Source organism: Pan troglodytes, chromosome 8, assembly GCF_028858775.2.
Source record: "Pan troglodytes isolate AG18354 chromosome 8, NHGRI_mPanTro3-v2.0_pri, whole genome shotgun sequence".
Taxonomy (NCBI): domain Eukaryota; kingdom Metazoa; phylum Chordata; class Mammalia; order Primates; family Hominidae; genus Pan; species Pan troglodytes.
Window position 1 is genome coordinate 145969018 of NC_072406.2, and position 104298 is coordinate 146073315.

The 104298-nt window shown below is 42.8% G+C and overlaps 2 protein-coding genes, 1 long non-coding RNA gene and 1 other non-coding gene across 19 annotated transcripts; 2 read left to right on the forward strand and 2 right to left on the reverse strand.

Annotated features, from left to right (window-relative positions):
- Positions 1–8378: 8378 nt before the first annotated feature.
- Positions 8379–10699, reverse strand: LOC100608666 (protein FAM87A-like). The gene is given in 1 exon segment (XM_063781235.1): positions 8379–10699. A coding segment is annotated over 1 exon segment (480 nt). The 3' UTR covers positions 8379–10219.
- Positions 10700–10755: 56 nt separating this feature from the next.
- On the forward strand, positions 10756–96757 carry LOC112204054 (uncharacterized). 8 transcript variants are annotated; one of them, XM_063781213.1, is made up of 15 exons: positions 10756–10907; positions 18032–18135; positions 19579–19628; positions 22307–22399; positions 65115–65224; positions 66287–66418; positions 69716–69931; positions 70218–70371; positions 70816–70881; positions 73036–73094; positions 74189–74717; positions 74927–75233; positions 80295–80530; positions 89427–89491; positions 91544–96757. In XM_063781213.1, exons 1-8 carry the CDS (start codon positions 10756–10758, stop codon positions 70255–70257), a joined length of 897 nt encoding a protein of 298 aa, XP_063637283.1. In that variant the 3' UTR covers positions 70258–70371; positions 70816–70881; positions 73036–73094; positions 74189–74717; positions 74927–75233; positions 80295–80530; positions 89427–89491; positions 91544–96757. The 8 variants fall into 8 exon arrangements, with proteins under 8 accessions (XP_063637283.1, XP_063637282.1, XP_063637284.1 ...); XM_063781212.1 differs by lacking the exon at positions 91544–96757 and having other exon boundaries at positions 75170–75233; XM_063781214.1 differs by lacking the exons at positions 74927–75233; positions 91544–96757.
- On the reverse strand, positions 18137–60883 carry LOC104004098 (uncharacterized). 9 transcript variants are annotated; one of them, XR_010146730.1, is made up of 7 exons: positions 60463–60883; positions 49822–49956; positions 48685–48768; positions 25496–26573; positions 23974–24277; positions 20879–20985; positions 18137–18544 (listed from the first exon to the last, which is right to left on the reverse strand). It is a non-coding gene; the product is annotated as an uncharacterized LOC104004098 (long non-coding RNA). The 9 variants fall into 9 exon arrangements; XR_010146728.1 differs by having other exon boundaries at positions 20879–23534; XR_010146731.1 differs by lacking the exon at positions 20879–20985.
- LOC112209061 (U6 spliceosomal RNA) lies at positions 81161–81264 on the forward strand. The gene has a single exon (XR_002943742.2). It is a non-coding gene; the product is annotated as a U6 spliceosomal RNA (small nuclear RNA).
- Positions 96758–104298: the final 7541 nt, after the last annotated feature.

Here is a 104298-nt window from a genome sequence, read left to right on the forward strand (position 1 = left end):
ATCTGCTGGACAGGCAGGTAGTGTAGATAGCGTGGATCTGCTGGCCAGCCAGGTAGTGTAGACAGAGTGGATCTGCTGGACAGGCAGGTAGTGTGGACAGGGAGGACCTGCTGGACAAGCAGGTAGAGTAGACAGGGTGGATCTGCTCGCCAGGTAGGTAGTGAAGACAGGGTGGATCTGCTGGGCGGGCTGGTAGTGTAGACAGGGTAGATATGCTGGTTAGGCAGGTAGTATAGACAGGGTGGATCTGCTGGAAAGGCAGGTAGTGTAGAGAGGGAGGATCTGCTGGACAGGCAGGTAGTGTATTTAGGGTGCACCTGCTGGACAGGCAGGTAGTGTAGACAGGGTGGACGTGCCGGACAAGCATGTAGTGTAGACAGGGTGGATCTGCTGGTAAGGCAGGTAGTGTAAATAGGGTGGATCTGTTGGCCAGGCAGGTAGAGTAGAGAGGGTCAATCTGCTGGACAGGAAGGTAGTAAAGAGAGGGTGGATGTGCTGGACAGGCCGGTAGTGGAGATAGCATGGATCTACTGGAAAGGCAGGTAGTGTAGACAGCTTGGATCTGCTGGCAGGCACGTAGTGTGTACAGGGTGGACCTGCTGGACAAGCAGGTAGTGTAGACTGGGTGGATCTGCTGGCCAGGGAGGTAGTGTAGATACCTTGGATGTACTGGCCAGGCAGGTGGTATAGATAGGGTGGATCTGCTGGACTTGCAGGTAGTGTAGATAGGGTGGATCTACTGGCCAGGCAGATAGTGTAAACAGGGGGGATCTGCTGGACAGGCAGGTAGTATAGACAGTGTAGATGTGCTGGGGAGGCAGGTAGCATAGACAGGGCGGATCTGCTGGACAGCCACGTAGTGTAGACCGAGTGGATCTGCTGGACAGGCAAGTAGTATAGACAGGTCGGTTCTCCTTGACAGACAGGTAGGGGAGATATCGTAGAACTACTGCCCAGGCAGGTAGTGTAGACAGGGTGGATCTACTGGGAAGGCTGGTAGTGTATACAGGGTGGACCTGCTGGACAAGCAGGTAGTGTGGAGAGGGTGGATCTGCTGGGCAGGCTGGTAGTGTAGACAGGGTGGATCTGCTGGACAAGCAAGTTGTGTAGATTGGGCAGATCTGTTGTGTAGGCAGGTAATGTAGACAGGGTGGATCTGCTCGGCAGGCAGGTAGCGTAGACAGGGTTTTCTGCTGGACAGGCAGGTAGCATAGACAGGTTGGATCAGCTGGCCAGGGAGGTAGTACAGACCCGGTGGATCTGTTGGACAGGCAGGTAGTATAGACAGGGTGCATCCGCTGGCCAGGCAGGTAGTGTAGGTAGCGTGGAGCTAATGGCCACGCAGGTAGTGTAGACATGGTGGATCTGCTGGGCAGGCAGATAGTGTATATAGCGTGGATCTACTGGGCAGGCAGGTAGTATAGAAAGGGTGGATCTGCTGGGCAGGCAGGTAGTGTAGACAGGGTTGATCTGCTGGACAGGCAGGTAGTATGGACAGGGCGGATCTGCTGGCCACGCAGGTAGTATAGATATGGCGGGTCTGCTGACCAAGCACGTAGTGTATAGAGGGTGGACCTGCTGGACAAGCAGGTAGTGTAGAGAGGGTGGATCTGCTGGCCAGGCACGTAGTGTACATAGCGTGGATGTACTGGCCAGGCAGGTAGAATAGACAGGGTGGATCTGCTGGCCAGGCACGTAGTGTACATAGCGTGGATCTACTGGCCAGGCAGGTAGAATAGACAGGGTGGATCTGCTGGGCAGGCAGGTAGTGTAGACAGGGTAGATCTGCTGGACAGGCAGGTAGTATAGACAGGGTGGATCTGCTGGACAGGCAGGTAGTGTAGACAGGGTGGATCTGCTGGACGGGCTGGTAGTGTAGACAGGGTGGACCTGCTGGACGGGCAGCTAGTGTAGACAGAGTGGACCTGCTGGACATACAGGTAGTGTATTCAGGGTGGTTCTGCTGGCCAGGCAGGTAGTGTAGATAGCGTGGATCTGCTGGACAGGCAAGTAGTATAGACAGGGCGGGTCTGCTGGACAGGCAGGTAGTGAAGATAGCGTGGAACTACTGGCCAGGCACGTAGTGTAGACAGGGTGGACCTGCTGGACAAGCGGGTAGTGTAGACAGGGTGGATTTGCTGGCCAGACAGGCAGTGTAGATAGCGTGCATCTACTGGCCAGGCAGGTAGTATAGACAGGGTGGACCTGCTGGACAAGCAGGTAGTGTAGACAGGGTGGATCTGCTGGGCAGGCAGGCAGTATAGATAGCCTGGATCTACTGGCCAGGCAGGTAGTATAGACAGGGTGGATCTGCTGGGCAGGCAGGTAGTGTAGATAGGGTGTATCTACTGGCCAGGCAGGTAGTGTAGACAGGGGGGATCTGCTGGACAGGCAGGTAGTGTAGACAGTGTGGATGTGCTGGAGAGGCAGGTAGCATAGACAGGGTGGATCTGCTGGGAAGGTAGGTAGTGTATACAGGGTGGACCTCCTGGACAAGCAGGTAGTGTAGAGAGGTTGGATCTGTTGGGTAGGTAGGTAGTGTAGACAGGGTGGACCTGCTGGATGGGCAGGTAATATAGACAGGGTGGACCTGCTGGGCAGGCAGGTAGTGTACACAGTGTGGTCTGCTGGACAGGCAGGTAGCATAGACATGGTGGATCTGCTGGCCAGACGGGTAGTATAGACAGGTTGGATCAGCTGGCCAGGGAGTTAGTATAGACAGGGAGGATCTGCTGGACAGGCAGGTAGTATAGACAGGGTGTATCTGCTGGCCAGGCAGGTAGTGTAGATAGCGTGGAGCTAATGGCCAGGCAGGTAGTATAGACATGGTGGATCTGCTGGGCAGGTAGATAGTGTAGATAGCGTGGATCTGCTGGCCTGGCAGGTAGTGTAGACACGGTGGATCTACTGGGCAGGGAGATAGTGTAGACAGGGTGGACCTGCTGGACGGGCAGGTAGTATAGACAGGGTGGATCTGCTCAACAGGCAGGTAGTATAGACAGGGGGGATCTGCTGGACAGGCAGGTAGTATAGACAGGGTGGATCTGCTGGACATGTAGGTAGTGTAGATAGCGTGGATCTGCTTGCCAGCCAGGTAGTGTAGACAGAGTGGATCTGCTGGACAGGCAGGTAGTGTAGACAGGGTGGACCTGCTGTACAAGCAGGTGGAGTAGACATGGTGGATCTGCTCGCCAGGTAGGTATTGAAGAAAGGGTGGAACTGCTGTGCAGGCAGGTAGTATAGACTGGGTGGATCTGCTGGATAAGCAGGTAGTATAGACAGGGTGGATCTGCTGGACAGGCAGGGAGTGTAGTTAGGGTGCACCTGCTGGACCGGCAGGTAGTGTAGATAGGGTGGACCTGCTGGACAGGCATGTAGTGTAGACAGGGTGGATCTGCTGGTAAGGCAGGTAGTGTAGATAACGTGGATCTGCTGGCCAGGCAGGTAGTGTAGAGACGGTCAATCTGCTGGACAGGAAGGTAGTAAAGAGAGGGTAGATCTGCTGGACAGGCAGGTAGTGGAGATAGCATGGATCTACTGGCCAGGCAGGTAGTGTAGACAGCTTGGATCTGCTGGCAGGCACGTAGTGTAGACAGGGTGGACCTGCTGGACAAGCAGGTAGTGTAGACTGGGTGGATCTGCTGGCCAGGGAGGTAGTGTGGATACCATGGATCTACTGGCCAGGCAGGTAGTGTAGACAGGGTGGATCTTCTGGGTAAGCAGGTAGTGTAGACAGGGTGGACCTGCTGGATAGGCAGGTAGTATAGACAGGGTGACTCTGCTGGACAGTAAGGGAATGTAGATAGCGTGGATCTACTGGCCAGGCACGTAGTATAGACAGGGTGGATCTGCTGGGTAGTCAGGCAGTGTAGACAGGGTGGACCTGCTGGACAAGCAATTAGTGTAGACTGTGTGGATCTGCTGGACAGGCAGGTAGTGTAGATAGCGTGGATCTACTGGCCAGGTAGGGAGTATAGACAGGGCGGATCTGCTGGGTAGGCAGGTAGTGTAGACAGGGCGGATCTGCTGGATAAGCAGGTAGTGTAGATAGGGCGGATCTGCATGGCAGGCAGGTATTGTATACAGGGTGGACCTGCTGGACAGGCAGGTAGTATAGACAGGGAGGATCTGCTCAACAGGCAGGTAGTATAGACAGGTTGGATCTGCTGGACAGGAAGGTAGTGTAGATAGTGTGGGTCTACTGGCCAGGCAGGTATTGCAAACAGGGTGCATCTGCTTTGCAGGCAGGTAGTGTAGACAGGGTGGACCTGCTGGACAAGGAGGTAGTGTAGACAGGGTGGATCTGCTGGCCAGGCAGGCAGTGTAGATAGCGTGGATCTACTGGCCAGGGAGGTAGTATAGACAGGGTGGATCTGCTGGGCAGGCAGGTAGTGTAGATAGGGTGTATCTAGTGGCCAGGCAGGTAGTGTAGACTGGGGGATCTGCTGGACAGGCAGGTAGTATAGACAGTGTTGATGTGCTGGAGAGGCAGGTAGCATAGACAGGGCGGATCTGCTGGACAGGCAGGTAGTGTAGACAGAGTGGATCTGCTGGACAGGCAAGTAGTATAGACAGGGTGGGTTTGCTGGACAGGCAGGTAGGGGAGATAGCGTGGAACTACTGCCCAGGCAGGTAGTGTAGACAGGGTGGATCTGCTGCGAAGGCAGGTAGTGTATACAGCGTGGACCTCCTGGACAAGCAGGTAGTGTAGAGAGGTTGGATCTGCTGGGCAGGCAGGTAGTGTAGACAGGGTGGACCTGCTGGACAAGCAAGTAGTGTAGACAGTGCGGTTCTGCTGGCCAGGCAGGTAGTGTAGATTGCGTGGATCTACTGGCCAGGCCGGTAGTATAGACAGGGTGGATCTGCTGAGCAGGCAGGTAGTGTAGAGAGGGTGGATCTGCTGGACAAGCAGGTTGTGTAGACAGGGCGGATCTGCTATGTAGGCAGGTAGTATAGACAGGGCGGATCTGCTGAGCAGGCAGGTAGTGTACACAGGGTGGTCTGCTGGACAGGCAGGTAGCATAGACACGGTGGATCTGCTGACCAGGCAGGGAGTATAGACAGGTTGGATCAGCTGGCCAGGGAGTTAGTATAGAGAGTGTGGATCTGCTGGACAGGCAGGTAGTATAGACAGGGTGTATCTGCTGGTCAGGCAGGTAGTGTAGATAGCGTGGAGCTAATGGCCAGGCAGGTAGTGTAGACATGGTGGATCTGCTGAGCAGGCAGGTAGTGTAGATTGCGTGGATCTACTGGGTAGGTAGGTAGTGTAGAAAGGGTGCATCCGTTGGGCAGGCAGGTAGTGTAGACAGGGTGGATCTGCTGGATAGGCAGGTAGTATGGACTGGGTGCATCTGCTGGACAGGCAGGTAATATAGACAGGGCGGATCTGCTGGCCAGGGAGGTAGTTTAGACAGGGCGGATCTGCTGGACCGGCAGCTAGTGTACACAGTGTGGACCTTCTTGACAAACAGGTAGTGTAGACAGGGTGGTTCTGCTGGCCAGGCAGGTAGTGTAGATAGCGTGGATCTATTGGCCAGGCAGTTTGTGTAGACAGGGCGGATCTGCTGGTCAGGTAGGTAGTGTAGACAGGGCGGATCTGCTGGCCAGGCATGTAGTGTAGATAGGGTGGATCTACTGGCCAGGCAGGTAGTGTAGACAGGACAGATCTGCTGGACAGGCAGATAGTATAGACAGGGCGGATGTGCTGGAGAGGCAGGTAGTATAGACAGGGCGGATCTGCTGGACAGGCAGGTAGTGTAGACAGAGTGGATCTGCTGGACAGGCAAGTAGTATAGACAGGGCGGGTCTGCTGGACAGGCAGGTAGTGGAGATAGCGTGGAACTACTGGCCAGGCAGGTAGTGTAGACAGGGTGGATCTGCTGGGAGGGCAGGTAGTGTATACAGGGTGGACCTGCTGGACAAGCAGGTAGTGTAGACAGGGTGGATCTGCTGGCCAGGCAGGTAGTGTAGATAGCATGGATCTACTGGCCTGCCAGGTAGTGTAGACAGGGTGCATCTGCTGGGCGGGCAGGTAGTGTAGACAGGGTGGAACTGCTGGACAAGCAGGTAGTGTAGCCAGGGTGGATCTGCTTGCCTGGCAGGCAGTGTAGATAGCGTGGATCTACTGGCCAGGCAGATAGTATAGATAGGGTGGATATGCTGGGCAGGCAGGTAGTGCAGATAATGTGGAACTACTGGCGAGGTAGGTAGTGTAGACTGGGTTGTTCTGGTGTTCAGGCAGGTAGTGTACACAGGGTGGACCTGCTCGACAGGCAGGTAGTGTAGATAGCATGGATCTACTGGCCAGGCAAGTAGGGTAGACAGGGTAGATCTGCTGGATACACGGGTAGTATAGACAGAGTGGATTTACTGGACAGGTAGGTGGTGTATACAGGGTGAATGTTTTGGACAGGCAGGTAGTGTAGAGAAAATGCACCTGCCGGACAGGCAGGTAGTGTAGAGAGGGTGGATCTGCTGGACAAGCAGGTAGTGTAGACAGGATGGATCTGCTGGACAGGAAGGTAATGTAGATAGGGCGGTTCTGCTGGGCAGGCAGGTAGTGTAGACAAGGCGGATCTGCTGGCCAGGCAGGTAGTGTAGATAGGGTGGATATACTGGCCAAGCAGGTAGTGTAGACAGGGCGGATCTGCTGGACAGGTAGGTAGTATAGAAAGGTTGGATCTACTGGAGAGGTAGGTAGTATAGACAGGGCAGATCTGCTGGCCAGGCCGGTAGTGTAGACAGGGTCGATCTGCTGGACTGGGAAGTAGTATAGACAGGGCGGATCTGCTGGACAGGCAGGTAGTGTAGACAGGGTGGATCTGCTGGACAGGCAGGTAGTGTAGACAGGGTGGATCTGCTGGACAGGCAGGTAGTATAAACAGGGTGGATCTGCTGGACAGGCAGGTAGTGTAGACAGGTTGGATCTGCTGGACAGGCAGGTAGTATAGACAGGGTGGATCTGCTGGATAGGCAGGCATTGCAGACAGGGCGGATCTACTGGAAAAGCAGGTAGTGTTGACAGGGTGGATATGCTGGCCAGGCAGGTAGTGTATACAGGGTGGATGTGCTGGACAGGCAGGTAGTGTATACAGGGTGGATCTGCTGGACTGGCAGGTAGTGTATACAGGGTGGATCTGCTGGACAAGCAGGTAGTGTAGATAGGGTGGAACTGCTGGAGAGGCAGGTAGTGTAGACAAGGTGGAACTGCTGGAAAAGCAGGTGGTGTAGACAGGGTGGGTCTGCTGGCCAGGCAGGTAGTGTAGACAGGGTGGACCTACTGGATAGGCAGGTGGTATAGACAGGGTGGATCTGCTCGACAGGCAGGTAGTATAGACAGGCTCGATCTGCTGGACAGGCAGGTTGTATAGATAGCATGGATCTACTGGCCAGGCAAGTAGTGTAGACAGGGTAGATCTGCTGGATAGACAGGTAATATAGTCAGAGTGGATTTACTGGACAGGTAGGTGGTGCATACAGGGTGGATCTTCTGGACAGGCAGGTAGTGTAGAGAAAATGCACCTGCTGGACAGGCAGGTAGTGTAGAGAGGGTGGATCTGCTGGACAAGCAGGTAGTTTAGACAGGATGGATCTGCTGGCCAGGCAGGTAGTGTAGATAGGGCGGTTCTGCTGGGCAGGCAGGTAGTGTAGACAAGTCGGATCTGCTGGCCAGGCAGGTAGTGTAGACAGGGTGGACCTGCTGGACAAGCAGGTAGTGAAGACAGGGCGCATCTACTGGCCAGGCAGGTAGTATAGGCAGGTTGGATCTGCTGTGGAGGTTGGTAGTGTAGACAGGGTAGTTCTGCTGGATAGGCAGGTAATATAGACAGGGTGGATCTTTTGAACAGGCAGGTAGTGTCGACAGGGTGGATCTGCTGGACAGTCAGGTATTGTAGATAGGGTGCACCTGCTGGACAGGCAGGTAGTGTAGACAGTGTGGACCTGCTGGACAAGCAGGTAGTGTTGACAGGGTGGATCTCCTGGCCAGGCAGGTAGTGTAGATAGCGTGGATCTACTGGCCTGGCAGGTAGTGTAGACAGGGCGGATCTGCTGGGTAGGCAGGTAGTGTAGACAGGGCGGATATGCTGGCCAGGCAGGTAGTGTGGATAGGGTGGATATACTAGCTAGGCAGGTAGTGTAGACAGGGCAGGTCTGCTGTACAGGCAGGTAGTGTAGACAGGGTGGATCTGCTGGAAAAGCAGGTAGTGTAGATAGGGTGGATCTGCTGGCCACGCAGGTAGTCTAGACATGGTGGATCTGCTGGAAAAGCATGTAGTATAGACAGGGTGGATCTGCTGGACAGAGGGAGGAGTCACACCCCACGTGGGGCTGAGTGGGACGGCATGAGACTTCATCACGCTAGTCAGAATGAAACACGATTTATAACGTGTGTATTGTTTATTTCTGGAATTTTTCATTTAATGTTTTTGGACCATGACTGGGAGTAACTGAAACCTTAGAAGGCAAAACAGTGGATAAGAGTGACTTGCCGACCTGAACAGTTTGCTCTTAGAAACTTTGTGTGGTTGGTTGTCTGATCTGTGACTTCCTTTAATTCACTTCTCTGAGTTCCTTAAAGGTAGGAATCATGTTTTATTCCTCTCACAGCCATATTTCCTTAAAAAGGAGTTGGTGAACTGTGGAAAATCTAGATTGCTCAGGCCGCCTTCTGCCAACAGAAATAATGTTGCCTTTCAGCGGTGGTTTGCTTTTCTGAAATTTTCAGTCATCCCACCCTTTAGAAGGAACAACTTTAGAGAATAAGACTGGCCGCTATGCAACTCCCAGAATTTTCTCAGGAATGTTTCAAAAATCTATTGTTATTCTGGATACTGGTGAACAGATGCGCGAACAGCTCAGGGTCTGCCACTGGCCTTCTCCATGACTGTGTTTGTAGGGACAAAGCATGGTAGCAAACAACTTCAAAAAACCTCTGTGGCTTGAAAACACAAAGTTTAATCACTCGTCCATGCTTCTCTTCCACTGCAGGCTGGGGGTAGCTCCTGTATCCTCAGGCCCAGGTGAGATAATTTTCCCATCCTGAGCACTGCCAGGCTCATGGCAGAGGGGAGGGTGCAGGAACGTTGTGCGGCTTTTAAAGTTTCTGCCAATAAGGGGCAGAGTCACTTCCATTCCGTTCCATTGGCTGGGCCTGACCACGGGACAAGTAGCAGAACCTTTCCATCCAGGAGAAACAGAGAGTGTCTGGAGAAAGAATAGACACTGTCCCCAACTCCCAGAGTTAATGCTGTGAATTCAACAGGATGATACACTTGCCTCACTGGCTTTTTGTTCTAATAGACAGAATCATAGAGTCTTGTTGTGCTGAGAGCCTTGTAGGTCACGCAGTCCAGGGATGCAAAATTAGAAGACAATGACGAGGTGCAAACCTGAGAGCGGAGGCGAATGGAGTCCGGAGGGCGGGGGCTGCAGGCCGAGCACACACCCCACCGGGGAGCAGCCATCTCCGCTGCAGCCGACGTTGCCCTAGAGAGATGAATGCAGGCCCAATGTTGGCAGCTATTCCAATGTGAAAGAAACTAAAAATCCAGACTTTTATGTAACAATATTCTAATATTTACAACATTAATCAGCTGGGGGAAAAGGGGTCCACAGAACTTTTGCAGCCTGTGAGCCACCCATTTCTACCCAAATTCAGCCCAAACCTCTAACTGCACAAGCTCATACAAATAGAGAAAGCCAGGAAAAGTATCCAGAACTCCACATGCACTTCACTACTAACAGGGGCCTCCAGCCCTGGTAAGCATGGGAACCACACATGTAAACACTGAGGTGCCCTGCCACGCCAGTGAAGTGCATGCTGCTCGTGTGTGACCCATTTTTAACCCCTAAAGGCATAAAACACGAATACTGTGAATTCAGTTAATAAGTTGAATTTACACCAGTCCTTCCTGATACATCTGAATCAGATCTTTCCCATTATTCACTCCTCAGTATATCACCCCTTCTGTTGAACAGAATTAAGTAAATATTTAAAATTTCTTACCCAGGGGTCAGCAGATTATGATCCAGAGGCCAAGCCCAGCCTGTCTGCTTTTGTGTATAAAGTTCTCATGGAACAGAGCTGTGAGCCTGCCGTGTGTGGTCTACGGCTGCCCCTGGACACAGCTGCAGAGCTGATTCCCGCACAGACCTCGGGGCCCCCAGAGGGAGGCGCCTTCCCTCCATCACCCCCACTGAGCACCAGCCGCCACAGCCGCTAAAACCTGCGGAACTCACTCCATGCCCCTTGTTGGCTTTCTTCACATAAAGTGGATAAAACTGGGTGTTTACAGCCTAAAGCAGCCCATGCCAAGGCACTCCTCAGGGACTGAGCCTTAGTCACAGTCCTTGTGACTACAGCACGTCCATAGATGGGAGCTGGCCGAGGGATCCGTGTGCCTCCAGCTTCTCGGAGCTGGAAAGAATCCATACTGGAAAAATGTTCCTTCAGTGCTCCTCCTTCTGGGAAAAAAAGACGGGGAGCTACATCAACCTTAAGGGTTCATGTTGCTTGAATGTAAGCATAATAAATATTCAGCATGTCTCCTAAGGCCTGGAGTATCATCAGGGACCAAGCTGGGAAAACCACAAAGAATGACGCCCAGTTTCTAAGAGTCATTCCATGCTTTACAATCAGCCCACAACCACCGAGTCCCAGGAAGCCCAGCCGAGACCGCGGCAGGTCCTGACGCAGCATCAGCCTGAGTCTGAGCCCAGAGGAAGCTTCTGCTGCCACAATTGCTGCGTGTGCTCATGGCTTGGGTGCAGGCCCAACCACAGCGGACCAAGGGCAGGCTGAGATTTGGCCTGGACTGGAGCTGTCTCAAGGAGGGTGACGTGTCTTTGACTTTTGCATTCTTCCCTTTTCCTTTCTATTCTCTTGGTGACGTGAACACAGACAGAAGGTGAACGTTTTTTGCATAAGTTCCCTGTAGATTCTGGATATTAGGCCTTTGTCAGATGCATAGTTTGCAAATAGTTTCTCTCATTCCGTAGGTTGTCTGTATTCTCTGTCAAACGTTTCTCTTGCTGTGCAGAAGCTCTTTCATTTAGTTAAATTCTACTTGCCAATTTTGTTTTGTTGCAATTGTTTTTGGGAACTTAGCCAAAAATTCTTTGCCAAGGCCAACGTCAAGAAGAGTATTTCCTAGGTTATCTTCCAGGATCTTACAGTTTGAAGTCTTACATTGAAATCTTTAATATATTTTGAGTTAATTTTTGTATATGGTGAAAGGTAGGAGTCTGGCTTCAGTCTTCTGTATGTGGCTAGCCAGTTATTCCAACACCATATATTGAATAGGATGGTCTTTTTCCACTGCTGCTTTTGCTGGCCTTGTCAAAGATTGGATGGTTGTAGGCGTGTGGCTTTATTTCTGAGTTTTCTGTTCTGTTCATTGGTCTATGAGTCTGTTTTTGTACCAGTACAGAAGCTGTTTTGGTTACTGGGGCTGTATAGTATAGTTTGAAGTTGAGTAGTGTGATGCCTCTGGCTTTGTTCTTTTTGCTTAGGATTGCTTTGGCTGTTTGGGCTCTCTTTTCATTCCATATGAATTTTAGGATAGTTTCTTCTTGTTCTTAAATGCATTTTATAATTAACTTGTTTAGCTCTAAGAAAAAAACTTGATTTTGTATTGGAATAGCATTAAATTTAATATTTTAAAAAAATGTTTCATCTACTTCTAACTTACTGCAAAGAGTTTTATAAAGTTGCCTGTAATGATTTTTTAATGTTTTTCTTCATTTTTATAAAGGAAACATCCTTGTAACCACACCCAGGTCAAGGAATAGAACTTTATCAATCATCCCAGAAGCGCCCACCACATGTCCCATTTCTATTATAACCTACTTCCTCTCCCCAAAAATAACCACTTCCCAAACTCTTATGGTAATCATTTCCCTAATCTTTATAGTTTTATCACCAAGTGTATATCCCTAGACACTATAGTTTAGTGTTGTTTTATTCTTAAAATTTGATATGTTTTTAAAGTCTCTTAATCTACACGTTTTTCTCTCTATCCCTTTCTTTTCCTTATCTTTTACAACGTTTAAATTTTTCTTGTTAGCACTTGTAACTTTCTTATTTTTTTTTTTTTTCTAATCAGATACCTAGTGGTTTGTTTTGGTTGATTATTTTCTCTTGAGAGCCAGCTTTTGGATTTACTTCTTAGTTCTATTCTTTTTCTACTTAATAATATCTGCTTTTATTTGTAATAATTCACCCCTTTCTTTTGGTTCACTTATTCTTTTTCTGGCTTTTTCAGTTATATGTTTAAATAATTTATTTTTATTATTTAAATTTGTATTGATATAGTTATTTAATGCTATAAAGTTTCCTGTGACAGTTACTTTTTTTCTGAGTCCTATAAATTCTCTATATATTTTCCCAGCCTTTTATAGCTGTATATCTTATATGCAGTATGGTGTTTGATTTTGCTTTGTGAGCCAATCCAAGACTGTTTTCCATTTAATAGGTGAGCCAAGTCCATTTTTTACATCACAGATAACAGGGAATCCCTTGTTCTATTTTATTTGCTTTTACCCTTTTGGTATTTAAGAGGGCTTTCTTCCTCCCTTTTTTTTTTCCACTTTTATCCTAATGCCTTTATAGCAAACACTTAGTTTCTTTGGTTGGCTCCCCATAGTACCTGATACTGCAGTTAGCTGATGGACACCCCAGTCCCAGTTGGCCCCTGCACATCTTCTGCCCGCCCCTACCACTTCTCTGGTGGTTGTTCTTTGTCTGCATTGTCCAAGCTGGTAACCATGGCATGCTGCACTTTTATCACCGTCATGTGCCAGCAGCTCCACAGATAAATACAGACCACCCTGCAGCTCACCTTTGCATCTGCCTCTAGTCATTTTGGTTTCCGGAGCTTATTCTTTAGTGGGTCATCCCTCAGCTCCTGGTCACCGTACTTCCTGTGTTTGTGTGTACTCATAAAAAATATGTGTGACTTTTACCCTTGATAGTCACTATTTAGATGTTAAATCTTTGGCTTATATTTTTTCCCTTAAATATCTTAAATATGTTACTGAACCTATTCTATTCTGGACCTGTAATCCCTACTACAAAGCCACTCACAAGTCCAGTTTTCATCATTTCTGATTTTACAGACATGCATTCTTAAGGGGGAGGAATTTATAGAACTGGAAGCCATGTTAATATCCTAGTCCTGAGGTGGCTGAGATTTAGTCTGTCCAGGTAAGATGGTGCAGGTAGGGAGTGTGGTGGTCCAAGTGGCACACGCAGGAAGTCACAGAATGTGGGAGGCATTGTTTTGTGTACCCTGTGCACAGAGTGTCTGATGCCCTTTGATAGGTTTGCGGCCTCATCTGGTGGACTTTCTGGCACAGCCCTTCTTCAAGGTTGCTGCATCTGAAGCTCTTTAAGAGGGCGTTTCCCTTCTGCCAGATTGCACTCTGTGCACAGTGCAGTTGCTTCTCCCTGCGGAGTGAGATGGGCCCACATTGGCTGTGGCTCCACCTGGCCTTGGTGCTCTTGTCGCCCTCTGCTCTGCTGCTCCCTTCATGTAAGAAGGGTGTGTTAAGAGTCCGTAAGTGTGTCGTGTTAGATATTTAGGAAGGAAATGTTAATTCTAAAAATAGGTTTCACATCTTTTTTTTTTAACTTATATAAAATTGACTGGACTTTCTCTTCTGGATTATCTTCTTATAATTAGAGACTAATAACACACTGATACGAAGTAGCTTTATATCAGGAAAATGGATAAATGTAAACATTTGCCTACCAGGAGAAAATAATACGACCTGATTGGAAAATGTACAGATAAAAAGCTAAGTTTAGTAGGTAGCCATTGATGAACACAGTCTAACTTAAGACAACAATTGGGGATTGTTAGAGCAGAGATTGTAGCTCCCCTCTGAGGAGGAGCTGACCAAAATGTCGTCCAGCTCCTGCTTGACAGAAGAGGTGCAGCCAAATTGATCCAAAGGAAATGTCAGAGGAGGCCAGGGTGGGAATTATCAACAACTGTGTTTGAGGATTTGTTCCACTTTGTTTTGGTTTTGGTGAAATTATCACAGTTTGCATGTTATATTACCTTGGCACTTAGAGTCATGGCAACTTGTTGCATTTATGCGAGATTTTTTCTCCCTAAAGTCTCTTCTGTTTGATAGCATATATGTACCTTTCATAATCAATATCAAACTGAAGTAACTTGAAAAGATAGATAATTTTATTCATTTTCTGGGATTCCATAACCACAAACTCAGTGGCTTAAAACCACAGAAATATATGTCCTCACAATTCTGGAGGCCAGAAATCCAAAATCAAGAGCTCGGCAGGGTTGCTTCCTACTGGCAACTCAAGGAAGTTGAGTTTATGAGTATGTATTATTTTTTATTATATGTAGTGTAGTACTTTAATAATTATTAAAAATTAAATCATTCACAAATGTTGGTCATTTTTCTTACTGGTAACAAAAGTTTTGTGACATATCTTACAGCAATATAGTTAAGAACTGATGCCCTTGATTAGCAATTTTAAAAACCGGAGGCTTATCCTAGCCTGTCTTATTTTCCTAGACTTGTGTGGAAATGATTTGAAGATGATGGCCCATAACAGCACATTTCTGTAAAGCCTGTGCGTAGAACCCTAGAGTGGTCTGGGAGATGAAGATTAAGACCTTGTTATCCATCTCTTAAGGAAAATACCATCAGAGGAAAGTGCAAATCTTATTATAGGTCATCACTAGAATGAGGATTGTAATTTATAGAAATTGGGGTTTAATTATGAGAAATAGTTCCGTTCTTGGCTCTCGTTTACTTCTATTTGGAGTTGTTTTGTTGATTCTTCTCTATTCTCTTCTCTTCCTTTTCTTGAATGGAAAGGAACTTGGAAAACTCATTGCCCTGTCCTTGGGCTTGTCAGAGGAAACTTGGAATGTCATTGCCTTTTGGGCACATTTGCAAGCAAGGCGGTGACATATGCTGTGGTGCAGCCTGGGTGTGGGGAGTTAAGGGCTGTTAGCTCCATCATTCAGACATGTTTTAAGTTTATGGAAACTCTGTGTTTTATACAAGTGCGTTTGTGCCCTGTGTTTTCCGCTTGTGTTGTATAACGTTCTATTCTTTGTTTTTAACACTTCCCGCCCCCACCCCATCCCTCCGACATGCACCTCAGACAGCATGAACAAGACAAGCTGCTACTTCCTCTCCTCTCTTGCACAGTTTATCTTTGATTGCAGCAAAATACACATAACATAAAATTGCCATCCTAACCATGTTTAAATGTACAGTTCAGTGGTGTTAAGTACATTCACATTATTGTGCAACCATTACCACCATACATCTCTACAACTTTTACATCTTCCCACACTGAAACTCTGTCCCCATTAAATGCTAACTTTTCATTCTCCAGCACCCCCAGACCTGGTAACTGGCTTTCTATTTTCTGTCTGTATGATTTGACTTTTCTGAGTACCTCATATAAGTCAAATCAGACAGTATGTGTCCTTTTGTGACTGTCTTATCTCAGCGTAACGTCCTCAAGTTTCAGCCCTATTGTAGCATGTGTCAGCATTTCCTTTTTCAGACTGAATAATACTCCATATTGTGTATAGTGTACACCACATTTTGCTTATCTATTCATCCACTGATGGACATGTGGGTTGCTTCCATGTTTATCTGTTGCAAGTAATACTGCTATGAACATGGGTATACAAGTATCTTTCATTCTCTGCTTTCAGTTCTTTTGAATATATTCCCAGAAGTGGAATTGCTGGATCATATGGTAATTCTGTGTTTAATTTTTTGAAGAACCTCCATACTGTTTCCTATAGTAGCTATACCATCCTCCATTTCCACCAACATTGCACGAAGGATCCAGTTTCCCCACATCCATGTCAACACCACTTGTTAAACTTTCTTTTTTTTTTTTAATTTGCCAGTAGCCTCATAATGAGTGTGAGGTAGTATCTCATTGTAGTGTTAATTTGCATTTACCTAACAATTCATGATGTGGAGCATCTTTTCATGGGCTTGTTGGCTGCTGTGTCTCTTCTTTGGAGAAGTGTCTGTTGAAGTTGTTTGACATTTTTTAATCAAGTTGTTGGGCAGGTTCCCTTGTTTTTACGTCAGAGTAGGTGATGTTTGTCTTGAAGGTTATAAAAAGAGAACATGTTTGCTATGACATGTAGTTGATTGCTATGAAATGTAGTTGATACATGCAGAATAGAAAGATTTATAAATTAAATACTCCTTTATTAACATTTTAATGTGTCGAATTTAAATTTCAGAAGCATTCATCTTTCTTCTCTACTTGTACATTTTTATTTACCTGACAGTGTAAAACCCACAACCAAAAAATAATGGCTTTTTCCCCATTTAAAATACTTTGTAAAAATAGTAGCCCAGTTGTCATTTGTGAGCCCAGGCTTGGTCCTCAAGTCTGACATAGACTCCCCAAGGCCCTAACGCTGAAGTTCTCTGAGCCCTACCACTGCCCAGGCAGACCCAGGAAGTGTCCCAGCAGTGCCCAAGAAGGTCACCTCCACCTGTGGAACCCACAGTGTGGGTAGCCCCCAGGGAGCCACAGCCATGTAGACCCAGATTCACAGGAGGATGCGGTTACTGCAAGCATCTGAACCTGGCCCCACCACCTATGGGCAGAGTTGGTTCCAGCTCAGTGTGTCCATGGGATGTCTTTAGGTTCACCTTGCTTTTCTGTCCCACGCTCACATGTTGGAGCTAAGCTGCATGGAGTGTCCTTCTTCCTGTACGTATGAGATTAGTCAGCAGTCCTGTCTCCTTCCATATTCTGTCTTTATTTCTGCGACACTATTTCTGGAGAACATTGTATTTGTGCTTTTCCTTTGATATGTTTGTAATTTTCGTTAGAAAAGCCCTTTTAGATTCTAAAGCTTCTACATTCAGTATTTCAATCAATGATAACAAACTGGTGTAAGACTAAATATAAAATACAAACATCAACACATTTCCATAAATTGCTGTTATAATGTCTGCCACAAAAAGTTCAGTTGTTTGTATGTTTTTCAAATATGCTTTGCTTGTCTTGATGATTTACAACTGTTGGCACTGCTGTTTAAGTCTGTTCTGACAGTGAGAAAGTGACTCATTTGGCAAAGTCAGCTGTTTTTTACTAAAAGTGAATAGTGGTGAGTGGAAAGGGGCTTGTATACAATTTTCTTGTCAAAGAACGATGACCGGCAAATAAGCAATTTTAGTTCCTTGGATTTGAGCACCACTCTTGCATGCCTCCACCAACCAGCTTGTCTCCACAGAGCTTCCTTCCTCACTTTACACTGAAAATCTGTTATCAGTGTGTGGAAAATAAAAATTTTACACATCTTTAGTTTTGAGGATGTGGATTACTATTTACAGGTTTTTTTTTTCTGTAAGGAAGACATTTTTTTAAAAAGTAAAAGGTGTTCCCATTGTTTAGTTATTGCCTTATGATTTGATTTTCTTGTTTCACAAAGAACAGCTTTTAATTAAATGTATTTAAATAGTAAAAATATACATGTCACTTCACCTGGTTCCAGTTAAATGTGTTAACAGTGTATGTGGTTGGTGCTTAATAAAAACATGTTCAGTGCAGTAATAATTAACTTCAGTTAAACCCTTAAACATATAGGGAGTAAACAGAAATGTTGAGTGGTTACTCAGCATGGGGTAAGGGATACATCAAGTCATTGGTCAGTATTGGGTATCATCACGTTCTTACCATCTTTTTTCTGGAGTTTTAATAGTTGTTTTTTAAAAAAATCTCTGTTTTAATAAGCCATTTTGATGTTTGAAACTACCTTGGATAAGCATATCAAGACCCTTCAGAGATTCTAAAACATGTTCAGCACTTTCTGGTACAATATTCTCAAAGAACCAGGATACATCTTATTTCTCAAAATGAAACAAAAATGTATTAGACATTACCCCTGTGACTTCAAGCCCACAGTCTGTCACTTTGAAGTATTTGTATCCTTTTACAAAAGAAAAGCCAAATGAAGATCTCCCTGAAAAAATATTTTAATAGAATATGTCTTTATTTCAGTATCTTAAATAGTGAAGATGGAGAAATATTCAATTATGAAGAGCATGAATATGCATCCAAAAAAAGGAAAAAGGACCATTTTAGAAATGACACAAATACTCAAAGTAAGATCATTCTCATTAATTTTATTTTACTTGTTGATTATGTTGAAATACTAAATTACTCTGACAATGCTATCTTATGAAATAAAAGGTGATACAAATATGTAAATAACAGCCCAGTATCCAGCATTGCCTACATATTTAGTGATCAAACTTTTTGCAGCCCAACGTTTCAGTGGGTAAGATGTGCAAAAACAAAATAAGAGATAGCAAAACCCACAAAACAGCCCATGAATCTGAATGCGTGAATTATGGTCATGAATTCAGCTCAATCTTCAGCAGTGAGGCCAAACTGAGAGGTGTCCTGACTTGAGTTTTGAAGTCACTGAAGATTCACAGCAGGAGACAGACATTCAGAGCTGGAGTTTAGGATGTTAGATGGCAGCAGGGGAAGGCTGGAGGTGGGACCTATCTGTGAGAGGGCATAGAGTTCTATCATGCAGCATATCTGTGAGTTACCAAGACACATGTTAATGTATAGTAGGCTCCCTTACCTCAGGGGATAGACCTCCAGTGGATGCCTGAAACTGTGGATACTACCAAACCTTATGGATACTATGTTTTTTTTTCTGTATATACACACTTATAATAAAGTTTAATTTATAAATTAGGTGCAGTAAGAGATTAACGAGAATAATAATAAAATGAAACAGTTATAGCAAGATGGCCACCATCACCGCTCTTGCACTTTGGGGCTATTATGAAGTACAATAAGGGTTCTTTAAACACAAGCACTGTGATATCTCAACAGGTGATCCGATAACCAAGATGGCTACTGAGTGACCAAGGGGCGGGTAGTGTAGGACTCGCTTGACAAAGGGAGGATTTGCATCCCAGGCAGGACAGAGCAGGACGGTGTGAGATTTCATGACACCACCCAGAATGGCACACAATTTAAAACTTATGAATGGTTTATTTCTGGAATTTTCCACTTAATGTTTTCAAACCAAAGCTGACTGTGGGTAATTGAAACTGTAGAAGATGAAACTGTGAATACGGGGGGACTACTTTATGAAGAAGATAGGGTCACATGGAGAATACAGTTAGTGTGATTCTTGAAACTTTTAAGATTTATCTGAAAAATTTGTTTCTATGGAGTACTATACACAGCAACAGAAGAATAGAACTTTTTATTAGGGTACATAGGAATGTGGTAATGTAATTGCATTTTATAATCATTTACGTCTTCATATGGCTTCAGTCATTAATAAATACTAATTTTCTTCTAAGTTACTAGGACTTGGTACTGTCTGAAATCATTGTTCATATCTTAAACTGATTTAAGAAACAAAGCAATTCTTTTGCATTCAACCAAGTAAAAGCATTTCTTGTCAATATAGTAAGTCAGATAATTTTGTTAATATGTCAAATTATTTAAATTCCTTTAAAATCTTCATTTTGAAATGATTTGCCAGATTTTAAAAACAAAGGTAATTTTTATTCTAGGTTTTTATCGTGAAAAATGGATCTATGTCCATAAAGAAAGCACAAAAGAAGTAAGTATTCTATTATAAATAAAAGAGTATCTTGGATTGTTTCTGTTGAATATGGAGTCACATTAAATAAATGTATTAATAAAGTTGCATAAAACACATTTCTTTTGCAATATCAGATCTATGGTTCACATTCTGACAGATAATAGCATATGAGGAGCTTTTGAGGCAGTGATTCTCCATTGTGTGTGCTTGCATGTGCATGTGGTATGTGGCTGTGTATTTGTGCACACATTGGTGTGTGTTGTGTGTATGGTGTATGTGTGTTGTATGTATGGTGTGTATGTATGGTTGTGCATGTATTTGTGCACACATCGGTGTGTGGGATGTATGGTGTGTGGTGGCATGTGGTATATGTGTGCAGTGTGTGGTTCCTGCCTACCTGTACATATCTGAGTCAACAGCAGGGCTATTTAAACCAAGCATGGACTCCTGCAGTCATACGCATTTTCTCTGTGTTAGCATGAACTCCTGATGCTGATGGGAATGTGTCCTCCCTGTGGCGTGTTTTGGAGGGCAGGGCATCTGTGAGCCCTCTAATTCCACATAAAGAGTGGCTAACATGAAATTAGTAATTGGGTTGGGTTTGTGCAGAGCCATGTGAACTCTTTCCCTGCCTTTCTTTTGCCAAGTTGGGCTAAAGCTTTTTCATGAGCCATAAAACAAACCAGAGAGCTTCAAGCTGTTTCCTGTTTCTTTACTAGGATCCGGGAAGTTGAGTTCCTTTTATAGTCCTAGAAACTCTGCATTTGCTTTATTTTGCAACAATTGGGGAAAATAATTTAGGGAATTACTGTCTATCATATGTTATTTCAGGGTAAGTTAAATATTCCAGAAATGTTTGTAGATGCTCTGAAACTAGTCCAGCTTCCAAGAAACTGAAGGATTAGATTCTGAGAAAGAAAACTTAATCTGTTTGGTTATGGTTAGTGGGTATAGAATGAATCAGATCCTTAATATACACTCAAATACACCATTAGACGATTATTTGACAGAATCTAACCTAGTTTGTAAAAAACAACATTTAGTGCTCATGAAAGACCATTAAATATTTCATCTGCTCTGTTGCCATACTGATTACAGAACAGAGGATCCCATCCAAGGTAGCATATACAGGAAAGGAGGATCTTATTGTGAGGCTGTGGGGATGTTCCCTGGAATCCTAGGAACCAGAACCTAACAAGGCTGAGAGGGACCAGAACTAGGACTGGGTGCTGGTGTCCCTGCACCATGTCATGTCTCCACACCCTCACCTGGTATAGAGCAAGTGCCTGCTGCTTGTCCATGCTGGCTGGTGTCTCACTGCTTCCGAGGTTACATGCTGTGGTTCTAGGTCCAGACATGCTCTTTGTGGTCTGCTCTGTGAATCAGATTTAATTTCCTTTTGTGAGATGGGTGGTGACCTTGGAAAGTGTCTGCTGCACCATCGTGTGGAATCTCAGCTGTGATGGATTTCAGATTATAATCTATATCAAAATGAGTGTTTCCTTTCCCCAGAGTTCCCAGGAAAATGTTTTCCACATAGCAGGCACTCAGTCAACATATTTGGATGTTTTAAATGAGTATATTTTGTTGAGTTGTGCACCCGTCAGGGCGATTGGGGTTGACGCACAGAAGCACATGAGCCTCTGAGTGCATCGGCTGTTAGAGGCAAAGGTGCTATGACTCCAGCTGCTTTCTCTAGGACATCTCAAGTCACCTGTTTGGAATTTGAGACCAATCATCTCATGTTTTCTATTATTGTTTTCTAGCTTACTTATCTCTACAACTTTGACCTGAAAATCTGTAGATTTTAAATATTTCAAATATGGAGGATGAAGATGGAGTTTAAAATGACTTCTGAAACCTAATGTGCTAATCTATACAAACCAATACAGGATAAGGGTGTATCATGGAAGAAAAACATCTAAGAGAATAGCAGCAGTGTTTACAGTACTGAAAATAAATTGTTTCATTTTCTTCCTTCGGTTCTTGGACCTGTGGGTCTAAGCACCAGTTTTTTTGGTGTTTTGGGTTCTTGGCATCCGTGCTCCCAGCCTGAAAGCTGCCCATGGTCACATCCAGCACTTGCCTTCAGCCCTCTCCATCCCAATGCTGGTTTTCAGAGGCACCTTCTTGCTACCGAAGCGCCTCTCCCAGCCCTGATCCTTGTGGTTGAGCATACTTCCAGCCTGGGCAGTGCATGGCTGCTCTGGAGAGAAATCCCATGTTATACTTCAAACTCGGGCAGTGCAGGCCTCCCCTGCAGAGAAATCCTGTGTTTCAACTAGATATTTATAACACCTACATCCTTACAATGCAGTTAATCAGATGATTTATGTATTTTTAGTTGCGTAGCCTAGAATGAATCCAGTTCTTTTATGATCTTAGCTTTAACGTCGTCCACACCCCAGTTTGTCCCCAACAAAACAAACCAGCAAGATATTTAATAAATATTTGTCTTTGCTATTACTTCAGCAGGTTCTAAAAAATGTCAGTTAACGGTGTCTCAGGTATACATAAACAGCTTAAATTATTAGCATTGCTACAATTTTACTATACTCTCATCTAAATCTAAAATCAGTCTTCAAAATAAAAACAAATTGTCCTTTGCCAAAAATTTTTTTAATTGCACAATTGACATTAACTGCCAATTCTTTTTGGCTAATTGACTAATTTTAACTTCTGTGTTGCTCTTCCAGAGGCATGGCTATTGCACCTTGGGAGAAGCCTTTAATCGGTTAGACTTCTCAAGTGCAATTCAAGATACCCGAAGGTTCAATTATGTGGTCAAAGTAAGTGTTCTATTTCAAAAACTACTTTGATGACTCTTTTGAACAACTATATTTTGAAGATTGTAAGTGTACAACGTTTAAGATGCTTTTGGCAGCTTGAAGGTGTGCCTGTTTGCTGTGTATTAATCGTAAAACAAGGGAACAAGTTCAGGAGAAAACAGTGACGTTGGAGGATTTCTCCAGTATTGGTGGCAGAGGTTGCAGAGCCTCAGTGGGAGCAAACACTCATCTGCCCTGTGGCTCTGTGGTTGCTGAGGATGCCACAAGGTGGTCCCTTGGGGGTTGTACCATGTACCTACATACTGTGTCAGTGATAGAAAGGTCGTGGGATCTTTACCTGATGATTTCACGAATGTTTTCTGCTTCGTGTTTTTCACAAGGAATGAGGCTTGTGTCACAGAGGAAGAAGTAGCTAATAGAAAACAGGAATTTCATACAAAATAGAATTCCACAAAAGCCTTATTGCATTAATGATACCCTTTTGGAAGAAATTTTTATCTTGGGCCACACTCAAAAAGAAAGGATCTTAGCCATATATTCCATTTATTGTTTGCTTTTGTCCAAAGATTAATTACTATGTGGTTTATGCACCTTCATTCTATTATGGATAACATAGAAGCTATAGTTTATGAAGCTATTAATTTTGTGGTTCTAATGGTTCTGTGAGACATTGGAAAAATGTTTCTTTTAATTGCTTTTAGGCATTTGAAAGTGCTACTGGGAGGACAGAAAATTTAGGGAGTTAAATAATTGTAAGCTTTAGATAATGTTATTTGTTCAGTTTGGTCCTGAGCAGAATTTCCAGGGCTGCTGATGTAACTACTACTTACAACTCCTGTTGTGCTCCATGCTTCACTGAAGCCCAGCCACCACGTGCAGGCTGGACTTCCCCGGTGTTTTCTGAGTCCTCCTTTAGATATTTACACACTGGCCAGCAGGGTGTTCTCGATAGGTACCTTTCTTATAGATGATGAAATGCAGATTTGACTCAGCCTTGTGGAAATTTTCAGTACTTAAGTAGCCGGGAAAAACATCAGCAGAGAGGTCTGTTTAGCAGTAACTATTTCTCCATGTAGCTCTCTGATAGTTCAGACCATACTGAGTTGCTTTATAGTAGCACTTCTTGACCATCTGTCTACATAAAAGGATTTAATTCCTGGTGTGAGTGAGAGAATAGGATGGAGCACAGGAGGAAGTCGTTGGCTCCTGGTGGTTTCTGTGCTGGGTGCCCTGCTCTCTCATCTTTGGTCACTGACTCTGGAGAAGGTGCGAGTATTCTGTGCTTTGTCAGAGGGGGAATCCATAGACCAGGACCAGCATTTAATCAGTTTCAGTCATTTGGACGACTGCATAATTTTTTTTTTGTCTGTGTACCACATACTACTATAATTTGCTGGGTAGCTTTTCTTCGAATTTACTTTTTTAAACAGAAATACCTACTTTAGCCTCATCCTAAACACTAATGCCTGTGAAATGGTAAATTTTCTGTCGGTCGTTTGTCTAGTACATATAAAATAAATGCATAACTATAAAAATTAAAATGTGCTGTGCACTCATGTACCAACTAAACTTACCTTGCAACCCTCTTGAGAAGGGCTGTGTTTCTCCAAACCACCTCTCAGAGGTGGAGCGAGGGAACTGGTGACCTTAGGAAGCAAAAGGGCTGCATTGTTGCATGGCTGTCCCGGCACCCTCACAGGTCTGTGCATCTCTGTTGATTGCTGCCTTCTAAGCAGGGCCTTGCTTGGCTCATCTGTGCTCCTGCTCTGTGGGAATCCCACCTTCCCTCTCCTGCAGTCGCTCTGGACCTTGCACACCATTCTTCACAAGTCCAGCAAAGTTACCTCTAAAAAGTGATTTGCTCATGCTTACCTTCTGCTAAAAACAAAAACAAGAAGCAGCCTTTGTGACTGTGGTAAAGCCTGAACCTGTGTCTTGCCTTGGATTGGGCTCCTCCATGTCCCCATCCCAATTCTTGCCCTCCCTGGCCCATGCCCAGTGCCCTCTTCTGTTGGCTTTCTTTCAGTGTGTGCTATTTTTTTTTTACTTTATCATATGCATTTATCATACATACTGTGCAGGTATTTGGTTTTTTTTTGCTGTTTTAAATGTTTATAGCAACACTTACTACAACAACCGAGAGGATTGTCTTGCAGTTCTACTAAATAATTTGATTTTCCGTAATTTAGGCTAAGTTGTCCGTAATGTCACGCAGTATTATTACAATACCTATAAATAAGAAATGTAGAAGCATTTTTTTAAATGTTTGATAAAAGGTTTCCTTTTTTTCTAATGGCATTTAGTAATATCTGCCCTTAAGAATTTGTGTGAAAAACTTAATGTGTATCTTTTTTTTTTTTAGATGGAGTCTCACTCTGTTGCCCAGGGTGGAGTGCAGTGGCACGATCTCTGCTCACTGCACCCTCTGCTTCCTGGGTTCCAGTGATTCTCCTACCTCAGCCTCCTGAGTAGCTGGGATTGCAGGCATGCACCACGATGCCTGGCTAATTCTTTTTTGTATTTTTAGTAGAGATGGGGTTTCGCCATTTTGGCCAGGCTGGTCTTGAACTCCTGACCTCAAGTGATCCACCTGCCTCGGCCTCCCAAAGTGTTGGGATTACAGGTGTGAGCCACCATGCCCAGCCTGTATCTTTCAACTAATGTTTTATGTAAAATCATTTTTTCCATCTGAACAGCAATTTTAAACTGAGACTAATCAATAATTACTACACAGTCTTAGGATAAAAGTTAGTAATAGAATTTAGTGTTCAATTACAGATTGTTCCAGTTGCCAAAATAAAGATAAGTAGTTTGGAATGGAAGTTTCGTTTTTACTCTAATCTTTGAAGCTGAGTTTGAGCCAGATGTCTTGTTGGAGGCATAAAATGGCCCCAGGGGCAGATGCTCTTCACTCAAGGCAGGAGGAGCCCATCAGTGCTGGTGTCGCTGAGCACCTCCTGTGTGCAGATCAATGTACCTTGTCTTTTCTAACTAGTGCTTTCAAGAAACTTTGAAATCCAGTTCTAGTCACACTCCCACCATGAAATCTTGTTTGCCAGTGATCACAAGGTTGTAGCAATACCAACTCAAGCCTACCTGGCTGGGACCTTGGCCTCGCCACCCCCATCATGTCCGCAGCATTCCCTGGCCCTTAGGTATGCCAGTGGTCACGTGTTTAAGTTGTCTGCGTCCCCATCCCAGTTGAGCCCCAGGAGCAGGGGCTTGGTTTGTTCACTGCTGTTCACCCACTGCTGAAAATAACACCCCCTTTGTCAAAGTGGAGTAAGTGTGTCCCAACTGCAGTGAGGAGCTGCACTTCCATGAACTCGGAGGTGCCCAGCAAACCCAGGACGGCTGTAAACACAGAGAGGGAGACCAGTACCCAAAAGCTGTCTGGAGGAAGTAGAACTGGGTCCTGAGCCTATAGGTTAATGTGACTGTGGTTTTTACACATTTGTTATCATTCCCTTGGAGTCCTGGGCTTGCTTATAGCACTGAGAAGAACAGCCTGCCCCCTCGCCCCTCTGGCAGCCAGGAGGTGACTTCTGACAGCCAGGCATGAACAGCCCGAGGCTCGGGAGGTGCATGCAGGGCAGTGCACGGTGTGAAAGCTTCCTGAAAGCTGCACGGTGTGCAACTGAAATTTATAAAAATGTTAAATATGCTGTGTTTCCTAAAGTACACACATCTGTAGGAAAAAAGTTTTCAGAATCGTAAAGTTTATATATCTAATTTTAGTTATTTGATAAATTAACTTATCTGAAGTACTTCATTCTCTGCCTGTGGCAGACCAATTAGATAGTACATCCAGTGTCACATACTTTCAGGGGTAGCGTATTTTTAGTTTAGTTTCTTGCCATCATTTATTTTTATGTTTTCATTTGCTTTAGATGTAGGCGAAGAGTCGGTCTCTCTTGTCTTTATTCAAAAGTTTCTGTGTCCCTGGGCATTGCTCTGCCCCTCCAAGACTCCCCAGTCCTGTTTCCTTTAGCCCACCTGCTCCTCATGTCTGGAGATGGACTCCTGCTTCGCAGTATCCCAGGAATCTCTTAAGTGTGGAAAGGTGGCCAGGTGCGGTGACTCATGCCTGCAATCCCAGCATTTTGGGAGGCCGAGGCAGAAGGATAACTTGAGCCCAGGAGTTTGAGGCCAGCCTGGGCAACATAGGGAGACCCTGTTTTTACAAATAATAATAAGCAAATAAGGAAAGACATCTCAGGCTAGAGTCTCTGGCTATATGAAGATTTTGTTTCAAATTTTTTCATAATTTCTACTAATGACTACTCCATAGTAGCAACTTAATAGCAGCAGCCTCACAGCAGTGCATGGGAAAGGTGCTTAGTGAGTGACCCTGAGCCCTCCCAGGCGGGGACTTGAGGGTGAGGCAGGGAGGGAGAGAGGCTCTGCAGCCACACGGCCGCTGTTGGAATTCTGTCTCTTTCTTATTTATTTACTCAGGGATCTCAAGCATATGACTTTATCATCTCATCCATAGTATCTGGTAGATTTTAGCATCTACCTCAGAGCACTGTTATAAAGATTAGATTAGTTCCATCATAGGAAGCTCTTGGAACAGTCTGTACTCTGTGTTAGCCACTATTTTGATTTTCTTTTGAGGAGGATTTAGGCAGAGGGATGACAGCTGCATGGAGATCCATTTATGACCCAAGAGGTAAAGACAAGAAAATGGGGCCCAGAGAGATGGGCTGAAGGTCACAATGGAATCAAGGACAGAGACCAAAAATGTAGCTGTCCTGACAGCCGTGAAGAGCTTTTTCATTACGACTTTATTTCCTAAGTCTATAAACTTTGATTTTACTCTGATGTAAATTAAGTGACTTTCTTAAATGCGTCACGACTTTTAAAAAATTTTTTTAAATTATACTTTAAGTTCTGGTATACATGTGCTCAATGTGCAGGTTTGTTACATAGGTATACACATGCCATGGTGGTTTGCTGCACCCATCAACCCATCATCTACATTAGGTATTTCTCCTAATGCTATCCATCCCCTAGCCCCCCACCCCCCGACAGGCCCTGGTGTGTGATGTTCCCCTCCCTGTGCCCATGTGTTCTCATTGTTCAGCTCCCACTTATGAATAAGAACATGTGGTGTTTGGTTTTCTGTTCTCGTGTTAGTTTGCTGAGAATAATGGTTTCCAGCTTCATCCATGTCCTTGCAAAGGACATGAACTCATCCTTTTTTATGACTGCATAGTATTCCATGGTGTATATGTGCCACATTTTCTTTATCCAGTCTATCACTGATGGGCATTTGGGTTGGTTCCAAGTCTTTGCTATTGTGAACAGTGCTGCAATAAACATACGTGTGCGTGTGTCTTTATAGTAGAATGATTTATAATCTTTTCATCATACTACCTGACTTCAGACTATATTACAAGGCTACAGTAACCAAAACAGCATGATACTGGTACCAAAACAGATATATAGACCAATGGAACAGAACAGAGGCCTCAGAAATAACGCCACACATCTACAACCATCTGATCTTTCACAAACCTGAGAAAAACAAGCAATGGGGAAAGGATTCCCTATTTAATAAATGGTGTTGGGAAAACTGGCTAGCCATATGCAAAAAACTGAAACTGGACCACTTCCTTACACCTTTATACAAAAATTAACTCAAGATGGATTAAAGACTTAAACAGAAGACCTAAAACCATAAAAACCCTACAAGAAAAGCTAGGCAATACCATTCAGGACATAGGCATGGGCAAATACTTGATGTCTAAAACACCAAAAGCAATGGCAACAAAAGCCAAAATTGACAAATGGGATCTAATTAAACTAAAGAGCTTCTGCATAGCAAAAGAAACTATTATCAGAGCGAAGAGGCAACCTACAGAATGGGAGAAAATTTTGGAAGCTATCCATCTGACAAAAGGCTAACATCCAGAATCTACAAAGAACTTAAACAAATTTACAAGAAAAAAACAACCCCATCAAAAAGTGGGTAAAGGATATGAACAGACACTTCTCAAAGGAAGAAATTTATGCAGCCAACAGACATGAAAAAAAGCTCATCTCTGGTCATTAGAGAAATGCAAACAAAAACCACAATGAGATACCATCTCACACCAGTTAGAATGGCTATCATTAAAAAGTCAGGAAACAACAGATGCTGGAGAGGACATGGAGAAATAGGAATACTTTTACACTGTTGGTGGGAGTATAAGTTCAACCATTGTGGAAGACAGTGTGGTGATTCCTCAAGGATCTAGAACCAGAAATACTATTTGACCCAGCAATCCCATATGACATTATAAAATAATGACCTGGCAAATTAGATGGAACTGTTGAAAAGGGCTGTTTTTAAAATTTCAGATCATATTGCTAATCAGGCTTTTGTTTGCTCTGGTGAGTGTTGTTTTAAGCAACACAATCCAATGCTAATTTACTGTTGTATAATAATTTATTCAGTAGGCCCTGCTATATCCCAAGCACCTGGCAAGTAGTAGGCACTTGTTATTCCTAAAATGAATGAGTGACTGAGCATACAAACCAACTATTGTATACATAAATGTTTTCTAAGTTACTCCAATTATTATTATTATTTTTTTTACCACAGTTAAACTCCTTCATAAGTTCTACTTGAAGTAGGAACTATTAAGATACTCTAAGATAATTACATTTGTGCTGATAGTTGTACTGCACCTACAGGTTACTTTTTTTTTTTTTCAAGCAAACTGCATAGTTAGAAGCAGAGGAAGTTATTTCCACTTTATTTTTTTATTTTGTATTTTTCTGAGACAGAGTTGCTTTGTCGCCCAGGCTGGAGTGCAGTGGTGTAATCTTGGCCCACTGCAACCTCCGCCCCCCGGGTTCAAGAGATTCTCCTGCCTCAGCTTCCCGAGTAGCTGGGATTTCAGGCACCTGCCACCACACCTGGCTAATTTTTGTATTTTTAGTAGAGAGGGGGTTTTGCCATATGGGTCAGGCTGGTCTTGAACTCCTGACCTCAGGTGATCTGGCTGCCTCGGCCTCCCAAAGTGCTGGGATTGCAGGCGTTAGCCACCATGCCTGGCCTATTTCCACTTTATAAAAAGATTCTACACAAAGATATCCTCTAATTTCCTAAGTTAGCAGGACTTTTCTTATACAGAAAAAGATATATTTACATATATATTTTTCAGTTTTCCTAATTGTTGATCCAAGAATTGGTTGTAGGCTATTTAATTCCAGGCATTTCCTATAATTACCCCCATAAAAATGCCAGATTAAAATGTATTAGCAAAGTATGTTAATGCTCCTGAGAACAGATTTGTTAAAGAAGGTCCAAGAAATGACAGTGTTGTCACCACTCAGAAATGGCCATTTCCATTGAAGGAAGTGCTCCTCAGCTCCCCTGAGAGTCTGACCTCAGTTGAATTAAATTTGACCTTGTAACCGATGTTTTTAAGGAAAATTGAACATAGATTGCTGACGACGGTGGATAGGTGGTGTCAGGGCAGTTTGAGCACACTGGGAATATAAGGCTCCTCATTATATGGCATGCCAAAAAAAGTTTGTCCTCCAGGCAAATATCCAAATTATATTGGAAGTTTGAAATGCCGCTATTGATAATAGTCTGCAAATATCCACTACCATCTTCATTTTTCTTTAATTCTCACCATATTTATCCTACCAACAAGATAATTTGTAGAGTATGACTAAACACAGCAACTAAGAATGCTTTTACCAAAATAAAATTATAAGTTGTGTAACAGTTCAGTTTCAGATAAAAAAGCAGACGTTCTTTCTGCCAGTGCTAGAAGTCAGTGAACATTTGACAGAGAGTCAAAATGGTTCCCAAGAAAAGCAGAGAAAAGGGACAACCCCAAAAATAGAATCACTTCTCACAGACCACTGCTTGAGCAACTTGTGAGCTGTAGGAGGGGCGCTGGTTCCTAAGCCTGAAGTGGAGGACATGTTTTAATCCAGCCTGCGTGAGGTTGTAGTGTGGTGCTTCCTTACCTCGGGGCAGCGGTGGGCGGGCAGTCCACACATTGCTAAAGGACCTGAGGAAAGTGGCTGGAGCGTCCAGAAAATTGATGAAAACTACAAAGTCTGCTTGGTTCTGCTTTGGCTTGCTAGATTACATCCCTTTTTTGTAAAAGACAATAAACTTGAGAAGTCTTTTTAAAATTAGATAATCAAAGTTGAGATCACTGAGGGCTGTGTCCAGCACACACGCTAGCTGGGAAGCAGCAGAGCAGGAAGGCACAAGCACAGATTGTGGGATCCCCCTGCTCTCCAGGTCTGGCCCCTCCCTCCTCAGTGGTGTGGCCTTGGGGCCAGCTTCTTCATCTCTCCCTGCCTCAGTTTTCTCATCTCTAGAGCAGGGATAATAGTAAGACCTACTTCACAGGGGCATTACAGCATTAAAAGGGCATCAGGTACTTCAAATGGTGCCTTTATAATAATCACTCAGTAAATGCTTACAGTTCATTATAAGTCTAAAGGAACCCAAAGGCGAAGATTGAGCAAAGCTGATTTGGTCTGCCCAGTGAAGAATACTTTCTGTATTTTGTAGTAAGGCTGACTTTAAAAATAGAGGTAGTGGATGTTGTTGTTTCTCTTTCTCTGCCCCTCCCCATGTATGTGAGGCCCTTCAGGAGCCCAGGCACACATGCAGTGCCAATTTGCTCCCAGATCCAAGGGTGTTCAGAAGTGGACTTCGAATTTCAAATAGCTGTGATTTTATTTAACTTTATTGAATTCTAGTTTTATTATATTACCACCAGAGAGTTTGGCCTTTAAGATCTCTAATTCTTTGAAATGATTAAGTTTTCCTTTGTAGCGTTCTTTATAATTGATTTTTGTAAATATTCTATTGATGTGTGAAAAAAATACAGATTCTCTATTTGAAGGATGTACTTTCTTTCTGTTTATCTAATTCTTCCACATCTTTACTTGTTTAGAATTGTCAGATTTGAGGAGATATGCAGTCATGCACTACATAACGATGTTTTGGTCAATGACCAACCGCGTGTAGTGTAGTGGGCACATAAGATTGTTTCCTTTTTTTACTGTATCTTTCCTATGGTTAGATATATTTAGATACACAGATACTTGCCATTATGTTACAGTTGCTGTTCAGTGCATTAATATGTTGTATAGGTCTGTAGCCTAGCTGTGTAGGTGTTGTGTAATACACTCTGTGATGTTCACACAATGAGGAAATTACCTAGCAATGCATTTCTCGGATCAGATTGTATCCCCCTTGTTAAGCGACCCATGACTGCATAAAAAACTTCCTATAATATTTGTGTTTTTAACAAATGTTCATTAAATTCCCAACAGACTTTGCTTTATGGCTAATTAGGCTTATGGACGATTACAGTTTCTTTGTTAATTGTCTTTTTCCCTGTTATCTTAGTTACCAGTTTAACCTGAAATGTAATCTTGTCAACTATGAACACGGCCCTTTTCACCTCTATGCTTATGTATGCCTCGTGATGTCCATTCTGTAGTCCTCTGTGGGTAACTAGTCTAAACTGACTGTGCTAAGCTAATCCCGTGCCTTCTGCTGATGATTTCAGTCTTTTAAAAGGAATTTTAAAACATGATATTAAAGAAATGTAGAAAACTTATTTCGATGATAGGAGGGGAGGTAGTCGGGAAGGCCTTATCTCCCAGGGAACACATATTCTCTGTTCTGGTATTTCTTCCCCTAGTGGAGCAGCAGTTCCAAACCCAAATGTTGTCTCAGGGGTCCTTTTCACTTTTTAAAATTACTGAGGACCCCAAAGAGATTTTGGTCATGTGAGTTATATCTATTAACGTTTGCCACATTAGAAATTAAAACAATTTTTAAAATATTTCTCCATTTATTTAAAAGTAAGGACTGGGCTGGGTGCAGTGGCTCACGCCTATAATCCCAGCACTTTGGGAGGCCGAGGTGGGCGGATCACCTGAGATCAGGAGTTTGAGACCAGCCTGGCCAACATGGTGAAACCTGTCTCTACTAAAAATACAGAACTTAGCCAGGCATACAGAAAATTAGCCGGGCATGGTGGCATGCACCTGTAATGCCAGCTGCTCAGGAAGCTGAGGCTGGAGAATCGCTTGAACCCAGGAAGCAGAGGTTGCAGTGAGCCGAGATCGGGCCATTGCACTCCAGCCTGGGGGACAAAAGTGAAACTCCATCTCACAAAACAAAACAAAACAAAACAAAACAAAACAAAACAAAACAAAAAAAGAGTAAGGACTGTATGTCTCACACCTTGGCACACCCTCCTGGTGTCTGGTGTGATGGAGGGGATTATTCCTCATCTCTGCTCCTGAGTTCAGTCTTCCATAGTGTAGCATGTTGGACTGTATGTCTCACACCTTGGCACACCCTCCTGGTGTCTGGTGTGATGGAGGGGATTATTCCTCATCTCTCCTGAGTTCAGTCTTCTGTAATGTAGCATGCTGGGGCCTCTGGAGCACTTCACTGCACACTAACAAATGTGAGGATGGAAAAGGAAAATCATATCTTAGTGAAACTGTGGAAATAGTTTAGACCTCGGGCTCCCCTAACAGGCCCCTAGACGATGCTTTGGGAACCGTGGTGGTAGAACTGTCTCTCCCAGACTCACTCTGCCCTGACCCCTCTTATTGGTGAGAAACAGGCATGTGTAACTCTTCTTTTTCCTTTGAGGAATAAAAGATATTTGTACATTTTGGTCTGTTTCTTTCATGTCTTCAGTGCTGTAGGGCAAGAAGCCTATCTGGGGAGGCTTTGGTTATTAAGCAATGCTTACGGCTGGCTGGCTTCATCTCAGTCTAGGATTCAGATTAGGAAATCCATTGTTGTGTGAATCTGAATTGCATCTGCCAGTCCAGCTATTATTAGCGATAATGCTGATAACCTCAGTTGGCCTGAATCCTTTGTCTCTAAATTGATTCTAAAGTGAAGCAGGGAAAAGGGGTGCTATTCAACACTAAAACAAGAAATTTAATAACAATATTCAGTTAATTTGAAAAGATAAAGGAACAGGATTGAAATTTTAACAATGGTCTTCTCAGCTTTGCTTGGCCTAACCTAATCTTATCTCTGGCCAGTGCCCTCAACTGGTGTGTTTTAGTGTAAGATATTTTTATGTAAATATGTTAGAAATCACAGAATGTTTTCCCCCCAAAGATTATCATGTAATTGTCACATTTATAATGTTATTTGTGGCTCAGTATATGACTTAGTGATTTCTCATTCTGGAAATCAAGAAAGGCTGGAAGGAGAATTGGAAGGAAGGGATGAAAAACTCCATTTTCAGAGAAATAAGAGGCAGATGCAATTCACACACTCTAAAATGTGCATGAAGCTTACCAAAAGCAGCTAAGCCTGGGCAGCGATAGTATAGGCGGAACTGAGCAGAAGGGCTCAGGCTAACAAAAGCACTCGTCAGGGCCAGGTCTAGAAGTCGAGCCCCACATACCCTGTGCACTGAGAGGCTGAGTCGCAGATGTTCAACTCCAGCTTGCAGAGTGCAGAAGTTCCAGGGAGGACCACTGACAGCAAAGGGCTTCCTGGATCCAGTTTTACTCAGAGACATGGGCTGTGGGGTCTCCCAGGGATTCACATGCAGGTAGCGGCTGGGGGAGAGAGTGCTGGAACTGGGAAGGCTGGAAGCTGCCCTTCCCCCACCCTGAGGGCATCTGCAAAACAGGTGCCCTAGGAAGTCCCACCTCACTCTGAAATGCCTGTTAGAGAAGGTGACCATCACTGCATGGATATTCTCTAAGGAAATTGTGGGAAATGTGTCTGTGAAGCAGGATGGAATCATGACCAGACAGTTCATCATAAATGAAAAAAACAGGAAACTCATGAAGCAGTTCTGTGGCAGAAGATCCCAGTGCAGGAATGCCACAAAACAGAAAAGAGATTTTAATGAGGTTGAGTATCCCTTATCCCAAATGCTTAGAACTGGAAGTGTTTTAGATTTTGGATTTTTTCAGATTTTGGAATATTTACGTATACATAATGAGATAACTTGGGATACAAGCTTAAACACGAAATTCATGTATGTTTCACATACACCTTATACATATAACCTGAAGGTAATTTTATACAGTATTTTTAATAATTTTGTTCAACCCATCACATGAGGTCAAGTATGGAATTTTCCACTTGTGGCATCATGTCCATGCTCAAAAAGTTCCGGAGTTTGGAGGATTCTGGATTTTGGAATTAGGGATGCTCAACCTGTACAACCAAGTGAGACAGCAGGAGACAAAGTCAAGTTGGCAGAAAAAAGGATGGCAGCAGCCAGGAGAACCACCACAGAGGTGAAGGTGCGATTGGAAGGGCCCAGGAGAAGACAGATGTTTTGGGAAACACAAAAAAGGTGATGGAAAAATACGAATGAGAGAATTAATAAGAATGAAACCGTAATCATGAGTTTAAAAGGAACTAGAAAGAAAATTACAGCTGAAGAGAACAGGGAGAGGGGTTCCAGCATATTTATCATTGGAATCTTCAAACAGGAAAACAAAACAAAAGGACAGAACAAATATTTAAAGATAATGTTTAGGAAAATTCTGCTCAGGTAAAAATAGATGGAAGTGTACATTGTGAGAGGGCAAATTTTATGCTGGGGAAGGTTGACTGAGAACAGGTTATGAGTGTGCCATATCCTACAGGAATTATTAAACTCTGAAGATGAAGCAAGAACCTCCCAATGGGTAAACAAACATGTCATCTCTTACTGAGGGAAAAGATCAGGGTGGCTTCAAATTTCTCCAAATTCTTCAGATAGTGGAGTAATCCTTACTTATGGGATCCTCCAGGAAGAAAGGATGGCCCATGAATTTTATGTCCAGTCAAACCATCTTTTGTATCCAGTCTTCAAACAAACACTATTGATCATGTGAGAACTCAGGGAATACTCACTGTTCTCATGAGCAGTTTCGGCTGGAGAAACAGTGTCCATCAGACTGGATGTCAGTGAATCTCTACAGCGTCAGCTGTGTGGCTGAGGGTGATGGAGCAGAGTGTGAGTGGAGGGCAGAGGAGAAAAGGTCGGTGGTTAGAGGTTTGTTGACTGTCTCACCTATAATCACAGGGAGGCACTAAGATGTTATTCACTAAAATCAAGTTGTAGAGGAGAGGGATGGAAGGAAGAAGGAGCAAGATGAATGACAGTTTTATCACAATGTGGAACAGGAAACTAACAGGCTAAGATGTGTTGTATGAGGATTCCGAAGGAGAGGGAATTACATAGAGTTAAAATTCCAAAAGTAACCCCTAGTACAAAATAGTGAAAACATTTCTAAATTTCAGAAGAACTACAGAGAGAACACAAACTTTTTCAAAAAGCTACAAAAACATGTCATAAAAGTAAGACCAAACATTGTATCTATACATGTAAACACATAACTTTATACACATAACCTGAAGGCTGGTAAAAGTAAAAGATTTCAGATTGAATCAAAAAGTGAAACCCAACTCCAAGTTGTACGTAAGAAGCCCACCTAAAACAGAGATTTACAAAAGTTGAAAATAAAAGAATGAAAAGATATACTAGGCAAAAGTGAAAAATAAAGTGGGACAAAAAGCATTAAAGGAAAGCAGCAGCCCACTTTTTCCTGCCATGATGCACATCAGAGTAAGGGCAACTGGAAAAGCAGGGCATCCCTGTAGGGGCAGGTGGAGCAGCGGCGAGGGCCTCGGTCATCATTCCCACAGGAGACCTCTACTTCGTGGGTTCTGTCACAGGGATTTGTTACTGTGGCTTCCCAGAATACAAATTCTACAATTTTGTATTTTAGTGCAATTTATTTGCTATTTAATAATGAGTTTTCAAATACAAAATGCTATTTAATAATGAGTTTTGGTGTTGTGTTTCCTTCTTAATTTCTACATGGAAGGGCTGTTTGATTTATTGATTGTCTGTTCAGCAAACAACTGCAAGTATGGGCTTAGGTTGTGAAAATATTTGTTAGTGCCCAACCATTCATTCTAGCCTCTTTCTGGTGTGCCCTTTTGATACAGAGGCTGGAAAGCTAAAAGCTCCATTTCAGACTCTTGCAGCCTGGGCTCTGGGAGGAGATATGCTTCCACTAACTAAATGAATGCCTGCAAGACTAGAAGACAGAGCTGCAGGCTGCGGCTGCCTCAGCTCCCTTGTATGAAGGTCTTTTCAGGTTTGCATGGGTAGTGACTGTTTCCTATACTTGGACTCTGACTGATACAGTGACTTAATTTAGGATGGCATGTTAGAAATCTTCATGCGTGTGTGTTATATCACTGTGGTTTGTAATTCCATATTAAATTCTATTCCATTTGAGTCCATTCCTTTCCATTCCATTCGAGTCCATTCCATTCCATTCCATTCCATTCCATTCGAGTCCATTCCATTCTATTCCATTCGATTCCATTCCATTCCATTCAAGTCCATTCCATTCCATTTGAGCCAATTTCATTCCATTATATTCGAGTCCATTCTATTCCATTCTATTCCATTTGAGTCCATTCCATTCCATTCTAGATCATTCCATCCCAACCCATTCCAATCGAGTCCATTCCATGTCATTCCATTCGAATCCATTCCATGTCATTCCATTCGATTCCATTCGATTCCATTCCATTCCATTCCATTCGAGTCCATTCTTTCCATTTCATTCGAGTCCATTCCATTACATTTAATTCCATTTGGGCGCATTCCATTCCATTCCATTCGAGTCCATTCCATTCCATTCGAGTTCATTCCATTCCATTCGAGTCCATTCTATTCCATTCCATTCGAGTACATTGCATTCCATTCCATTCCATTCCATTCCATTGCTTTCGGGTCCATTCAATTCAACTGCATTCCATAGGTGTCCATTCCATTGCATTCCGTTCCATTCCATTCCATCCCATCCCATCCCATCCCTTCCATTCCCATTCCCATTCCATTATATTCCATTCCATTCGAGTCCATTCCATTCCATTCCATTCCATTCTATTCGAATACCTTTCATTCCATTCCATTCCATTCCATTCGGGTTAATTCCATTCTGTTATAATTCTATTCCATTCGAGTCCATTCAATGCCATTCCATTCCATATGAGTCCATTCAACTCCATTCCATTCGGGTCCATTCGAGTCCATTCCATTCCAATGCATTTGAGTCCATTCCATTCCATGCTATTCCATTTGAGTCCATTCCATTCCATTCCATTCCATTGCATTCAAGTCCATTCCAAACTCATTACATTCCAGTCCATTCTATTCCATTCCATTCTTTTCCATTCCATTCCATTCCATTCGAGTCCATTCCATTCCATTCGGGTCCATTCCATTCAATTCCATTCGAGTCAGTTCCATTCCATTCCATTTGAGTCCATTCCATTGCATTCCATTCCATTCGAGTCCATTCCATTCCATTCCATTCCATTCGAGACCATTCCATTGTATTCCATCCCAATCCTTTCGAGTCCATTCCATTCCATTCCATTCCATTCCATCTGAGTCAATTCCATTCCATTCCATTCGAGTCCATTCCATTGCATTCCATTCCATTCAAGTCTCTTCCATTCTATTCCATTCAAGTCCATTCCATTAGAGTCCATTCCATTAAATTCCATTGTATTCCATTCCATTCGAGTCTCTTCCATTCTATTCCATTCAAGTCCATTCCATTAGAGTCCATTCCATTAAATTCCATTGTATTCCATTCGAGTTCATTCCATTCCATTCTGTTCCATTCATGTCCATTCCATTCCATTTGAGTCCATTCCATTCCAATCCTTTCGAGTCTATTCCATTCCATTCCATTCTATTCCATTCAAATCCATTCCATTCCATTCCATCCCATCCCATCCCATCCCATCCCATCGCATCCCATCCCATCCCATTCCACTCGAGACCATTCCATTCCATTCCATTTCATTCGGGTCCATTCCTATCCATTCCATTCGAGTCCATTCCAATACATTCCATCCCATTCGATTCCATTGCATTCCATTCCATTCCATTCCATTCGGGTCGATTCCATTCCATTCCGTTCCGTTCCATTCCATTCGAGTCCATTCCATTCCGTTCCACACAATTCGAGTACATTCCATTCCATTCCATTCGAGTCCATTCCATTCCATTCCATTCGAGTCCATTTCATTCCATTCCATTCCATTCCATACCATTACATTCCATTCAATTCAAATCCACTCAATTCCATTCCATTCCATTTGAATCCATCCCACCACATTCCATTGGAGTCCATTCTATTCCATTCCATTCCACTAGAGTCCATTCCAATCCATGCGAGTCCATTCAATTGCATATCATTCGAGTCCATTCCATTCCATTCCAGTACATTCCATTCCATTCCATTCCGGTACATTCCATTTCATTTCAATCTATTCCATTCCATTCGAGTCCATTTCATTCCATTCCATTCCATTCTTTCGGGTCCATTCAATTCAACTGCATTCTATTCGAGTCCGTTCGATTCCATTCCATGCCATTCCATTCCATTGCATTCCATTCCATTCGAGTCCATTCCATTCCATTCCATTCGAGTAATTTTCATTCTATTACATTCCATTCCATTCGAGTACATTGCATTCCGTTCCATTCCATTGCATTCCATTTGAATCCATTCGACTCCACTCCGTTTGAGTCCATTCCGTTCCATTCGAGTCCATTCCATTCCATTGCATTCGAGTCCATTCCATTCCATGCTATTCCATTTCAGTCCATTCCATTCCATTCGAGTAAATTCCATTCCATTCCATCCCATTCGGGTAAATTCCATTCCATTCCGTTCCGTTCCGTTCCATCCGAGTCCATTCCGTTCCGTTCCATTTCATTCCGTCCATTCCGTTCCATTCCATTCCATTCCATTCCGTTCGAGTCTATTCCATTCCATGGCATTCCATTCGAGTCCATTCCACTGCATTCCATTTCTTTCGAGTCCATTCCATTCCATTCCACTCGAGTCGATTCCATTCCATTCCATTCCATTCCATTCCATTCCATTCCATTCCATTCCATTCCATTCCATTCCATTCTAGTCCACTCCATTTCATTCGAGTCCATTCCATTCCATTCCATTCCATTCCATTCCATTCCATTCCATTCCATTCGAGTCTTTTCCATTTCATTCCATTCCATTCCCTTCCAATCCGTTCCATTCCATTCCATTGCTTTCAGGTCCATTCAATTCAACTGTATTCCATTCGAGTCCATTCCATTACATTTTATTCCATTCCATTCCATTCCATTCCAGCACATTTCATTCCATTACGTTCCTTTCGAGTCCAATCCATTCCATTCCATTCCATTCCATTCCATTCCATTCCATTCCTATCGAGTCCATTCAATTCCATTCCATACCATTCAAGTCCATTCCATTCCACTCCATTCCATTCCATTCCATTCGAGTCCATTCCATTCCATTCGCGTCCATTTCATTCCATTCCATTCCATTCGAGTCCATTCCATACCATTACATTCTGTTCGACTCGAATCCATTCCATTCCATTCCATTCCATTCGCATACATTCCACTCCATTCCATTCGAGTCCATTCCATTCCATTCGAGTCCTTTCCATTCCATTCGAATCCATTCCGTTCTATTCCATTCCTTTCCAATCCATTCCTTTTCATTACAGTCCATTCCATTCCATTCAATTCCATTCCATTCGTGTCCATTCCATTCCATTCCATTCCACTTGAGTCCATTCCATTCCATTCCATTTGAGTCCATTCCATTCCATTTGAGTCCATTCCATTCCATTTCATTCCAGTCCTATCCATTCCATTCCATTCTATTCCATTCCAGTCCACTCCATTCCATTCCATTCCATTCCATTCCTTTCCATTGCATTCGAGTCCATTCCATTCCGTTGGAGTTCATTCCAATCCATTCCATTCCATTCCGTTCCATTCCATTCCATTCCGTTCCATTCCATTTGGGTCCATTCTATTCCATTCGATTCTATTCCATTCCATTGCATGCCATTCGAGTTCATTCCACTTCATTCCATTTAAGTTGAGTCAATTCCATTCTATTCCATTCCATTCCATTCCACTCGAGTCAATTCCATTCCGTTCCATTCCATTCGAGTCCATCCCATTTCATTCGAGTCTATTCCATTCCATTCCATTCCATTAGAGTCCACTTCATTCCATTTCATTCCATTCCATTCCATTCCATTCCGGGTCCATTCAATTCAACTGCATTCCATTCCATTCCATTCCATTCCCTTCCATTCCATTCCATTCCATCCCATCCCATTCAAGTCCATTCCATTCGATTCCATTTAATTCCATTTGAGTCCATTTCATTCCATTACATTCCACTCCTTTCGAGTTCATTCCATTCCTTTACATTCCATTCCATTCGAGTCCATTCAACTCCACTCCATTCCACTTGAGTCCATTCCACTCCATTCCGTTCAAGTCCATTCCATTCCATTCGAGTCCATTCCATTCCATTGTATTCGAGTCCACTTCATTCCATGCTAATCCATTTGAGTTCATTCCATTCCATTCCATTCCATTCGAATCCATTCCATTCCATTTGAGCCCAATCCATTCCATTCCATTCATTTCGAGTGCATTCCATTCCAATCCGTTCCATTCGGTTCCACTCCATTCAATTCTATTGGAGTCAATTCCATTCCAATCCATTGGAGTCCATTTCATTTTATTCCATTCTATTCGAGTCCATTCCATTCCAATCCGTTCGAGTGCATTCCATTGCATTCCATTCCATTCCATTCCATTCAATTCTTGTCCATTCCATTCCGTTCCATTCGAGTCCATTCCATTGCATTCCATACCATTCTAGTCTATTCTGTTCTATTCCATTCGAGTCCATTCCATTGCATTCCATACTATTCGAGTCTATTCCGTTCTATTCCATTCTAGTCCATTCCATTCCATTAGAGTCCATTCCATTAAATTCCACTGTATTCTATTCGAGTCCATTCCATTCCATTTGGTTCCATTTGTGTCCATTCCATTCCATTTGAATCCATTCCATTTCATTTCTTTCGAGTCCATTCCATTCCATTCCATTCTATTCCATTCAAGTCCATTCCATTCCATTCGGTTCCATTCCATTCCATTCCATTCCATCCCATTCAAGTCCATTCCATTCCATTCCATTCGATTTCAATGCATTCCATTTGGATCCTTTCAATTCAACTGCATTCCAATTGAGTCCATTCCATTCATGTCCATTCCATTAGAGTCCATTCAATTCCATTCCATCCCATTCAAGTCCATTCCGTTCCGTTCCGTTCCGTTCCATTCGTGTCCGTTCCATTCCATTCCATTCCATTCATGTCCATTCCATTCCATTCCATTCCATTCGAGTGCGTTCCATTCCATTCCATTCCGTTCCATTCCATTCGGGTCCATTCCATTCCACTCCATTCCATTCCATTCGTGTCCATTCCATTCCATTCCATTATATTCACACATCACATTCTGGTTTAATGCTTATTCAATAATGAACTGTTTTGTTTCTCTACTTCCTTTGTGGAGAAAATTTTGGGGTTGAGAGATTTTGAATTTAATTACATTTAACCCACACATACTTGGGAGGGCTTGCCATAGCTTGCACTCCCATTTGGCTCTGTGACATCACTCTGCACTGTGTTTTGTCCTGGGTCTCTGGCATACCTTAGTCTCTTGCCCTAACTTACTTTCTTTGGCCTACACCTTAAGCAATAGGTCCTCCAAGGTTCCTGCTCGATTTCTAGTTTGTTCATTCATTCGTTCTTTTGTTCTTTCTCTCTCCTTCTTTCTGTCTCTCATTGTCTCTTCCTTTCTCTCTCCCTCTCTCTTTCTCTCTTTCTTCAGAGTTTTGCTTTTTTTGCCCAGACTGCAGTGCAATGGCACGATCTCAGCTCGCTGCAACCTCCACCTCCTGGGTTCAAGCAATTCTCCTACCTCAGCTTCCCAAGTAGCTAGGATTACAGGCATGTGCAACCACGCCTGGCTAATTTTTTGTATTTTTAGTAGAGATGGTGTTTCACCATGTTGGTCAGCTGGTCTCAAACTCCAGACCTCAGGTGATTCACCCACCTCAGCCTCCCAAAGTGCTGGGATTACAGGTGTGAGCCACCGCACCTGGCCAAGTTCTAGTCTTTTCTTAATATGAAAAATTTCAGCCATGCTAAGGATTTCTACAGCTGACTACATGTGATGAGGGCTAATTTTTAAAAAAATCTTCAGTCCAGATCTCATTTCCAGATTTGAATTTTAATTGTCTATTGGACACCATCATAGAGCACCTTTTCCCATTAGCACCTAAAATGCACCATGATAGAATAGTGGAGTAGAAATAAATAATTTTGGTTTGGTATAAAAAAATCTTTGTTCACATACTAGAGCTGAGTTATAGTTGTGGCAATTAGCTCTGTGACCTTGGAAAAGTTATTTCTAACCTCTTCAAGCCTTACTTTTCCATCTGATGAATCAAAATAATGTTAGTGTTAGTATTGTCTCACGCATCTGTGTGAAGAGAGTCCACCAACAGGCTTTGTGTGAGCAACAAGGCTGTTTATTTCACCTGGGTGCAGGCAGGCTGAGTCTGAAAAAGGAGTCAGTGAAGGGAGACAGGGGTGGGACTGTTTTATAGGATTTGGGTGGGTAGTGGACAATTACAGTCAAAGGGGGTTGTTCTCTGGTGGGCAGGGACAGGGGTCACAAGGTGCTCAGCGGGGGAGCTTCTGAGCCAGGAGAAGGAATTTCACAAGGTAATGTCACCAGTTAAGGCAGGAACTGGCCATTTTCACTTCTTTTGTGATTCTTCAGTTATTTCAGGCCATCTGGATGTATACATGCAGGCTTGGGCCCAGAGGCCTGACAAGTATGAGTATTATAAGAAATAATTTATAGAAATCAAGAAAATAATTCAATTTACCCTAATATCAAAAAGAATGAAATTGTAGGAATAAATTTAACCAGGTAAGTGAAAGATCTGCACAATGAAAACTATAAAACATTGATGAAAGAAATTGAAGAAGACACAAGTGAATGGAAAGATATTTCATGTTCATGGATTGGGAGAATTAATAGTGTTAAAACATCCATACTATCCAAAGCAATATATAGATTCAACACAATCCCTATCAAAATGTCAATGGCATTTTTCACAGAAATAGGAAAAACAATTCTGAAATTCATATGAAACCACAAAAGACCTGAAATGGCAAAAATAAATAAATAAATAAATCTTTAGAGCAAAAAACAAAGTTATAGGCATTACACATTCTGATTTCAAATTATATTACAAAGCTATAGTAATCAAAACACTGTGGCACTGGCATGAAAACAGAGATGTAAAGCAATGAAACAGAATAGAGCCCAGAAATAAACCCAAGCATATAAAAGTCAACTAGTTTTTGACAAGGACATCAAGAAAACACAGTGGAGAAAGAATAATCTCTTCAATAAATGGTGTTATGAAAATTGGATATCCAACACTGGGGAGACTGGACCCTTATCTTACATCATACACAAAAATATACTCAAAATGGATGAAAAATCTGAAACCATAAAATTTCTGTAAGAAACATAGGGGGAAAGTTTCTTGATATTGATCTTGGCAATGATATTTTTGGATATCACACCAAAAGCTCAGGCAACAACAACAAGGATAAATACATGAGACTACATCAGACTACATCAAACTGAAAACCTTCTGCACGTTGACTGGGTGTGGTAGTTCACATCTGTAATCCCAGCACTTTGGGAGACCAAGGTTGGAGGATCACTTGAGGCCAGGAGATCAAGGATCACCCTGGGCAACATAATGAGATCTGTCTCTATAAAATAAATAAATAATAAAAAATTAAATGAAATAATCAACAAAATGAAAAGACAGCCTACAGATTGGGAGAATATACATGTGTAAATTGGGACTGTCCTGGGCAGACTGAGATAATTGATTGCCTTACCTTTTTCTGAAAAAATTACTACCTGCCCTTGGGGCTGTGTTTTTGTCTTACCTAAGAATTTGCCCATGGGTACAACAGCATGCTGACACAAAGCAAGAAGCTTGTATAGTTCTGATCTTAAAGTAGAAAAAATCATCTGTGATGAGGAATGGAATTGGACTTGGTGCAGCTCTATCTTGACTGGGAGCCATAAAGGCAAAAATGTTGAAGATCGAACACCCCAGCCTTTGGGCATCTACAGTGGATTTTTGGGATTGAGTTGCCTGGAACTTAGGATTGCAGGTTTGGAGGTGCTTTGAATAAAATGGATGTTCCTTTCATAAAAAATTTTGAAGCACCAAAGGAGGAAGGCCTTGGTAGAAGATAGTGAAGGATGCTTCCTATCAATGGAGTGAAATGTTTGATTGTATTTGCACTCTTAGGTGCAGAGATGTTTGGAGAAATCTGTTAGTGGCAGGATGGGAGGAATTGGTCTTGAGAGCTAGAAACTCTGAGGTCAAGTTTTATTGTGATATACCTAGGTATGATTTTTTTTATTATACTTTAAGTTTTAGGGTACATGTGCACAATGTGCAGTTTAGTTACATATGTATACATGTGCCATGTTGGTGTGCTGCACCCATTAACTCGTTATTTAACATTAGGTATATCTCCTAATGTTATCTCTCCCCCCTCCCCCTACCCCACAACAGGCCCTGGTGTGTGATGTTCCCCTTCCTGTGTCCGTGTGTTCTCATTGTTCAATTCCCACCTATGAGTGAGAACTAATCATGCATGGAGTTTATAGCACTTTGAATCTGTGGCTTGATATATTTGTTTGTTTTTGAAAGTTCTTACTGTTTTGGAGGGGGCAATCTCAAAGAAAATTGCAATAACAATACAAGGAACTATTTTTCTCTGAAATGTTTGTTGATAAGTGGCTGATATAATGCCCTGTCACCCTCGATTAGTTTAATTCATATTACCTGTTGACTAGAACATTCTAAAAACCAGAGTACAATGATCAAAGTGAGGAAATTAAATTGAGCTTACTACTACCAATGAATCTTCAGACCCCACTCAAATTTTATCAATAGTCTCAATACTGTTCTTTATATCAAAAAGATGAAATCCAGAATTAAGCATTTAGATTTCATGCCTCTTTAGTTCCCTTGAGTTTGGAAAAGATTGTCTGTTTCTCTTGACTTTTATAACCTTGAAATTTTTGAAGATTACAGGACAATTTATTTGTAGAATATCCCTCAGTTTGGTTTTTTTCTAATGTTTCCTCATTATTAGATTCATTTTTTATAGGGTGTCACAGAAGTGATGCTTTATTTTCTCATTGTATCTATCAAGTGGCTCATGATTTTGATTTACTCTGTTACTGATAATGCTCAACTAAACCTCTTGATTAAAGTGGTTCTGCCAAGATTCTCACGTTAAGGTGCACTTTTCCCCTTTGTAAGTAATACATAATTTGTGAGAAGATACCTTAAGACTACATAAATATCTCATTTCCTTTAACGAATTTCAATATTCAATTATTATTTATATTAATATGATGTCATGAATTCCTTTTTTCAATGGGTTATAATTCTGTGACTGTCACCATTTTATTCTGATGTTCAAATTGTCCTATATTTGGCCTGTTGGAATCTTTTCAAGTTGGCTTCTCTGCTTTTTTTGGGCATGTCTCCATCATTCTTTGAGCATTGCCTTACTTTCTTGTACAAAAAGATATTCTGGGCTCATCTTATACTTTCTGTGCTCTAGCTTTGAAATTACCATTTCTTCAAAGAGCTCTGTTTCCTTTTAGAGGAGGATGGTTTTTAGAAACCAAGTTCTAGGTAGCAGGTGTGCTTGTTGCTGTTGAGGTGTTGCAGCTCCCAGGCCCTTTCCGTGAACAGAGCTAGGAAAGTTTGATTATATGTGCGTTAAACCTTTTACCATGTCTGATATGTCTCTTAAGCTCTTTTCTAAATTTGCATTCTATGCTTCTCAGTGCTTTTATTTTCTACTTCTTTCCATTTTTTGAGTATTCTTGTTTTCTTACCAACTTTATGGAATTTGCTGTTAAACCTATCTGGTAATATCTTAATTTTAGTCATTGAAATTTTCAGTTATAGAAAATCCATTTGATTCTTTCATAGAGTCTTTAGTTTTGTTTATATTATATTTATATATATATAAATACTATATATAAAGTATTAAAATCCAAATAACAAGATTTTATATTTAAACACAAAATACTTGCTGAATATTTATTATAGTATCCCAACTTTTAAAGAGAAAGATATTTAAAAATAAACATGACAAGGAAATTAGAGAAGTCAACTTCTTAAATATAACCAAAGTGTCAAAAAACATTTAAGTCAGTTTAAAAATTAAACTTTAGGAAAAAAGGTAAACCTTGTAAAAGTCTCATTAAATTTCAGAAGCCTACAAAACGTCAGCAACAGAAAACATTTAGTTCACATGTGCATTACATTCTGGTTGAATTTTTTCCCTCTGTCCATTTAGATTTATATTGGCTAGTCTTTTCATCAACAAATTTAGTTTTTAAATCTTGTTTTTAAGCAATAGAAAATCCTTTATCATTTCTAGAAGATAAACCCACAGCAGAGAGAAAAGACTATTTAGCCTCAAATTCTACAGCATAATAAACAACTACAGGGAAAATGACAAATTTTTTTTGTATGTATGTATGTATGTATTTCTAAGGGAAAAAATCCTTCTATATAAAACTCACTGGATGACACCAATTTTTCTAAAAGTGGGAATCAATACTAGAAGGATAAAACACCATTTTAAAATTCATGTTCCAAGTCAGTATTTTACTTTAATAACAGTTACAAAATAGTGAACAACGCACATGAAGCGATAATAGCCGAAATCATATATCAGCCATGCATGCAGTTCATACTTGGTAGAGGGAGGTAGGAGGCACTGAAAGTGCACTGTTGGACGAATTTATAATCACTCTAAAAACAAAACCCTCTAAAAAGGGAACCTAGGGACTACCCAGACAAGATGGAAAGGCTCTGATTCATTTATTAGACTGCATAGAATTTCAGTCTGTAGTGAGCAGGGTACGTGGAACTCTATACATAAAATTCTGTGTCATATTCTTTTTTTTTTTTTTGAGATGGAGTTTCACTCTTGTTGCCCAGGCTGGAGTGCAATGGTGTGATCTCGGCTCACCGCAACCTCCATCTCCCAGGTTCAAGCAACTGTCCTGACTCAGCCTCCCTAGTCGCTGGGATTACAGGCATGCGCCACCATGGCCAGCTAATTTTGTATTTTTAGTAGACACGGGGTTGCTCCATGTTGGTCAGGCTGGTCTCGAACTCTCGACCTCAGGTGATCCGCCTGCCTCGGCCTCTCAAAGTGCTGGGATTACAGGCGTGAGGCACCGCGCCCAGCCTCATATTCTTTCACTTAATCCACAATATCATGTACAATGGGCAAAACTTTGCTCCATTTCTAAAAATAGTTAAACTGAGAAATTATTCAAAGGTACATTTTTATATATAAGATATAGCAATTTTAAACATCTTACCCCTTGTGATGAATAAGAAATGGCACAAAGCCACTACATATCATTTGAATATAAAACTTTTTTTCTTTTAAAAAAGCTCTCATTTCCCATGCAATTTTAAGAAATAAAATTTTCCCCAAGGGGATGGCAGGAATGTGATTTCATGAGAATTACTATAGTTGGAGAGAGTCCAGAAAATCTAAAATAATAAAATTGGTTATAAGCTGACAAATTTTATTGACTTAACTGCAGGTTAAGATTTCACTCTCCTGGCTTTCAGGAAAAGGCCCTGACAAGTTAAATGAGAATGATTTAAAAATATAAATTCAAGAAGCTACATAAATACTTATAAAAGGTTATACAGTGTGTTGTATTTTTGAGATGACTTTTTTTGAGCCTTTTAAGTCAAAGAGTCAGTTTAGTGATTTAAATATATAAACTGAGAACACCATAAAGTGATAGACTGGATTAAGAAAATGTGGCACATATACACCATGGAATACCATGCAGCCATAAAAAAGGATGAGTTCATGTCCTTTGCAGGGACATGGATGAAGCTGGAAACCATCATTCTGAGCAAACTATCACAAGGACAGAAACCCAAACACCGCATAGGTGTTTCTCACTCATAGGTAGGAATTGAACAATGAGAACACTTGGACACAGGGCGGGAAATATCATACACTAGGGCCTGTCGTGGCGTGGAGGATGGGGGAGGGATAGTATTAGGAGAAATACCTAATGTAAATGACCAGTTAATGGGTGCAGCAAACAAACATGGCACATGTATACATATGTAACAAACCTGCACATTGTGAACATATACTGTAGAACTTAAAGTATACTACTACTACTACAACTACTAATAAAAACTGAAATTACCTCAACAAAAGGCAATGCCAGGTAGTTACAAACATGTACTACCCAATCCTGCCTGAAGGTGGGAGTCTTCAGTTATGTAATGGTCTAGGGCACAGCAAAACAAAAAACAAAAAACAAAAAACAAGAGTATTACACATAAAAGAAGAAACATTTTTACCCCACTCCAATCTGACAGTGCAAAAATATAAGTATATAATTAAGGCTCCCTTATCCATCTAGAGTGATAATGGGCATTGACCCATCTATAAAAACAAACAAAAAAAAGAGAGCGAGAAGCCAAAAATGGAAGAGAAAGGTATACCTGAAGGAATTGGTTTACTCTACTGTAATGTGAGTGTTAGATAACTTAATGCTATGTAGCTTGATGCTACTACAGTTCTTTTGGTGGAGAGATGGTGGAGTTACAATCACCAGGTGGCTGAATTATGTATGCTGAGTTACTTACCCAAAGGAAAAGACTAAGGAAGAATAATTGGAAAAATCTGCAGTTACAAATGACACATATATGTACTCAAAATGAAAGGGGAAGTACAAAGAACAAAAAAAGGGAGTACAGGCTAACTATAACAAACAGAACAATCACATCAGATTAATGTCTAGATTCTTAGGTCTTATGTCCTAATAAACAAAAGGTTAGTACTGACAACATGATACTTAAACATGTCTATGACAGCTAAGGTGAAACAGAAGCCAAACAGATTTCTTGCAGAAAGAAATGGCACAAGAAAACATTGGCATGCAAGTGCTTTTGATAACCATCTCTTATGAGACTTATAATAAATAGCATCTCTGGATTTATTTTGAATATGTCTAACTGGTTTGGCTGCTTCTCTTTATTTGGTAGTTCAACATGAAAGCTAAATTTGCCACATTGAGACCTCAAACCATGGTGGCAACACTGTTTATTTCCATGAAGCAGGGAAAATCCTTATGAATAAGAACTAAGGAGTAAAATCACTGTAGCTTACACAGGACTTAAAAAGGCTTTTCAACTAAGACATTTCTACATGAAATTTGGTACTTAATAATGGGTATAGTTGTATGTACTTCACAAACTTAAAGATTACTCAAATATGCACATAAAGGTAACAGTAAGCAACAACAATAAAAAGGAATCAGAAGTATCAGGTTACTGACCCATGTCCTGAAGGAGCAATGAAGTATAAACAACACTGCACCCTGTTACAAGGCATCTGACATCTGTTCACTCGCGATTCTGCATTTAGGTAGTCCTCAAATTTACTATCAATGTAATTGATAGCAGGCTGCCAGCTATAGAATGCAAATAAACAAAACAATTAAGTTGCAATTCTACATATGAATTAACTGATGACTGTTAAAGGACAATAATCAATATTTTCAAATAGGCAAAATGAATTAACCAATGGAAGATATGTCAAGTTATTCTATATAAAGATTCAAAAATATAAATTGTGTTGAATAAATCTTTATTCATTATTTCAAAACTTTCCAAATGAAAGAAAATATTTATTGTTGAAACACAGCTAAATTATTAGCATACTATTGGCACTAGTAAGTGTATTAATAACACACTTCATAATATGAAAACAATTATATTGTTTCAAATTTCAAATGAGAGATTACTTAAATAATATAAAAACTTCATGATGAACTTAGGAGTTTTAAGAGTTGACAGAAAAATACCTCAAAAACAATGTGAATTCAAACAAAATTAAAGTTATTTATAAAATACTAAGATAATTACTTCAGACTAAAATTTCATAGTTGTTTTCTTCACTTAGGACTTATGGAAAAACTGAAGGTCTAAATATCAGGTTTAAATTAGGATTGAGATAGAATTTATACAAATGGATAAAATTAAAGCAAAGCATTTTGAATTTCTTACAATAATGAGAATTCTTCTATCTAGCTACGTTATTTTGGAATATGTCTTAAAAACAATTTTATGATAGGTATTATCTCCATTTTATCAAAAAGTAAATGGGTTCAAATAAGTTAAACTTCTTTGTTTAACTTTGAAATTAAACTTTGTCAAATAAGTGGCAAAGTTGGTATACAAACCTGTCATGTTACTTGAAGTTTGGTGACCTTTGCTAAGAAGAGTTTTAAAATGTTAAGAAGAGAAAGTTTAACCACCCCAGTACCCCAAATACACTGGAAAGTTGTGAGGACAAATCCTTTTTACCAATTACTATTATCCACTGCATCTCCAAATCCTGGGGTATCAACTATTGTAAGCAGCAACTGAACACCACCTTCTTTGATTAAAACTTTGGATTGTTCCACCTATAAGAGTAATTGGTGCAGATGTTAATATCATACATTACACCAGTGATTTCCTACCAGGGGTGATGGTAGGGATGTTTGAGTTTATCTACCTACTCCCACATTTTCTTTAGGATCAATGATTGTGGGCATTGGGAATCCAGATTATTTGAAAGAAAAGCATATATACAAATAGTATGCCAATCTCTTGGCAAATTAATACAGGGTTTATGAGTCATACTTGGTATAAAAAAAGACAGAGGAACTGATAAAATTCTGATCACCACTGAAGACATGTAATACATAACTTAAATGTGCACTAATAATACAATTAAGCAGCTTGAGTGATTCAGTCATTCACAGAGTTCAAATGTAATTAACCAGGCAAGAACATTTAATCTACCGTTTATAGTAAATGTCTTCCTGGACTATTCTCTATCAAGTTTGGCCCAAACCACTCACTCAAATGAACTTACTATCATTCCTAAATCTTTCTCAGCATGGATGTAATCACCCTTATATTTATGTTATGGCTAGGATCCAATCCTCTTCTCAAATGCAATACTCCACATTCCGGACAATGTAATCAGCAAAGGTCCAGACAGTTAATAAAAAAAAGTGTATTCTGGTAGGGTGAAATCTTACTGATTATTGGACTTAAATGATAACAACAGTTCCTGGAACAATTTAAGATATTCTGTAACCTCAAGCTCTGTATCAGGAGATGTATTATCATTCATCCTGGGCATATGCTGCTGTTAAATGCAAAGTATCAGTTTTCAGGAGCCCAAGATAAAGCAAACATGGATTCAAATAAAAAGGGAATAATTCCTTCATAAGATAGGCTTTCTCCTGATACACATTTATATCAAGTCCTTTTTAAGGCAAGAGGCTCCAAGTATGCTGATAAGCTAATTTACAAGACAAAAAGTTTGGGACACTTTTAGAGATAGCCTATTTCCTTTTGGCTTGTTTTATAGATGCTACCTAATGCATGAAGAGACTAACATGCGGAGACTAAGATTGCTGAGCAAGAAAAATCTGTAGCCACACTATCCAATAACACTTTCTGAGATGATGGAATTGTTGTGTATCCACACTGTCCAAGATGGTAGCCACTTGCCCATGTGGCTACTTACTCCTTAAAATCTGACTAGTGCAAATAAGGAACTGATATTTAATTTTATTTAATTTGAATTAACTTAAATAGACACATGTGGCTAGTGACTACTGAATACACAGCAGAGGTCTATAGCAATCAAGAGTTTTCTGTTAAAAGAATTTTATTATCAAGAATAAAACTTATAAAACTGAAAAAAATTGCCTGAGATGTGGACATGCATGACTTATCTTTTAGAGAAATGAGATGCCAAAGTCTTATCTTTTAGATTAATGTTCTTCAAACTGCTTTGATCCTGATACAAACTATCAGTGAAAATTTTGCAGATCCAAAAGATATTTACCCACCAAATATATACTATTGGCAATCTGAATATTAAGTATTAATATGTATTATCATTTATCTGTAGATTAAAAGTAAACATCAATAAATAAGAGTTGTAATAGTTTCTGATCATCCTCAGTATCAGTGATGGATGCCCATCATTTAGAAGATCACTGTTACATACCACATAACTCAGATAACATGTCTATTATCAGGTTACCCTAATAACATGAGAGAGGCAAAATGACTAAGAGAAAACAACCAGATTCATCAGTGTGAAATCATGAGAACCAAAGGAAAATTTTTTTTTTTTTTTAGTCAGGGTCTCACTCTGTTGCCCAGGCTGGAGTGCATGGTAGTTCATAGCTTACTGCAGCTTCAAACTCCTGGGTTCAAGCAATCTTCCCATTTCAGCCTCCCAAAGTGCTGGGCCAAAAAAGTTTTTTAACGATATCATCTTATCTGGTTTAGGAAGTTTACATTTTCTTTATCTGGTGATCTTCCAGTCAAAGGACAACCCAGTCAAATCTAACATCTCAATATCTTGAGTTCACCTCCATCTCCTTTATAAAGACAGATCATTTATTCATGGTAACTGTGGCTGAAGCAGAAATATCCAAAGTAATTATACCACTCCTTTACCTACTTACTCTTTTAAACAACATAGTACTGTATTCTAGAAAGTGATACAAAAATATAGTTAATCTACATGAATCATCTCCCAATTTTACTTAAAAATATTTCTGGTTCCTTTATTACCAAATGAAGCCCATTCTACCTTCAGTAATATGCTGTATACCAAATACACATTTTAACCTAACAGCTTAAATTTTAAGATATTTCCCTGTTTAAAAAAAAAACCAGTTCAACAATTTAATTACTTATTGACTTGCTAAGACAAATGAAGATTTGTATTTTACACACATAAGGAATGTTTATAAAGCTTCTTTTCTTCTCTGGACTATGAAATTCTGTATGTCCATACATGGTCAAATACAAAGAAGTCAGCGACATATGGAAGAGATCCAGAAAACATAACTGCAAACTAGTGCCATTCACAGGATCCAACTGGACCCTATCATCTGCTTTTACAAGTATCCTCATGGGATCCATGGAAAACAAATTAGTTCAAGTCCAAGAATTTCAAACTTTTCTTAACAAATCTATTCCAAATGGCCACTTTCCCGTGCACTTTCCTTAAGCAGGCCACATCAACATCTTTTATGGCATCACTCAGGGTTCTCTAAGATTAGCTGCATAATTTAATACCAAAAAAATGAATCAAGAACATTTTCAAATGTTTTTCCCTGAAAAATAAATAAAACTAAAACTATCATCTATGAATCATCTATGTATAATTCATCTATTGAGACCTCTTTTGGCATCCGAGATTCCAGAAATCAAAGGTACCCATTTTCTAATACTGAGTGTATACAGTATACAAGAGTATTAGTATACTGAGTTTTCAGTTTTACAATCTGAGGAAAAAAAGTCAAACAATGTTGATTATACAGCTTCATATACACTAACCTTTTCTAACTTAATGTTTACACGCCATTTATTAAGGTAAATTAAGAAGTTATTTAATTAAGCATATAACATTTTGAAGAGAGGGTTAAAATTTTCTGTCAAGAGCTTACCTCTACCTACACTTGCTCAAGAGGTAGCATTACAGCCAAAACTCTGAAGACATTGGAATGGCCTGAGATACTCCACTTAGCTCAAACACAAAAACTATCTATTTCCCTTATTTATTTGCTCAAAAGACAAATATCATCTTAAATGTTTCATCGTGTTCCACAAGAAAATGAAAGAGGAAGTAACCAATAGTAGAACAGTTATGCCTGAAGAATACTTCCTTCTCACGAAGACCCAGGACTACTTTACTAAGAAGAAAGTTGATCCCAAAACTCTAATTTGGCTTTCTATTCTGAACCTCTCCACTCCTCACATCCCTGTCTCCTTACTGAGACCTCAAATCCCTTGCCCCTCTCATTTTCTATTAGCAACCTCCTTCCCAAAACCTTTATTTCTTTCCCTTTCCAATTCAAATCCCATTCTGGATTAACCCCTTTCTATTCCTATACCATAAAATTCGTGACCTTCAACCTCAAAAAGAATTTCTGTGCTAATATTACTCTTATGTGCTCCTTAGTCTCATGCCTCTCCCATTTCCTAATAGGCTCTTCCCAAGCCCGTGCCTGTCACAATGCTCAGTGAAGTACCTCACATCACCACTTAAAAATGAGACCATTCCCAGTCTGTCTGAATCAGCACTGTACCTTCCGTGGTAGAGTGTGTGTGAAATTTATCTTTTTCCTAAAGCTAATTTCTCAATCTATTCTAGGGAACTGATTAATTTCCATTTTAGATTCATCTTGACAACCGTTTACACTATTTCCCCTATATCTTCAAGACTACTGGGCTTGGTAAGGAGCCAGCCAACTATTAAAAAGATTACATTCTCATTTTCTAACTATATTCACGCTTCTTGAATGAGTCTGACCCTGTCCGTAATATGGCATGTTCTTTCCTAACTGGGCACAAGAGTTTAGATTATCTTCAGCTAGTTTTCAGTATATAAAGGAATACACCTCCATGGTTCAATCAGGAAAGAGGACTTCTACAGGATTCTACTAAGGATCAATCTGGTTCTCAAATGTTACAGGTCTTCTTTTTGGTACAGAAAAGATATTTAACAGTGTGCACAGGCCTGTCTTAAAAATCCTACTAGAGATATTCTCACCTCCATTACCCCTTTGTTTTCAAGATAAAGAGAGTTTCCGGGAAGATATTCACAACAGAAGAGGATATTTTTGAAGTGTTACTTTAAAGGAAGGTAAAATGGGTTTAGGCAATTTATTTTGAAGCTAAGCCAATGTAAGAATTCTAAGATAAATTGAGGGCATGTCACATCTTTCACAGATGCTCACCTGGGGAGAAAATGTCTGCAATATCTAAAATGTAGGGGATTATTAGATTTTTCAAACTCCTATAAATCAGCAAGAAAATGACAGAAAATATTAAGATTACCAAAAGACTTTAATGAAATCTGAACAGTTATTGAGTACAAAAGACATGTTCAACCTCACTAGAAATCAAATAAAATAAACTCAAATACCTTTATATCTTTATGCACACACAACAGCAATGAGTGCCTAAGTCTACTAAGACATGCACAAGAATGTTCCCGTTAGTAAAAAACTGAAAACCCAAAGGCTTATCTACAATAAATAATAAAGGATATACTGATACATTCACACAATGGAGTATTATACGACGATGAAAAAAACAACTACGCCCAACATGAGTAAATAATAGACATAATCTTCACTGAAAGAAAACAGATACAAAAAAGTATACGTATATAACGTTCAAGAACAGGCAAATTTATGGAGAAGGCAGTCAGTAAGGTGTTTATCTTTGGGGGTTGTAATACTGAATGCGAGTGAGCACATGGAAGAAACTAGGGTTCTGGAAATGAACTGTATATTAATTTGGATAGTGGTTAGTTTTACCTTTCATATCTAAATTCATAAATACTTAAGGTATTCATAATACCCAAATTAAGAAAGTTCAAATTTCATTTTCTTGCTTAGGTTTAAAATTTCCAATATTTATCACAAAATAAATAAGCATGTAGGATCAAGTTTTTAGAGTAGAATTTTGCAGGTAATTTTAAATCTCAAGCCCTATGAAGGTTACTAAAAAAAAAAAATTCCTAAAATAGAAACATTAAAAAGGAGAATAAGATATTTACTTCACAAAATTACTCCTTTGGGGTCTTGCAGTATGATATATATGAGTTACCGCTCAGAATATATAGACTGTCCTCCTATCCTGTGCACTGGGATGATCACTACCACTTCTTCAAATCCAGCTAAAAGCATCACGGCCTCAATGAAGCCTACTCCAGCCAGAACTGTTCACGTGCCTCCTCTCTGCTCATGTCCTATATATTACCTAAGCAGAGCTCACCAACAATATTTTTCATCAACAGCTTAGAGCAGCGCTGCCAAATAAAAATACCATGTCGGTCATGTAAGTAATTTAAAATTCTCTTAGTAGCCACTTTTAAAATAGGAAAAAGGTGAAATCAGTCAATTTTATTTAACCCGATACATCCAAAATATTATCACTGCAGTATACAATCAATATAAAAAATTACAGAGATTTTCTTTTCCATGCTCAGTCTTAGAAATCTGTGGCATATTTTATATTTGCAGAACATCACAATTCAGGCTACCCACATTTCAAAGATTAATAGCCACAAATGGCTACAGGCTGCTGTACTATTTAATAAAAAGTGCATATCTAGAGTCTAGCCCCTTGCTTTATAAAGTGTGATCTACCATCCAGCAGCATCAGCATCACCTGGGATCTTGTTAGAAGTGTAGAAAGGCAGCCCATCTCAGAACTACTAGAAGAAATAAATTTAACAGGATACCCAGGATTGGAATGCATAGCAAAGACTGAGAAGCAGTAAATTAGATCACATATAGCTTGGGAGTCTTACAGAATTGCTATTGCCATTCAACTATGATATGGTATTATCCCACTGACTAATATAGAACACTGTATTTAAATAACAATAGTTTTTCTATGAATCATGTTTTCTCTACACTGTCCAATGCAATTTTCTACAATGATGAAAATCTTCATACATGTGCTGCACAAAATGGCAGCCACTTGCCACATGTGGCTGTTGAGCACTTGAAATGTATCTGGAGCAAATGAGAAATTGCATTTTAATTTAATTAATTTTAATTGATTTAAACATGTGGCAAATGACTATCATACTACATAGCACAACTCCAGGGGAATTGGTTACTATGTCACAGTGTCATCTCTAGGAGAATCCTTAGGACAAATTTGGAAAGTTCTAGTCAAGATAATTCTTTCGATTAACTGTACTTCTTCTGTTTTTTTAATTTTATGAAGTCATATTTACCATCTTACACTGACTAAGGGCAAATTTGCATCTCACCTCTAAGGAAGCATAATGAAAGTTACAACACGTGCTTTGTGTGTATTAATATTATTCCAGCTTATCATCAATTAAAAATACCAATATCTAGACCTGTACAGGCTTTTTAATTCTCTGAGAAGGACCTGGATACTCTGGAGAATACAAATCTGTGAGGAATAATGAGTTGATTAATGTCAACTTTCCCAATCCAGATTCGCCTAAAAGAAATAAGGGAAAATATCTGTTAAACTCACCCACTTTACTCAACCTTAAATATTCAACAGATGCTGTAATTGAACTTGCTTTATGCAAGTATTTCTTGGTGAGACAATGAAATGACATTAGAAAATATGCTACAAAGAATAAGTATCTTGTCCTCAGTTTCTTAGCTATCAAATTAAACTCGCATTTCCAAGGATTCTTTTCAGCCTTCTAATTATACCACTTATATTCATTAAAAGTAATGTATCTAATAATTACATTTTTAACAGTAATGTATTCCCAAAGAAAAAAAGTCAGTCATTATTTAAAAATCCAAGTTGGATTATATATCACTGCCTCAGTGAAATAAAGTTTTTCTTTATTAATAGACAATAATGAATGAATAATAAACAAGAAATCATGCAGCTATAAAAAGCAAAAATCTGCTAATACAAAGAATAATTAATCACAATGAACATCTCCGTATAAAATTCTAAATCACAAAAAATACTTTCTAATTTCGCCGCCCATCAGCCTAAATATAAGGGTGCTTCTCCACAAACCAGAATCCAAAAAATCTTAGGTAATTACTTTTTCTACCACTTCTACTCAAGGTAGGAGGTAGACACGAAGGAAGCTAGGGCATGATTTCTACTCTGACCACATACTCTTTTTTGACTCTCCGTGTTTAGTCCAATATACCTAGTCCAGTGTATAGTAATTATTACAAGTATACCAAAATATAAATGGCTTCAAGGTATATATAACCTAAGGTTAAAACAAATTATAAATCAGATTATGATAATTAACATGGCACAGAGTTAAAGTATTTATTGTTAATAACTCACTTAGCATAATAGGCATGTTTAGCCTAAGTAACTGGTGTCACAGTATTTTTATGCCTAGGAGGAATTCTTTTTATATTAGCTCTCAAAAGAGATAAGATTCTCTCCACGTGGTTTGGGCTTACCCCTTTGACTGAGAGCATGCCACTTTTTACTAGAGGTTGATGTATGACTCAACTTAGAGTTGAGGATGAAAAGTGGGGATCATAGCACCTGCCTATACCCTGGTACAGATCATATGATGTTGATTTATTTATTTGTGGAGTCAGGGTCTCGCTGTGTTGCCCAGGCTGGAGTGCAGTGGTACGGTCATGGCTCACTGCAGCCTTGAACTCCTGGGTGTGGTGGTGCGCACCTGTAATCCCAGCAACTCTGGCAGGCTGAGGCAGGAGAATCGCTTGAACTCAGGAGGCGGAGGTTGCAGTGAGCCGAGATTACGCCACTACACTCCAGCCTGGAGACAAAGTAAGACTCCATCTCAGGAAAAAAAAATTTTTTAAATTAAAAAGTTCTAGTATCTAAAATGAGCAAAATCGCCAGGCGCGGTGGGTCACACTTGTAATCCCAGCACTTTGGGATGCAGAAGTGGGTGGACCATCCGAAGTCAGAGGTTGAGACCAGCCTGCAGTGAGCCGAGATTGCACCACTGCACTCCAGCCTGGGAGACAGAGTGAGACTCCATTTCAAAAAAAGAATTAGCCAAGCGTGGTAGCATGCACCTGTAGTCCTAGCTACCGGGGAGGCTGACGGGGAAGGATTCCTTGAGCCCGAAGGTCAAGGCTGCAGTGAGCCTTGTTTGCACCACCTCACTCCAACCTGGGCAAGACCCCATCTCAAAAAAGAAAAAAAAAAAACCACAAAAACAAAAAACAAAACAGAACAGAACAGCATCACTTCCTTATCATTAGTTTGAAGGAAGTGAATTGCCTGTAAAAGTTTCCATTTTCAAAAAAAGTATTAAAATATAGTGTAAAGCCAGGCACGATGGCTCATTCCTGTAATCTCAGCACTTTGGGAGGCTGAAATGGATTGCCCCTGGAGGTCGAGGCTGCAGCTGAGCGATCCTCCCGCCTAAGCCCGGCAAGTAGCGGAGACTACAAGTGCATGCCACCATGCCCAGCTAATTTTTTGTATTTTTGTAGAGACAGGGTTCCACCATGTTGCCCAAACTAGTCTGGAATTCCTGAGCTCAAGTGATCCACCCGCTTCCGCCTCCGCCTCCCAAAATGCTGGGATTACGGGCGTGAGCCACCAGGCCTGGCCCAATTACTTTCTTCAGTCTGAGCATGAGCGCTGGAGGAAAAGCTCTCACTTGCGTATAATTTTTTAGAGACAGAGTCTCCCTCTGTTACACAGGCTGGAGTGCAATGGCGCAATCTCAGCTCACTGTAACATCAACCTCCAGTGCTCGATCGCTTATATAATCTCAGCTCACTGTAACATCAACCTCCAGTGCTCGATCGCTTATATAATCTCAGCTCACTGTAATCTCAACCTCCCAGGCTCGATCGCATATATATACACACATATATTTGTTTGTTTAGACGGAGTCTTGGTTTGTTGCCCAGGCTGGAGTGCAGTGGCGCGATCTCCGCTCACTGCAACCTCCGCATCCCGGGTTCAAACAATTCGCTGCCTCAGCCTCCCAAGTAGCTGGGATTACAGGCACCTGCCACCACGCCTGACTAATTTTTGTGTTTTTAGTAGAGACGGGGTTTCAGTGAAACCATGCTGGCCAGGCTGGTCTTGAACTCCTGTCCCCGTGATCCACCTGCCTCGACCTCCCAAAGTGCTGGGATTACAGGCGTGGGCCACCTCGCCCAGCCGACTGCTTATATTTTTAAAAAGATGTTTTCTTCATTTCCTAGCCCCTTCTACCCCGCTACAAAGTTTCAAAGACTTAATGCTATTACAAAGGGCCATCAGAGTTCAAGCTCAGGGGTGCAGCTCCCTCATGCTGGGCAGCCTCAGAGGGGGCCGACCCTACCCAGGATGAGCGGCGCCAGGTAGCCGGGGACGCTCCCGGGGATCCCCGGGCCCTGGCTGGGGGAGGCGTTGTGGGGCGCACGTACCCAGGCTCAGATTGAGGCGAGTGGGCGGCCGGGGCTGCAGCTGGCGCTGGCCATTGAGGAGCTTCTGCGCGACAGTGCGATCGGTTGCACCTTCTGCGACAGGTGCTGGCCGGTTGGCGCGCAGCGCCTGCTAGCGCAGAGTCTGGCCCTTGCTGCGCCCGGCCCCGAAGACCGGGCAGTCGTAAAGCTCCTCCTCGCAGCTTATGTGCGGCGGCGGCCGGGCAGAAGCCTAGCGACACAGAACTGCCAGCTCAGCAGCCGGTTACATCCCGCCCGGCCACCCATAGGCAGCGTCCGCTCATGCGCGCTCCTGGAAGACCCAGCAGCCCCACCGCGAGTTCCGATTGGCTCTGCGTGAGTGGTGGTCCCCTGCGACGTCACAAGGGCGCGCCTTCCGTGACGTCGCAAGGGCGCGCCTTCCGTGACGTCGCAAGGGCGCGCCTTCCGTGACGTCGCAAGGGCGGGTCTTCGCCCACACCATAGAGGTGGGCCTTTGGCGACGTCAGAGGCGCGGGTGTTCGGCTACGTCACTGGGGCGCTATGGTGCCTGGAGCTGGGCAGTTTTCTCGCCAGAGTGGGGACTGGTAAAAGCGACCTCCCCGCCAGGTCCTGTGTGTTGCCGGCTGAAGAAGGGTAGCTGAAAAATTCAGACCCAGCACAGTGTTTATGTTGGTCAAAAATAGAAAACTATGTCTGGCGCGGCCGAGGCGGGAGGACCCTTCAGGCCAAGAGCAGCCTAGCAACATGGCGCAACCCCGTCTCTGTAGTCCTACCTCAGCCCCCCAGCTACTTGAACCCAAAGGTTCAAGGCTCCAGTGAGCTATGATCCCACCACAGCATTCCAGCCTGCGAGATTGAGGTAAACCCTGTCTAAAAAAATTAAAAAAACTATCCAGGTGTGCAACAGGGAGGGACTGCTAAATAAAACATGAGGCTGGCTGGGCCCTACTGTAATCCCAGCACTTTGGGAGGCCGAGGTGGGAGGATATATGGCTTGGGCTCAGGAGTTCGAGACCAGCCTGGGCAACATGACGAAACTCCGTCTCTACAAAAGATACAAAAATTAGCCGGGCGCGGTGGGCACCTGGCCTAATTTTTGTATTTTTTTCTAGACATGGGGTCGGGGGGGGCCTCGCTATGTTGCCCGGGCCAGTTTCAAACTCCTGAGTTGAAGCGATCTTCTCACCTTGGCCATCAGAGTTGTCGGGATTACAGGCGTGAGGGACAGCGCCCCACCTGGGTTAGGCTACTTAAAAACATAAGAAAGTGCTCCGCCAGGCTCAGTGGCTGACACCTGTAATCCCAACACTTTGGGAGGCCGAGGCGGGTGGATCACCTGAGGTCAGGAGTTGGAGACCAGCCTGGCCATGGTGAAACCCAGTCTCTACAAACAATACAAAAATTAGCCGGCCGTGGTGGCGCATGCTTGTAGTCCCAGCTTCTTGGGAGGCTGATAAAGGAGAATTACTTGAACCCGGGAGGCGGAGGTTGCATTGGGCCAAGATCGCACCACTGCACCCCAGCCTGGGCGACACAGCGAGACTCCAAAGTTTGACACCAGCCTGGGCAATGTAGTGACACCCTGTCTCTACAAAACAAACAAACAAAAACCCAGGCATAACTGTGTCCACCTGTGGCCCTAGCTAGTTAGGAGGCTGAGGCAGGAGGATCACTTGAGGAGCTCAAGGCTGCAGTGAGCTATGATAATCCCACTGCTTCCCATCCTGAGCAATAGAATGAAAGCAGGTCTCTAGATAGCTAGCTAGCTAGATAATTGATACGTAGTTTTGTATCAAATTTTTTCCCTAGATTTGAGCATGTTTTTCTAAAGTAGCATTCAACACATCAGCATTTTACAGTGTTATTATTTGTTAATATGATTATGTTTTTCTGAAATACAGTGTCCTTAACAAAAGCAGTTTTGTCTTTCAAAGCACATAGATAAGGCCCTCAAGTGAATTTGTCTGATGTTGGCGACCTTGGTACCATTTTGTCCACTTGATTGGAAAAGCCAGTCAATAATTTCAGGTCACTGTTGGCCTTAGAAGAAGAGCCCGTTTCTTTAGCTGTGAAAGAAGAATAACATACCCATCTAAAAAGGCAGCTTATTGTATTTGATTGGTCTTTTATTTTCTATGAAACTGTGTTTAACACAGTAATTATTTTCATTTGTGTACTACATTTGTGTTGTGTTTTTGGTTTTAGTTTTGTTTTTGAAATGGAGTCTTTTTTTTAGTGGGTTTTTGTTTTGTTTTGTTTTGTTTTTGAGATGGAGTCTTTCTATTGTCACCCAGGCTAGAGTGCAGTGGCGTGATCTCCGCTCACTGCAACCTCCACCTCCCAGGTTCAAGTGGTTCTCCTGCCTCAGCCTCCTGAGAAGCTGGGATTACAGGTGCCCACCACCATGCCCAGCTAATTTTTAAAATATATTTTTAGTAGAGATGGGGTTACAACATGTTGCCCAGGCTGGTCTCAAACTACTGACGTCAAGTGATCCACCGCCTTGGCTTCCCAAAGTGCTGGGATTATAGGCATGAGCCACCGCGCCTGGCTTGTTTTAAAATAAGGGTTTCTTGGCTAGGCATGGTGGCTCACACCTGTAATCCCAGCACTTTGGGAGGCCAAGGTCAGTGGATCACCTGAGGTCAGGAGTTCGAGACCAGCCTGACCAATATGGAGAAACCCTGTCTCAACTGAAAATACAAAATTAGCCAGGCGTGGTGGTGCATGCCTGTAATCCCAGCTACTCAGGAGGCTGAGGAAGGAGAATTGCTTGAACCCAGGGGGCAGAGATTGCAGTGAGCTGAGATCGCACCATTGCACTCCAGCCTGGGCAACGAGCAAAACTCTGTCTCAAAATAAAAAAAAAAGATTTCTTAGAATGATATTTTCAGTATTTTATAGATGATGTGTAAGCAGCAATCTTAATAGGATGTTACCCGACAGTTTGCGAGACTGGCAGCTGATTTGATCCAGATGTCTCCAATTTTTTTTTTTTTTTTTTTTTTGACAGAGCCTTGCTCCGTCCCCCATGCTGGAGTGCAGTGGCACGATCTCGGCTCACTGCAACCTCCACCTCCCGGGTTCAAGCGATTCTCCTGCCTCAGGCTCCCGAGTAGCTGGGATTACAGGCGCGCGCCACCATGCCCAGCTAATTTTTTGTATCTTTGGTAGAGACAGCGTTTCACCATGTTGGCCAGGCTGGTCTCGAACTCCTGACCTTAGGTGATCTGCCTGCCTCGGCTTCCCAAAGTGTTAGGATTATAGGCGTCAGCCACTGTGCCTGGCCCAGATGTCTCTAATTCTAACATGAGATGTATTGCAGGATCATAGCAGAGTGAGTTGCTGATGTATCCAGAAGGAAATGAGCACGGAACTCTCACGACAGCTGTCCTGAGAAGTGTGTGTGTGCTGTGCTTGAATATCTCACTGCTCATTTATACACAGGCTTTCTGGTGACTGAGTTAACAGTATCTATTTCATAAATAATGTAGCCCTCTTTCTTTCTTTCTCTCTCTCTCTCTTTTTTTTTTTTTTTTTTTTTGAGACAGGGTCTTGCTCTGCTACCCAGGCTGGAGTGCAATGGTGCAGTCTCAGCTCACCGCAACTTCAGCCTCCTGGGTTCAAGCGATTCTCCTGCCTCAGCCTCCCAAGTAGCTGGGATTACAGGCATGCGCCACCACGCCTGGCTAATTTTTTCTTTTTTTTGTTTTTGAGAGGGAGTTTCGCTGTTTTTGCCCAGGCTGGAGTGCAATGGCACAATCTTGGCTCACCACAATCTTTGCCTTTCGGGTTCAAGGGATTCTCCTGCCTCAGCCTCCCGAGTAGCTGGGATTACAGGCATGTTCTACCACATCCGGCTAATGTTGTAGTTTTAGTAGAGACGGGGTTTCTCTATGTTGGTTAGGCTGGTCTCAAACTCCTGACCTCAGGTGATCTACTCACCTCGGCCTCTCAAAGTGCTGGGATCACAGGCATGAGCCATCACTCCTGGCCTAATTTTTGTATTTTTAGTTGAGAGAGGGTTTCACTCTGTTGGCCAGGCTGGTCTCTAATTCCTGACCTCAAGTTATCTGCCTGCCTCGGCCTCCCAAACTGTTGGAATTACAGGCGTGAACCACCATGCCTGGCCAGCTCTATTTCTTTAAGCCTACATGTTTTGCACTTGTTAAAAGTATTTGAACATACAATTACTCAGCTTCCCTTGTTTACGCGTGAATTTTGTATAATCTTAAATATTTTTTTCCAATCTAAGCTTTATTTTATCCCGTTCCTTCTATATTTGTATAACTTTACGAGGCTATCTTCGTTGAAAGTTTTTTCTCAAAAGCCTTAAGATAGAACATAGTTCTTGGCAGCAATTTGAAAGTTATTTGAGGAGAAGGGGAGACTTACAATGATGATTCAAATGAAGGAAACTAAAAAGTAATGAAGCAAGGCAGAGGAAAAAGCAGTACTCACTTGAGCACATCCCAAAAGAATAACATTTCAAATGTAACTAGAAAAAAGTATGCTGAAGTTCGCAATACAGAAATAATTATTAATAAGATAGCTTTAAAGCCCTGCTCAGCTTTTGAATGTTGGGAATTGACCCAGAGGTGGCTGTAACCTAAGATGGTTCCTTCAGTAATGACCATTTTTTCTTTTTCAAGATGATGATTATTCCCCACCTTCTAAGAGACAAAGACCAACGAGCCACCACAGCCACCAGTCCCAGAACCCGCCAATGCTGGGGAACGGAAAATGAGGGAGTTCAACTCTGGTAAGTTCTCAGCGAAATCCATGACCTTTTCCTTTATCTTCTGGACTCTCAATGTGACTGATGAAAGTTACCACATGCTCTGCAGGGGGAAGTGGTTTAGCATGTGTTACTACATCTTAATCACATCTTTGTAAAGCCAGGAGCATTTTACAAGTCACGTTACAGACATTGTTTAAACATAGTCTGTATTTACCAAAGTATAGGACATTGTATCATCTCATATTAATTAGTTAGTTGGCTCAAAATTAGTGCTAATGACTTAGTAATTCAGTGATTTCTGTTAGCTTTAAAACCTTTATTTCAGAACTATTTCACCTCTTGGTTTTCATTTTTGCTGTGTGTCACTGCCTGCCGGCTGCTAATTAACTCCCAGTGAATCATGTGTCCTGTGAAGGGACTGAATATTAGTGGCAATTTATGTTGATGATTTGTATTTTGAATAAATAGTTTGAATACATAGAACATTAAGCTTGTATACATTTTGAAAATAGTATTTTAATATTCTACTGTGTCATAGTTACAATGATTGGATATATATTGAATTTATATGTACTTTAAGTTGTTATATGTTTATTGTCTTTAGCATTCTAACGTGCAGTTGTATATCTGTTAAGTCTTTTTATTTTTCAAGATTAGACTGATTTATTGAGGCATCTGTTTGATGCCACATTAAGTGGCCCAGGCTTTGTGTAGGGGTTGAGGTTAAAGCAGGAAGAAGGGTGGTGAGAGGCGGGGTACCAGGATTAGGTTGGAATACCTGGGGGTGCTCTGAGGCTCCCCAAGTTTCCCTGGTCTTGGCCGGCTGTGCTGCTGGCCTGGGCATCTGATGGGCCTGCAAGGGTGGTCCAGGGGCTAGGGCAGGGACTTTGGAGTCACGCCGTTGGCTTTGAATCCAGACTCCTACACTTGGTAGCTGTGAACTCTCCATGCCTCAGGGACCTGCAGAACTGAGCTCTGTCTGAGCCAGGTTCCATCCAGGCACTGTGCATCCATCCAGAGGGGCACTGCCTCAGGCTGCTCGCTATTCACTGCCTTCTCAAGCAGACCCTTGTCTCCTTCTAGGCCCTCACAATCCAGTGGAGGAGACGAAACTCATCTGCCTCTGTCCCTCTGGGCACGCCTCATGCCAGGTGCATCTGTGGACAGGGGCCATGCTCCTGGGCTTCCAAAGTTGGAGAAAGCTGCCAGGCTCAGGTGGGTACATCACAGCAGCTGCTGCCCTCTGAACACAGTGACAAAAGAACACTGTGGGCCTGGAGCCCTGGTCTGGGGCATTGGGCAAGGCTGTTGCACTTCTCTGATCCCATTTCCCCATCTGGAAAGTGCGCTGATTGTATCTCCCTGTGGGCACTGAGGGCTCAGTGTTAGTTTGAGAGCCAGCATCTGGGGTTTGGGCTGTAATTCCCTGTCAGCCCCATAGCTGCGGGGAACCAGGGACTTTGTTGGGATTACCCTAGGCATCAGTTTAGCTTCCTGCCCCTGGCTTGGGCTCAGCACCTGAAGTAGTCTAGGGGGTAGGTGGTCCTGGTGGGGGCTGGGGCTTTTACCCAGACTGAGGTCACACCCAGAGCCAGAAGTCTTGGTGCCTGCTCTGGGCAAAGGTGCCAGCCTGTGCGACAAGAGCGAAACTCCGTCTCCAAAACAAAAACAAAAAAGCTTGCATCATTTCAAGGGGCTCACACCTCCCTAAGGGCCTGGTAATTGGCTGGCTCTGGCCTGCATCTGGCCCCGAGGGTGTAGGTAACACCCCACCTTACCTGGTTTCTTCCTGCCAGGGCCAATCTTCAGACCTCAGGACTTTGCAGCCTATCCCACCTCCCCTCTGGCCAGCCTTGAGCCCTTGTGGGTCTAGCACTTTTTCCAGGCTGTCTCCTGGTTGTCCTTCTGCCTCGAGGCCTGGCTCATGCTGCTCCCCCTCCCACTCTCCAAGACCCACAAGGACCACTCCACACCCAGCTCAGCTCCATCCCCTCAGATAGTCCTTTCTCTTTCCTCAGGTGGCCAGGTGCATATCTTGGTGTGAGGACCTTCGCTGTATCTGGGAATGCCTACTGGTTACCTCGGTAACAGAGAACAAGGCATTTACCTGATATGAGTGTCTTGGTTCACTGTCTACATGGCTAGGGAGGGAATCAATAATAGGCTTTTCACTTGCTGCAAGGGCCAGTTCTCCTGGCCCCATGGCTCTAGGGATGGAGGACGCTGCAGGAGATGCAGCGCTCACTTCCCAGCTGAGGACTGTGGGTCATCTCAGGGCGATTTCACAGTCCCCACATGCCCCACCCCCTCAGCTCTGCAAATACCAAGCAGTGCAGCCTGCCTAGGGGATGATGGGCTCGAGAGTGCCCAGGTAGTGCCCAGAGTGCCCTTGGCAAGCCCCTCACCTGGCTGCTTCCACAGCTCTGTAGCAAGAGTTCTAACCTTTTCTGACCGTGAAGCCTGCTGAGAATGAGAGCTGTGGACTGTTTTCCCAGAAAGGCATGTACATGCTTTCCACACAAAACCTTTCGTCGTGGCCAAGCACAGTGGCTCATGTAATCCCAGAACTTTGGGAGGCGGAGCCAGTCGGATCACCTGAGGTCAGGAGTTCAAGACCAGCCTGCCCAACATGGCGAAACCCTGTCTCTACTAAAAATACAAAAAATTAGCCAGGCGTGGTGGCAGCCACCTGTAATCCCAGCTACTCCAGAGGCTGAGGCAGGAGAATCACTTGAACCTGGGAGGCGCAGGTTGTAGTGTGGTGAGATCACGCCACTGCACTCCAGCCTGGGCGACAGGAGCGAAACTCTGTCTCAAAAAACAAAACAAAACAAAACCTTGCATCCTTTCAGGGGGCTCACACCTCCCTAAGGGCCCAGTAATTAAACCCTTTGGGCCTGAGGGTGAGAAACTTTGTCTCAGTTCTTCCCCAAGTGATCAGCCCAGGGGTAAGGAAGGAGAAGCCAGAAAGCAGGACCCATGAGAAGGGCCCCCTCCTGGAGTTTGAGGCCTACTCCCTCCTGCCCCTGCCTCTCCTCTGTCCAGGACTCCTCCCTGCTCTGCCCCACTCCTGGGGCCATAACCATGGGGAGCTGTGGTTTTCTACAGGCCCCTGGGCACAAAGTGGGCAGGCTCACCTGGAGGCGATCAGAGTAACATGGCAGGAAGTGAGGGGGAAAGCTGCCCTGGAACTGCGCCTCTCTGCCCCCTGACGTCACTGGCGTGCACTCCTCCCTCCCCTCACTCAGGCAGTGGCATGAGTTCCATGTGAGCGCTGTCCTGCTCCCTCTGCTGCCTCTTTTTTTTCTTGGGGCTGCCATAACACTTTCCCTTCCCCAGCCCTGCCAACCTGGTGGGACATTGGGCTTCCCTCTCACAGGGTCCTGGGGACAGGCCCATCCTTTATCATACCCACAGAGAGACCGTTTTTTTCTTCAGGACCTGGGGAGCAGCCAGGTTCCATGAGTTAAATGCAGATCTGAACCAAGCTGGGATTGGGGTACACACTCTCCTCTACTGAAAAGTAGCCAGGGATTCCAACTAGGTGAGAAGGAGAGTGGGGCAGAGCCAGACCAGACAAGGACTGATCACCTGGAGGAAGCCTGCCATCAAAGGTCTTGGCAAATGCTGGGTGCAGTGGCTCACTCCTGTAATACCAGCACTTTGCGGGGCTGAGACAGGTGGACTACTTGAGGCAAGGAGTTCGAGTCCAGCCTGGGCAACATGGCAAAACCGCATCTCTACTATAAATACAAAAATTAGCTAGGCATGCTACACTCCTGTAATCCCAGCTACTCAGGAGACTGAGGCAGGATAATCGCTTGAACTGGGGAGGCAGAGGTTGAAGTGAGCCGAGATTGTGCCCCTGCACTCCAGTCTGGGAGACAGAGTGAAACTGGCCTCAAAAAAAAAAAACAGAATATGGCCTTAGCAGAGAGGGGCCAGCCCAGCAGTGCCTTCCCTTGGGTTTCTCCTGGGTAGGCCTCTGCCATGAGGAGGTGCTTCCTTCTGCCTGTCCATGGCCCACAGCAATGGAATGTCTGCTTCTGGGGGTTGGGTGGGAGACTGCTGGCAGAACTGGAAACCTTCAGGTGGGGTTTTTTTGTTTTGTTTTGTTTTCGAGATGGAGCGTCGCTCTGTCACCCAGGCTGGAGTGCAGTGGTGGAATCTCAGTTCACTGCAACCTCCGCCCCACTGGGTTGAAACAGTTCTCCTGTCTCAGCCTCCTGAGTAGCTGAGATTACAGGCATGTGCCACCATGCCCGGCTAGTTTTTGTATTTTTTGTATAGATGGCATTTCACCATGTTGGCTGGGCTGGTCTCGAACTCCTGACCTCAAGTGATCCACCCATCTCGGCCTCCCAAAGTGCTGGGATTACAGGCATGAGCCACTGAGCCCAGCCCCTTCAGGGGGGTTTTGAGGCTTCACTACAATACTAGTTTCCTGTGGCTGCTGCAACAAATTACCACACACTTAGTGACTTAAAACAACCAAAATGTATTCCCTTACAGGTCTGAAGGCCAGAATTCTACAGTAAGTCCTACTGAGTCAAGGTGGGAGCAGGGTCGGTGGCTTCTGAGGCTCTGCGGGAGAATCCGTTTCCTGGCCGTAGAGGTGGCCTGCACTCCTCAGCTTGTGCTGCCCGTCTCGAATGACTGGAGTTTCCTGCTTCTGTCACTACACCTCCCACCCTCTCCATCACCTGCTCTGCTCTTACAAGGATCCGAGTGAGTACATCAACCCCAAAAGCCAAAGACCCTTAACTTCATTATATCTGCAAAGCCCCTTTTGCCATATAAGGTCATGTTCACCAGTTCCCGGGATTAGGATATGGGCATCTTGGGGGCATCAGCCTGCTACAGCTAGGCTGCAAAACTGTTACACCCTCCTGGTGTTTCAATGATTGGGAGGAAAAGGGTTGGCATTTTTTGCTTAGGGGTCCCTCTTAAACTTGTATCTGTAAGGTCGGGGGTCCCTCTTAACCTTGTGTTTTTGTTTTTGTTTTTTTTTGAGGTGGAGTCTTGCTCTGTCATCCAGGCTGGCAGTGGCGTGATCTTGGCTCACTGCAATGTCTGCCTCCTGGGTTCGGGTGATTCTCCTGCCTCAGCCTCCTGAGAAGCTGGGACTACAGGCGCCCGCCACCATGCCCTGCTGTTTTGTATTTTTGGTAGGGACGGGGTGGGGTTGGGGCTAGGGAGGGGGGTTTTGGCTATGTTGCCCTGAGCTCAAAGCGATCCACCTGCCTCTGCTGCCAAAGTGCTGGGATTACAGGCCTGCACCACTGCACCCGGCTGCTGTAAAGTCTTATTTCACACAGCTGAGACATGTTTTAGGAAGTTTGCTAAAAGACCCCTGGAGACCGCCTCATTGTGACCTCCCTGTTATTGTGTTTAATTTGATTGAACTTTTCTGCCCTCCTGCTTTTCAGCTTCTCTAATAGTCTCCCATTAAACCAATTCTAAGAACCACCAAAAAGGGGAAATTTTTTCTTGAAAGCAGTAAAATGATATGGACTGTTAGAATGTAAAATATATGAAATCAGTCATTATACGTTAGTGCTGCTCTGACATAGGGACGTGTTATTGAGAAGCAACTTTTGCTTGATTTTCAGAGAAATGGAATCATCGTATCGCTGATCTACGTAAACAAACTGAAGAATTGTCTGAAAGAAAATATGGTATGTCTAAACTGGAAAAATCCTGTAATCTTATGTTCATGGGCGTTTACACAATGGAGTTACTGTTCATCATGGGGGTACCGTGGACAAGCCCAGGGCTGCCGGCGAGTCATGCCATCCTTACATGTTTCTCCTTGTAAGGTGCTTTGTAGTGTCTACACACTTTGTTTCTAGATTGCTGCAAAGCTGAGGAAAAGTTGTATTTCTTTAGTTATTAGTTAGCATTTCTTTTAAACTTTCAGTATGGAGATTGGAAATTTATTTACATATTTATTGGAAAGCCCTGGATCTTAGGGATTTCATTGAATTATTTATTTATTTTTTTTGAGATGGAGCTCACTCTGTCGCCCAGGCTGGAGTGCAGTGGCACGATCTCGGCTCACTGCAACCTCCGCCTCCCGGGTTCAAGCAGTTCTCTGCCTCAGCCTCCCGAGCAGCTAGGATTACAGGCACCAGCCACCACGCCTGGCTGATTTTTGTATTTTTAGTAGAGATGGGGTTTCATGATCTTGGCTAGGCTGGTCTTGAACTGCTGACCTCCTGATCCACTCACCTCAGCCTCCCAAAGTGCTGGGATTACAGGTGTGAGCCGCCATGCCTGGCCAAATATTATTTTTTTAAATGAATTGTTTCTCTTAGTCTGCTTTGTTAAATTTGGAATTCATCTGGGCGCGGTGGCTCACACCTGTAATCCCAGCACTTTGGGAGGCCAAGGCAGGCAGATATCTAGGTCGGGAGTTCGAGACCAGCCTGACCAACATGGAGAAACCCCGTCTCTACTAAAAATACAAAATTAGACGGGTGTGGTGGCACATGTCTGTAATCCCAGCTATTCGGGAGGCCAAGGCAGGAGAATCGCTTGAACCCAGGAGGCAGAGGTTGCGGTGAGCCGAGGTTGCACCATTGCACTCTAGCCTGGGCAAAAAGAGCAAAACTCCATCTCAAAATAAATAAATAAATAAAATGTTCAGTACTCACCAAGGTGCCCCTGTTGTCTCTACTTTTATCTTGATGCATCACTGAATTGATGTTAGATTTCAAATTCATCATTGCCCTGATACTATTCTATCCTGAAGCCACCTTTATATAGTGATGAAAGAAATTAGCGATTTGTTATTATCCTCTCTCTGTTGGTATACATCAAATACTCACCTAAAAAAGAGCAACAACCAGTGGAAAACTGATGTTTTTATTTGGGTGACTATTTACTTGTAACCTACTAGCAAACTATAAAATTGTATGATATGCAGAATTTTAACTGAATTGCTTTAAGTGAACATTTAAACATGATAAACAATATTGATGGTATTTATGTTAATATACTTAAAATGAACATTTTTCTTCATCATGAGTAATATAACCTACTCCTCAATGAAAACCTAGCACTAAATTTGCTAATGAATTCAATAACATTTCCATAATATTTTTAGTTACATGCTTAAGGTTCTCTTAGTGTTTCTCCCACTTTTTAATAGCTTATGCCTTTTTCACCTTTGGTTTTTTTTTGGTTCATTTTAAAGCAAAAATCTCACAACATGTGATATCTGGAAACACTGTAACCTAGTGGTAAGACCATAGGCCCTGGGGACACAGGCTGGCCACGTCTCTTCTCCTGTCTGAGCTTTAGTATCCTCTTTTGTGGTCATGAGAACTGAAGATCTGTCCCGAAGATTTGATAAGATAGTAAAGTGCTTCACATAATACCAGACATATAAATACACAGTAAATGCTTCCTCCTTATATTTTTATTGATTGATTGATTGAGACAGAATCTTGCTCTCTTGCCCAGGCTGGAATGCAGTGGCGTGATAATGGTTTCTGCAACCTCCACCTCCTGGGTTCAGGCAATTCTCCTGCCTCAGCCTCCCGAGTAGCTGGGATTACAGGTGCCTGCCACCATGCCCAGCTAATTATTGTACTTTTAGTACAGACGTGGTTTTACCATGTTGGCCAGGCTGGTCTCGAACTCCTGACCTCATGATCTGCCTGCCTCGGCCTCCCCAACTGCTGGGATTACAGGTGTGAGCCACTGCGCCCAGCCTGTCTTTTCTCTTCACACCCACAGTTCATGATGAAATATTAAATATGTACTAGTGGATATTACTTTGCTGAATATTGCCTAGTGAATATTAAGTATTTATTCTCACCTTTCAGACATGAACTTATGAATTCAACAGGTGAAGATTTACAACTTGATAAATCAACTTTGTGAGGTACGTCTTCAGTCTTAAGTCAGATTAGAAGATTATGTGAGGTAATTAACACTTAACATTGATTTAATGGTAGCTTCCACATGAAATAGTATGCCTCTAAGTATTAATTATGTCCTAGGACAGGAGAATTGATGTTGTCAAAATTCTCATACTCTCTAGAGCAATAAACTCATTTTCTTTTTATTAGTAAATATTGCATTTATGGGTAGACAAAACTGAAAGAACAATATTTGTTCTACTTTTGAGATGCAAGATTCATCTGGCATAATGCATTGAACAGGTTATTATTGAAGTCTACACCAGTCAACTGAATAAGCATTCATCAAATGTCCATGATATGCAGGACATAAGTTTTCTTTTAGAGTATGGAACCATGCATATTATCTTTTAATTAGATGATTTAGTTAGATATGTTTTTAAAGAACTAGAAATATAATTGATTTTCTTGTTTTGGCTCTGGAGTGGAGTGGGGACGAAACAGAATGGATTCACACTGTTTAGATTTACTAAAATGGAAGGATTGCAGCAAGATCATATCCCTAGTCTCCCCATAGCAAATGTCACCTGCTAGCTGTTTTTTTTTTTTTTTTTTTTTTTTGGAGGTTGAAGTTTTGTTCTGTCACCCACGCTGGAGTGCAGTGGTATGATCTCAGCTCATGGCAAGCTCACCTCCTGGGTTCAAGCAATTCTCCCTGCCTCAGCCTCCTAAGTAGCTGGGATTACAGGCCTCTGCCACCACGCCTGCCTAATTTTTGTATTTGTAGTAGAGTTGGGGTTTCACCATGTTGGCCAGGCTGGCCTTGAACTCCTGACTTCAGGAGATTCACCCGCCTCAGCCTCCCAAAGTGCTTGGGATTATGGGTGTGTCACTGCACTTGGATTTAATGGGATATTTCACTACAGACTTTGGTAAACAGAATATTAGCATTTTTGGTGTTCTTTTTATTTTACTCATACTATTTTTCTTTGGACTCAATCACAATAACAGAATTAAAGATCAAAGTGTAAAAGTTAAAGACCAGTACAGATTCAATAATTATTCTTTTCTACATACTGTGTTTAAATGATATCCCTTTTTCTTTTTGTTCTTATAGCTCGAGCTGTAAAAGCCAAAGGTCTGGTGATGATCCCATACCCTTTTTTCCAGTCTCATGTTGAAGATTTTTATGTAGAAGGCCTTCCCAAAGGAATTTTTTTTTTTTTTTTTTTTTGAGATGGAGTTTTCACTCTTATCGCCCAGGCTGGGGTGCAATGGCACAACCTTGCTGGTCACTGCAACCTCTGCCTCCTGGGTTCAAGAAATTCTCCTGCCTTAGCCTCCCAAGTTGCTGGGATTACAGGTGCCCACCACCACAGCAGGCTAATTTTTGTATTTTTAGTGGAGATGGGGTTTCACCATGTTGGCCGGGCCAGTCTCGAACTCCTGACGTCAAGTGATCTTCCCGCCTCGACTCCTGACATCAAGTGATCTTCCCGCCTCAGCCTCCCAGAGTGCTGAGATTACAGACGTGAACCCATGCCTGGCCAGGAATTTTGTTTTTTAGGAAGGATTTCTACTAATGGAATTCCTGGCCTTGAGAGGATGTTACTTTCGAAGGAAAGGATTTTTTTTGTTATTAAAAGGTAAGATGCCTGGATTCTTATTGGATTGTTATCTCTGTTATGAGTAATCCATCTTTAGTCATTCACCACTAGGGTTGTATTTAATTAAGTCTGAGTTATTTTATGGTGGTTTTGTTTTGTTTTGTTTTGTTTTTACCGAATTTTGTTCTCATTGCCGTGGCTTGAGGGCAATGGCATGATCTCAGGTAACCGCATTCTCTGCCTTCCAGGTTCAAGCAATTCTCCTGCCTCAGCCTCCTGAGTAGCTGGATTTACAGGCATGTGCCACCATGCCTCGCTAATTTTTTGTATTTTTAGTAGAGATGGTGTTTCACCATGTTGACCAGGCTGGTCTAGAACTCCTGACCTTGGGTGATCCACCCGCCTCGGCCTCCCAAAGTGCTGGGATTACAGGCATGAGCCACTGCGCCCAGCCTGGGCCTGCTTCTTTCTCTTTTTCTTTTTTTCATTAGCAGCTTAAAATTGGTGCCTTATTCAGACACAAGCAAAAGGACATTAGCCCAGCTTTGGAAATAGGTAAGAGCCCATCTATGATTTTCCTAGTTTCTCCTCCCCCTTTGCTTTTTGCTCTCTTGTTAGTATATTAATTGTTTTCACTCTCTGAATCTTTTTTCCCCATTTCTTTGGCAGACATTTTTACTTGTCTTGGAAGAGTAGGTGAAGAGCTGTTTCTAGGAGTCTTTGAAAGGGTACAGTATGGGTGACAGTCTTGGCTAATGGTAACATCCAGGGAGCTGGGGTCAGCGTGAGCTGGAATCAGTTCAAATTAGCAAAGCACTGGCACTCAGTGGCAGGAATACAAGTGACTGCAAAGTGTTAAACACATCTGGAAAGGGATACTGACATCATCCTCAGAATCTGTGGGGAGTTCACATAGCCAGTTAAGACCCATTCCTCTTTGACCCTATAAAGATTCTTTAAAGAATAATACCCTTAGTGGTTTTCTAGCCAGCTTGCCTGCTTATTTATCTTTGACGACAACATGCCTTGTGGAGCTCCACAGGCCCCAGAGGGGTATGGATTCTGCATTTAAAAGTGCTGAAGCTGAGAGACTGGGTCTTGGTGGACCCCGAGAGGTCTGTTTCTCCTCTACTCATTGTTCCTTTTTTTCCCAACAGCTGGCATTGCTGTTTAAATGGGTTGTTCTCTGCTGTTTTAAGTTGTTTCATAGTGGTGTGTCAGGATTCGGGTTTTCTTAATACTTTCCAAGCTGGTGACTTGAGTGATGGTTAGGGAGGAAATGTTTTAGGGCTGTTCTGGAGCTATTGAGGTCAGGTGTCTAGATACTCCCAGCTTGTCTGTTGAGGAGAATGCTGTTCTCATCGTGCTGCCTTTGGTGGTGCTGTGTGTGGCTCTTTAGATGTGGGTGGAGGTGAGCTGGGGGAGTTAATGAGATCTTTTTTAGGTGCTTTTGATAAAGTAGCCTGCACTACAGGATTCACTGTGACTTTTTTCCTTAACCTATGCATTTCTCTCTGCTAGCTTTTGCTGCCTTTCTCATGCCTTTGATTTTCCCAGCTCCTCTTAGTTGAATTAACCTAAGTGCTCTGCTATGGTTTAAATGTGTCCCCCAAAGTTTATGTGCTGGAAACTCAATCCTCAATGCAACAGTTGGGATGTGGGGCCTTATAAAATAGCCTTCATGAATGAGTTAGTGTTGTTATTGTGGTAATAGATTAGTAATCACAGAGTGGGCTTATTATAAAACAGAGTTCAGCCCCTTTTGCCCTCTTGCTTTCTTGCACTCTCTTTTCCTTCTGCCTTCTGTAGTGGGATGATGCAGCAAGAAGACCCTTACCAGATGCAGGCCCCTCAACCTTGGACTTCCTAACATCCAGAACTGTTAAGAAATAAAATTTATTCCTTTCCTTTCCTTTTCTTCCTCCTTTCCCTTCTCCTCCCTTTTCTTCCCTTCCCCTCCCTCCCTCTCTCTCTCCCTCCCTCCCTCCTTCCCTCCCTTCCTCCTTCCCTCTTTCTCTCTTTCCCTTCCTTCCTTTCCTTCTTTCCCTTCCTTCCTTTCCTTCCCTCCTTCCCTTTTTCCCTCCTTCCCTCCTTCGTTCCTTTTTTCTTTCCTTCCTTTTTTCCTTTTTATAAATTATGCAGTCTGTGGTATTCTTTTATAGAATCATGAAATGGACAAAGACTCCATTTTCAAGAGCAAGCACTTTTGTAGTTTCTGAGCGAATTATGACTGCAAAGGAAGTTCTATAGGTAGCCTCAGATCCACTACCTAGGAAGCATGCTACCAAGCAGACCTAGGATCTAGGATTTGATCAAGTGCTGGGCAACATGATACCTGTGCAATTTAGCACTTCCCTATATACCTCCAGTTGGCTCAGCCCATTAGGGCTAAAACTACCCCTCATATCCTAGTGTCTCTTGTAGGCAGAAGCCTTGCCTAAACCCTAAGCTGCTTGGCTCACATTCTGTCTTGTGCTTTTTTTGTAGGGGGTTCAAATATACACAAAAGAAATATGTTGACCCTCCATGCACCCAACCCGCAGATTAAGCAGTTACCTCCATTTTTCCAGATTTGTTTCGTCTGCTTCAATCTCCCTAAAAATTTATGTTTGTACAGGAAAGACGGAATAAATAGCTAATTCTCCACCGTACCTCTCATCTTAAGTCACTTTTCAGAGTAGTAAATTAGTGACCTAGTAACCTTCCCTCTAATGACCAGTATTTTTTTTTTCTGAGTACCATTATGAACTCATAGATTATTGTTTGCATTTGATGTATTTCAGGCCATTGCAGTCTTTATTGTTTTGGATGCTTACATTGTCTCATCTAGGTTAATAATTATCTCTTCAGGTTGACTTTCATGTCTTTTTGACGTGATCCTGTTGGACTTTGATGGCTTCCTTCCTTTCTGGCAAAAAAAGATGTTCCAGGATCAATATACTGCACCATACATGGAGTCAGCCATTTCTCTAGGGAACCTTGATTCCTTTTAGTAGAGAACACAGTTTGAGGTCTTGGACTGAATGACTTTTGTGAACCTCCTCTCCTGAGACTACAGCCTGCATCCCTGCATATAGCCCATTTGGAGCTCTTGCTGGGCACCAACAGATCTCCTAAAACTGCTATATAGTTCTGCCTCACTCTTACAAAGATTCATCTCTTGAGAGTTTTGTGCTCTACCCCCAGATGTGGTCTTTCTGGTTCTGAAGCTTTTGCTTCAGTCACCCTGAATTTTGCCAGCCCTATGCATGCTATACCTTGGATTGCCAACTTGCCCTCACTGAAGCCAGTTTCTCTGGTTAGAATAGTTGCCCCAACCCATGCCTAATACTCTAGTAAACAAGGTTCTACCTGGGCTTAGGTTAACTTTTGCTCCTTTGGGCCCTGTGTTCTACCAGCATTCCATTTATCTGAAACTCTCCCTCACCTTAAGAACTTATCTGTTCTTTAATGAGTTACTGCTGCTTCCTGGGCTCGAAAGAACCCAGTTCAGGAGTTTCTGTTTTAGTTTGAGATCTTATAGGCCTGTCTCATCAGGTTGGTGTCAGCCCAGCTAGGATTAGGCAGAATTGGGTGGGGGCTGTAGTGCATTTTTGGCACAGCATGTACCTGTCTGACTATTTCTCTGTCTTTTCTTTCCTGTTGCAATTCATGGGTCTTAGCATCTTCTGAATGGTGTTTAGTAGGTCATCCTGTTGATTTCCTGCTAGGGAGTAGCATACTCTGACTCTGTACCATTGGCCAAGGGACTTAAGCATAGATGAAGTGCTGCAGTTTTGTTAAATGGAACAATATGAAGAGATGGCATTGTAAAAAAAAAAAAAAAAAAGGCTTGGCAGCAGGGCCCATTTGAATGGTTGGTCCTTGGCTCCTTTGTTGATATAGGCAGATCCTTGATGGGAATTTGGAATGATCCCAAATATTGTAGATCACTGGTACATCAAGTCATCCTCAAGGTTGTCTGTGTAACAGTCTTGAATGATATTTTGTCAGTCTTTGGAGATTCTCTGTATAGGGTTTAATCATTTAGTTATTTCAGTTGAGCCTGTTTAGTTTCTTTGCAAGGAGATAAGAAATGTGAAAGAGATGCAGACATTAGGGAAAAAAAGTCAGGAGCCTTGTTTCCCCATCCTCTACTTGGGTTCTGGAACTAGACTCATAGGTGAGTAGTGAGGAGCTGGGTCCAAGCACATTAATCCTAGATCTAGCTCTGCTTTGTGCTCGCTCCAGTTCTTGTATCAAATTCACTTCAAGCCACCCAGAGTAGTATGTAGAGGAGTCATTCAGGACCGTGCTCATGCTTCATTGTATCAAATGGGAGATCCAGTAATTTATAGCCTATTGTTACTGGAGCCTGGAGATGGCTCTGCATAAGATTTGCCGAAGCAAATTTTATTACATTAGAAGAGAACCTAGCTGGCTGCATCCTACACTGGAAGCTTTTAGATGCTAATAAGGAGGTCATGTAAAGGTCACAGAATGACTCTGGAATCCATTCCCCGCCAAGAAAGAATAATGACATTCTATGTTGGCCTCTTTTTATTTCCCTTTGATTTTGAGTAATAAATTCTCTCCTCACTTCCCAGTTGAACTGTTTGGGAGTCTCTATTCCCTAGAAAGACTCTGGTCACATACCCATCAGATTAAATTAGGTGAAAACTCTTTGGCCTTCATGAATGTTGAAGGATTTCAAAGGGCTAATGGAAATTCTTCTAGAAGTAACTGCAACCTCCGTCTTCCGGGTTCAAGCGATTTTCCTGCCTCAGCCTCGCGAGTAGCTCGGATTACAGGTGTCCACCACCATGCCTAACTAATTTTTGTATTTTTAGTAGAGACGGGGTTTCACCATGTTGGCCAGGCTGATCTAGAACTTTTGACCTCAGGTGATCCACCCGCCTCAGCCTCCCAAAGTGCTGGGATTACAGGCGTGATCCACCGCGCCCAGTTAAACTTCAGTTTTTCATGTTCCATGCATTGGTCAGGGTCTTAGGGAGTGATTCATTCTAGCAGAACTCCCTGGATTTTAAGGCAGATGTTCCATTTATTAATTGACAAAGGAGGCATATTTCTCCCCTGGTAACCCAAAGATTTAGGTCATTTTCCCAGAGACTCCATTTCCGCGGTGAGGGTTCTTGGAAAACTTAGCAGAGGATGAGGAAAAGTCTGTGAACAAGCTTGCTGGTCTCTCAAAAGAGCATACCTCTTCTGTAACCAGAAAGCCCTTTTGATTAGTCAAGGCTGGACAGAGATTGGGTGTGTGTGTGTGTGTGTTTGTGTGTGTGTTTGTGTGTATCTTGAGACAGGGTCTCACTCTGTCACCGAGGCTGGAGTGCAGTGGTGAGATCAGAGCTCACTGCAGCTTCCACTTCCTGGGCTCAAGCGATCCTCCTATTTCAGCCTCCAGAGTAGCTGGGACTATACGAATGTTTTACTGCACCCAGTTCATTTTCTAATTTTTTGTAGAGATGAGGTTTCACTGTGTTGCTCAGGCTGGTCTTGAACTCCTGGCCTCACGGAATCCTCCTGCCTTAGTCTCCCAGTGGGCTGGGATTATAGGTATGAGCCACCTCACCTGACCTGCGACGATTTTTCAACAATGTAATTTCTCTTTTACAGAGCCACCTAAGCTGAAGATTCCCTTGAGAACAAGTACTGTCCTGCGGTTTCATGGCCTTTCTTCCATTTGTGGTTCTTGCGAAGTGGAATTTAAATGACATCTTACCAAGATGGATAAACCCTAGTTTCCCAGTGCTGGAATATAGAAAATGGATGGACAAGTAAATCCCACTCAGCACCCATAGTCCAGGCATGGGGATCTCAACACACCTGAGCCCCAGACATCACCTTTCATTGTGAGTAGCTCTGAGATGACACTTCTGCTGTTCCCAATTCCAGCATTAATTGGATTAGATAGTTATTTTATGAAGAATTTTCATATGCCACAATCCTGACCATATCTTCAAGTGAACAGAAAAATTCTATTAAAAAGTCAACCTTCTGTCTCACTCTTTTGCCCAGACTGGAGTGCAGTGATGCAATTATGGCTCACTGCAGCCTCAACCTCCTGGGCTCAAGCAATCCTCCTGCCTCAGCCTCACAAGTAGCTGGGACTACAGGTGCTTGTCACCACACCTCACTAATTTTCCCATTTGTGTTATATGTGGATTCCACAGGACTGACTTCGAAAACTTGAGTATGCGTGGATTTTGGTATACACAGAAATGGGAGAGCTGGAACTAATCCCCCCATATACCAAGGGACAAATTGTATCTGTTTTTACAATTATACAGTAGGAGACATTACGTTCCATGACAATGGTAATTTTTAATGACAGTTTTTAATTGAGTGAAATTACCATAAAAATAATAATAGTAGCAGCTAATATTTACTGAGCTGTTACTAGGTGCCTATAAATAGCATAGATTTTTAAATTCTCCATAATTCTTCCTTATTTCACTTAACCACTCTATCTTAAATTACTCATGCTTGCCTCAGTAGCACACATACTTAAGTTGGAACAATAGAGAGATTGGCACGGCCTCTATGAAAGAATGACATGCAAATTTGTGAAGCATTCCATATTTTTTTAAAAAAAGAGAAAAAAATTACTCCCAGATTTTCACTGTGTTTGTGCATATGTCCTTTTGTTTAGGTTGAATTATATCCAAAGGTGAAATTTCCAGAAGTGAGATTACTGTGAGTCACAGGGCATGAGCATTCTTATTACCCTCGATGTAAATTGCAAAGCTTTCAGGCATGGTGGCTGTCAGCCTGTAATTCCAGCACTTTGGGAGGCTGAGGTGGGAGGATTGCTTGAGGCCAGGAGTTGGAGGAGGCAGTATAATGAGTCACTGTCTGTATGACTTAAAAAAAATTTCCCAGCTTTATGCTGGAAGGCTTATATACATTTTAAACACCACTAATACTACAAGAAAATGGCCATTTCACTGCACCTTCGCCCACACAGGTATTGTAATTTAACAAGTTATTTTCTGTGTGATAAATGAAAGACCTCATATTATTACTTTGTCACCCATTCTTTTTTCTTTTTTGAGACGCAGTCTCACTCTGTCGACTAGGCTGGAGTGCAATGGCACGATCTCGGCTCACTGCAACCTGTGCCTCCCAGGTTCAAGCGATTCTCCTGCCTCAGCCTCCTGAGTAGCTGGGATTACAGGCACATGCCACCATGCCTGGCTAATTTTTGTATTTTTAGTAGAAACGTGGTTTCACCATGTTGATCAGGCTGGTCTCAAACTCCTGATCTCGTGATCTACCCGCCTTGGCCTCCCAAAGTGCTTGATTACAGCTGTGAGCCATGTGCCCAGCCTATTTGTCACATATTTTATCTTTCCTTATGTTCGCTTATTAGCTTTATTTCTTTATTGTCCTTTTTTTTTTTTTTGAGATGAAGTCTCGCTCTGTCTCCTAGGTTTCAGTGTAGTGGCACAGTCTCAACTCACTGCAGCCTTGACCTCCTAGGCTCAGGTGATCCTTCCACCTCAGTAGTTGGGACTATAGGCACATGCCACTATGCCTGGCCAATTATTTTTATTTTTTAATTTTTACTAGAGAGGAGGTCTTGCTTTGTTTCTTAGGCTGGTCTGGAACTCCTGGCCTCAAGCAATCCCCCCACCACCCCCTCCCAAAGTACTGGTATTATAAGCATGAGCCACCATGCCTGGGGTATCTGTGTCTTTTCCATTTATTTATAGAGTTACTTTGTATTTTACTAATTCAGTGATCTGTTTAATCTTTTATTAAATTATAAAAATAATAAATACTTTTAAATAAGTGAAAAATGTCCTTCACTCTTTAGACCCATAATCTTATCTCAGGAAATAATTGCAGTTGAGAAAATGGGCCATATCCTTCAAGATACGTACATGGTGATTGAACATCACTTCATATTTTCATATTTCGTGGACATTTGTGCCAATACCTATAGATCTATCTTAATCCTTTTCATGGTTGCATAATATTTTATTATATGGATGTATCACAATTTACCAGTACCAGTCAACTGCTGGAGGCATTTAGGCTCCTTCTAATATTTGCTTTGAGCTCTTTATATAATTAAAAATTAACCCCCTCAGCCAGGTGTGGCAGCTCACACCTGTAATCCCAGCATTTTGGAAGGCTGAGGTGAGAGAACTGCCTGAGTGTAGGAGATCACCACCAACCTGGTCAACATAGTGACACTTTGTCTCTACTAAAAATTAAAAAAAAAAATGAGCTACACATTGCAGTGCACACCTGTAGTCCGAGCTACTGGGGAGGCTAAGCCTGGAGGATCACTTGAGTCTAGAAGGTTGAGGCTGCAGTAAGCTATGATCACACCATTGCACTTTAGCTTTGCTAAGAGCAAGACTGCATTTATTTTATTTTATTTTATTTATTTATTTATTTATTTATTTTTTTTTTTTAATTATACTTTAAGTTTTAGGGTACATGTGCACATTGTGCAGGCTAGTTACATATGTATACATGTGCCATGCTGGTGCGCTGCACCTACTAACTCGTCATCTAGCATTAGGTATATCTCCCAATGCTATTCCTCCCCCCTCCCCCCTCCCCACCACAGTCCCCAGAGTGTGATATTCCCCTTCCTGTGTCCATGTGATCTCATTGTTCAATTCCCACCTATGAGTGAGAATATGCGGTGTTTGGTTTTTTGTTCTTGCGATAGTTTACTGAGAATGATGGTTTCCAATTTCATCCATGTCCCTACAAAGGACATGAACTCATCATTTTTTATGGCTGCATAGTATTTCATGGTGTATATGTGCCACATTTTCTTAATCCAGTCTATCATTGTTGGACATTTGGGTTGGTTCCAAGTCTTTGCTATTGTGAATAATGCCGCAATAAACATACGTGTACATGTGTCTTTATAGCAGCATGATTTATAGTCATTTGGGTATATACCCAGTAATGGGATGGCTGGGTCAAATGGGATTTCTGGTTCTAGATCCCTGAGGAATCGCCACACTGACTTCCACAATGGTCGAACTAGTTTACAGTCCCACCAACAGTGTAAAAGTGTTCCTATTTCTCCACATCCTCTCCAGCACCTGTTGTTTCCTGACTTTTTAATGATTGCCATTCTAACTGATGTGAGATGATATCTCATAGTGGTTTTGATTTGCATTTCTCTGATGGCCAGTGATGATGAGCATTTTTTCATGTGTTTTTTGGCTGCATAAATGTCTTCTTTTGAGAAGTGTCTGTTCATGTCCTTCGCCCACTTTTTGATGGGGTTGTTTGTTTTTTTCTTGTAAATTTGTTTGAGTTCATTGTAGATTCTGGATATTAGCCCTTTGTCAGATGAGTAGGTTGCGAAAATTTTCTCCCATGTTGTAGGTTGCCTGTTCACTCTGATGGTAGTTTCTTTTGCTGTGCAGAAGCTCTTTAGTTTAATTAGATCCCATTTGTCAATTTTGGCTTTTGTTGCCATTGCTTTTGGTGTTTTAGACATGAAGTCCTTGCCCACGCCTATGTCCTGAATGGTAATGCCTAGGTTTTCTTCTAGGGTTTTTATGGTTTTAGGTCTAACGTTTAAATCTTTAATCCATCTTGAATTGATTTTTGTATAAGGTGTAAGGAAGGGATCCAGTTTCAGCTTTCTACATATGGCTAGCCAGTTTTCCCAGCACCATTTATTAAATAGGGAATCCTTTCCCCATTGCTTGTTTTTCTCAGGTTTGTCAAAGATCAGATAGTTGTAGGTAAGCGGCGTTATTTCTGAGGGCTCTGTTCTGTTCCATTGATCTATATCTCTGTTTTGGTACCAGTACCATGCTGTTTTGGTTACTGTAGCCTTGTAGTATAGTTTGAAGTCAGGTAGTGTGATGCCTCCAGCTTTGTTCTTTTGGCTTAGGATTGACTTGGCGATGCGGGCTCTTTTTTGGTTCCATATGAACTTTAAAGTAGTTTTTTCCAATTCTGTGAAGAAAGTCATTGGTAGCTTGATGGGGATAGCATTGAATCTGTAAATTACCTTGGGCAGTATGGCCATTTTCACGATATTGATTCTTCCTACCCATGAGCATGTAATGTTCTTCCATTTGTTTGTATCCTCTTTTATTTCCTTGAGCAGTGGTTTGTAGTTCTCCTTGAAGAGGTCCTTCACATCCCTTGTAAGTTGGATTCCTAGGTATTTTATTCTCTTTGAAGCAATTGTGAATGGGAGTTCACTCATGATTTGGCTCTCTGATTGTCTGTTGTTGGTGTATAGCAATGCTTGTGATTTTTGTACATTGATTTTGTATCCTGAGACTTTGCTGAAGTTGCTTATCAGCTTAAGGAGATTTTGGGCTGAGATGATGGGGTTTTCTAGATAAACAATCATGTCGTCTGCAAACAGGGACAATTTGACTTCCTCTTTTCCTAATTGAATACCCTTTATTTCCTTCTCCTGCCTGATTGCCCTGGCCAGAACTTCCAACACTATGTTGAATAGGAGCGGTGAGAGAGGGCATCCCTGTCTTGTGCCAGTTTTCAAAGGGAATGCTTCCAGTTTTTGCCCATTCAGTATGATATTGGCTGTGGGTTTGTCATAGATAGCTCTTATTATTTTGAAATACATCCCATCAATACCTAATTTATTGAGAGTTTTTAGCATGAAGGGTTGTTGAATTTTGTCAAAGGCTTTTTCTGCATCTATTGAGATAATCATGTGGTTTTTGTCTTTGGCTCTGTTTATATGCTGGATTACATTTATTGATTTGCGTATATTGAACCAGCCTTGCATCCCAGGGATGAAGCCCACTTGATCATGGTGGATAAGCTTTTTGATGTGCTGCTGGATTCGGTTTGCCAGTATTTTATTGAGGATTTTTGCATCAATGTTCATCAAGGATATTGGTCTAAAATTCTCTTTTTTGGTTGTGTCTCTGCCCGGCTTTGGTATCAGAATGATGCTGGCCTCATAAAATGAGTTAGGGAGGATTCCCTCTTTTTCTATTGATTGGAATAGTTTCAGAAGGAATGGTACCAGTTCCTCCTTGTACCTCTGGTAGAATTCAGCTGTGAATCCATCTGGTCCTGGACTCTTTTTGGTTGGTAAACTATTGATTATTGCCACAATTTCAGCTCCTGTTATTGGTCTATTCAGAGATTCAACTTCTTCCTGGTTTAGTCTTGGGAGAGTGTATGTGTCGAGGAATGTATCCATTTCTTCTAGATTTTCTAGTTTATTTGCGTAGAGGTGTTTGTAGTATTCTCTGATGGTAGTTTGTATTTCTGTGGGATCGGTGGTGATATCCCCTTTATCATTTTTTATTGTGTCTATTTGATTCTTCTCTCTTTTTTTCTTTATTAGTCTTGCTAGCGGTCTATCAATTTTGTTGTTCTTTTCAAAAAACCAGCTCCTGGATTCATTGATTTTTTGAAGGGTTTTTTGTGTCTCTATTTCCTTCAGTTCTGCTCTGATTTTAGTTATTTCTTGCCTTCTGCTAGCTTTTGAATGTGTTTGCTCTTGCTTTTCTAGTTCTTTTAATTGTGATGTTAGGGTGTCAATTTTGGATCTTTCCTGCTTTCTCTTGTGGGCATTTAGTGCTATAAATTTCCCTCTACACACTGCTTTGAATGCGTCCCAGAGATTCTGGTATGTTGTGTCTTTTTTCTCGTTGGTTTCAAAGAACATCTTTATTTCTGCCTTCATTTCGTTATGTACCCAGTAGTCATTCAGGAGCAGGTTGTTCAGTTTCCATGTAGTTGAGTGGCTTTGAGTGAGATTCTTAATCCTGAGTTCTAGTTTGATTGCACTGTGGTCTGAGAGATAGTTTGTTATAATTTCTGTTCTTTTACATTTGCTGAGGAGAGCTTTACTTTCAACTATGTGGTCAATTTTGGAATAGGTGTGGTGTGGTGCTGAAAAAAATGTATATTCTATTGATTTGGGGTGGAGAGTTCTGTAGATGTCTATTAGGTCCGCTTGGTGCAGAGCTGAGTTCAATTCCTGGGTATCCTTGTTGACTTTCTGTCTCGTTGATCTGTCTAATGTTGACAGTGGGGTGTTAAAGTCTCCCATTATTAATGTGTGGGAGTCTAAGTCTCTTTGTAGGTCACTCAGGACTTGCTTTATGAATCTGGGTGCTCCTGTATTGGGTGCATATATATTTAGGATAGTTAGCTCCTCTTGTTGAATTGATCCCTTTACCGTTATGTAATGGCCTTCTTTGTCTCTTTTGATCTTTGTTGGTTTAAAGTCTGTTTTATCAGAGACTAGGATTGCAACCCCTGCCTTTTTTTGTTTTCCATTTGCTTGGTAGATCTTCCTCCATCCTTTTATTTTGAGCCTATGTGTGTCTCTGCACGTGAGATGGGTTTCCTGAATACAGCACACTGATGGGTCTTGACTCTTTATCCAACTTGCCAGTCTGTGTCTTTTAATTGGAGAATTTAGTCCATTTACATTTAAAGTTAATATTGTTATGTGTGAATTTGATCCTGTCATTATGATGTTAGCTGGTGATTTTGCTCGTTAGTTGATGCAGTTTCTTCCTAGTCTCAATGGTCTTTACATTTTGGCATGATTTTGCAGCGGCTGGTACCGGTTGTTCCTTTCCATGTTTAGTACTTCCTTCAGGAGCTCTTTTAGGGCAGGCCTGGTGGTGACAAAATCGGTCAGCATTTGCTTGTCTGTAAAGTATTTTATTTCTCCTTCACTTATGAAGCTTAGTTTGGCTGGATATGAAATTCTGGGTTGAAAATTCTTTTCTTTAAGAATGTTGAGTATTGGCCCCCACTCTCTTCTGGCTTGTAGGGTTTCTGCCGAGAGATCCGCTGTTAGTCTGATGGGCTTCCCTTTGAGAGTAACCCGACCTTTCTCTCTGGCTGCCGTTAACATTTTTTCCTTCATTTCAAGTTTGGTGAATCTGACAATTATGTGTCTTGGAGTTGCTCTTCTGGAGGAGTATCTTTGTGGTGTTCTCTGTATTTCCTGAATCTGAACGTTGGCCTGCCTTGCTAGATTGGGGAAGTTCTCCTGGATAATATCCTGCAGAGTGTTTTCCAACTTGGTTCCATTCTCCACATCACTTTCAGGTACACCAATCAGACGTAGATTTGGTCTTTTCACATAGTCCCATATTTCCTGGAGGCTTTGCTCATTTCTTTTTATTCTTTTTTCTCTAAACTTCCCTTCTCGCTTCATTTCATTCATTTCATCTTCCATTGCTGATACCCTTTCTTCCAGTTGATCGCATCGGCTCCTGAGGCTTCTGCATTCTTCACGTAGTTCTCGAGCCTTGGTTTTCAGCTCCATCAGCTCCTTTAAGCACTTCTCTGTATTGGTTATTCTAGTTATACATTCTTCTAAATTTTTTTCAAAGTTTTCAACTTCTTTGCCTTTGGTTTGAATGTCCTCCCGTAGCTCAGAGTAATTTGATCGTCTGAAGCCTTCTTCTCTCAGCTCGTCAAAATCATTCTCCATCCAGCTTTGTTCCGTTGCTGGTGAGGAACTGCGTTCCTTTGGAGGAGGAGAGGCGCTCTGCGTTTTAGAGTTTCCAGTTTTTCTGTTCTGTTTTTTCCCCATCTTTGTGGTTTTATCTACTTTTGGTCTTTGATGATGGTGATGTACAGGTGGGTTTTTGGTGTGGATGTCCTTTCTGTTTGTTAGTTTTCCTTCTAACAGACAGGACCTTCAGCTGCAGGTCTGTTGGAGTACCCTGCCGTGTGAGGTGTCAGTGTGCCCCTGCTGGGGGGTGCCTCCCAGTTAGGCTGCTCGGGGGTCAGGGGTCAGGGACCCACTTGAGGAGGCAGTCTGCCCATTCTCAGATCTCCAGCTGTGTGCTGGGAGAACCACTGCTCTCTTCAAAGCTGTCAGACAGGGACATTTAAGTCTGCAGAGGTTACTGCTGTCTTTTTGTTTGTCTGTGCCCTGCCCCCAGAGGTGGAGCCTACAGAGGCAGGCAGGCCTCCTTGAGCTGTGGTGGGCTCCACCCAGTTCGAGCTTCCCGGCTGCTTTGTTTACCTAAGCAAGCCTGGGCAATGGCGGGCGCCCCTCCCCCAGCCTCACTGCCGCCTTGCAGTTTGATCTCAGACTGCTGTGCTAGCAATCAGCGAGATTCCGTGGGCGTAGGACCCTCCGAGCCAGGTGTGGGATATAGTCTCGTGGTGCGCCATTTTTTAAGCCGGTCTGAAAAGTGCAATATTCGGGTGGGAGTGACCCGATTTTCCAGGTGCGTCCGTCACCCCTTTCTTTTACTCGGAAAGGGAACTCCCTGACCCCTTGCGCTTCCCAGGTGAGGCAATGCCTCGCCCTGCTTCGGCTCGCGCACGGTGCATGCACCCACTGGCCTGCACCCACTGTCTGGCACTCCCTAGTGAGATGAACCCGGTACCTCAGATGGAAATGCAGAAATCACCCGTCTTCTGCATCGCTCATGCTGGGAGCTGTAGACTGGAGCTGTTCCTATTCGGCCATCTTGGCTCCTCCTCTGCATTTCTTAAACAAAATAAAAATTAGATGGGAATATTGCTCAAGCCCTGGAGGTTGAGGCTGCAGTTAACTGTGATTGCACCACTGCAGTCCAGCCTAGGCGATAGAGCAAGACCCTTTCTCTAAAAATAAAATAAAAATTAACCTTCTATCATATTTCCCAGTAACACCTTCCCTCCTACATTTCTCCTAGAAGCCCTTAAATTTTGTTTTTCACATATCGTTTATAACTTTTAAGTGCTGATGTCTTTCTGTGTCATCCGTCTTTTTTTTTTTTTTAAATGTCTTTTTGTCACTTCTAGCTGGACCTACCATGAAAGACTTCTGAATCCAGGAAGAGAAACTGACTGGGCAACATGTTATTCAGGTACAAAAAGACTTGGACTGTAACTCAAAAATGATCAAATAATAGTGCATGCATCAAGTGCAATCGGAAGCTCTTCTGGAGAGGGAGAGAAGCTTCCAGTTAAGGTGACATTGAAGCCAAGTCCTGTAAGATAAGGAAGAGTTGTATGAGAGTGGGGAGGGAAGGGGGAGGTGGAGGGATGGGGATTGGGCTGGGATGGGATGGAGTGAGCTGCCCAGGCAGGGAAACCAGCACTATACAGACCTGAACAATGAAGATGGCACATTTTGTTCAGGGAATGGTGAATTACGTGTGGCAGAAATGCTTTGTAGAGACAGTAATTTGCTTGTATGGAATTTTGCCCAAGAGACCTCATTACAGTTTCTAATTTTTTGACGTTATCATGCATCACTGCCCTTGTCAGATAGTATCATGATCACAATAACATCAAGCATAATATCTCATTGATTCTCACAAAAACAGGTGGGTGCCACAGTTATCCCCATTATATGCACAAAATGATGAAGACTTGGGGTTAATGAGCGATTTGCCCAAGCTCACCTGAATATTAGGACTGAGTCAAATGTTAGTCTGGTCTGACTTTAATGCTTGCCTCGTTCATGAGCACCATGCATTGCCTCTCCTATTAAGTTAAGCAGGTAGACAGGTGAGAGAAGAGCCCGTGTGATATCGGGGGAAATTCACCCCTGATATTTCATGTAGGTTCTTTTCTATTTTCCCTGAGTGTCAGCCAGTCTGAGAAATAAAGGGAAAGAGTACAAAAGAGAGAAATTTTAAAGCTGGATGTCCAGGGGAGACATCACATGTCGGCAGGTTCCGTGATGCCCCCCAAGCTGCAAAACCAACAAGTTTTTATTAGTGATTTTCAAAAGGTGAGGGAGTGTACGAATAGGGTGTGGGTCACAGAGATCACATGCTTCACAAGGTAATAAAATATCACAAGGCAAATGGAGGCAGGGCAAGATCACAGGACCACAGGACCGGGGCGAAATTAAAATTGCTAATGAAGTTTCGGGCACGCATTGTCATTGATAACATCTTATCAGGAGAAAGGGTTTGAGAGCAGACATCTGACCAAAATTTATTAGGCGGGAATTTCCTTGTCCTGATAAGCCTGGGAGCGCCACGCGAACCCAGGGCTTATTTCATCCCTTATCTATGACTGTAAAAGACAGCCGTCCCCAAAGCGGCCATTTCAGAGGTCTCCCCTTAGGGATGCATTCTCTTTCTCAGGGATGTTCTTTGCTGAGAAAAAGAATTCAGCAATATTTCTCCTATTTGCTTTTGAAAGAAGAGAAATATGGCTCTGTTCCACCCGGCCCACAGGCAGCCAGAGTTTAAGGTTATCTCCCTTGTTCCCTGAAATTGCTGTTATCCTGTTCTTTTTTCAAGGTGCCCAGGTTTCATATTGTTTAAACAACTTGTGCAGTTAACGCAATTATCACAGGGTCCTGCGGGGACATTCATCGTCAGCTTACGAAGATGACCGGATTAAGAGATTAAAGTAAAGACAGGCATAGGAAATCACAAGGGTATTGATTGGGGAAGTGATAAGTGTCCATGAAATCTTCACAATTTATGTTTGGAGATTGCAGTAAAGACAGGCCTAAGAAATTATAGAAGTATTAATTTGGGGAACTAATAAATGTCCATGAAATCTTCACAATTTATGTTCTTCTGCCGTGGCTTCAGCCGGTCCCTCCGTTTGGGGTCCCTGACTTCCTGCAACACGTTTCTCTCTACTCACAGACTTCTGACCAAATTTGTGTGCAGAGTTTCTACACCAGTTCTCCAACTCTCTGGATACCAACGCGTATCCCACAATTCCATTCTGACACTACCTAGAGTTAGCACAGAACCCACAGGTTAGGGGCTCAGTCCCACAAGACCACCCTCACTTCAGATGCCAGTTGCAAGTCCTAGGTTGTCACCTGTATTTTGACCAACCAGTTAGAAATCAGGGTTTCCCATGACCCTCTTCTTGAGTTTAATTATTTACTAGAACAACTCACAGAACTTAGAAAAACAGGTTTTTTTTCTTTTCTTTTTAAGAGACAGGGCCTCGCTCTGTTGTCCAAGCTTGTGTGCAGTGCTGCAATCATAGCTCATTGAAGCCTCAACCTCCAGGGCTCAAGTGATTCTCCTGCTTCAGCCTCTCAAGTAGCTGGAATTACAGGGTTCCCACCACCACATTTGGCTAATTTCTTTTATTTTTTGTATAGATGGGGTCTTTTTATGTTGCCCAGGTTGGTCTCAAATTCCTAGGCTCAAGTGATTCCGCCCATCTCTGCCTCCCAAAGTGCTGGGATTACGGGCATGAGCCAGCGCATCTGGCCACCTTATTTTCTATTACTGGCTCAATGTAATGGCTCCATCTCAGGAACAGCCAATGAAAGAGATGCACAAGTGGGGAGGGGCACAGAGCTTCCATGTCCTCTGTTGGGCACACTACCCTCCCAGGACCTCCTTGTGTTTAGCAACACAGAAGCTCTCCAAACCCTGCTGTTTGGGTGTTTATGGAGGCATGATTGATAAAATCATTGGCCATTGGTAGTTAAGTCAATCTCCAGTTCCTTTTACCTCCTGGAGTTCAGCAGGTGAGGCTGAAAGTTCCAAGCCTCAAAAAATGTGGTTGGGGCCAGGTGCAGTGGCTCACTCCTGTAATCCTAGCAGTTTGGAAGGCTGAGGCACATGGACCACTTGAGGTCAAGAGTTTGAGACCAGCCTGACCAACATGGTGAAACCCCGTTTCTACTAAAAATAACAACAGTTAGCTAGGCATTGTGGCACATCCCTATAATTCCAGCTACTCGGGAGGCCGAGGCAGGAGAATTGCTTGAACCCGGGAGGTGGAGGTTATAGTGAGCTGAGATTGTGCCAATGCACTCCAGCCTGGGCTACAAGAGCCAAACTCCGTTTTAAAAAAAAATTGTGGTTGCTTTCTCTGGCAGCTAGCCCTCCTCCTGAAGCAGTCTAGGAGCTTGCAGCCACCCTGTTAGCACAACAGCATCCCACATGCATTCTTACCATGCTGCAGATCTGAAAGACCTTAGAGGCCCTTGTGTCAGGAACCTGGGACTAAGACTAAATATCAAAACAGAAAATGCTCCTATTACCTCTGTCACGAAGGGCTTTATAAGAGCTTTGGAAGCGCTATGCCAGGAACCAGGGGCAGAGACCAAATGTATATTTCTTTTCTTATATTGGAGACAGAGTCTCACACTCTGCCACTGAGGCTGGAGTGCAGTGATGTGATCATAGCTCACTGCAGCCTTGACCTCCTGGGCTAAAGCAATCCTCCCACCTTAGCCTCTCCAGTAGCTGGAACTACAGGCATGCATCACCATGTCCAGCTGATTTTAATTTTAATTTTGTAAAGGCAGGGTCTTCCTATTTTCCCCAGGCTGATCTCTAACTCTTGGCCTCAAGCAATCCTTCCTCTTTGGCCTCCCAAAATGTTGGGATTACAGATGGGAGCCCCCATACCCACCAATCACAAGGATCTTTATAAGAGAAGGAGGTAGGATAGTCAGAATTAGAGAAAGTGATGTGGTAATGGAAGAAGAGGTCAGAGAGGGAGATTTGAAGATGCTGCACTTCTGGCCTTGAATATGGAGTCACGAGGTAAGTCAAGGAATGGGGGTGGCTTGTAGAAGCTGGAAAAGGCAAAGGAGCACATTCTGTCTAGAGCCTCCCCCAGAAGGAATGCAGCCCCTCTGACACCTTGACTTTAGCCTTAATAGACCTAGTTGGGCTTCTGGCCCCCAGAACTGTAAGATGGTAGATTTGTGGTGTTTGATGCCACTAAATGTAGGGTACTTTGTTGTAGCAACAACAAAAAATGAACATGAAGCTGGGACCTCATGTTACAGTTGCTCACGCCTGTAATCCCAGAACTTTAGGAGGCTGAGGTGGGAGGATCGCTTAAGCCCAGGAGCTTAAGACCAGCCTGGGCAGCATAATGAGACCTCATGTCTAAAAAAAAATTTTTTTAAAGGCCAGGCACGGTGGCTCACGCCTGTAATCCCAGCACTTTGGGAGGCCGAGGAGGGTGGATCACGAGGTCAGAAGTTCAAGACCAGCCTAGCCAAGATGGTGAAACCCCATCTCTACTAAAAATACAAACATTAGCCAGGTGTGGTGGTGGGTGCCTGTAATCCCAGCTACTCGGGAGGCAGAGAATCACTTGAACCCAAAAGGCAGACATTGCAGTGAGCCAAGATCGCACCCTTACACTTCAGCCTGGGCGACCGAGACTCCTTCTCAAAAAAAAAAAAAAAAAAAAAGCCATGTGTTGTGGCATGCAGCTGTAGTCTCAGTTCCTAGGGTGGCTGAGGCGGGAGGATTGTTTAAGCCTGGGAGGTTGAAGTTGCTGTGAGCTGTGATTGCACCAGTGTACTCCAGCCTGGGCAATAAAGCAAGACCTTGTTTCAAAAAGAAAGAAAGAAATGAGCATGGTGGGAATGGGGACAGATGGCAGTGTTAAGTAGAGTGATCAGGGTTGGCCTCATAAGTGAATATTGAGCAAAAGTTTGAAGCAGGTGATGGAGCTGGCCAAGGTGCTGAGGGAAGAGCATTGTAGGCTGAGTCAACAGGATAAAGGCATTAGGAGGAAACTCTCTGGTGTGTCTGAGGCTCTGGAAGGAGGCCAGTGGAGCAAAGAGATAGAGGGAGCGAAGTCAGCGAGGAAGCCAGGGAGTTGCTGGGCTGGGATCGGTACAGATCGTGTAAGCCCTGGGACGCTATTGCTGGGGCTTTGGCTTTTACTCTGACTAAAATGGGAACCACCGAGGGCTTCTGAGCAGAGAGGCGACATGATCTGTCTCCTGATTTAAAAGCACGACCTGGCTGCCAAGTTGAGAAAGACTATGGGAAGATTTGGGTAGAAGCATGGGGGCCAAGCTGTGGCAACATCCCGGTGGGAGATGATAGTGATCCTGACCGGGTTCACGGTGGTGGTGAGAGATGGTTAGAGCCTGGATACATGTTGAAGTCAGTCAGTAGGATTTCCTGACAGACTGGATGTGAGCTGTGAGAGAAGGCAGTGGTCAAGGTTGAGTTTGATTCTGATTGAATTATTAAGTAATTTTAAAAAACACTACTGCCTTTCCCAATCCTACCAAGTAAAGGATGCTAGATAAAAGAAATCTCAAGTCAGGCCAGGTACAGTGGCTCACACCTATAGTTCCAACAGTTTGAGAGGCAGAGATGGGAGTATGTTTTAAGGCCATGAGTTTGAGAGCAGCCTGGGCAACACAGCAAGACCTCCTCTCTACAAAAATAAAAAAAATAAATTTAATAAAATAAAATAAATATAGCCAGGCATGATGGTATGTACCTATGGCCCCAGTTACTCATGTGGCTGAGATGGGCAGATCTCTTGATTCTAGGAGTTTGAGGCCAGCTTGGGCAACATAGCAAGTCTTCTCTCTCTAGAAAAATGAAAAAAATGCCTGACATGGTGGTACTTTCCTGTATTCCCAGGTATGGGGGCAGCTGAGGCAGGAGCATCTCTTGAGCCCAGTTGGTCAAGGTTGCAGTGAGCTATGATTATACCACTGCACTCCATCCTGGGTGACAGAGTGGGACCCTGTCTCAAAATACAAATACAAATGAAATCTCAAGTCAGACCAGTCCCTTCTAGGCTATGTAGGCCTTGTAACCATATAGCTGCATGATCGGGTTTGTGTGGCTGTGGATGAGGAGACCCCTGTCCAATTGTTGGCTATGTAATCAGTTTATTTTTCAATATAGTAATCAAATATATTTCATCATACTTGATGGTCTCAGATATGTGTGGATTTTGGAATTCCCCTTGGTACAGGTTGTAACATCTTATTGGCTCCATAATTCCATAATTTTTAAAATCTGATCAGTTTTTAATAAGATCAGAATTTATATTAGACTACTTAATCGGTTTTGTTAATGAGAAAATGAAATTGTGTTGTTTGCATTTTATCCAAGATGGGTGTCATATTGGGTAAATATCATCAATACTTGAACAAATGCAAAATTAGAGCTTCTTTATCATGAAACATGATGTAATTCTTGAAGAAGATGCCATTTCTTTTTTTTCTTTTTCTTTTTTTTAAGATAAGAGTCTTTCTCTTGTCACCCAGGCTGGAGTGCAATGGTGCGATTTTGGCTCACTGCAACCTTCACCTTCTGGGTTCAAGCCATTCTCCTGCCTCAGCCTCCCGAGTAGCTGGGATTACAGGCACCCGCCACCATACCCAGCTAAGTTTTGTATTTTTAGTAGAGATGGGGTTTCACCATGTTGGCCAGGCTCCTCTGGAGCTCCTGATCTCAGGCAATCTGCCTGCCTCAGCCTCCCAAAATTCAAGGAGTACAGATGTGAGCAACCATGCCCGGCCTCCATTTCTTTTTTGTAGTCTTTAATAAACAGCTGCTATCATTGCAGACTTGCTGTTTAGGCACTTAGGAATTTTTCACTAGAAGGCATGTAAATAAAGACCATGGGCAATTGTAATGAATTTTGTGTTCATTCTTTGACTACATGACTGTCCCCAGAGCTGTAACTTTATTGAATTTTTTAGAAGCCATTTAGCTAGCAACTGAGCCTAACCAGCCACTCACCGTCATTATTCAGTGCTCTTTTATTATTGTCTATTTCTCCTCCAACTTGGCTACACTCACAAAGTGATAAAAACTTGCATTTGTTTTCTTTCCTTTTCAGAGACAGCATCTTGCTCTGTTGCTCAGGCTGCAGTACAGTGACATGATCATGGTTCACTGTAGCCTCAAACTCCTGGGCTCAAGCGGTTCTCTCACTTCAGTCTCCCAAGTAGCTGGGACTACAGACATGTGCCACCATGTCCAGCTAATTTTTTATCATAGAGACGGGATCTTGCCACGTTGCTCCGACTGGGCTCAAAACTCCTGACCTCAAGTGATCCTCCTGCCTCAGCCTCCCAAAGTGCTGGGATTACAGGCAGGCATGACCACCTGTGCCCAGCCCCCTATTATTATTATTTTAAATAATAGCTTTATTAAAATATTCACATACCATTCACTTTATTTATTGAAATCTGCAATCCAGTAGGTTTTAGAATATTCACAGAGCTGTGCATCGATCACCACAGTCACTTTTAGAACCCTTCATTACCCTATAGAGAAATCCATACCCCTTAGCCACTACCTCCTACTCTCCCCACCTACCTTCGCCCCCAGCCTTAGGCAACCATTGATTAATTTTTTTGTCACTATAGATTTGCCTAATCTGGACAAATAGAATTGTACAATATGTGATCTTTTGTGGCTTTTTTTCCCTCTTAGCACAGTGTTTTCAAAGTTCCTTTATGTCATAGTGTGTATCAATATTTCATTCCTTCTATGGCAGTATTCCATGGTAGAGACACACTGCATTTTGTTTATCTGTTCATCAGTTGGTGGATATTTGGGTTGTTTCCATGTATTCCATGTATTGGTCATTATGAATAATGCTGCTATGAAGATTGTTGTACAAGTTTTTGTGTGGACATATATTTTTATTTTTCTGGGATATATGCCTAGGAGTGAAATTGTTGCATCATAGGATGACTGTACATTTAGCCTTTTGAGAAACTGCCAGACTGTTTTCTAATGTGGCTACACCAGTTGGGTGCAATGGCTCACACCTGTAATCCCAGCTACTCAGGAGGCTCAGCTAGGAGGATGGCTTGAGCCCATGAATTCAAGACCAGCCTGGGCAAGATAGTGAAACCCTGTCTTGATTTTTTAAAAATCCAATTAAAATGACAAGAAAAGAAATACCCAAACAAAATGGTTACACAATTTTATGTTCCCACCAGTAATGTGTGTGGGTTCCAGTTCCTCCACATCTTCACTGACATTTTTTTTTTTCTAGATAGGGGCTTGCTCTGTCTCTCAGGCTGCAGTGCAATGATGCCATCACAGTTCACTGCAGCCTTGACCTCCCAGGCACAAGTGATTCTCTCATCTCAGCCTCCTGAGTAGCTGAAAATTACAGGTGTACGCCACCATGCCTGGCTAATTTTTATATTTTTCTGTAGTGATGGGATTTTACCATGTTGCCCAGGCTGGTCTCATACTCCTGGCCTCAAGTGATCTACCCACCTCAGCCTCCCTAAGTTCTGGAATTACAGGCTGCCACCATGCCCGGCCTTCACCAACATTTGCCATTATCTGTTTTTTTTTCTTCCTTTATACCTTAAAGCAGTATAAGAACAAGCGTCTTCAATTATAGGAAACAGTATAATCCCAGGGCATTGGGAGGCTAAGACAGGAAGATGTCTTGATGCCAGGAGTTTTTTTTGTTGTTGTTGTTTTTGTTTTTGTTATTGTTGTTGTTGTTTTTGACAGAGTCTCGCTCTGTCACCCAGGGTGGAGTGCAGTGATGGGGTCCACTGCAACCTCCACCTCCCAGGTTCAAGTGATTCTCCTGCCTCAGCCTCCCGAGTAGGTGAGACTACAGGTACACGCCACTACTGCCAGCTAATTTTTGTATTTTTGATAGAGTCAGAGTTTCACCATGTTGGCCAGGCTGGTCTCGAACTCCAGACTTCAGGTGATTTGCCTGCCTTAGCTTCCCAAAGTGCTGCGATTACAAGCATGAGCCACCATGCCCAGTCTGATGCCAGGAGTTTTAGACTAGCCTGGGCAACCTAGCAAGACCTTGTCTCTACAGAATATTTAAAAATTAGCCAAATGTGGTGGTGCCTGTGTATAGTCTCTCTCCCTCTCTCTTTTTTTTTTTTCTTTCTAACTTTTTGTGACATGGTCTGGCTCTGTCACCCAGGCTGAAGTGCAGTGGTGTGATCATGGCTCATTGCAGCCTGAAACTCCTGGGATCAAGTGATCAATCCTCCCACCTCATCCTACCAAGTAGTAGGGACCACAGGTGTATGCCACCCAGGTCTTGCTATGTTGTCCAGGCTGGTCTTGAGCTCCTGGCCTCAAGCAATCCTCTCACCTTGGCCCCCCACAGTGCAAGGATTACAGGTATGAGCCACCATGCCTGGCCCCTACCCTGCCTACTGAGAACCAAAAGAAGGATCCAAATTCTCCTTAGCTCAACTCGAGCCATTTCCTGATTGTTTCATCAGCAAGGAGCTGGTTATTGGGCTGTCCAGGCCTCCCAAGCAGCACAGAAATGAGGTGAAGGAGTTTTCCTGTTGCTCCACTCTGTAAGGAGTTGGAGGGTGATGTTTACTCATTTGCAGAGAGAGATGCCTTGTAGGCACCTCAGGATGGAGAGGGCCCTGATTCCAATGTCCTTTTTTTCTTCAGAAACAGGACCTTTCCCTGTCACTCAGGATGGAGTTCAGTGGTCCTATCATGGCTCATTATAGCCTCAAACTCCCAGGCTCAAGCAATCCTACCATGTCAGCCTTCCCAGTAGCTGGGACTACAGGTAAGCATCGTGACACTCAGTGAATTTTGTTTTTATTTTGTTGTAGAGATGGGACCTCAGTATGTTGCCACGGCTGACCTTGAACTCCTGCACTCAAGGGATTTTCCTGCCCTGGCCTCCCAAAGTATTGGTATTACAGGCATGAGCCATTGTGCCCACCGTCTCTGGTTCTTAACCTTCTGCCTCCCTCTTCCAGTTTTAAAGAATGCTTGTAATTACATGGGCTCTCCTAGATACTCCAGGATAATCTTGTTTTAAGGTCAGCTGATGAGCAACATTAATTTTATCTGCACTCTTAATTCCCCCTTCCTATGTAATTGTGCTGTGTAACATAGGACATGAGCAATTGGTGGCGGTGGGGGTTATTACTTTGGCCACCACAGTAACTATTTTATGCCAGGTACTCAGCTAAGCACTGGTGAATTAAGCATGAATAACACACACTCCCTAATCTCCATCCATTCATGGGAGGAGCACTTCACCTGCCATGCTCCTGAGAATCTCGGGAGTCATAGAAGTCTTCTATGAGGAGGTGATGCCAAAGCGGACAAGTGACAGAGGAGTCAAAGCTAGCTAGGAAGAGAGTAGAGGTTTAAGGGGAAGCATACTATAAGCAGAGGATATTACCCACTTCAGAGACTCCCAGAGGAGAAAGAGTGTGTGTTCAAGGGGCAGATGAGGCTCAGTTGGACTCCATAGCAGATGAAATGGAGAGGGGCAAGCAGTGAGGCTGCCTTGCAAGGCAGGGCAGAGCAGGGGCTGTTAAGGAGTTTGGACTTAATCCCTGAGGCAAGGAGAAGTGATGTAAATGGGGGAGTAACATGATGAGATTCATGGATTAGAGACATGGCTCAGGCTGCTATAGAGAAGGCACCAGGGAGAGCAGATGGCTCAATGGGTGTGCAGGAGACCTCTCCCTGAGTTTAGGGAGAGGTTTTTAAAACAGAAGAAGTTTGAGTAATTTAAATGATGATGGGAAGGAGCTAAAAGTGGGGGTTAGGTTAAAGATACAGGAAAGTGGGAGGAAGAACCGACAAGTGAGGTTCCAGAGAGGGCAGGAGAAGAGGAGATTCCCATAGGGGGTTTAACACTTTCTTTTCTTTTTTCTTTCTAAGACAGGGTCTCACTCTGTCGCCCAGGCTGGAGTGCAGTGGCACAATCTGGGCTCACTGTAGTGTAGACTTCCCAGGCTTAAGGGATTTCTCCCACCCCAGACTCCCAAGTAGCTGGAACTACGGGTGTGCACCACCACCACACCTGGCTAATATCTCTTTTTATTGGTAGACGCAGAGTCTCACTATTTAGCACTGATTGGTCTCCAACTCCTGGCCTCAAGCGATCCTCCTGCCTAGGCCTCCCAAATTGCTGGGATTACAGGCATGAGCCACAATGCCTGGCCTCTGCTAGTTCTGTATTCTCTAGAGTTGTCTTTACTTTGTGCTAGTGTGTCCCTCATTGTGCTGATCCTCTGTAAAAATTAATACCTTTTTTTTTTTTTTTTGAGATGGAGTTTCACTCTTGTTGCCCAGGCTGGAGTGCAATGGCACTATCTCGGCTCAGCGCAACCTCCACCTGCCGGGTTCAAGCGATTCTCCTGCCTCAGCCTCCTGAGTAGTTGGGATTACAGGCATGTGCCACCATGCCCAGCTAATTTTGTATTTTTAGTAGAGATGGGGTTTCTCTATGCTGGTCAGGCTGGTCTCGAACTCCTGACCTCAGGTGATCTGTCTGCCTTGGCCTCCCAAAGTGCTGGGATTACAGGCATGAGCCATTTTGCCTGGCCAAAATTAATACTTTTTATATTAAATTTACATATATATATATATATATATATATGTTTTTTCTTTTTGATACCGGGTCTCACACTGTCACCCAGGCTGGAGTACAGTGGCACAACCTCTGCTCACTGCAGCCTCCACCTGCCAGGCTCAAGCAATTCTCCTGCCTCAGCCTCCCGAGTAGCTGGGATTACAGGTAAGTGCCACCACACCCAGCTGATTTTTGTGTTTTTTGTAGAGACGAGGTTTCGCCATGTTTCCCAGACTGTTCTCAAACTCCTGAGCTCAAAGCAGTCCACCCACCTTGGCCTCCCAGAGTGCTGGGATTACAGGTGTGAACCATCTTGCTCATTCTAGTTTAAACTTTTGAGTGGTTTGTGTCTCCTGATTGGACTCCTACAAATACAGAATTGATGCTAGGAAGGGTACCAGGAGATAGACGCACATGGATGGGATTTGGGAATAGGTTTGGTTATCCAAGGAGCAGTGCTGAGCTCCTTGCTAATGGGATATGGGATGCTGGTGATTTCCAGGAAGTGAGCTCACAATGACTCAAGCTGCCACATACTGTTGATTGTGAAATGCCAGTTGAAGCATATGTCCTGTGAGCTTAGGGGTGCTACAAGTTGACCACTGCAGCAGTAAAGATGACTCTGAAGAATGGCGTGGGATGGATCCTTTCAAATGCACTTGAGCAGCGGTCTCCAACCACAGGGCCACAGAGCTGGAGGTGAGCAGCAGGCAAGTGAAGGGAAACTTCATCTGTATTTCTAGCCCCTCCCATCACTTGCATGACCACCTGAGCTCCATGTCCTGTCAGATCAGCAGCAGCATTAGATTCTCATAGGAGCACAAACTCTGTTGTGAAGTGTGCATGCGAGGGATCTAGGTTGTGTACTCCTTATGAGAATCTAATGCCTGATATTCTGTTACTGTCTCCCATCACCCCAGATGGACAGTCTAGTTCCAGGAAAACAAGCTCAGAGATCCCACTGAGTCTACGTTATAGTGAGTTGTAGAATCATTTCATTGTATATTACTATGTAGTAATAATAGAAAGAAAGTGCACAATATATGTAATGCACTTGAATCATCCTGAAATTATTCCCTCACTCCCAGTCTGTGGAAAAATTGTCTTCCACACATTCACTCTGTTTTTTGGTAGAGGCAGGGTCTTAATATATTGCCCAGGCTGATCTCAAACTCCTGGCCTCAAGTAATATACCTCTCTCAGCCTCCCAAAGTGCTGAGATTACAGGCATAAGCCACCACCCTCAACCAAGACTTTCTTAAACCAAATAAAAATTGAGATTACTTGAGCCCAGGTGGTCAAGGCTGCAGTGAGCCTGATTGCACCACTGCACTCCAGCCTAGGTGACAGAATGAGACTGTCTCAAAAAAAAAAAAAACAAATTAACCCTTTATGACATTCCCAGTAACTTCCTAAGTGTTCCCCACAAGTCTTTGAATTCTGTTTAATTTTCACATAACATTTAAGACATTTAAGAACTTATGTCTGTCTGTGTCATCCCTTTATGTCAAAAGATATCTTTTTGTCACTTCCAGCTGGATCTACCATGAAGGACTTCTGAATCCAGGAAGAGAGACTGACTGGGCAACATGTTATTCAGGTACAAAAAGATTTGGACTGTAACTTAAAAATGATCAAATAATAGTGCATGCATCAAGTGCAATGGGAAGCTCTTCTGGAGAGTGAGAGAAGCTTCCAGTTAAGGTGACATTGAAGCCAAGTCCTGAAAGATGAGGAAGAGTTGTATGAGAGTGGGGAGGGAAGGGGGAGGTGGAGGGATGGGGAATGGGCCGGGATGGGATAGCGCAAACTGCCCGGGAAGGGAAACCAGCACTGTACAGACCTGAACAACGAAGATGGCATATTTTGTTCAGGGAATGGTGAATTAAGTGTGGCAGGAATGCTTTGTAGACACAGTAATTTGCTTGTATGGAATTTTGCCTGAGAGACCTCATTGCAGTTTCTGATTTTTTGATGTCTTCATCCATCACTGTCCTTGTCAAATAGTTTGGAACAGGTATAATGATCACAATAACCCCAAGCATAATATTTCATTAATTCTCACAGAATCACATGTAGGTGCCACAGTTATCCCCATTTTATGAATGGAGTGATGAAGCCTTAGGAATAATGAATGATTTGCGCAGGCTCACCTGGATATTAAGACTGAGTCAAATGTTGGGTCTGGTCTGACTTTAATTTTTGCTTTGTTCATGAGCACCACATATTGCCTCTCCTATGCAGTTAAGCAGGTAGGTGACAGAAAAGCCCATGTTTGTCTCTACTCACACACTTCCGACTGAATGTATGTATGGAGTTTCTACACCAAATTCTTCAGTGCTCTGGATATTAACTGGGTATCCCATGACTTTATTCTGACACTACCTGAAGTTAGCACAGACCCCACAAGTTAGGGGCTCAGTCCCACGAGGCCATCCTCACTTCAGCTGCCAATGGCAAGTCCTAAGTTGTCACCATACTTTTGACCAACCTGTTACCAATCGGGGGTTCCCATAACTGTCTTCTTGGGTTTAATAATTTGCTAGAACAGTTTACGGAACTCAGAAAAACGGTTTATTTTCTTTTTTTCTGAGAGAGAGGGTCTTATTTTGTTGCCCAGGCTGGTGTGCAATGGTGCAGTCATAGCTCATTGCAGCCTTGATTGTCTGGGTTCCAGTGGTTCTCCCACCTCAGCCTCCCTAGTAGCTGAGACTACATGCCTGCACCACCACATCTGGCTAGTTTCTTTTATTTTTTGTATAGATGGGGTCTTGTTGTGTTGGCCAGGCTGGCCACAAATTCCTGGTCTCAAGTGATCCTCCCACCTCAGCCTCTGAAAGTGCTGGGATTACAGATGTGAGCCACCGCATCTGGCCAGTTCATTTCCTATTACTGGTTCATTGTGAAGGATACATCTCAGAAACAGTCAATGAAAGAGACGTGCATGCTGGATGCAGTGGCTCATGCCTGTAATCTCAGCACTTTGGGAGGCCAAGGTGGGAGGATCGCTGAAACTCAGGAGTTTGAGACCAGCCTGGGCAACATGGTGAAAACCTGTCTCTATAAAAAATTAAAAAATAATAATAATAACCGGTGTGGTGGTGTGCACCTAGAGTTCCAACTACTAGGGAAGCTGAGATGAGAGGATACCTTGAGCTGGGGACTGGGGAGGCTTAGGTTACAGTAAGCTGAGATTGTGCCACTGCACTCCAGCTTGGACAAAAGAGCCTGATCCTGTCTCAAAAAAAAAGAAAGATACCCAGGGCAAGTTAAGTTCAGAGGGGCACAGAGCTCCCATGCCCTCTGTTGAACATGCGACCCTCCCAGCATCTCCTGTGTCCAGCAACCCTGAAAGCTCTGCAAACCCCTTTCAGGGTGTTTATGGAGGCTTTATTATGCAAGCATGATTGATAAAATCTTTGGCTGTTGATGATTAAGTCAGTCTCCAGCCCCTCTTCCCCCTGGAGTTCAGTGCATGAGGCTGAAAGTTCCAAGCCTCTTACCATGTGGTTGCATGGTAATCAGCCCTCCTCTTGAAGAAATTTAGGAGCTTGCAGTCACCCGGTCATCTCAACAACATCCCCAAATGCATTCTTACCATGCT

Bases quoted from the DNA above. Each gene is read 5' to 3' on its own strand.
- LOC112204054 (XM_063781213.1), top strand. From the start codon at position 10,756: ATGGCTTGGGTGCAGGCCCAACCACAGCGGACCAAGGGCAGGCTGAGA. The intron at 10,908-18,031 runs GTGAACGTTTTT...TCTTTATTTCAG, and splicing joins GACGTGAACACAGACAGAAG to TATCTTAAATAGTGAAGATG. The intron at 18,136-19,578 runs GTAAGATCATTC...TTTTTATTCTAG, and splicing joins AAATGACACAAATACTCAAA to GTTTTTATCGTGAAAAATGG.